Consider the following 119,689-nt stretch of genomic DNA (forward strand, 5'->3'; position numbering starts at 1 on the left):
GATTGCCAGTGTGTAAGGGGGTCAAAGTAGAACCTGGCGATGTGATGCTATATTCACGTTATTTGTTTCTGTTTATTTCCCTAACAGAAATCCCCAGAAACGGGGGGACAATGGACGATGCTGAAAAAACTTGCAAGTATTAGAGTTTATTATTAACAGCTAGTACAAATTTTTTTGCTATTTTTACATATTATCACACTGCCGTATCGACAGACCACAGGACTTTTTTCTACTTATTAAACCTTATTAGTGATTGAATATGTTGATAATAACATTCATTCTTAGCAACAAATATCTTTGCAGGTTTTGAGCAGCCAGAAGAGAGGGTTGCGTTAGGCTTCGCCATTGGGTTCGTCCTCCTCTTCATCGCGTGTATTGCGATCCTGTTCGTTATCAGTAAGCAAATGATTTCAGCCATCATCAGTGCAGGGCTTAGGAGAAAAAGTTCTAAAAACACAACAATTATATTTGATTAAAGTATTGATAAATAAAATATTAAGAAATACATTAACACAAGTTTTCTACATTCCTGTAGTCTATTAAGTGCCAAAGTAAGAAATTGTGTAAGCAGAAGCTATTTCACAATTAGCAAGCGGGTTCTTGATGCTCATTACTGTTTTCAAGTAGATAGATAACACTAGATAATTCAGATTCAGATTTTGTTTTTAGAATTCATATTTTGTATTATTAAAGTTGCTTTTTTTTCAGGAAGTAAATGCTGCAAAAAGACGAAACTGTGAGTTTAGTTCATTTAACTTCACGTTAAACATTGCTTTTTATACTGGTAGCTTGAAGTACGAATCGTTGCATATCTTGTACTGTCTCATGTCATGAATATGTAAGCTTAGTTATTAAGAAGCACACAGAGAATATACTAATTGAATGAACAAGGACTGGTCAAGACAAGAGTATGAGAACTGGCTTTGCCTCACATTCACACTGTTAGCTGGATATATAGGTAAGAATCTTAGAACAAGAATGCAAGAGCATGAAGCATGTTTTCATTACAGTATATATATATAAGTCAAATAGATGCGTGACTATGAGAACAGTTTGTAAGTGTAAGTGCACAAAAAGATGCATTTACTTCGTATTAAATTTTTTTTTTCGTTTTGTTTTCAAATAGGATATGTGCTTGCTTCATATTTTTCAAACAAGCGTTGTATTATATATATAATAGGAACCAAACAGCATCAGCCTTTATAGACAGGGAGATAATTACAAGTATACTACTTACACACGCCCACATGCACATAATTATCTGCGTTTGTAAGTCAAAGTTCTAGCTTCATTGTCATTATATGATGCAATCGAAAGGAAAAGGAGAGATTTTAGTTTGCTCATGAAATATGTCATTTGAAAAATACATCAGTTTACATGGTGCCTCCACACTCACACAAACGCACGCACACACACGAATCCTTCTATGAAAATAAGTAATTGATGTTGTTTGCAGCTACAAGCTATTAATCAATGGAAACACAGGCCAATCGCCAGATATTCAAATGACAATGATTGTAAGTAAATAACGCTGTAAACAATTTTGGATACATAAAAAATCCCACTATATATACAGTTTTCTAAAGTATCTTTAACGAAACAGCGAGAGAAGTATATTCACCCTCTGTGTGTGTGTGTGTGCACGCGTGCGTTTAGATGAGCAAACCTGTCTTCAGATAGTAAAGGTGCCTTCTAGAAAGAATGTTTTCAGACAACAGGAAACAAAGGAAAATTCGATTACATTAAAGTAAAACAAACAATAAAGTCATTCTCTTAAAAAAATCCACATCAGAAAAGTGAGAAACAAATACAACCCAGAATGAAACATTTAAAAAAATGAATGGAAGTAAAAATTACAGATGCATAACAAAATGTTTTGATCGTACAGTAGCATTCAGTGTGTGTGTGAGTTTTAGAATGCTGATACTAAATAATATTAAGATAGTCTTTAATCATTATTTTTTAAATATCAATCAAGTTATAATAAAAGATACGTTCAGCTCAGATTAATGTTTTTATAGCAATGTGCACCACCTGTTTTGTTTGCTTAAAGTTGTTCTATTTTGACTTTAGTTCTGAACATGTATGTCTTCTTTCGCTTGTTTTCTCATTTACAGAATGAACAAACGGAAGAAGATCCAAATGTCCAATAGACCAGAGGCTTCATTGCTGTGTCAACATCGTTTGTCATTATTTTACTCTCTGAAATTGTCAAAAATTTCTAAAATTTGTTTTTCTTTTTTTTTTTTTAACAAAACGTTTATTTCACAAAACAGTTCACATCATTGTATCTGTTCATTTGCAAATATAAGCGGCCATTAACACAGAAAACAACCTTATTTCAGGCCCTTTATAACCAATGCACTCCCATGAACGTTCACACCAATAGGAGAGTTTCAAGACTAAATGAGAACAAGGATTACATAATTTCACTAGCAATCATGAAATCATTACAAAATCAGCATTTAAGTCGCTTAATGTAATCAAACTAACAAAAGCTATAAAAAAAAATGAATGGAATCCACATAAATTAAAAAAAAAAATTGATGAAAATGCCTGTTTCTTGCAATTTCATTTTTTTACCTCTGCCTTGCTGGCATATCTAGACCCCCCGTCCATCTCGCAAATATCAGTATTAAGAACATATCTAGTTGACACCTTGCTTACAGTAAAGCCAAAGTTTAAAATTTTTTCTTTATTTATTTCTATACATACATTTTAAACAAATGTTGTATCTGTACTGCAATATTCTAATGAAATGTTCTAGCTGGCGGATGGTGTTTTTGAATCTGTAAGAAGATATGTATCATAGTACAAGTAGTAAAATTAAGTCTAATACGTCTCTCTTCAAGTTTCCAGTTCATCCAGATAGAACAAGATGTTCACTGATAAGCATTTATACATTTGTGTAATGTATAACTTTGTTTCTAGAAAGGATTTCAACATGTTTACAATTTCAAGATATATGATGAATATTTTCTTCTAGCCAAGTGTATTTTTGATACTTAATTTCTTAATTTAATTTTACTACCTATATAGTCTTTAACCTGTTTTGAAATGGTCATAAACATTATCTTTTAGTCCCATATAAAAAAAGAATTATTTGTGTCGTCAGTATTTTAGGTAACACTCTCATTTGAAGCCTTTTTAAAAAAATATTCTTTACATTATCCATTGTTTTGAATATAACATGCCAAGTAGTTTAATTGTTCATCCCAATCTAAACAATGGTCAGGTATTTTTGTGTTAGATATCATTCTGTCATGGTATAACCATGTGCCTTTCTGGGTGAATCAAATTATTTTACGAATTTTGTTGGTATCAAAAGTAAGAAAAGATAATTCGATTTTATTCACTCTATTTCAATTTATCTATGTCTCTATGGCCTTTATTCAACCATTCAGAAACAAAATTGTTAACATATTTATTTTTAGCAGCTTGATATGCTAAAAGTGCTTGTCTTTCATCAATTAAGTGATAAATTGAGTGTATGTATATATATGTTTAACACTCAGCACATTTATAATATTGGCTTTTTAAATATTAATTATTATATTACAAAAAACAGGCTCGAACCTAATTTCTTATTTTTTTCCCACACTACGCTTTCTCCTAATATCGTTTGCACTTTTAATAATATGTCCAGAAGCTATTTCACTTACTTTAAAAGAGGCAAACTGCAGGGCAACTTTTGTCTCAATAATCTCTCATTTAATGTGTGAACATGAGATTTTTTTCGGTTGTGGTTGGTTTTCTTTTTTTTCGGTAATCTTGATAGTCTTACGGATATTTATCCAAATAAATTTAACTTCTTTATAAATTCTTCAAAATGCAGGCTGTCGTCTTCCAAAGTTACCGATGTATCACCAGCATATTGTACTAGTATACTTTCAGAGTTGTGGATTTTTGTACCTTTTATTTACATATTATTCTTGATAATAATACTTCTTATTTACGTATTATTCTTGATCATAATGGAAATAATTTATACGCATAAAATAAATAAGGCAAATTAGGATCCCCTGCCTACATCCTCTTTTGAGGATCTATGCTGACAAGGGGACATTCACTGACACAATTAAGTTGATATTTGTTTTAGAGGTGGCAATCCATTTACACATTTTTTGTGCTGATTTGTGATATATTAATTAAGATTGTTTATCATGTTGTTACAACACTGACATTCAATTCAACATTGTGCTTTACTAGTCAAATGTGTTTTTTGATACTTAATTTTTTACTGTAATGTTCACTGCCTGTGTAGTCTTTACCCTGTAGTTTACTAAGTGGGTTCATGTATAGAAGCACAAGTATATTTTATTTCAGACAGTTCGCTGCTATTTAGAATGCATATATATATATATCAAAAGATATTTATCATTAAGTATACATTTCTAGAGTAGCTGTCATATGCTTTATATATATATATACAAATATTAAAGCACTCGTCTGAAAAGGACGTTTCATAATTCGCTTGCTGCTCGCTTTGTTTAGGAGTCCCAAAGTTTAATGCCTCCCTGTTTGTGTTTGTTTTCATTCAGTAAACAGGCAATAAAAAACTTTACTTGGACAAAGTATTTATTTTGCTTACTCTCATGACGTTAATAAAGGAAATCTTTGTCGCCTTGTCTTACTACTGATAATAAAACTCTCCAGTTCTACTAGGAAGTGGCAGAAAAACACCAAAACAAGAAATTGCATTCGCTGCGACATCAGCTTTATTACAGGTAGACAACAACATTTAAGCTGGTCTTAAGAACATAAAATTATGGATTTTAGCAGTAGTAAGAATAAAAGTCCATTTTTCTACATCTAGAAACAATCAGGATCAGAGGGAGACGGGAGGCATATCCTAACTTTAATATTTTACATTGTTACAAACAGGACTCACTAAAGGATTCTGTACTTTTCACAGTTTAAATCATCGCATTCTCTTATCATAACCTAATACAGAAGATAACATTGATGCCTTTAGGCTGTATCTGTGTGGAATCTGATCCTGTTTAGTGTTTGTCAGTCGCATATGATCGTTACCTTAAAAGACAAAGGTGAAAAACAGCAAAATATTTTGCGGGGTGTTTTTCGCTATGTAGTCCTCTTTTGCGTTTATAATCTTCATCGTACACTAATCCTTCATTTACTATTTGTTTGGTCTATATCTCTTCTGTTTATAGTCTTGGGGTGGGGGAATGATGATGGTGACTTTGATGTATTCAGTTTGGTTGTTCCGGTGTCGATGTTTCCAGTGGAGGAACTCGTGGTTGTAAAAACTCTGTCTGCGTCTATCAGTCCAACACCAATTCCTGTTCCACGAATAAAAAAAATAATTTGTCTATGTAGAAGGTAGTTTTCTCAATCATAATTACAATGAAACCAAAAAGTTAAAGCAACAAGCACAAAATATCAGAGGTTTGATGGTGACTAAAAGTGGTTAGATGAATGCATGAAAGAGAAAGTGGGAATGCGATAGAGCCAGTGAGGACATCCCATCTTCTACTGCTTGTGATATATTGGATGGCTTCCACAATAACTCATACAGGTCTAACTTATTACTAAATGTACAGTGATATTTTTTTTACATTATACATAGACCTCACAATCTTCAAAAAATGTAAAGAAGGTATTTTTTCCCATTTACATACACATATAATATTTTGCTCACAAGATGATTGTGTCTAACACTACTTCAGTACAGATGACTTCTTGCACTCCAAATATAAGAATTTTTTTCAGATGTAATTTTTTTAAGGATCTGCATTTACTGATCATGACTGAATGTAAATCTTTCCAGAAAATGCTAACAAACTGACATTGACATAGCATATTTATAAAACACACAACACATTTGGGGTAACTAAAAATCTTTCTTAACACTCAGAAAAGAAACCTGGAAGTTGGTAAAATTCTATGAAGAATCCTTAATTAAAACCATTCTAATTAATTGTGTGTTGAAATCTTTTGTTAAATACAAATTTCCATAATTCTTTAAAGCTAAAAATCTATTTCCTAATTCCACTGGGCAAGGAGTCTTCTTAAGCTCTTGAAATGTTTATAATCTGTCAGTTTTTTGGAATTGGTTTATTGCATTAGGTACAGCGATTTCAAATCCCAGGTTGTCTGTGACACGGAGCTCACAGACCCCTTCAACGTCAGTACCGGGGTGAAGCAGGGCTGCATTCTGTCTCCGTTCCTCTTCATCCTGGCCATGGACTGGATCATGAAGACTTCCACCGAATGTGAGAGGAGAAGGATCAGATGGACCATGACTATGACAACAACAACAGCGCTGGAAGACTTGGACTTTGCTGATGACATTGCCCTGCTGTCACACCGCCACCAGGACATGCAGGAAAAAACAAATGCCTTCTCAGAAACAGCTGGAAACCTTGGCTTGAAGGTCAGCACAAAGAAAACGAAAAGTATGAGAGTGAACGCCAGAGTCCAAGACGGCATCAAACTAAATGGAGAAGAGATTGAGGAAATTGACAGTTTCTCCTATCTTGGGTCCAAAATGTCAAACACCGGGGATGTGGAGGTGGAGGTTTGAGTCCGACTGGCGAAAGCCAGCCAGGCCTTCGCCTCACTCAGGAGCACATGGAAGGCAAAAAACATCAGCCAGAAGATCAAACTGAGAATCTTCCAGTCAACTGTGATCAGCGCCCTCATTTACGGATCAGAATCTTGGAAGATGACCAAAACCATCAGTAACAGACGACGTCTTCCAAAACAGATGCCTCAGGCGCATACTTAACATCTTTTGGCCAAACACCATCACCAACGAAGAACTCCACCGAAGAAGTGAAACCGAGTCCATCACCACGCAGGTTCAACGAAGGCGTTGGCGATGGATTGGACATGTGCTCCGCCAGCAGACAGCAGACCTCTCCACAGTCGCCCTACGATGGACTCCAGACGGCCGAAGAAAACGAGGCTGCCCAAAGGAAACTTGGAGAAGAACAGTGGAAAGGGAGATGAAGGGAAAGGGCTGGACATGGGGTCACCTAGAGCGGGTTTCAGCCGATCGACATCGGTGGCGGACTCTGGTTGAGGCCTTATGTGCATCCTGATGCACGAAGAGGAATAGATAGATAGATTAAGAACTAAATACTGTATAAAGTAGCCATTTTTATGATAAATTGCATACATTTCTCTTTCCTTCCTTAAGTAGTTTTGGGAACGCATTGTATGTTTAACCAGAAAGTGGTTAAATATGAATATATTATACGCTTTACTTTTCCTGTTAATATGAGTGATGCTTCTCCTTTAAAATAATCTGTTAATTAGAGGAATTTAATAACACTTGTGCTATGTCTTGTGCAGCCAGTCCTATGCAAGAGAAAGTTGGTCTCTCTTCCGATTCTTGCAGGAAGCTAGATAAGGTTTATTGTGACCAATGTTGTTAAAAGTCGACTAACGTCTAAGTAGTCTCATTATGGTGGATCTGACCACGACCAATCAAAATACGACAAACAGCACTCAGGAGGCTGGGTGTGGACGAGATTAAGCCTTGTCCGGTAATTCTTCTGTAGGGCTCATCCTGTCTAAGACCTACTAATCCTATCTGCAGGAATTAAGTGTATGCTTACCAAGAACATCGAGGCTTTGGCATCAGGATTAGAAGTCTCGATCTCTGCAGAAAATTACAGCAAAGTTGTCATCATTTAATTCTGACATTACAAGCCTCACTAACGTCAACAAAGCAATTTGGAATGTTCCAAGATATTCTAATATTATATGTATGTTCATTTCTATATTCCACCGTTTTATTTTCAAAGGCCACTGCTAAATATTAATGAAAAGAAGAAAGGTCCTTCACAATTTTGTGTAAAGTTGTACGAGTAGCAAATATACCACCAGGATGTAAAAATATTTTGTTCCACAACCCTAGTGTACCCTCCACACACTCACCACCTGAGGGCAAGAGACAAACTTAGCTACCCTCAGATTCTCGTGAGTTCTCATTATCCCCTTGTTGACTTTCTCTCGACTACCATAACGTTTTGATGAACTGTTTATTTTTACAGCTAATTGTTGAGCCAACGGTGTAAAATGTAATATCACCTCCACAAGAAAGAAATTTTGTTACAGCTACATAAACCAAACAATTCATTCGCGATTAATAAATAAATAAGTTTTCTTCTTTTTCTTACCTGTGGATTGCCTTTCATCAGCTCATGATCATGAAACACATAGCCAGACCTACTTTTCCTCCGTTGGTGTTCTCAAGAATAAGAAAAAAAAGAAAAAAAGTTTTATTAGAGAAACAATTTAAGAAAAAATTTGAAAAGGGACATAGTAACTTATCTCGTTATTTTTTTATTTCTTCCTTTCACTCTATTTTCTCTGTCCACATCTGCATTGTTTCTCTTTCCTTTTCTTTCTACCATTATCCTTCCCATGCTGAATACGTGTTGACCCTTTGAATGCAATTGTCCATGTTTCCTACTTGTCTACTGCTCTACTCTAATCTTGTTTCTGTTCTAGAGTCGATGGTGGACTTCGACAAACAGGTGTCAATTCTTAATTCTATTTATAGAGCAGTCTAATAGCATTTCAACTACAGGATATCCTCTTGCATTGCATGCATAACAATAATTTATTTTTATCGAAGTAATCATCTGCTTCTGTTATTGATGATTACATAAAACTAAATGCGGCTACAAAAATATGTAGTATATCTGCTTTTTAGAAAGAAATAGCACTGAAATGTAAGTAGATATATGTGTATGTGTGTATGTGCACAGAGGCCTAAATAAAAGAATAAATAATTATAAAAAAAGTTCTTGAGTAATGTAACTAAACTGACCTATAATAGAAATAACATTTCTCGACATTCATTATTTTGCTGAAAATAAAAACAAGAGGTTAACTTCAACTCTAATTCACAATCAGTTGTCTTGCCATAAAAGGAGGTAATTGAAGTGTTTACAAGAAAGATTAGTACAGTTTTACTGTCCAGCAATGGAGTTCTGATGTTGTCTCATAATTCTATCTTCCACTTTGCCTCGTGAGGGTATCATCCAGCCACAGGAAGCTAATATAACCTCTGATACTTGTAGCCAGGATAGTTCATTGCTTTGATTTCCTATACAAGTCTGCAAAGCTATTGCTCATCTGATTAGGAAGGATCCGAATACATTTAAGTCGAATTTAGTGAATGTTTAGGCGATTATAGAGGAATAATGTTGGTCGCAAGTGTGACTGTAAGACTTACCAAGTCTTATCAGAGACAAACAGATCTTACACGAACTTGAAGTAGGATGAAGCTTACCATAGGCATTGCGGCTATGACTGCGGTTTGTGGTTGAACAGCTGGAGTATAGACATCTATGAAAGATTTAGCAATCACATCTGTTACCATCTAATTAGAATACACCAAAAGAGCTCTAATATCATTCTTCTGGAATACCATGAAGTTCTTAGTTTTGGCCATCTTGATCATAAACCGATGAATGGTAACGTTTGAAGGAAACGGAACAGCTAACTGGGATTTAATAGATTTTTGTATTAGATAATTTTATCATCAAAAAAGACATTATATGACTTATTTTGCTGGCCTAAATGATCTTTTTTAATCATTTATGTAAAAGATACATGGCATACTGGCCCTGACTTCTTGTGAAGTGTCCTCGACACTCAGCTAAGAAAACTGACTCCAGGATCATTAATTCATTCATGAAAAAGGCATGCACGTCCAGATGGAAATAAATACAATCAGTCCACTGTTAAAGCTTAGAAGGTTCGGTCCTTGTCCTACCTTGACTTGTGCTCGCACTCAACCTGCACTCCTGTCAGTGGAAGAGAAAGGGAGAAATGCATGTGTACATGATCTTTATGTTCTTAACAAGGCTCCTGGTGTATCATTGGTTTGGGATACGATCCTAATTTTGACCAAATAATAATAATAAAGAAGTCACTGATTTTATATGTATATTTTACCAGGTAACAAGAATTAATAAAGTAACTTTTTGTTTCTATTTTAAAATTAGAAAGTGTAATTAATTTAACAAACATTAAATGTAATGCTAAAGGAATACAAATAAACAAAGAAAGTAATATAATACAATCACCACTTTTATGAAGATCATTATCTTTCTCCTGTATTATCTTTCTCCTGTATTTTGACTGGATCCTTCGCTTCTCTTAACAAACACATTGACAATAATAGTTATTTTCCGGACATGATTTTTTTGGTGTGCAATCGCTAAGAAACTAATTGCTTTGCAGATTCTTAGGCTCCTTTCCCACTTCTAAAATAAATTTACTTCCTTTTCACGAGACAGATGAATTTCTCAGGATAGGTTTCTGTAGTAAGTTTGCAATTGCGATTATTTTTAGTTATATAATTGCAAGACACATTGGTGTTTATTTACCTCAGCCTTTTAAAAAATCCCAGAAGTAATGTTTTTATCTATGTCTGAATTAATAAAAATAATATTAAATATTTAAAATAGGCCAGTCTCCAGAGCAGAATTTTTGTGTAATACACTGGCAAACGAAGAAAAATATAATAAAATGTAGAGAGGTATAGAAAACATGCAGAAAAACCCAAGAGAAGCATGCAGGATTGGGCAGGGCTAGACAGATTGACAGTAAGAGAACAGCAGCAACACTCATTATGTAGGTAACTGATGAAATCGCAAGCACATGAACAAAATTTTAATAGAACACAGAATGTATTGCAGCTGATATAACTCGTGCTTAATGTGTCGTGAATTCAACATGCAGAACACTTGCTTAGCTTTATTGAAGGATGCATATAGAAAGGAAAGAAAACAATAAGTGCTCAAAAAAATCTTGTGCAGTCATGTGAAGTATCAATAAAAATACTGATAAATACATACCAAACTGTTACTTCTGACTACATATTACAAGGTTCAACGAAGGTACAAGGATATGTTTTTTTCCAAATATATCCTATAAAGTTAACTTCTAAAATACAATTTGTTGATCCATCAAATGAAATGGAAATGATCAATTTTATGTTTAAAAAGAAATGAGTGCAATAGGCTTTGAAAGAAAGCTCCAAACTTTGTAGCATTATATATGAAGACAGGTTCCAAATTTTTGTCATGATATTTATTAGAATTAATGTCCAGACTGAAATATCTCTTTCTCTAATGAAATATTATCACAGCATGTGGTCATAAACACAATATGCAGCAAAAGTAAAACAATCCTTATAAGCAAGCATGTAAGCCGATATATCAATGTTCTTGCATTCAAAACTCTTACAAAGCTCACAATCTTTGCAGAAACACACATGGATTCAGGCAGCTCACCTAATCACACAAACAACTGCATGCGTGAACTGCTCAGAACACAAGATGTGCATGACCAACAGGTAGGTAGCTGGAAGAAGGGACTTGTGTTTCAAGACTGAAATGTGTTTATTTACAAGCACACTCTAAACTTACAGTAGAGTAAACACTTGTTGCATGCGGCCTGTTGTTTCCAGATTTTCAGCATCGAGAAAAACACTCGGTCACGTGGTTATGACGACACGCGCCGATTCGCGCAACGTAATCGCGAAACTAATTAAGACATTCGTGTCAACGCGAGATTTCAGTTTGTTCTGAAGTGAACTAAACTATTGACATCTGTTTTTTATTACATACATTAAAACTTCAAACACGCAATACAAACTGAACACTCGCATAATTTTATTTCGCAGCTAACTACAAATAATTATGAAGACCTTACACTACTTTCAACACAAAGGAAGATGCTCAAAAACTGCAACACAGTATGACTAGGTATGCTTTCTCGGTATATTTTCTTTTTTAAAAATACAGCGACTGGAAGACCCGGGATAAAATATGAAATTATACAATGAAATGATAAAGGGCATTCAATGGTTCTCGGAGATGATATGCAGGCAACATGCTTGCCACTTGAAATGATTTTCAGGTGACACACGCACGCGCGCGAACACACATGAAAGATGAATCTGCACTATGTCTAGAGACTTCACTGTTCACTGGATGTGCTTCGCGACACCTCCGTTAGGATCTTCCCTAATAATCACCAGATGGTTATAAAAGCTATATAGCGATTGGGTAAGACGTTAGGTGGCTAGAAAGTGTAGAAAAACAGTCTTTAAAAAAATAGAACAAAAGTATAAACGTATTACAAACTTAATGGGAACTATTTTTAAGAAGCATGACACATATAAATAGTAGACCACAATATTGGCTAACATAAACTTACCGTTTTCATGCCCTTTGGTCGTTATTTTAACACGAATGACGACAATGGCAATAACAGCGACAAGCAAGACAGCAAAACACGAGAGGACAATGATTGTTAATACACCGACTGACTCTGCACTTGGGGCTGTCGTCTCAGATACTGATTCCAATCCTTGGGCTGTCGTCTCAGACACTGCAAATTAAAGAATTTTTTTTTCCGTACACAGTCTGTGTATTAGTAAGCATAGCTCAAGTCTTGCAAGTTTGTATGTGACCATGTTAATAATGACTTGTTGTCATAAACAGATGCTTATTGTACAGAGATGCACAGGTACTACTACTGCAAAAATATTCTTTTAGTACCCGTACTTGCACTAATTAAACATTTTATAAGCTTTTTGAAAGATGTAAAAAGTTCTACGTGTAATAAGATTTATACTGAACGAAAAAATTTAAATTTAATATGCATTTTTCAAATAAACAGAAACATTAATTTCAGATTAAAATTATTTATTGAATTTTGTAGTTGGTATACAAAAACAAACGTAAATAAACCGAAAAACACGTTAAAACTATTTTTCTTCTGCTTTCGTTTTATGGTCATAAAAATGAGTTGACATACATACTAGAATATTCAGTGATGTTCACTGTTGTAATGCCAGAACCTATTTCATTGCCAAGAGTTATTTTCCATCTTCCTTGGTAAATGTTTTCTTCCGGATGAAGCGTCAACACCAGATTAGGAGGCTCTCCACTCAGGTTGCATTTCACCTTCGGCATGGATGTATCCTGTGATGGGGTCGGTGTCAGGGAACATTTATTGAATACTGTTGTGTGTGCTTTTACACGAAATGTTACTTTCTCCAATTCTGAGGATACAAGTGTGACAGGACCGTCAACAAACTGAGGAGCACCTGCAAACATCAGGAATAAGAGATATATACACGAAAAAAACAGACTACTGAGTTGGCTTTTAATTAAATAAAATAGAAATTTAAGATAAGGATCACTGAAGTCACATGACAGAGACACGAAGTTAACTCGACAAGAAAATATGTTTGTCCTTGTCTTATCCACGTGTTACTACTTGACTGTGATGAGCGGAGCAAGAGGTGGGGTCACTTAGGGTCAAAGACCTGCAGGTCAATGTGATATTGTGTATCAATGTCGCTACACCACCGGTAGTCGTCTCCTATTCATGTTTGACCTGTTGCTTAGTAACGACTGACCCGATTCCCCTCCATCCCAGTCTATCATAAACATCCACGTGTCGGTGGCCTTATTCCTCCTCTCTGGGCCCTCCTGCCCTCTACCATTACGCACTGGATCCTTTACTTCCTTCACCTTGCCCAGCCCATACATACCCGTATCTAGTTTAAAGTTAGGAGATATTTCTGACGCAAACGTCCACGAATCAAATAATAGAGCTATCATACATAACATCATTTGGGATTCAGCAACAATTTCACTAAAACTATTCAAGTGTATACAACATATCAATGGAACTATTTTCTTTGGGACTCAAGACCTTCAAATTAAAGCAAACGTAAATGTTTTATTTTAAAAAAAGACTAAAAACTGCAATAAACGAATTAATGTAGTAACATCTCGACATTAAAGTATGTATATAAATAAAATAAACTGAAATACTTATTATCAAAACAATTTAAGCCGTCTACTCTTCGATAAATTTGGCTGTCATCTTTTAAGGGTAATTATGTTTTGCATAGCTGTTAGCCAATAATTCTAATGATAAAAAGTGAAAAGTTAAATTGATATAGCCTAATAGTCGAATAGTAAATGTGTATTCTGATATAGGGTCTTCGTTACATACATTTACACCGCAACTTAATTCCATCTTACACTCTCCGTAACTAACACATGCGCGCGCATGTATATAATATAGTTAGAGAGAGCAAGAGAAACTGTAATTTTTAAATAAAATTGCACGAGACATTATACATATATACCGAGAGAATATAGATTTTAAAAGTTTTTGTATCTACCATGTAACCTAATTTATACACATAAACCACACAGCGGTCTACTTACATCTCACAAGAAAGGACACCGATCTATTTCTTTGCGATCCGTTTCCTTCACAACGAACTGTTGGCCAGTCGTCTTGACACCTGACTGACCGGGAAACCTTCAGATGCTCTTCACCACCCTCAGTTTCCATTATGTTTTTGTTCACTTTATTACCAATCTTCATTCCATTGATGTCTAAGAGACTGAAGACAGAAGGAGGATTTCCTCTCTTAAAAGAGCAGCAGACGCTGACTTCCTGACCCTCGTTAATGAGATGAGTACTGTTCACATCGTGTCCGTTTACTTTCAGATTTGTGACTTCGGATGGGTCTGTACATAAGAAAAAGCAAAAATATACATATACACTTCAAGAATAATTTCATATACTAAAAAACGTCTGATAACTATGTCATTTAGAATAGCAATTAACTTTAATATATCTCGCCAGTACAGGTCATGCACTGACTACATTGCCACCCTACGTATCATCATTAAGTAGTCTATTGAGTAGCAATCCTACCTTTATATAACAATTTTTGTTATTGACATGGACGTCATCTAAAGCCTGATGATCAGGCATTACGCCTAAGTTCATAAACATTATCCATGGGTTGTACAAGGATTCATCCTGCCAAGTTATCCACAACGGCAAACTCACTAAACCTTTCCTAATGAAGACCGGTAAGACAGGGTGGCATATTATCACCGACAATCTTCCTGATGATCATAGACTTGATTATGCGCAAGACGACCAAGATAACAACACCGGTATGCAGTGGACCTTCACCGAACAGCTAGAGAACCTGAACAAATAGGGGTGGATAGGACACACCCTGCGCAAACCAGCTGACACCATTGCCAGGCAGGCACTTGACTGGAACCCTCAGGGGAAGAGGAGAGTTGGGAGACAAAGCAGACTTGGAAAAGAACAGTAGAGAGCGAGGCAAAGGATATCTGAACCACCTGGACCCAACTGGAGGGGGACTGCCCTATACCGGGTCCGCTGGCGAGGAGTTGTTGCGCCTCTATGCTCCTCGAGAAGTAAAATGGAATAAACTAAGCTAAACTTGATACATCTGCTAATATCACGTCTTTCATAAATATTGAAATTATAAATAATATATTGAAGCATATAATTTATTTAAAATAGTGCATACATCTACACTGAGGATTTGTAATCACACCATAAAACCACAATATTAATAGTGTATCAGTTTATTACCTTATAAAAATCAAAGTTGTCCTAAACAGTAAAAGAAGTTATATTTATAGTTATAGTAAAATTAAATTATGAAAAACGGCTTTTTGAATTTTTATTTATTTAATTTTTTGATAGACCCTTTCTGAATATTATTTTAACTTTCAATCCCAATACTTCAGAGAAATATTAGAAGATGTAGTTTAAAACCGTTCGTCAGGCATAAATAAATTCTGCTTATGTACAATTAATACTTTCGTTTTGTCAGAAACGAGAGTCGTATACAGCAGTGTAATTTTCAACCTGATACAATTTATTAGCAGGCCTTCGGAGGATTTGTTTTCTAATTGTTCCTTAATTTTAGGCGTGAACGTGTCACAGCTATGCGGATTACCCATGATGGCTCAACTTGTGTTGGTTTCATTTTTCAGGAAATTTGTATGTTGTTTATTTTTTGTTATTTGTGTTGTTGTTGTTGTTGTTGTTGTAGTAGTAGTAGTAGTGGGAGAAGGGCATCAACATCTAGCTTCAAGCAGTCTTAGCAACAATAACGAACAAAAATACAACGCTCGTGATGTTACCTTTGTTAACTCTGGTTACTTACATGTCACATCAATGGGTATATGTAGCACTGTCTGTCTGTGTAGAGTTTTATCCTGAATGTGGAGATATATAGCAGTGATGGACCGAGTGAGCAGCTGTGAAATCTTTATCTCCCAGGTCCTCATGGAGCTGGTGAAGTAGCGATGCTCTGCTACACACAGTGTGTCATTACTGACATTATCATATTTCACAGTGAAGTCCTGAGACTGCGGTGGCCTTACAAAATTGCACAGACGTGATCTGGTGTTATTTTTGCACACTTCAACATAGAGACGTGTTGTGTCTGTAGATACTGAGTTTTCACTAATATTAAGAAGATAACTAATATTTAAAAAACTGCCTTCCTTTTGAGATAATATGTCACCGACGCTCATCTTTCCTCCTGAAAATACAGACATAATCTTGTTTATAAACATATACAGACATATACTGACTAATTTTTACTTATATGTATTTGTGCTTAATAGAAAAAAAATCCAAAGGGCTAGTCTTCGACAAACTCTTATGACACACGACACTAGAAAAACGATTTTATTTTTTAATTTCTTGAAAATCCTTTTTTCTTTCTTTTAGCTTACCATTGTTTACATTTACATATAACTTTTATTGTTAATAAATGAAATGTTTGTAACATATATCTATAAACTGTTATGCGTAGTAAGTATACACCATATACCAGCTCTTTTTTAATACAAAAAGTTGTGTTACTTACTTGAATTACAAGAAGGAAACGCCAGCTTGTGTAAACTAAATAGTATTAGAAAAGAGAAACATTGGAAAGCTGTCTCCATAGCGATACACACCAGGCGGCTGTGTAGACAACAGTGTGAGTGTGATGTCTACATCAAGTGGAGGTGAAGGTTGAGCACATCCTGTACTACTTACATCTCATAAACACTTCAAGCTTTTGTCTTCCTTGTACAGTTTAGTACAGTCATAGCTTCTATGTTCTTTGATAAAAGTGTGTGTTTGTTTCTGATAGCTGAAAGCACAGTGTTTTAGTATAATGCGTTATGAGTAGAGCTGAATTAATTGAATATACTCTAGCAGTAATTTTTGTTATGAGTACTTATTTTATAGTCTGTTTATAAAAATTAGTGTATTAGTTTTAGTTTGTTAAATGTCAGAATGAAAATGTTAATAGCAATGCCTGGTATAAATCTCTCCATTATTTTAATTGTTACTTTCAGCTTGTTATCAAGTTGAAATTATATTTTGTACTTTAAATTGTTATAAATCCTTTTGTATATATATAGCCATCATCTTTAAACTAAACTATTTTTGAGTTCCTTGTAACTAGTATACAAACTGAAAATATCGACACAGTTATTGTTAAACAAAACCTTAATAGAGAGGATGGATTTTATTTTTGGCAAACTGTTTAACTGGTATGTCTGCTTCCTTATCTTAAACCCAGTACAGGATCTTTGATTAACAAAAATAATTCAAATAAATGGTTTCACAGTAAATTTTAAAAACTAGTTATTTATTTTCTTTTTCAGAGTTCCGGTAGTATTAAAACAAAGATTAAACAATACAACGTTCATATAATATACGGGTATCTTATTTTGAAAATGTTTATATTTTATCAATATATCCATCCAGAGCTGAAGAAGCACATTTTCGTCTGGTATTAGACAAGTTTCTAAAACAATTTATATTACCTATAAATTATGTGTATACTTTTGGCGAATTTAGACAATAGGTTTAATGCATGAGCACACACGCTGTTCCCTGCCCCTCATCACTCACGCTCACACAAACGCAAACACTTAAATTATTTGTTGATCGGAAATTCCCGTACCAATGTGTCTATTAATAGTCTGGAGTTCTCAAAGTGGAGAGACGACCTTAGCCTCATTTCCGCCCGATCTCGCAGACATCGAGTGGATTTGCAAAGTATGTACCGATCGTTTATATTTAATGGCTTGTGAACACTACTATATCTATTATGTTTTTAATAAAACATCTTAAAACGTTCATGAATTCGTGATCTCAGAATGACATTCCTTTGTGTATAACGCCGGCAGTCTACAATATTAATCTCATATCGGATACACTGCGTTATTACAACACGGCAGCACAGTGAACCATCCCATACTTAAAGTTCAACCTGAATGGCTTGCGAGAGAGAGAATGAGCGACAATTGTGATTATTCGGACGTTAAAGGTCTGCATTTCTCGTTCTAATGAAGCAGTTTTCTAACAACCGTGAAAAAAAATACAGTCAGGGTCCCAATAATCCAAACTGTCACTCATTCTCTCCCCTTCTCTGGTGTTGACTTCTGGGAACCTTGTCGATGGTGTACAAACGTGACGTAGGACACTGTTAGCAGCGCTCGTTAATCGCAGGTGCGATTCGTAGCAGATAGTTAATTCACGGATGGGTTTTGGATGCTGTAATTTAGAGGTTAGTTTTGTTATTGCCGATATCTATATCCAAAGAAACGCAAACCATTTAGGAATGGTCTTTAATCTCGCTACGAGTGTTTAAATTTCGTAAGATCCTCTTTTCTCTTTCCCTCTATTGAGCAAAGTGATTATGTGACATGACAGCAATTAATTTTTCTACTACATATATCGATAAACCAGAGTTAACCCTAATCTTGCCGTAAATCAGATATGTAGCATTAAAAAAACCTTTGTATACAGTTCAATTGATTTACAGGAACGCCTGTTAAGGTTTATGCTTTTACATTTTACAGATATTTCAGAAATGAGTGGAGAAACGTCTCTGAAATTTCTAATTCCCGAGAGTTCATGCCAGAAAGATTTTGAAGTTTGGGCTTTGTTTGCTGATGGAGCAAAAGGTAATTGATAAAACCACCAAATATCTGTTTATATTTCTATCATTGCTTCCGGATGTCTCTTCTTGGACCCTGTCTGCATTTCACTGACTCAAAGTTTAAAGAAAGGCATTGAGGACTTTTCTCTGAACGTTGTTTAATGTTTATCCAGTGTAATCTTGTTCTTCATGCTGCACTGTTTTTAATTCGATTTACTGAGTGGAGTGTGCGTATAGCATGCAAAGTGTGTTGCAGTATGTTAGATTTAACATACGAACATGTGTAGACAGAGTAGTGTGTTACATAGACTTAACATGTAGACAAACACAGAGCATTGTTACATAGAATTAACATGTGTAGACACACACACACATACCAGTGTGTTAGTGTGTTAGTTGGACATATCGTGTAGACATACAGTGAGCAGTATATTAGACTTAACATGTGTTACATTTACAGAGCAGCTTAGCTGAGTAACGGTCACAAAGCTGTAGCCTAGGGGAAATAGCAACGAATAATCATTCTACTATAGACTGCAGTTGACTCCCATTTATCAGGTCCTTTTTTTCTGATACATTTCTTCTTGGTCAAAATCTAGTGGAAATGAAAGAACCCAGCTTTAAAATCCAATTAGATGAGCCTATGAAACTGCTATTATTCGCCACCATTACCTCTATTTACCGGTATACTTGATAATGTGATCGAAGCTGTTATTTCTGTACTAAAGTGTAAAACCTATGCGCGGGTTCTTTATTTCTTACTGAACGAAAATATAGTTTAACTACCCTATAGGGTAATTAAAACAAAAAGCATTCTGGATCTTTTTATTGTCAGAAAAAAACATTCGAATAGCTTTTCGTATTCTTAAGAGCTATTTATTATAAAGTAAGGACATCCGTTTGTTTTTTTGTAATATGTTATACAGAAAGCGTTCTCCGTTGTGACTGGGTAAAGAAGTACTACTGTGACAGTGCTCCAGGATATACCCATACACTTGAAAACAGCACTGCTCTAATCACATTACCACGTGACTTGGAAAAGAAACCTGACGATTTCATCTGTGACTCTCTCTTTAGGCCTAAGACTGACCCCATCATGTGCCTTTGCAAAAGAGCAGGTGAGGATGTCAAATGTATCTTACTGTTTACAATTATTAATTAACTTCTTGTGTGATTATCGTAACTTAGTCGTAAATGACACTAATACAATACAATACACAGGATTCCATATTAATGTTATGGATACGTAGTTAAAAAAATTCACTTGATAGGTTTTAAAGGCGCCATACAAAACATAATATACAAAATGTTTTATACCCTGCGTCTGGTGCATGTTTGTCCCTGCTGACACATATATATATAGTTGTTTAAAGCTACAGACAAACTTTCAACCTGCATAGACAACACAACTTTAGGATCTATATATTAAAAAGGGAAACACTGTTAACATTTAAGCTGCTTGCTAGTTAGCAGTTTTTTTTCTTAGTCAGATTATATTGTGTCAATATATTTTATACATATTCTAAGATTACCTCTTGATTATATTATTTCACGCTGTTTTTTTCAGTATTTAAACTTTGTGGTATTAACTACATCATTAATAATTGTAATGATATCGGCTACAAATTATATTAGCCACTAAGACATTTTAGTTAAGGAAGATTCGTTACCATTAGAAACTAAACAGCTGCTCTGATGCACTACCTTTGTTGTTAAAACTGATTTAGAAAGTTAAGCTCATTACAATTTAACATTTCAATACACAATACTTCAGATTTATTGTTCTTTGTAATGCTAGGTGTGCTGCACTTTCATGACTTTAATTCTGTTTGCTGTTCTACTTTGTAATTACCATTACAAACAGCTATGACTACGATTCAAACTTTTTTAAAGGTAATGATCCAGTTATAGGCAGTAACATCTATATATTATCGAGAAGCACACGCGGTATTATTATTTTTTCTTTTCGTCTTTACTTACCCTTTATGATATGAAAAGTAATGATACCAAATATAACAATCGTTCGCTTAAAACCCTCAGAACGTTTTATTTTTTCTGTATTTGGTCAACAACTGGTCAATAACAATAACAATGATGATGATGATGATGATGATGATGATAAACTTCTGCTCTTTCAAATACAGTTTAATCGATAAAACAGTATAATTAAGGAATATTTGATGAAGAATGTTAGAAATAACAGAGGTATAAGGGAGGAGCATGGCCAGTGTCGTGTGCTAAATTAGCAAAGGAGACAAAAGTATTCCTGAGTCTGAAGTCTACTAAAGACCAGCATCTTGTTGTAGAATGATGAAAAAAATGGCAAAAGCAACGAATCAACCTGCACACCTGTACTTTCCATCATTTACGCTACTGACTGCGATCATTAAATTTTTTAAGAACATCCCATTCACACATTTGCAAACCTCTGCCTCTAGTTGAGCTGATAGACAGTAACCGAAATTATCTGTGATGACCCTAATAGATGGTTTTCTGATTAGCTTAAAAAAATTATAATAACTCTACTGTTGCAATGCTGGCAAAAGACACAAACCATGTTGATAAACTAACCCAATTTTTTAAAAAAAACATTTAATAAAGCAGCTTTCTTATTTCTGTCACCATCTCTTTGACCCTTCAACACGCAGACATTGAGACAGAAAAGGATGGCAAGGTAGGCAGTCGTTTGGTCTGTGGTCGTATGTGTCATTTCAGGTACATTACTGAGGAGGCTACTAACAATTCATAGCAACATACGTATTGATATATTGACAAACGTCTCCAAAAGAGAGCTGTAAGTAGTAGTAATAATAATAATATGAAGCCGAAGTCAAGTGTGTGACGCCCCTTAGCTCACACATTTCTCTCGCCATTGTATCAATAATTTTTTCTCAAAGCTGTTGCGCATAATCTGTGACAATCAAAGTGAACTGTGAAGTCTGTGTGTAAAATTTGTTTGAAATAAAGAATTATTGTGTAATCTAGTAGTTACTTTCATTCTTTGAGAAGTAAGTAAGCTCTCTCTCTCTGACAGGAATGGATGATGATAAGAGGGTATGAGAGGCAGGGGCCGTAAAAAGGCAACTGTACACAAGAAATCTCAGGTTTAAAAGGTCAAGGAGATATATTTTGAAGCATCGACAGTAAGAAAATAAAAAACCTGGAAAAGAGGGGCAAATTTCTTTGTTTGTATTAGAATGTTTTGTGTAGACAACCATGTCAACAGGTTACTTATTGAAAGACTCAGTGAAACAGGTGAGACGATAGTCAGCATCCCTTTAACAAAAGTTCTGGTTAAAACCAGAGCTTATAACGTCTATGTTAAAACTCAATACCAGTAATTGCATGAGCATATCGCCATATGTAGCAGGTGTTCTCTCGCCATTATAATCTGAAACTTTTGGCTCTAGCCAATGACAATCAACATTTGATAAAGTAAAACCTGGGTGTTGACTTTGGAGATTGACATCCGTTTCTGGACAGCCTGCAAACATCACGGACTGCTATTTATGACCCAACATGCAGGTTATCTAGCACAGTTGACTACTGCGCCATGTTAAGAGAGGATTGTGGGAAGGTGCCATGTGAAATATCATTCCAAGACAATCCTCCCAGACTGTAAGATGTTTAGGTATTTCATCCGTGGTGTCCTATCCTGGGACACAGTCTGCGGGGGACCTTCAGACGTCATGGGTGTTGATACTATTGCTTCATATTGAGGTCACAAAACATTGTGGGGAGCCTACTGATGGTGATTTCAACAGAACTAGATTGTTACATGTTGTGTGCACATTGGCGTTGAACCTTAAGATATGATTGACGAAGGGATTGAAAACATTTATTGCAGTGGGTGGTTCGCTGTAAACGCGTACTTGGTGGAATTTTTTTACATTATTTCTCCATTTGCCTTTTCTGTTCTATTTGTACAAGATTCTGTACTTGATTTTAAAGTAAATAACCATTGATAAACCTAGATTATCGACTGCCCAACAATATAGAGTTGTCCTTTTATTTCTCTTTTTTATAATAAAGCTAAACAGTGAAATCAGAATACTTTAACTGACTGGAGATGTCAACATTAGTTAAACCATCAATTCTAGGTTTGTAAAATACAGAAACTACTATACTTCACTGTATAATTTAAATTAAAATGTTTTGATTTTTCTTTTTAAAAAGTGAATTTCTTAGTTACACGTTTAGTGCACTTTTACTTTTGCGTATAATGAATTGCTAGTCTAAAATAATATCTTCGAGAAGAATAAAAAACGCTGAGCTTTCTGCAATTGGCATGTCAGTGAATGCTTTTTTCCTTGCTTGCTCTAAAAGTTTCTACTCGCTCTTCTTTTTTTTTTTTTTTTTTTTTTTTTTGATTCAGTATTTATCAGTAATGTCTTTTATACTTTAAGTTGGATTTTTGACGAACAATGTTACAAATAACAAAGGTTTAAGAGATGACTATGACCAAGTAATGCTATCCGCTAGATTAGCAATAGGGACGAAAGTGTCTAGTACTATTAATTATCAAAGAAGTCTGCACAAAGACATGGATACATCTAATTGATGATATTTCTTTTATACTAGCCTATTTTGACTGTGGTAGTATCTGTCTTTATAGAACTTTTAGTTCATATGATGGTAATGGCATAACTGAAAATATTTAATATCTGTGCAGCCATTAGTATCCCGGTACAGTCTGACAGTGATAGTCCTGAGCAGGTTGGTTTCATCGCGGGCATGGTGATCGCGATCTCGGTCATCTTGTTCCTGGTCGTGTTTTTAATCTACAAACGTTGTAAGAAAAACGTATTTTATTCTAGTTCTATAATAGCAACAATGTGATACTAGAAAAAAAGGAAAATTTAAACAATTTAAACAATTACCCTAATGTGTAATGCGAATTCTTCGTATTAAAAGGCTATAAAGACAGCATTTTTTCCTTTTATATCTTGATTATCGTCATGTAAGATATTTTTTCAACTATTCATTGATTATTAATTTTCGTCGAAATGTGGATGCTGAACTGCGTATTGACATATTTTGTAATGCAAATAATTCGTATTAAATAGCTGTAAAAACAGCATTTGATTTTCCTCGACATCTTGACTATCGTCATAGTTAAGATAGTTTATTTCAACTATTAATTAATTATTAATTTTCTTCGAAGCGTGGATGCTGAACTGCGTATGCTTGTATTTGATACGGAAGGTAACAGTCATAATTTTAATATAAACTGAATGTTTTCAGATCGAACCTCATCAAAGTCCAAACAGTAAGTTGATTTACAACATTCTTCCGTACATGTATAATGTATACCGCATGTTGCTAAAGACTCAACAGACCTGAAGACAAACACATTCATTCTAGCAGAAAGGAACACACATGTACACACTTTCACCTTTATTTATGAAATTAATTTATGATTATTTATATTAATCGCCTAAGCAGCGATTTACATATTGCAAAAGTTTCAAAGGCTTTGTCTTCATATCTTGTCTGTTGCTTTGCTATTATATTTCTTCTCATGGAATAAGGTATGTGGTTATAATTGGAGCAGAACAGTTTACTTAATGTTTACTTAATGACAAGTCATGTAAAATTTAATAGATACAGTGAAAGAATTTTCAAATCAACTAAAATAGCTACTTTTAAAGGTGAGACACAATATCTCATTTCAGTAAAAAAATTGCAGTCTAAAAAATATCGTATAGTCTGTATCTACGACATTTCTTTTGTGCTTTCCTTCACTTTGCTTACTTAAAAATACCATTACAATTTTTATTCCATCGTTGGTAAGCCACCTATTTTTGTAAATTAAAAAAAAATTAACTAGACTTTGCGTTTGACTACAGAAAGAGTAGATATTTAAAATGTCCTGGATCCCACCATTAGAAGATGCTGACCTTTACCTCTCCAAAGAATGCACTCGAATTTAGAAGAAAAGAAAACACATTTCTTTCTTTCTCACTTATCTTTACCTTTACTCACAATCCATCTGAAACAATAATTCCCTAACCTAGGCAGGTAATGCAAAGAAAAGTTGTTTGCCGCTTGTTTATACATAAGTACGAAAACTAGCTGCGGTAATGTAACAATGAGTTATGATCTACACGGTAATTTTTGTAATTTTGTTCTGTAAAAGATAAGAAAAAATTCATCAAACCTAACTTCTAAGAATAAAATGATACTTTAGAAGCATGGTAGGAAGTAACAAATAGCTGCAAAGAGATTTAAGTTATGTAGTGTGTTTATGATGAGAGAGTAATGTACTAAAACAAACTACATCTCGAACTGGTCCCGTGCATAGGATGATCTTCTTTTATTGAATATCTCACAAACCCTGGAGTCATCCATTTCTCCTTCCTTGGACGTCAGCACCTACGACTTTTATGCAAGGAAAATATTTTGGTTTATATGTAAATATGATAATATTTTAATACGTGTTTGTTAGAGACTAAGAGAGAGATGCATTTCTTTAGAGATGTACTTTTTTCTTTCAGAAACCTAATTAAGTATAGAGCTGATCGACCTTCTAGGTGTGCACTTACGACTTTTATGAGGGGAACATGTTTTGGCTTCTTGCTTTTAAAGAATATCTCATTTCTGAGGAACTATTAAAAAAAAATGAATGTCAACAATATCTGTTCCGTTTTTATGATGAGATGTTAGTTTTAAATTTAGTTTGATATATGTCCATTACTGTGTTTCATTCTCCCCTCCTCTCTATACCTCACACATTCCCGCGCGCACACACATCTTTATATTTTAATATGTGTTTGTTAAAGAGGGGGAGAGTGATGCCTCTAATTACATTTAAAACCGGTACCTCATTTAAAATGTACTTCTTTTATTGCAGTGATCCTAATGTGAGGCCTGATGAGTGTCAACCTTTGAGGTGAGCACTTGCGACTTTTATGGGGGAAAATATTTTTGCTGATTGCTGTTTTTGTGCACTTTAAAAGACTATCTCTCATTTCCGTGGCGTGATTTAAAAAAATCTTTGTGTATTTTGTTTTGTTTTGTTTTGTTTTTGTTGCACATACTATACTTCATCATCAAGGCTTACCTATTATAAATCCCAAATAATAGAGGAATTCTCTTCGTCTAAGCTACACAATGTTATGTCTGATGACAGACATTTCTGAACCACTTAAAATGTATCCTTAAAATATAGTTGTAACTTAATTGACTGTCTGCCTACAATACCATGTTACTGGGTTCTTATCATTCAGACAAAAAGAAGCTTGGAGGCAGCATTGAGACTCGACAGAAAGTATCTTTACTTTTATGTTTCGTTTTTGTGTGTAAAGTGCTGTAGCCTTGACCTGCACTACGATGCCGTGCTGAAAACGCTTACTGATAAGGATGGATGATGATGAAGTTTGCTGATGATTGATGATGATTGATGATTGATTGATGATTGATGATGATGATGATGATGATGATGGATGGATGATGGATTGATGGATGAATGATTGATGGATGGTTGATGATTGATGATGATGAGGAGGAGGATGAGGAGAAGGATGATGATGAGGAGGAGGATTGATGAAGATTGATTGATGGATGGATTGATTGATGATGATGATGATTGATGGATGGATTGATTGAATGATTGAATGATTGTTGATGATGATTGGTGATGATTGATAGATGGATGATTGATGATTGATAATGGTGATTGATGATGATGATAGATGATGATGATTGATTATTGATGATTGATTGATGATTGATTGATGATTATTGATGATGATGATTGAGTTTTGTGTTGGGCTATCTTGATGATGTTCTTCAATTGTTTGTAGACTTTTTTGCTGTCACCCAGTAACATTTCCTCCTCTCTGGTACATCACTGGTTATCAATCGACTTCTCCCTTGCTTCCTTGACTGCACAGTTCTCATCTTTTTATTTTGAAGCTCCTTTGCATTAGCTCTTTCCCATCTCTTCGTGGACCTTCTCTGGTCAAATAAAAATTTAAGATGTTGTTTGTTACCCAAAATTATGTCTTATTTTCTCTACTCCCTAGCACTTCCTGGGATGTTGACAGTAGATAATTTGATATCTCTAGCGACGTGTGCAGACGTTTCGCCGACGGACGTTTCGGAGCCGGACGTTTTGCCGCATTATGTCAGAGAGAGAGAGAGCTTACTTACTTCTCAAAGAATGAAAGTATCTACTAGATTACACAATAATTCTTTATTTCAAACAAATTTTACACACAGACTTCACAGACAGTTCACTTTGATTGTCACAGATTATGCGCAAAAAATTTGAGAAAAAACATTGATACAATGGCGAGAGAAATGTGTGAGCTAACGGTTCACATGAGGAGGGATAGTGAGAGAGAGTTCACTGATACATTGATACAATGGCGAGAGAAATGTGTGAGCTAAGGGGCGTCACACACTTGACTTCGGCTAAAGGTCCCGCGTGAAATGCCGAAATGAAGTGCCCCGCGCCGAAATGTCCGGCGGCGAAACGTCCGGTCGGCAAAACGTCCGACTCCGAAACGTCCGGCGGCGAAACGTCCGTGTACCCTCTGGCGAGGATGTGTCTAAATTAATTAAGGGCGACGATTGATGTCCTTGAAGATCTTAGCAATGCTTGAGTCTTGAAATCTCTTTACATTTGGAGGAAGTTTACGTTTACCCACCAATGAGGTGAACTATTATGCGGCCAAATTATTTTGTCTTTGCTCTTTTGAAGGAGTCTCCTGAATCACTTCATTCCCAGCTGATAAGCTGAATGCTTCGTTAGTTTTAGCACCGTTTGATGTTTCTGCTTTTGAAGGGGGTATCACTAGTGACTGCGTTCATTTTTGGGGCCATTCTTTGCGGTTCCAGACTCTTTGGAACAGAACAGTGAAGGCCTTTGTAGTTCTTTCCCCAGCTTGCTTAGGCAGATCAGCTGGCACATTATCGGACCAGGCGACATTTCTCTCTTTAGACTGCTTACATCTCTTTTGACATCGTCCCATAGCACTAGTAGGTGTGCAGGTATTTCTTTATTGATAAGTTTTAATCCTTATTACTCCCAGAAAGTGCTTTCCTGTCTCTCCTATTGATGTTAATCTTTTATTCATTTTTTTATTGCTTTCCTAACACTGAATTGCTTTGATATGGCCCTGGTTGCTGGCACGGCATAAAACATCAACAAACAAATCCTAGCACTGACGAACCAAACGAAAATGGAAACTTATTTTAACTAGAGTTATAATATTGTTACTGAATTGCGTGTAAATATTTATGTATGCGTGATAACTATTTTGGTACACATAAATGCTCATCTTCACCTTTTCTTCGTATTAAACGTGTACATTGCTTTATCCAGTTTCCTTGCCTTTTAGAATGATGCTATAGTAAAGAGTTTCTAATAGAATGCAACTTTATTCAGCCTCAAAGAAAAGTCTAGAAATATTACGAATAGGCCCTTGAGCACACATCTTTAGGGAGGCATCTCCATAAATACACATACATGAAAGAAAATCAAAGCTGTAGATTATCAAGCTCAAATTTATCAAGTTAAGACAATGACAGGATTGTACAGGTAGCTTCACACCTGGTACAATACCTGCAGCGATTCCAACAGGATTCGAGGAACAGTCTCTGCACCAGGTGGTTGATGAAGAGGCTCATTGGTTTATCTTTTGAGGCTGTTGTTGTCTTGAAAAAAAAGATTGAATTACGTTTCCATGAAAGTTACCAAGGCACCAACAAAAAGCGTGTAGCTGGTGAAAGGTGTGAGGTCGCTGACAGGTAAGACAGGTGAAATAAAGTCACAGTCCTCATCACCTATCCGCTTGTCAGTAGAGATACTGGTGGTGTCTTACCTGTGGAGAAGAGTGACAGATGTTTATTAATGCCAGCATCGGACTTTCCTGTCAAGTGGCCTTCACTAGTGACTAGAAAAGGTAGAGTGGGTGAAAAAAAAACTAATACTCCTGTTATTTGTGAAGCCAAAGGAACATGAGACAGGATACAGAAGCCGTAAGTCAACAAAAGTGTAGATGGCAAGAAACAACGCAGAAAAAAACCTGGAAAAAATTCTAGAAGTGATCAACAAATTATTCAACTATTACATGAATGCAGCTTTTTAATATTATTTCTTTTCTCCTTATACTTAAATACAAATACCTCTTTTGTGTGCATACATGCTTTGCGTGTCTGTGTGGCTGTATATGTGTCTATATGCTTACGTATCCGCTCTATGACAATTTTTAATAGTTTTTCTTTAGAAGTAAACAATACTTGCTGCTTGGGAGCTAATTAAACTGAAAAATGCAGACAGTTAACTTAAAAAAAATTTCTGCATCTTTCTTATTTTTTCTTTCTTCTTTGCAGTCTTTTTCTTGAAGTGATTTTGTTTTATTTGATTAATTTCTTTGTATTTAATTTCCGACGACAGCATTTTATTTGCTTTACTCTTTGCTTTGGTTATTTAAGATGTAAGATATTTATGCTCATGTTTGCATCATAATTATTGATCTTTATTGACTTTATCTATTAGCCCTAGTAATTTCAATTTTGTTTTCCCCCTTTAGTATATTAATTTTATTTCTTTCTTGCATTGTCTTCAAACTGGTGAACAAAGGAAGGACTCACAGAAATCTTTACTGACCTTTTTTCCATGTGGAACTGTGCCTCCAAGAAAGAAGCCGATGTGAGTAAAGTTTTGTAAAGTCATTACTGATATTTTTTACTCCTGTTTACAAATATTCCTTCACTAACACCACCACACGCAGCTACCACACACACATAGATGTCGCACACAAACATACAAACATATACTTCCACATTTTAAATACTCAGCGTTTAGTAATAATAAAGACTTTATCTAATAATTGTTTACGTATTTTGACTGCAGTGAATAATAGTTCTAAACAAAAATGTAATCGTTACTATGTTTTAAAAGACGAAGAATAGGAATTATGCGAAAGAATCCGTGTCAGGCAAAATTACTGTAAAAATTAGAAAATGATGTATTATAAAATTAATTTATTAGAGAGATTCAGAGCAGGTGTTACTAAATGTGTTGCTTTTTTTATTAGTTATGTTGTATCTTAATCGCGTTTGCATTTCAAATAGTTTTTCTTTAGAAGTAAACAATACTTGCTGCTTGCGAGCTAATTAAACTGAAAAAAAACTGACAGTAGACTTTATTATAATTTTTTCTTTATCTGTCTTGTCTTTTATTTCATTTTTGCTATTGGGGGGGGGGTTTGTTTTATTTGATTATTTGATTATTTTCTTTGTACTTAAATTTTTCACACGACAGCATTCTATTCTCTTCGCTCTTAGCCTCCGTTATTTTCCTAAATAAAATCTCTTTTAAATTGCCTAACCAATTTTCCTGATGTAGGACATTGTTGAATGTTTATCATACATGACACAGTGAGAAAGACGTTGTGCATGCATTGGAATAAAAACAATTTTGGTATATCTACGCTATTGTCAGTAATTTTTTTCGTATTATTTCATATAAGATGTTTTCTAATCATTTTGTCTCCAGGACGCAATGGCCCCATCCCGAACTTTACAACCTAAGAAGGAGAGAATCAATTTAACTGTACAGAAAATCCACCTTCTAGAACTTTTTTCATTAAAACAAGCACGTCAGGTGTCCTCCAGACTAACAAAGATCTTTGATGAGTTTTCCAGCTATATTGTTGTGTGTTTCTATCCATTTCATCGATGATGATGACTGGAATGGTGATGGGACTGGAATGATTTATATTTTTGAACAAACCAGGTGAGTATAACATAAGAGTGTTCACAGTACAGAGACAGAGTGGAGGAAGAGAGAGAGAGACGTCCTTCTTTGCAAATAATTTGTAAAACTTTTTATTTGATACCACTGTATTACAAGAAATACATTCAGATTTGTTTTTGCTTTGTTTGTAACGTCCCAACAAATTGCAACAATCCACATGATGTAAATTTGCAGCTTTTTGTGATGTTTTAATAAGATACTGGTACAGCTGAATGTTAAATGTGTGGTCAGTGACTGTACTTACATACCTTGGTGTATTAAAAAACCCATTTGTAGGTTGACAAAGACTGCTGGTCTTTAGTAGACACCAAGCTCTCACCTTTGGCGCACATATATGTCCATTATCAAGCCAGCATCTAGTCACCTCTTGTTGCGTGCTTTATGAATTTGTACTGAACATTACTTCATGTAATTATTACTTAAATTATCATGTAGTGACAAGGATGGCACTTAAGATGTAAGCATGTCATCGTAGCAGTTAGAAAACTGTTGTTAACCCAACACCTAATTCTTTTAAGTATATTTGTGAAATAAAACGGAAATGAGACTTTTGTGTGTCAGGGACGCGTTCAATTCACAATTTCACACCACTCGAACTCACTGTGTACACATGTCCCCACACGTGTTCTTTCGCTCATTTATCACATAGATTTGACGTGGGCAGCGACATTTTTATAATTCAACATTAAACATTAAACACACACAATATTGCGAATTATATACAGTATGAATGTCTTTCACGCGGCATCATTTAAATCAAATTGGACGATTGTTGGTTTTTTTTTGAATAGTTCTTTAAATTCCTACTTACTCACACAACCACACTGCCTGGAGTAATCGTCTGAGAGAGAAAAAAACTTCATAGTATAATCCTCCTTTTCCCGGTCCATAAATTGAAAGTGCTGTCTCGGCAACACCTAGCTGATGTCCACGAATAAATTCTTTTGGAAACAACACACAAGTTCCAAAGCGCAATCTCCGCACACTGCGTCCGCCTGTAGTCCCTTCTCTCAGCCGTCTGCCGTCTTCCAAATTCTTTTCTCTCTACGTACCATCTAAAATTGCGTCATAATATGACGTCAGGTCCTGACGCCAAACCACGACGCAGCAACCAAACTCACACACTGGTAAGGGCAATAATCCCTGCGTACCTAATCCTAACATTGTGCACATTCAGAAATGGATATATATCTATTTAACATTTTTATATTAAATATGTTTATCCTAAAAATAAATTGTTGTAGAAAAATAACTCCTACTAGGAATTTTTTAGACTCGCCAGTCTTCTGTGCTTGTAAGCTATGCATATTAACCATCTAAAAACAACTGCAAGGTCATGATTATTGCATGCATATCCCTAGCAGCATCGGAAACCATAAGCTCAAGGGGTCCACCAAGTTTGTCTTGATCCGACTGTGATACAGGGGGTCAATCTATCGCAATGCTAGACTCGTCGGGCATGCCGCTACCAGCGCATGCGCACACAAGCCAAGCTCCACGCTCGCCGAGGCGAAACCAGAGTGCGGGAGATCATGCCCACATATAGGGTCGTGACCCCTAACAATGGCAATGACTCTTCGCCATGGCGTGCTACATACGACACATGCGTGCAGGCAAAGCCGCCATTTTCAAATTGTGAGTCTACACGTTTCCCAACAGAAAGCTTCTCAAGCGGTCAATTTCTATACTGATACATGTGTTCGACGCTTCGATAACAGTACGTATAATTTTATACTCTATATTAACATAGTTATTGAGATTTAACTACAGAAATGTCCAAATTTAATGCAGAATATCATTCTAAGAAAAGAAAGATTAAGAGTACACATTAACGCAATAAATGCACAAGTTTCCAGACAGAGGTAGAAAATCGTGCTCAGCAGTTCCTGAACGCTTGCATTGATAATTCTTTTAGCCGTTAGCAATGGAGAGAATTTGGAGCTGTCAGAATTTCCTCAAATTGCGATTACGAAAGTGGAACGTAACAGAGCTTCGACAGTTCCGTCTGTTTACTGGTACGATAGCGTTAAAATGCCAGGTTTCTTCGGGCAGTATAATATTTTTTTCTCTTATTTATTGTGGGTTTGTTTTTTTTTTTTGTCTTGCAAGTCCTGGGCTGTGTGTGAACTATGCTGATTATTAGGCTCATAACCTTTCATGTTTATTTGTTCAAGAAGCAGTGTTTGTATGGTAAAGGATTTTTGGTGTAAAATGTACTTGCTTTGTCTAATATTGCTGATAATGTTGACAGATTTGGTCCTTTGGACTCTTAACTCTGCCTCTCAATTTTATAACTTTTTAGGCTAGCTTAAACGACTTTTTCAAACACCAAAACTTTCCACTGCAGCAGCTAATTAAGAATATTTGTCAAAGAGCAGCATAAGGATTGTGTTCCCAGTGGTGAACCAAAAAAAAACTTATATAGATAGCCATTGACAACTGATTGTGACTGGAAGTATCATTTCAGACAACTTTAATGGTCTTTTTCAACAACAAATCATAATAACTGCATAATGGTCAATAATTTATTTTACTGTTATTCTAGATAGCTGGCTGCTGGCATTTTAAGATGAAAGTGGTCACAGGGTGTGCAACTTCCCACTACAATCTATTGAACCAGATGCAAGCTTCATTAATTAGAGCTATAAAGCTGATTCCTCATGTCCTATGCTTCCAGTTCTCCTGCACAAGTCATTAAGTAAGTGCAATTTACTTTTTGATCATAATATTCATAATCCTTGTGCAGAAAGAAAATTTATGAAGCATGTGACCATTAATGGTCAAAATGACTTCTATGTTATTGTGCTGCAGATTTAAGGAAGGAGAAAAAGATAATACCTGAACTGTTTGAACACAGTCATTACACCACAGATAGTGTAGCTTTTGTTGTGATGCTGCACTATAAGAGTGTGTTATTATTATACTTTGATCTTGATTTGTGAAATCTTATTTGCCTTCTATATTTATTTCCATGCAGGTAACTACCAAGAATCTAGCTGAATCTGCAAGGGACAAAAATGTCGGAGGTGGAGAGTGATGACAAAAATGCCCCACTCAACCAAAAGGATACGGATAACTCCGATTAGATTTCGGTCTGTTTCATTTCCTCTGCTTAATTTTAGGGAATTTTTTTGGTGGACATCATGTAGGGACACAGGCTGTGTCCTCTTTCTGGTAAAATAGCAACAGTGATAAACAAGTTTTGTACAATAACAATAAAAATGTTCTTTAAAAAAATTTTAACAACCTATCAGCAGCTGACAGTTTTAAATGTACTAAGCTGAAAAAAGTTTATGCAAATGTATTCATTTGACACAGGGAAGCACAGCTAACAGCGAAGGAGAGAAGGATGCCGAGGAATCACTATATGCTGACCATTCAGTTATGCAGCAATGTCCACCACCATTGCCATACTCTTTGCCACTAGTGGTTGGCACCATCTCAAGGGTGTCCCCAAGTAGCAGCTTTCAAAAAAGGACTGTTTCACCTTTGCCTTCACACCCCAGCGCCTTCCGATTCCATTGTCTGGTTTTCAGCCTGCAGCATAAAAGACCCATAACCCCTTGGAAGGTAATTTAAAGCCATTTTGTTTATAATCATTTTAGCTTTTTTTTCTTCTTACCCTTGGCCAAGAGTTATGAACAGTGCTTTTATGAGTTAAACTGGAAGCGGAAATCCAGCCTTTTGCCATAGTGAAAAAATTTGAAACAAATATGATCACATATCAGATAGATATGACAAATGGTAAAGATTAACCAAAATTAATGGTATTTTCCAGGCATTGTGAACTATAGCAAGCTAGCAAAGATCAGTATTTACATGTTTTCTGCTATTGTGTTCTTAAGTTAGAACTAAACTAGAGAAAGTTGGGATGCAACAACTGTCTCTTCTGGAAGAGATGAAGAATGATACAAACAACCTTAAAAGGATGTTTACATGGATGGAGGAACAAGAACAGGAAAGGCAAATGACACGGGAAATCTGCCAGAGGGGTTCCAGTCTCGCTTAACAATCAGCAGAAGATGTAGAGAGTCTTGAGGGAGATATGAAGACAGACCCATAAAAAAGGACATGCTTGGTATGTGCTTATTCTGATTTGTTAGTAGGAGGAGTCAAATCTTTTTATCTGATTCCCTTTAAAGGTTTCCATACCATTCATTGTATAAAACTAATGACATGTTTGCAGTACTAAAAGTAATAAAGGCATTGTTATGGTGGCATTGATTAGAGCAGATAGTAAATTTTCTGTACCCACTTTTGCTTGGTTGTATGAAACTTCCTGAATTGTTGCTGTCTTTTTTTGGGGGGGGGTGTCTTTAAAACTAGTTGTCATAACAGGTATTATAATGTTGCCCACTGCAATTTTTTTTAAATGATGTGTATTTATTTTGTTCTGTTTTCAGGAATGCCATTCGGTGATGCGTCGGGCTTCACATTAAAGCATGTAGTGAGGGCATTCTATCTGTGCTATTTTCAACTGAGTTGGCCTGATCTTACAACTTCAATGGGACTCAAGAACCACCCTTCATTTTACAAACAGTTCAGGGTAAGGATTTAAATATTTGACTCTGTGTGTGTGTGTGTATACGGTACATTAATACATGCCTGTCATAAAATAGGACTGTTTGGATTGTTTCTTTATCTTTTAGTTATGAACCTTAACCTTTGACTCTGCTAGGTGCAGACAAGAATTTCATGAGTCATAAAAAAAAAAACATGACAGGAAGATAAATCAGGCCTGGAGAACTGTCCCTACCTCATTTTATTGTGATTGAATTACATTGCCAAAATAAATATGGACACATGTTTACGCAATTTCTAGTGACTGTAGTCTTTAATCAGCTGGTTAACACTGTGTAGAAAGGAATTAACATGACAGTTTATAGACATCTTTACAGTTCCCATGTATTGGGATTGTTTTTGAAATCAGTATTTCCAGAGTTTTCCTGCCTATAGAAATTCTAATGCAGTTCCACTTGTAGTTCCTTTCTGCTTATAACGCTTTAAATTTTTATGCCACTTTACATATCTGTATAATTTGCTTGTACCTTTCTTTATTTCACATTATATTCTGGATTTTAGGGTCAGTGACCTACAAGTGATTACTTTTTATGCAGACCTCATATTCTTATATTTGTTCTATTTTTAGATGCTGCAAGAAAAAGTTATCCTGAAGCTACGAATGCTGACTTGCATGCATCAACTTGGTTAGCTGGTGCTAGGATCAAGAGAATGGCAGAAGGGAAAGGGTTGAGCACAGCCTATACGTCAGTTAATTGTTCTGGGGTGAAGGACAAGTAAAGCTGTGCAACTTTCTACCTACAGTTGTAAAATTCTTGTACATAACCTGCATATACTAAATCTGGATTATATAATTATATAAAACTGTGCTGTGATTATTATTTACTCTAACCCATTAATTTATCAATGAGGATATTTTCACCCGATCCAATAAGAGATGTGTTGTGGTAAATTCAGAATCATTTATATGTTTACAGTTCTTTTCTAATACCTTCTAAAATTCTTGAACATAATTGTGTTTCAAACATGTGTTTGATGGTTCCTTTTCTTAGTGATAAAGGTGCAATTTAAAATTTTAATCTGTTTTAAAAGATTGTAGTTAATACCATAAGCTGCAATCCAACCTAGAACCTTTTATAGTTAATTTCATGACTTGATTTATTTTTAGAAATGTCTATTAAAGCATCACTCTTTTTGACAGCAATTCAGTTCATACTTATCATTTGATATATTGTCATAGATCTTGAACCTTTTCTTTGGGAAAATGTAATTAGTGTTAAGGAAACTGCAATTTAATTTTAATTGTTTTGTCAATGGATACATGGTTTTGCATCGTTCTACAACTTATAATTAAATAACGAATGTTGCATTAATATATCAAGAGGAAACATCTTTTATGTATGCAAACAGACAATGCTTTAAAAAAATTTTTATATATTTTTAAAATTATTTTTTTTTATCAGTTTGCTTTTTATCCTTATTTATGATAACATTTTTACCTGGATAAATGATAAATTGTTTATGTATACAAATGAGACAATGCTTTAAAAATTTTTTTATATTTTTAACATTATTTTTTTATTAGTTTGCTTTTTATCCTTATTTGTGATAATATTTTTACCTTGATAAATGATAAATTGTTTATGTATACAAATGAGACAATGCTTTAAAAAAAATTTTATATTAAAAAAAATTTTTTTAGTTTGCTTTTTATCCTTATTTTACCTCAATAAACGCCAATAATGACAATCATGTTTGTTTTTTATAACATTTTGCACTTTTGTGCACTCTTTTGCTGCTTGTTATATATATATAATTATTGCAAAATACACAAATTATTAATCCATTTGATATTGGTATTTTTTAGGAATTTTGGCATGTCTTGATTTAGAAATATGTAAATCAGGATATGCCGAAATCCCTAAAAATACCAATAATCTGAAGATATAAATAGTGGGATATATAAAAAAAAAAAGATGGGACGTACCCATGAGCCATCAGGGTTGACTAGCGGTCACAAGGGGGAGAGAAGCGTCCCACGCTTGTTTCACAGGTAAAACCGACATGACCCCGTTGTTACGGCCCGGTTTCACTTTCGCTATGGGTCGGACGCCATTTTGCCACATGGCCCCCGGATACTCAAGACATGTGTCCCACCTGTAGCCAATATTCCTTTGCTGCTGGGGATTTTTGTATAAACGCTAAAGACAATAAAAGAAGCATGTACACGCTCAACTGGTATAACATTTTATCGCTAAATAGCAAAAAAGATGGTCACAACATGGAGAGCTGATAAATCAGATGTTAGCTATATTTCTGTAAATATTTCTGAATATACCTACAGTTTTTCTAAATTGAAACTGTAACATTAAGAAAAAATATGATAAAATCATTACCATAACTAGAAATAGTGACAGAAAAGTCACATTAAACACAGACAATACAGATAAGAGAATTTGAACAGACAGCTTGGAAATAGTAAATAAATGAACTACTTGAACGCTATAGTTAATTCTGTAATGTTTAGTGCTTTAAATCATATGTATGTCATATTTGTGAGATTATTACTTTGTCTTTAGAGTGTCAAATGGCCCATGTATTTCAACAGTGCTTTAGAAAATAGACATGCTAATACTAGTCTGCATACCACTCTCTGTTTATGTGGTTCCATATGTGCTAAATCTATTAAGCGCCTTGCTTGAGCTGCTGTAGTAACAGGATTTTATAAATCTCATGTATATACTGCTGCTTTGGCATACTATTGCCTTAACTATTTGCTAGAATTGTGAAGCTCTTTATTTATGCTGTTGTAGTTCATGGTTTTTAAAATCTCATGCATATACTGCTGTTATGGCATACTATAATCAAAATTTTTTAAACCCTTATGAAAAGGATGTGATTATAAACAGAATTGTGTATGTGTGTCATTATGTGATAACATTTACATCTAAGTTTAGTATTATATTTACATTTTTATATGTATATTATACCTAAATATTATCCGTGTAGCTGTTTTGAAATTTTTAACCAGTGTTTAATACATATTTTCTTGAAGTGGCATTTTTAGTCATTATGACAACAACAAATAAAAAGTCTTTTAAAGATGTCTATATTTTTGAAATATTCACATGTGTGTTTGTGTGTGTTTTAGTTCATTATCAACATAAATGTATAGATGTGTGCTTATATGCTAACATTCAAAATATTCACATCAATACATCTGTGTTGGTGTTTTGTGTGGGTTTTTTTCTGTAAACCTGTCGATAATTTGAAAGTTTTTTTTAAAGAAATTATTATCTGTAGCCAGCATAGTTTTGGACTGAAAAACAGCTGTTAAGAACCACTGGTCTACACAGTAAGAAGTCAAAATCCTTAAATTAGGAAATTCCACAGTTAATGTGTTTTCTGGTTGATACAAAAAGAGAGATAATTTTCAGATGGTGTACGTACATAATAAGAGTTTGATGTCCGAATACTAACTATATGTTATCATATTGACTCCTGCCGCTGTTCAGCTGGCAACCACATTTAATCTTCATTCATTTGACTGTCATTCTGCTCAAAATAAATGTCTACACCAAGCCCTAGCCGTAACATAATTCATGAAAAAAATATTACAAAAACTGTTATTCTTTTATTAAAAGACAGTTACATATGTACACACACTAAACAGGCAACTCTTTAAATAAGTCAAAAACTATATTACTTAAAATTTTTATTTTAAGTCCAAAAGCTCAAAAACATGCATGTGTGCTTAATTTTCATTTCTGATTTATTTTATTTATAATGGTAGATGATTATATAGCAACAGAGACTGCATAATGCATCTTTAAATATAATTAAACTGTAGGGTCTGATGATAATATATACACAGTAAAGTTATATGTACATCCTTTACCATGTACATAATACTTAAACTTTAAAAGTCTGTGTAATAGAATGATGTGTTTAAACATGGGCAGCATAAAGGTATATATATACAAATCTCAGGTAAAAAAAAAAAGAACTATAATGATAATATCTTCAAGGGAGGTAACATTTCAGAACGTGCATTATTGACTAGGGAAATAGGAATCATTTTAGCGAAAATATAAATGGTCATCCATTAATTTTTTTCGCTTAAAAACATTATTAATTTCCCTAAAAGAATTGTCAGCAAATTATTTTTTGCACATGCTCTATTTACCATTCGAACTGTAATGAGCATAAAAGATAAGAACATGATGACTATATTATTATTTTTTATTACCTTATAATAAAACAAAGCAGTGTTCACTACAAGTCTTTTATACAAAAGTACAAATTTGAATAGTCTTTGTGTCTATTTATTTGCAATGTTTACAATATGTGAGTCACCATGCAACTGTGGGCCAAAAAAAGCTGTTTATCTCTAAGGCCAAGGACAAAACTGTTTCCCAGAAATCTCAGCACTCTAGGCTGCTGGGACAAAAGATGCGCATTGCAGTGCACCTGCATGTTATTTGCAGTGAGCTGGAATTCCCGATTACTCACTGGCAGGACTAAGCTACTGTGAGTAGACCCTGACATGAATCTATTTATAGTATGAGCTCAAACATTAGCTGGAATTCCCAATTACTCACAAGCAGGACTAAGCTACAATGAGTAGACATTGACAGGAATCTATTTATAGAATGAGCTCAAACATCACTTAGGGTGCAGCAAAAAAAGAAACACTGTTATGTTCTTAGCTTGTAAGTAGATAAGACTCAGGTTAAGTAGATATGTACATAAGAGGTATGTAGATATGAAAATTCAGTGTTGTGCCTTTTTCACATCCTCACTAGCTTTGAGACAAACAGCTGAAGTTAAACAAATAATTTTCATCCCTTTTCTTCTGCATCAGAAAGCCTCATAACCTATAGGTCTCTCCATAATCCTTCATGTATAGGTCTCCCAAAAACAACCCACCTATAAAAGAACTGACAAAATATTATCTTACTGATCACAATAAAATTTAAAAAAATAACTCTAAAACAAAACATGGCCAATTGCTAAAAGTATATTCATTAATTCCCATAATTAGTAAAACGTTTAAAGTTTATCTCGATTGTACAATAATAGAAGGATGATATAAAGTTTATTATGGCTCTATGGTCCTCGAGGAGTAAAAAAGGAATAAACTATAACTAAACTAATATGAAGTTTATATAAAAGAAATATTATAAAGTATAGGTATAAAATATCATATAAAAGTAAACATATTTATTTGCTGATGTGGATCAGAAAAATTTAGAGAAGGTTTTCTGACATGTCTTCTGAGGCTCAACATTTAGAGCTCTTATAAGGAAAAAGAAAAGTTCTAAATAAGTTTACAAAATTACTTATTATTTTAAAACTTGATAGTTTCATATGATTATTAGTGTTTCACAACATGTTGCAAGAAAAATTAAACAATAGCAATCAAGTATCACTTAACTGTAATGCTGTAATACACCAAAATCGTGTATATATAATTTATATACAAGAGCAAATCTTAATTAAAGGCTCATATCTGTCCTTTCCCAAGAATACTTCTTAGTTGCAAGCTTTCTTTCCTGGAAAGTATTACTGAAAAACTGAAAGTAGGAGTTATGTAAATGTGTGCATGATTATACACCCTGTTGGAGATATAGTAAAAAGATGTGTTCACATGCTGGAGTCAGGTGGGTGACAAGGGGCAATCGGCATATAAACATATAAACACATCACAAGGCATATAAATCAATGTGAAACAATGTAATAAGTCAGCTGATATAGTGTAAGAAACTATCAAAGTATGATGTACAATGATGTCAATGGCTATGACAGTACTCCCACAATGTTTCGGCCTTTACACAGCCACAAACAAATAGGTTTTGTCTACAAGTTTATGATATGAGTGTTAGTGTGTGTGTGTGCCTGCAACAAGTAGCTTTTAGAGAGAACCTGATGCAGTGTAAGAAATTCTGCTGCTGCTGCTGCTGCTGATGATTATGATGCGGATAAGAATGTATATAATTATATCTAATATATTTACAATGTTTTACAATTTACAATTTTACTTTATAAGATTTATAATATGAATGGTAACAGTTTTCTGACAGAAAATATTCGTCACACCAGAGAAACCGTATAATATTGTTTTACCAATTTGTTTGGTGGAAACGTAACTGAACAAAATAAAAGAATAGACAAGATAAAAATAACACTTTTGAAAAATTTCTAGTCACTGAGCAAATTTTAAAGGCAGGAAAACAGTTAAAAAGTCGTGGAAGTAACGGCAAGTGGGATCAAGTGTTTAGAAAAGGAAATGATGATAACCACAGCAATGTCACTTTAGTGCTCTTACAGATCAACAGTGCGTGGTGTACAAAGACATCACGTGACCACGCAGACAATGTCATGGTGGTCATCCCACGTCTATGGTTCGAAGTGACAGAGCATATGTGTGTCCATATATACAGATCTATATGTGTGTATATTTTAAACTAATTATCTCCCCAACCCTGTGGCAAACCGAAGTCACCCCTCATTAATAAGCACATTCCTCTTTATCTTCCCAATATTTGTGTTGTAAAAATGATCTCAACATTCTTCATACATCTATATGTCTAATATAGAGAGTCTTACATTAAGTTATTACATTATTTAAGTATTTATATTAAAACTAAATAAACATAGCAAATATATATGTACACGCGAGTAAACAGTATAATCTAAGCTATACATCTTTCATTCTAAATATGTGTAGATGTTTATGTCAGTTTTAAAATAAAACAACTTTTAACAGGAAGACGACTAAACTGAGAGGTCAACACAAGGACCATACAACCATTAGGTCATCTGATTGTTCGCTGTGGAAAGACTAGACTTTGTACTATGGCCAGGGATGACACACAGTTCTCAGATCATGCATGCTGTATGTTCCTCTCACATGGTTTCTAATTTGATTGACATGATGTCGCACATAATTCGTGCTCATCCTCTTCCGATTCCACTTTTCAGGTCCTATTTGCGTTAAGACAGTTCAAGGATGACAGTTCGACGAAGGGACCTGATATATCCTGATACATCCTGCATATCTATGTTCGTTTAATTATGTAGACACGTATGTGTATACATGAGTGATATTCTCGCTTAGACACGCAGTGTTTGAACAAGAATTTGCATTATTCAGTCAGGAAACACTAGAAATTTTCCTGTGATCTTTGCCATCCTCATTTCTGCATCCTGTTTTCGAAAGACTTACAACTACAGTTATTTATACTTCACACACTTACTCCCTGGTTTATCATGAAAGATAAAAACTGCTAAAGGAGAGACATTGTCTGTCTTTTTACTTGACACGGAGGACCACCAAAACTGCACTCTGAGACTGCAGGGTCCTATATCATTCACTTTATCTCTTGTTTTAAAACTAACAATGTCAAAATTAGTTCTTTATTAAATATTTATAAAGCCCGTTTTTGTCAGACAGTTATCTGTTCTGCTTATTGGGTATATCTATCAGTCATCGCTCCAGTCTGTCTTTTTACTGTTGATTTATTTTTTGTGATTTCGCGGAGGGACGATAGCAGTCATTGCGATGGTGGCATACTCTGTCTTCGTCTCCTGCTGGACGACGGGCTTGGCTGAACTCACGGCTGTGAAAACTAAGTCTCCATATATTAGTCCATTAGCATCTCTTTGACGGGAAGCCTTCTCCTGTTAAATGAATAACAATGATGTGGAATAACAATGATGGGAAATAGTTAAAACAATTCTGCTAATATTCTTTATTGTGAGAAAGCAAAGATCCTTTCACATCCATTTTCTCTCCATACATATAGATAGGCTTGCGAGTTAGGGGACTAGTGAATAAAGAAAATATTTTAGTAAAATCTTGACTAAGGCAAGCTAAGCACAACAAAGGTAATGCATTGTCCTAACTACTTATACAGTGATTTAGCTTTTGCTTCTTCTAAAAAAATTGTAGAAGACTCAAGTCCATATGCTGATGTTCTGTGGTAAGCTAAAAGCACTGAAGCCTTTAACTAACCAAAGACAGATTTTCTCAGTAATTTTCTCTTCCAGAGTTTTCCTGTCAAGCAATGGAAGACGAGGAAGTAAGAGGCTTACCATAGACTCTGCGGTTTCGGTTGTGTTATCAGTTTCATAAACAGGAGTAGTGCTGTCTGTAAAAGATTGGACAAACGTTTTTATTACTACTTAATTACAAATATTACGAAAGTCATCAAAAATAAAAATCACTTGTTCTCACTTAAACATGAATGAGCTTAGGAATTTTTCTGGAAGATAATAGTGTGTGTGTGTGTGTGTGTGACAATCTAAACTGTTTGAGAAACAAATGCAAATTTCAACCGTATTGCCCATTAATCTCAGACTAAGTATTAGTTAGCGAGTGTTATCGCACGGAAACACAGGCTTTCCTAGAAAATGTGAGAACATGAGGCGTTTGATTTGTCTAAATGCCAAGTACTATTCACAGATCAGTGATAAGGGAATTAGGAAAGTCAGTCCTTCGCAATCTGTTATCTTTCTCTCCATCTCTTTCACACACATTGCGTGCATATGCACGCCATCCAACCTGTCTGTCCTCTTGCCTAGACTACACAATATTTCTTTGTCTAGTTTATTTTTATATCTAAACATACCTACCATTCTTATGTTCCTGAGCACATCCCTACTTTGTTCCTACTTTGTTCCCTTATGTTGCTTACCTATCATGTTTGTATGTTCGAAGTTTGTTCCTACATTACATTGTCCATCCCTTTCTCATTGTTCCCGTCCTTTCATAAAAAATCATACATTCATCCATTCTCAGCTACTTAGCTCCACTGCCACTTTCTACTCTGTTGTAGTTAATTTTAACATCCTCTCATATTTCTAGGGTCATTAATATTATCTAATGTGTATTGATTTATATTAACCTTTGATTGCTCGATTCTTCTCCTCCTTGCGAACAGCACTTACAGAAGCATAAATGTCTCCTTTTACTCCCTCAGCACCTCCTGACAACGAAAACACGTTTATTCGTTTTTGTAAAGTTTTGTCTTCCTCTTTTTGATTCAATCTTATGTATGTTGTATTTGGTAAGATCAGATAGCTATTTTTTTCAAGAGACATAACTATGTGCATCTGCTCCAGATGAACCTCAATTAACTGGTCCTTTAAAAAAAACTAGAAAGCTGATGCAGTACAGATGAAAAAACTAAAATAAGGTGCTATTGATTAAGTGCATTTAGCATATATCTTTATCTTTCTTCTTGTTTTTGTTTTTTGTAGCCATCTCTTTGTGTTCTTGCTATTTGCCGCTTGCCCTGCATCTTCTTTTATCTTTCTTACTTGCCTTACTTATTTAAGACAGCACCAGAGTACACATTCACCAGCACAACCAAAAATTCGAGACGTTAATCAGATTTCCCTGTGATAGCTTTTGAAGACATGGGCCATCGCATTCGAAGTGTTAACCTTTTTTCAGAAATGGGAGGACAAAGAAAGAGAGAGAGAAATAAAAAAGAAAGAGAAACATACCAGAGATGGACAAGAAATAGTATAAAAGGAAGAAAGCTGAAGAGAAAAGATTTTTACTTTGTTCTGTTTATAAAGTTTTTGTAATTTATTTTTTAAATATTACCTTTCTTCTGTTTTTTCTTGTTCTTGCAAACATCAGCGGATGTCAAGTAAGTCTGGCCATACGTTTCATGATCATAAGCTGATGAAAGATAAAACACACACACACACACACAATTTATAAGTAAGGGGATTTATTTGTTCTTTTCACAACAATAAACTGTATGATGTATGTAGCTACAACCAATTTTCTTTATATGGAGGTGATACTAGACTTGAAACCATTGTCACAACAGTCAGCTATGAAAGGTCTTATGAAGCAATAATTCAAGAAAACGTTATGGAAGTCAAGAGAAAATAAAGCCAGTGAGAGAAGTATGAGAGCTCACGAGAGTCTGACTGAGCGGAGCTCGTGTCGTCACGTGACCGCACGTGTTGAGCGCGTGGAGGGCGGGCTGGAGCCCTGGATGCTGTCAGGTGAAGAGAAAAGTCTCTGTTGGGAGGACAGAAGTTGTGGCTGACATCGTGTCTGATATTAGCTCCTCCAGTGGTCCCATACATGTCGTTCACGATCATCGCTTTGACAAAGAAAACAACTTTAAACAAAATTACTGACTGCATTTTTATTTCCATTAGATTGTCATCAAATTCTTTTTTCTTCCAAATCTCTGAAAAAATAATCAATCAACCACCCCTTCATCCATCTATCCATCCCTCCAAAGTAATCTCTGTTTACTAAGACTGCATTGTTTATTTGATTTCAAATACTTACTTGCTCCTTCTGTGGTGTCGTTTGACTGTCTTCTTTCATCTGTAGGCCTATGAGTATATTTAAAGTAAGAGTTATTTGTTCAGTCAAGACATTATTTATTCCTGATCAGTAAGAAATAGTCTGTGGTATTGGTTGCTTGCTTGTCTATCCTATCTTACCGGAAGATTATTTTACCACAAGGACTATTCATTTATTATAAAAATAAGATGCTACAGGAAATCTGTGCTTAATATCTGGGCAGCTGATTTGCAAATTTAATTATTGTAGTTTTAAGTGTGAAACACATCTGTTCTTAATTACTTCAGAGTTAAAAACCAGAGAAATAATAAAACATTATCTCGATAGATCTCACATTATCATTCTTACACTGTTAATGAAAGTAAACACGAATGACAGCAAATAGTTTAGAAAAGCTTTATCTACTAAAAATACAATAGAAAATAAAAAGAAAAGTGAACAGGTGAATGAAGGAGGCTCAACTCAAAAAGACAATTCTGCAAACCGAAGGGGGATAAAAAAAGGCAACCAGCCAGCTTAGAAGAAAAACTGGCAGTAAAAAGACATTTTAAATCTGTTACAAACAAATAGATTATATAAGGATAGGGACAACAACTATAAAGGGTTACCCATTAAGCAAAATTAGCGATGCTAAAACCTTTGAAGTTCACAACATGGGATTTCCATTTAAGGTAGCTCTGATGGCGCATTGAGAAAACTACTTGGCTGACAAAGTTCCAGAATGTTCAGAGACAGGAATGAGGAACAGTTACACAGTGTAGCTGTCGTGTAGTTAAACTTAACATCCAGTGTAGCTCTGTGAAAACTATGCAGTATGGCCAGGCTTCTGCTTGGGTTCTAAAAATTAGAACACAATGAAATTTCATTGAGATCAATCCCTTAACGGGACCTGCTCATTAGGGAAGGGAACAGAAGGGAATTAGTAGTTGACAAAGTTCTCTACAGTAGGTCTGCCATGGGAAACTATGTTTACCCTTTCACTTTCGCGAGCCACCTTTTCCCACTTTCCATCTCGCCATGGACTTACACCAAAGGTTTACTAAAGGATTGTCTAATTAAGACAATGTTGAGCCGGGATTAGCAAGGATCAGCGCTATCGCCATTTTCCAGATATTCAATGGGTCCCATCAGGAATTAAGACTGCTTCATGCATCTTTGTTGTTAGTCTTGTATTCCTGGAGAGATATTTAGAGCAGTTTCATTCTTTGACGACATCACGAGGTGTCCATATCTAGCACCCGTACAGAAAGTTGGGAACTGGAAGAAATTTCTACTGCAGATACTTGCTGGCCAAGATTACATGCTTTACATGCATTCTTCTCATTGCATGCTGTCGGATGTTTTATTTAACAACGTATGATTTGTAGGCAGCTGAAATCTCTAAATGAACATTGTCAAAACATGCAAAATACGTGTGTCGTCCATGTGCATTTGGTGTTCCTTCAACATGCAAAGCATTCGTTTTTATAGGAAATATGAAGAGAAGAGTTAATAAAATATTGCAAAATCAAGAAAGAGACAGAGTTTACAATAAAACCAACTTACCCAGTTGTTACTTCTGCACCATCAAATTTCAAGCCGCACCGAAAACATAATATCATTCAAAAATATCTTATGGATTTATACATTAAACTCCACTTAATATGGTCAGGAGAATTTTTAACTCAGTCGAATCAATGGTGGAAAAAGTGCACGGCAAATAGATAACATTTACGATGAATATTTCGATAAATCCAAACGATGATATAAGACGGTTTATTACTACTAAATCTGTGGCAGGAAAATGAATATTTTATGCACACTCCAAATAACTCATTAGGCAGATGCGATTATCATTTAACCATGTGGAAATTATAGCCTCTACAAGTATAAATAACAGACACAATGTATAACATAAGCATACCTTTCTGGGGTTCTTTGGTCGTTATTTTAATACGAACGACGACGATGGCAATAACTGCGGCAAGCAAGACACAACCACACGAGAGGACAATTGTTGTTAGTAAACCGACTGATTCGTCACTCTGGGCTGTCGTCTCAGATACTGATTCTTCATTCTGGGCTGTCGTCTCAGACACTGTAAATTAATTAAGGAAAGATTCTGGAATACATAGTCTATGTGTCGGTAAGCAAAACTGAAGCCATAAGAGTTTTTATGTTAACAAAGCAATTACGGCTTGGTACTACATGACTATTGTACAAAGGTCCACAGTAATACTGCAAGTTTTCCATAGTACGCAGAGTAGTATTTAACATTTTCTAGCAAAGATGTAGACCGATCTATATGGAATAAAATTTACACTGAATCCAAAATGTCGCTAGATATTCATTTTATAATGAGGAGCAAGATTCTCTTCAGATTATAAGGATTTTTTAGTTTGTATACCAACAATCACCACCTGGACTTCACCAGATGGACATACCGAAAACTAGATGGATGACATCATCATTAATCGACAGTTTAGAAAGAGTCTGCTGGATGCCAGAGTGAGTGCAGGTGGAGATGCAGCCACAGACCCCACCTGTATGTGGCAACCATGAAGATAAAGCTAAGGTCTTTGTATAAGTCATCAGACAGACCGCACCACAAATTCAACGTGCAGTTTCTTAGAGACCGTAGAAAGCAAGAGGAGTTCCTGCATAGTTAAAAACAGGTTTGCGACACTGGAAGGACTCCTGGAAGAAACGGTGGCTAACCACTGGTCAGGATTACAAGAAACGAGGAAGACTGCCTGCACACAAGTTCTGATTCAGAATGAAAAAAAGCACAAGGAATGGCTGACTTTAAGGACCTGGTGAAAGATAGAGGAAAGAAAAGAGCTGAAGCAGAAGACCAACCAATATCAAGACCAGCATGAAAAAGAAGAGCTCAAAGCAAATGTACTAGGACAGGGGTGGGCAAACTTTTTTGTTGCGAGGGCCGCATCGCTGGGTCATGACTAGTCCGAGGGCCGCACCTTGTAATTGAATACAAAACGACGTAAAATCGCCAAATTGTAAACAAACGCATTTATTTAATAATGAGCACATGAAATATGTAACACTGTAGGAACAAATATAAAACCAGAATGAACAACTTAACACACACAATTTAATGAGAAAAATGTTTTTGAATACAATTTTGCTGAACAATTCTTTTAAAATAACGGAAATGATTGGCCAGCTGCCTTCTTTCCACTCTCACTTCCACAACTCAAAGGCCTTGTACCACTCAAAACTCCACTATTTATCCTGTCCCAGTCGAGCGTTCCAGAAACCGTCCTTTGTCTGTTCCCACATGGTTACGCAAACGTAGTCTCAACCATTATTTGCCCCCCTCCTCCACCCGTGGGACCAGACTTCCTAGTCTTGTTAAGTGTGTGTGTCCACGTGTCGAGGGTAACTGTGTGTGGGTGTGAGCGCGCGCGTGTGCGTGTGCGTGTGCGTGCGTAAGTACGCTGCGACGGTTTGTGTGTGAAGGTGGGTACGCACGCATACATCCCCCCTCCCGCACTGTCTGGTCATGACCTTCCTAAGTTGGTCAGGCCGCTTCGTAACTCAGGTGTAACACAGGGTCCACTGGCTACCGGCGAGACAGTTCAAGGCCGGCCATTACGTACGCAGCAGGCGTGGAAGGGACTAAGCGTAACTTGTTTTCGGTAATATTTTTTTTGTGTTGCCAAAGGACTTCTGCGGGCCGCAGAGAACCACTTGGCGGGCCGCATGCGGCCCGCGGGCCGCTATTTGCCCACCCCTGTACTAGGAGATGAACCGAGAAATGAAGAAGAATGCAAGAGGCGACAAGAGACAGTTCGCACACAGGATGGCAGAAGAGACAGATGAAGCAGCTGCACAAAATAACACAAAGAAGATATACGAAATTACAAGAATTCTGTCCGGAAAGAAAAGCACCAATGCGAGTAAGCCAGTACTGAATAAGAATGGCAGCGTCATTACCGATGATTCAGAACAAAGATCTCGCTGGGAGGAACACTTTGAAGAAATATTTAACCAGCCACCACCAACACTCACTTTGGACTTTGCCCCAACCGCTGAGCAGCTACAAGTAAACACCAACCCACCAACCAAGGCAGAAATCATCAAAGTCATCAAGTCTTTGAATACTGACAGATGGCATTCATCCAGAGACATTCAAAGCAGACCCAACAGCCGCAGTGAAGATGCTACACCCACTGCTTCAGAAACTTTGGGAACAGGAGCAAGTTCCAGTAGACTGGAAGCTTGTCTGTCTAATCAAGCTATCAAAAAAAGGCGACCTGACACAGTGCAGGGATTGGCGTGGGATTCCACTGTTGTCCATTTCCAGCAAGGTGCTGACCAGAATCATTCTCGAAAGGCTGATAAATGCCCTGGACAAGAAGTTACCTTGGCAGCATAGTCAGCAAAGATGGAGGTGCAGATGAATATGCAAGAAGACGAAGAAATAAATCCAAGCTTGTATTCCACACCCTGCGACCAATATGGAACTCCAAGACTTTATCTCTATACACCAAGATCCGCATCTTCAACGTTAATGTAAAGTCAGTCTTTCTATATGGATCTGAGACATGACGTGTGACAAACACCATCACCAACAAGATACAGGCATTCGTCAACAGATGTCTGCGCCACATATCATCAGATGGCCCGAGAAGATCTCCAATACAAACCTGTGGGAGAGAGCCAACCAAAACCCTGCCAGTCAAGACATCAAGAATAGGAAGTGGGGCTGGATCGGTCACACCTTGCGCAAGCCAGCCAACAATTTATCGAGACAAGCTCTGGAGTGGAACCCACAGGGAAGGCGAAAGGTTGGGAGACCCAGACAGACATGGAGATCAGTCAACAGAGAGGTGGAGACAGCTGGCATGACGTGGTGCCAACTGGAAAGGGACGCCCAGAAACGGGTCCGATGGCGGGGTGTGGTTGCGGCCCTATGTTCCACTGGGAGCTATTATGAGCAAGAAGAAGAAAATACCAACACAAACATAAGCACAACCAAAAAAACACTTTTTTCTATTTTCTGTTGTGTTTTCAATAAAGTAATACAACTTAGTTGTCATACGTACTAGAACAGGGATGCGCAACCTACGGCCCGCGGGCCATATCCGACACGCGACGCGGTGCCATCCGGCCTGCGAAACTTTTGCCCACAGTGCAGGATATCGGCATGTTAGTCATAAAACAAGACCTAAAAAAACGAGAAAAAACGGGAAGAAGAAGTATTTGTCCCTACGTAGGGGCGTCTCTCAATCTTTTTATCGATGGACGAACATTTCGATTCAGTGCTCCGACTTGGTGTCTCTACGATGCAGCCGGACATTCAGAGGTTGGTTTCGGGTAAACAACTTCAAATATCCCACTAATTAGTACATAATTAATGGTAAGTACAACTTGTTTCTAATAAAAATGGTATATGATCTATTTTTTTTTTATTTCTGCGGTGAAGCGGCCAGCGACACACGTGCATGGCCCGCAGGCCGAAAAAGGTTGGGCATCACTGTACTAGAATATTCACCGATGTTCACTGTTGTAATGTCATAACCTATTTCATTGCCAAGAGTTATTTTCCAGCTTCCTTGGGTAATGTTTTCTTCCGGATGAAGCGTCAACACCAGATTAGGAGGCTGTCCACTCAGGTTGCAGTTCACCTTCGGTATGAATGTATCCTGTGACGGGGTCGATGTTAGGAAACATTCATTGAATATTGTTGTGTGTGCTTTTACACGAAATGTTACTTTCTCGAATTCTGAGGATAGAAGTGTGACAGGGCCGTCAACAAACTGAGGAGCACCTGCAAATATCAGGAACAAGAGTTATTCATAAAAAAAAACAGACTACCGAGTTGGCTATTAATTATATAAAACAGATATTTTATTATTGCATACAAATGGAAAAATATAAACGTTTCAAGAGAATGTGTTCTTAAATAGATGCAAGTATCTTTACATCTTTGGATAAAATAAGTTTATCTTAAATTTGTCGAATATCCATGACAATACCCAAAACAAACAATAGCCTTCACCACAACATAATCTGCCAGTTCCTGGGTTTGAGGTGTGAAGACGAGAAACAGTTTTTAAACATGATCACACTAACACTCTCGTCAGAAAACGTCTAAGAACATGACTTCTTCTCCCTTTTTCATAGTGAAACATACATATATATAGTACGCAAACCTCCTGGGAACAAAATTCAAATAAAAACATATGATTTTCCACAGATCATCACATTCACCAGACAAAAATATGTACAAAAACACATTTGACAGGTCAGGTTAAAAAAACATATGTCAAGAGAAGAAAGATATTGAGTTGGAGAACGGATGATGTTCTCCATGCCCTCTGATGATGGTCTGCTACTTCTGGCGAGGAGCTGAAGGATCTCTAAAGCAACAAGACAGAGACACGAAGTTAATTCGAAAAGAAAATATGTTTGTCCTTGTCCTATCCCCTTGTCTGCTGATAACCTCCACGAATCAAATAATGCAGCTTCCATACCTAATATCATAGACTTTAAAGTTTTTGTATCTACCACGTAACCTAATTTATACACACAGACTACATAGTCGTCTACTCACATCTCACAAGAAAGGACACCGATCCATTTCTTTCCGACCCGTTTCCTTCGCAACGAACTGTCGGCCAGTCTTCTTGACACCTGACTGACAGCGAAACCTTCAGATGCTCTTCACCACTCTGAGTTGGCATTGTGGTTTTGTTCACTTTATTAACAATTTCCATTCCATTTTTGTCTAAGAGACTGAAGACAGCAGGAGGATTTCCTCTGTTAAAAGAGCAGCAGACGTCGACTTCACCCTCTTTAATGAGATGAGTACTGTTCACTTCTTGTCCGTCTACTGTCAGATTTGTGACTTTGGATGGGTCTGTATACGGGTAAAAGCAAAAATGTACATATAAATATATTCCTATTCCTTTATTAATGCATTTACTTTTTAAAAAATTCAATAATAATTTCATCTACTAAAACAATCTGATAACTATGTCAACCTTAAAATGTCTGGAAAAGCCATTGACTTTGACATATCTCACCAGTTTATGTCATTCACTGACTATATTTCCACCCTACGTATCATCATTGAGTTTATTGAGTGGCAATCCTCTCTTTATATAACTTATTTGAAATTTGACAGTGTAGTCACGGACGTCATTTGGAGGCTGTTTATCCACTATGGCATTCCTCATAAGCTTATGAACATTATCCAGGAGTTGTACAAAGACTCTCCTAAGACGTTATCCACTACCACAAACTTTAAACCTTTCCTAATGAAGACAGGGTTGCATATTATCAACAACAATTTTCCTGGTGGTCATAGACTAGATTATGCGCAAGACAACCCAAGACAGCAACACCAGTATCCAGTGGACCTTCACCGAACAGCTAGAGGACCTGGACTTTGCAGAAGTCATTAGTCTCCTATCTTATCGGCAACAACATGCACAAACCAAACTGAGTAGGCTAACAGAGGAAGCAGAGAAGACTGGCTTAAAGGTCAACAAAAAGAAAACCGAAGCGATGAGAATCAACAGCAATCAGGAACTCCCAATCCAACTTCAAGTAGAGAGCATCCTGGAAACAAACTGCTTCACGTATCTGGGGAGCATTGTCGTCAACGACGGTGGAGCGGATGATAACATCAAAAGCCAGACATGCATTTAACAGCCTACGCGTCATCTGGAACTCCCGAACATTATCCTTCATCAGTAAGACCCGCATCTTTAACACCAATGTGAAGGCAGTCCTACTGTATTGCTCTGAAACCTGCAGAGTGACAAATACTGTCAACAACAAGCTCCAGACCTTTACCAACCGATGGCTACGCCATATTCTGGGAATAAGATGGCCTGAAAAGATCTCCTACAGCAGCCTGTAGAAAAGATCCAGCTAGAATGCTACTAACCAAAACATCAAAAAGTGCAAATGGAGCTGGATAGGACACACCCTGCGCAAACCACCTGACACCATTGCCAGGCAGGCACTTGACTGGAATCCTCAGAGGAAGAGGAGAGTTGGGAGACCAAAGCAGACTTGGAAAAGTACAGTAGAGAGCGAGGCAAAGGATACCGGAACCGCACGGGCCCAACTGAGGGGGGCTGCCCTGTACCGGGTCGACGAGGTGTTGTTGCGACCCTATGCTCTTCGGGGAGCATCAGGGAAAAAGCTAAACTAAACTTGATCTATCTGTTAATATCTTGATTTCTTAAATATATTAATGTTTTAAATAATATATTAAAACCTATAATTTATTTGAAATGGTGTGTACATTTACACTGATGATTTGTAATCACACCATAAAAACAGCAAGTTTAACAGCGTATTCGTTTATGACCTTGTGGCTTATAACAGTCAGAGTTGTCCGAAACAGTAAAAAAAATATATTTATAGTCATAGTAAAATGTGTTGTTACGAAAATAACCTTTCATTTTATATATTTATTTTATTTTTAGTTTGACTCTTTCTGAATGCTTATTTAACTTTCAATCCTTATACTTCAGAGAAATATTAGAAGATGTAGTTTATGCCGTTCGTCAGGCATAAATAAATTTTTTTATGCACCATTAATACTTTCTTTTTGTCAGAAACGTCAGTTGTATACTTCAGTGTATTTTTGCACCTGATATAATTTATTAGCAGGCCTTCGGAGGATTTGCTTTCTATTTGTCCCTTAATTGTAGGCATGACCGTGTCACAGCCATGCAGCCATGCAGATTACCCATAATGGCTCAACTTCTAGTGGTTTCATTTTTTCAGGGAATTTTCGTGTATCATGTTTTTTTGTGTTATTGTTGTTGTTGTTGTTATAGAAGAAGCGCATCAACATGTAGCTTCAAGCAGTCTTAGCAACAATAACGAACAAAAGTACAAAGAGCGATATGTTACCTTTGTTAACTCTGGTTACTTACATGTCACATCAATGGGTATCAGCAACACTGTCTGTCTCTGTAGTGTTTTATCCTGAATGTAGAGATATATAGCAGTGATGGACCGAGTGAGCAGCTGTGAAATCTTTATCTCCCAGGTCCTCATGGAGCTGGTGAAGTAGCGACGCTCTGCTACACACAGTGTGTCATCTCCGACATCATTATTTTGCACAGTGAATTCCTGATACTGCGGTGGCCTTACAAACGTGCACAGAAGTGATCTGTTGTTATTTTTGCACACGTCAACATAGAGACGTGTTGTGTCTGTAGATACTGAGTTTTCACTAACTTTTAGAAGATAAGTAATATTTAAAAAACGGCCTTCTTTTTGAGATAATATTTCACTGACGTTCACCTTTCCACCTGAAAATACAGACATAATCGTATTTACAGACATATACAGTCATATGCCGACTAGTTTTTACTTATATGTATGGGTGCTCAATACAAAAAGAAACCGAAAGGGTTATTCTTACACAAACTCTTTCTATAACCGTCTCTAGAACAACGATTTTATTTTTTAAATTTTTTGCAAATCATTTTTTCTTACTTTTAGCTTACTATTGTTTACATTTACAGGTTTCAGTGTTAATAAAGTAAATGTTTGCAACATATATATATATATGATGTTATGCGTAGATGTGCACACAAATAAACAGTTCATCTTTATTACAAAAAATTGTGTTACTCACTTGAATCACAAGAAGGAAACACCAGCTTGTGTAAACTAAATAGTAGTAGAAAAGAGAAAAATTGGAATGCTGTCTCCATGGCGATACACATCAGGCGGCTGTGTAGACAACAGTGTCAGTGCGATGTCTACATCAAGTGGAGCTGAAGGTTGAGCACATCCTGTACTATACTTACATCTTATAAACACTCCAAGCTTTTGTCTTCCTTGTACAGTTTAGTATAGTCATAGCTTCTATGTTCTTTGATAACAGACAGTGTGTCTTTGTTTCTGATAAAGCACAGTGTTTTAGTATAATGCTTTATGAATAGAGCTGAATTAAATAAATATAATCTAGCAGTAATTTTTGTTTTGATTACTTATTTTACAGTCAGTATATTTTGTACTTTAAATTTATAAATCCGTTATAAATCCGTTTGTGTGTATATATGTATATAGCCATTATCTTCTAAGTAAGCTTTTTGTGAATTCCTTGCAACTAGTATACAGACTGAAAATATCGGTACCGTTATTGTTAAATAAAACCTTAATAGAGATGATGGATTTTATTTTTGGCAAACTCTGTTTAACTGGTATGTCTGCTTCCTTTTCTTAAACCCAGTTCAGGATCTTTGATTAACAAAAATAATTCAAATAAATGATTTTACAGTAAATTTTAAATACTAGTTATTTATCTTCTCTTTGGGAGTTCCGTTAGTATTGAAACAAAATTAAACAATAAACGTTCATATGATATATGGGTATCTTATTTTTCAAATGTTTGTATTTTATCAAAACATCCATCCAGACCTGAAGAAGTACATTTTCGTCTGGCATTAGACACGTTTCTAAAACAATCTATATTACCTATACATTATGTGTATAATTTTGGGGAATTTAGACAAAAGGTTTAATGCATGAGCAAACACGCTGTTCTATACCCCTAATCACTCACGCTCACACAAACGCAAACACTTAAATTATTCGTTGATCGGAAATTCCCGTACAATGAATGTGTCTATTAATAGTCTGGAGATCTTACAGTGGAGAGACGACCTAAGCCTCACTTCCTCCCGACCTCGCAGCCATCAAACAAAGTATGTACAGATCGTTTTATAAATACTAGCTTGTAAACATTACTCAATCTATTATGTTTTTAATAAAACATCTTAAAACTTTAATGTATTCACGATCTCAGAATGGCATTCCTTTGGGTATAATGCCTGCAGTCTATAATATTAATCACACTTCGGATATACTGCATTATTACAACTCGCCAACATTGTGAACTATCCCATACTGAAAGTGCAACATGAATGGCTTGGGGGAGAGAGAATGAGCGACAATTCTGATAATTCGGATATTAAAAGTCTGCATTTCTCGTGCTAATGAAGCAGTTTTCTTAGAACCACGAAAATACAGCTAGGGTCCGAATAATCCAAAACTGTCAATCATTCTCTCCCCTTGACTGGTGTTGACTGTTGGGAACCTTGTCAATGGTGTACAAACGTGACGTAGTACACTGTTAGCAGCGCGCGTTAATCGCAGGTGCGATTCGTAGCAGATAACTAATTCACGGATGGGTTTTGGATGCTGTAATTTAGAGGTTAGTTTTTTTTTAATGCCTATACCTATACAGTATCTGAAGAAACGCAAACCATTTAGGGCTGGTTTTTAATCTCGCTAAGAGTGTTTAAATTTCCTCTTTTCTCCTTCCCTCTATTGAGCAAAGTGAGTATGTGACATGACAACAATTTTTTTACATATACAGATAAACCAGAGATAACCCTAAACTTGCCTTAAATCAGATATGTAGCATTAAAAAAACCTTTGTATACACTTCAGTTGATTTACGGGAACGTCTGTTAATGTTTATGCTTTTACATTTTACAGATATTTCAGAAATGAGTGGCGAAACGTCTCTGAAATTTCTAATTCCCGAGAGTTCATGCCAGAAAGCTTTTGAAGTCTGGGCCCTGTTTGCTAATGAAACAAAAGGTAATTGATAAAACCACCAAATGTCTGTTTATATTTCTATCTTTGCTTCGGGATGCCTTTTCTTGGACCCTGTCTGCATTTCACTGACTCAAAGTTAAAACAAAGGCATTGAGGACTTGCTTTTCTCTGAACGTTTTTTTATGTTTATATCATTCAGTGTAATCTTGTTCTTCATGCTGCACTGTTTTTTAATTCGATTTAGCAAGTGAAGTGTGCTTATAGCATGCAAAGTGTGTTGCAGTATGTGAGATTTAACATACAAACATGTGTAGACAGAGTAGTGTGCTTCTTAACATGTAAACAAGCACATTGTTACATAGAATTGACATGTGTAGACACACAGTGAGAAGTATATTAGCTGTTAGCTGGACTTATCGTGTAGACACACAGTGAGGAGTATATTAGACTTAACATGTGTTACATTTACAGAGCAGCAGAGCTGAGTAACAGTCGCAAAACTGTAGCCTAGGGGAAGTAACAGCGGGTAATCATTCTACTATAGACTGCAGTTGTCTCCCATTTATCATGTCCTTTTTTTTTCTGCTACATTTCTTCTTGGTCATAATCTAGTGAAGGAAATGAAAGAACCCAGCTTTAAAATCCAATTAGATGAGCCTATGAAACTGCTATTATCCGCCACCATTACCTCTATTTACCTGTATACTTGATAATGTGATTGAAGTAGTTATTTCTGTATTAAAGTGTAAAACCTTTGAGCGGGTGTTCTTTATTTCTTACTCAACGAAAATGTAGCTTAACTACCCTTTTCATTTTCAGAAAAAAACATTCAAATAGCTTTTCGTATTCTTAAGAGCTATTTATTATAAAGTAACGAGATCCGTTTTTTTGTTTTATAATATGTTATACAGAAAGCGTTCTCCGTTGTGACTGGGTAGACATGTATTACTGCGACAGTGCTCCAGGGTATACCCATACACTTGAAAACCGCACTGCTGTAATCACAGTATCACGTGACTTGGAAAAGAAACCTGAAGATTTCATCTGTGAATCTCTCTTTAGGCCTAAGACTGACCCCATCAGGTGCCTTTGCAAAAGAGCAGGTGAGGATGTCAAAGGAATCTTACTGTTTACAATTATTGATTAACTCCTTGTGTGATGATCGTAATTTAGTCGTAAATAACACTAATACAATACAATACACAGCTTTCCATATTAATCTTAGAGTTACGTAGTTAAAACAATTCACTTGACAGGTTTTAGAGGCGCCACACAAAACAGATAATATATAAAATGTTTTATACCGTGCTTCTGGTGCATGTTCGTCCCTGCTGACATATATATATATAGTTGTTTAAAGCTACAGAAAAACTTTACACGGCACAGACAACAAAACCTTAGGATCTATATATTAAAAGGGTAAATACTGTTAACATTTAAGCTGCCTTCTAGTTAGCAGTTTTTTTTCTAAGTCAGATTATATTGTGTCAATATATTTTATACATATTCTAAGATTATCTCTTGATTATATTATTTCCAGCTGTTTTCTTCAGTATTTAAACTTTGTGGTATTAACTACATCATTAATAATTGTAATGAAATCGGCTACAAATTATATTAGCCACTAAGACATTTTAGTTAAGGAAGATTCGTTACCATTAAAAACTAAACAGCTGCTCTGATGCACTATCTTTGTGGTTAAAACTGATTTAGAAAGTTAAGCTCATTACAATTTACAATTTCAATACATAGTACTTCAGATTTATTGTTCTTTGTAGTGCTAGGTGTGCTGCACTCTCATGACTTTAATTCCGTTGGTTGTTCTACTTTGTAATTACCATTACAAACAGCTATGACTACGATTCAAACTTTTTTAAAGGTAATGATCGAACGATAGGCAGTAACATCTATATATCATCGAGAAGCACACTTGGTATTATTATTTTCTTTTCGTCTTTACTTACCCTTATTGATATGAAAAATAATGATACCAAATATAAAAATTGTTCGCTTAAAACCATCAGAACTTTTTATTTGTTCTGTATTTGGTCAACAACTGGCCAATAACAATAATAATGATGATGATGATGATGATGATGATGATGTTGATAATAATAAACCTCTTCTCTTTCAAATACAGTTTAATCGATAAAACAGTTTAATTAAGGAATATTTGATGAAGAATGTTAGAAATAACAAAGCTATAAAGGAGGAGCATGACCAGTGTTGTCTGCTAGATTAGCAAAGGAGACAAAAGTATTCAGGGGTCTGAAGTCTACTAAAGACTAGCATCTTGTATTAGAATGATGAAAAAATGGCAAAAGCAACGAATCAACTTGCACACATGTACTTTCCACCATTTACACTACTGACCGCGATCATTAAATTTTTAAAGAACATCCCATTCACACATTTGCAAACCTCTGCTTCTAGTTGAGCTGATAGACAGTAACCGAAATTATCTTTTATGACCCTAATAGATGGTTTTCTGATGAGATCAAAAATTTTAATTACCTTGCAATACTGGCAAAAAACACAAACCATGTTGATAAACTTACCCAATTAAAAAAATATTTAATATAACAGCTTTCTTATTTCTGTCACCATCTCTTTGACCCTTCAACAACACGCATACATTGAGACAGAAAAAGATGGCAAGGTAGGCAGTCGTTTGGTCTGTGGTCATATGTGTCATTTCAGGTACATTACTGAGGAGGCTGCTAACAATTCATAGCAACATACATATTGATATATTGACAAACGTCTCCAGAAGACGGCTGTAAATAATAATAATAAGAAGAAGAACAATAATAATAATGATTGATAAAACGCATGAAGGAGCATACTTTCAAAGCTTGTGACAGGAACGAGACATGGCAAACGAATGATGGAAGGATAAACAACCGCCATGACATGTAATAGAAGACAAACATAGAAAATATAAGCAGGACTGTAAACAAAAAGTAGGTGTTTAGAGTTTCGTGAATCTCCAGAGAAAAACGAGCAGGCGGACTAGTTAACACATGGAAAAGGTAAAAGAAAATGATAGACTATAGACTATGGCTGTCTTTAAGACAACTTTCTCCATTATCTTAGAAAAGACAAGTTTGTAACTGGGTGGTAGTTGTTTGACACATTTACATCATGTGTGAACTTCATTAAGAAGTGGCCTCATCAGGGCCTTGGTAAATAATGATGGCAAAATTCCTGTTGACAAACTGGCCTTAACACTAGTGATGGCGGGAAGTAAAACATCTAAGCATTCTAGATAAAAGACCTGTTGGCATTGAGTCTACCTTGTTGGCTTGGCTTTGAGTGATCATCTTTATATCAGTGAATCTTGTGGAATGTTTTGCTGTTTATTTTGGAAGGAAAAGAGCTTCCATCTCACACTGATTTTGCATTTGATCTTGTGGGGGATGTGTGTATGGGGGATGTGGGTAAAGAGAGGGGCATAAGTCTACTCGTGTATGTGCTCTCTTACCTATTAATGTCTAGGAGGTTTGCGAAGTTTTGGTGGTGAACTTTGTTTGTGCCTTCTTTTCTTGCTGTTGTCGCTTGCTTTCGGTTCGTATGAGGCGTGTCAAGTCCACCATGGTGGTGTACTGCATTGGTTGCCGTGTCCGTGTTACTCTCTTCTACTTTATTTGGCTTTCTGGTATGATTTTACTTTCTACTTTGTAGACTGGATTTTAGAACTTTTGATATCTCTTTTATGTGGGTGTTTAATTTATGGAGATATCTATGGCTATATATTGAGACATAATATAGACTTGAGAGATACATTAATAAAGTGAATTTATATAGCTTCATATCCCAGTACAATGGACAATCTTATGGTCAATTACAAAAGCAGACAACCTAACCCCATCAACACAAACGGACAGACACGGATGCACACAACACAACATAAAACATTATTGTGTAGAGAATGCCATATAATGTGAATAAAGCTGCTCCAGTTTGAAAAACTGATCCAGGCTGCAAATGTTCCCGTCTACACCATAAGTCCAGTCATAGAATGATAGGGTTTTTTTTTTCTCTGTTCATCTGGTTGCCTTCAGAATGTATATTTAGAAAACAATTTACAAGCCGTCGAAAGAGAACCATCTATTCTGGAGATTGAATAGTGTGTAGTGTCAAGGTGTTCAAGTATTCGCTAGTCTTCACAAGTGATCTTTTCACAGATTAGGATGTGCAAGAGGTACAAAGCTAAAGCTCGTAGTAAAGATCCACAAATTCAGTATTAGTCTGGGATAAAGGCTGACCAATATATAACTGTAAATATATCTTGCCCATCGACTTAGTAGCTGCATGATGATGTAGTAAATAGAAAGTGTGTATCCGTAGGTCAAACAGGATCAAGAACAACGGAGCTGGGAGAAAAATAAAATGAAACCAGAAAAATTTTCCTGTACAACAAAGTCAGTCCTAATTAAAATAACTGCTTGATAGCAGACTCCAATGAGAGCTTCATGTGGTTTTCGTGCGTACGTTCCGATGAAGTTAAAAAGGTATGACTGACACTGACAGTCCGAAGAATTGTTAAACAATAAAAGTTTACACATTATACAGGAGAACTAAATATACAGTTTTTTAATTAAAGAAAGAAAGAATGCATTTGGGACCAAATGCCTTAAAAAACTGTTAAGAATTCCTTAAGTGTAAGTACCATGAACGTGTAAATACCCACAATGCAGTCCTCACCCTGATTGTCTACCTACAATACTTCAGGGCATCGTGTGACCCGTACAACTAAGACCATGTTTTAGCATCATGGGGGTGGTCGACACTTAAGTGGAAAGGGAGAAACATGGGCTACATAATGGATAATGGAATTAATTCTTACAACTATGGAAGGTTTTCTAACTGTCGCGATCCTTGTCAGATGCTGGATCTGTGTACTTCCACCACAACACGGTCAGGGTAGATAGTAGTCAGATGAGTACAGAAAAAAGGAATGGATGATGGTAAGTGGGTATGAGAGGCAGGGGCCGTAAAAAGGCAAGCTGTACACGATAAACCTCAGGTTTAAAAAGTCAAGGAGATATATTTCGAAGCATCGACAGTAAGAAAATAAAAACCTGCAAAAGAGGGACAAATTCCCTTGTTGTTATTAGAATGTTTTGTGTATACAACCATGTCAACGGGTTACTTCTTGAAAGACTCAGTGGAACAGGTGAGACGATAGTCAGCATCTCTTTAATAAAAGCTCTGGTTAAAACTAAATACGAGTCATGACAGGAGCATATCGCCATGTCTAGCAGGTGTTATATCGCCATTTTAATCTGGAACTTTTGGCTTCAACCAATTACAACCAACATTTGAAAAAATAAAACTTGGTGTTGACTTTGGAGATTGATATCCGTTTCTGGACAGCCTGCGAGCATCACTGACTGCTATTTATAAGCAAAGTTGACTACTGTGCCATGTTAAGAGAGGATTGTGGGAAGGTGCCCTGTGAAATATGATTCCAAGACAATCCTCCCAGACTGTAAGATGTTTAGGTATTTCATCCGTGGCGTCGTATCCTGGGACAAAGTCTGCGGGGGACGTTCAGACCTCATAGGTGTCAATACTTTAGCCTCATATTGAGGTCACAAAACATTGTGAGGGCCTACTGATGGTTACATCCAACAGAACTGGATTGTTACATGTTGTGTGCACATTGGCGTTGAACCTTAAGATATTATTGACAAATGAATTGAAATCATTTATTGCAGTGGCTGGTTCGCTGTAAGCGTGTACTTGGTGGAAGTGTTTTACATTATTTTTCTATTTTCCTTTTCTCTGATATTTGCACAACATTATGTACTTGATTTTTAAGTAAATAACCATTGATAAACCTAGATTATCGACTGCCCAACAATATAGAGTTGTCCTTTTATTTTTTTTTTAATAATAAAGCTAAATAGTGAAATCAGAATATTTTAACTGACTGGAGATGTTGACATTAGTTAAACAATCAATTACAGGTTTGTAAAATACAGAAACTACTATACTTCATTGTATAATTTATAATCAAATGTTTTAATTATTATTTTTAAAAAGTGGACTTCTTAGTTACACGTTTAGTGCACTTTTACTTTTGTGTATAGTGAATTGCTAGTCTAAAATAATATCTTCGAGAAGAATAAAAAACGCTTAGTTTTCTGCAATTGGTGAATGTTAGTGAATGCTTTTGTTTCCTTGCTTGCTCTAAAAGTCTACTCGCTCTTCTTTTTTTTCTTTTTTTTTTTTATTCATTATTTATCAGTAATGTCTTTTATACTTGAAGCTGGATTTTTGACGAACAATGTTACAAGTAACAATGGGTTAAGAGATGACTATGACCAAGTAATGCTATCCGCTAGATTAGCAATAGGGACGAAAGTGTCGAGTACTATTAATTATCAAAGAGGTCTGCACAAAGACATTGATACATCTAATTGATGATATTTCTTTTATACTAGCTTATTTTGACTGTGGTAGTATTTGTCTTTATAGAACTTTTAGTTCATATGATGGTAATAGCATAACTGAAAATCTTTAATATCTGTGCAGCCGTTATTATCCCGGAACAGCCTGACAGTGATGGTCCTTGGCAGGTTGGTTTAATCGTGGGCGTGAGCGTGGGCTTGGTCGTCTTGTTGGTGATCCTGGTCGGGATTTATATCTACATACGTTGTAAGAACGTATTTTATTCTAGTTTTATAATAGCAACAATGTGATACTAGGAAATAGGACAATTTAAACTATTTAAACAATTACCCTATTGTGTAATGCGAATTCTTCGTATTAAAAGGCTATAAAGAAAGCATTTTTTCCTTTTATATCTTGATTATCATCATTTAAGATATTTTTTCAGCTATTCATTGATGATTAATTTTCGTCGGAACGTGGATGCTGAACTGCGTATTGACATATTTTGTAATGCAAATAATTCGTATTTAATAGCTGTAAAAACAGCATTTGATTTCCTTCGATATCTTGACTACCGTCATAGTTAAGATATTTTATTTCAACTATTAATTAATTATTAATTTTCTTTAAACGTGGATGATGAACTGCGTATGCTCGTATTTGATACGGAAGGTAACAGTCATATATTTAATATAAACTGAATGTTTTCAGGTTGCAGACCAAACTCTTCAGAGTCCAAACCGTAAGTTGATTTAAAACATTCTTCCGTACATGTATAATGTATACCGCATCTTACTAAAGCTTAACAGGCATGAAGACAAACACACATTCATTCTAGCAGAAAGCAACACACACGCACACGCTTTCACGTATGTTAATGAAATTAATTTATGATTATTTATATTAATCACCTAAGCAGTGATTTATAGACTGCAATAGTTTCAAAGGCTTTGTCTTCATATCTTGTCTGTTGCTTTGTTATTATATTTCTTCCTCGTGGAATAAGGTATGTGGTTATAATTGGAGCAGAGAGTTTACTTAATACACACAAATCATGTAAAATTTAATAGCTACAGTGAAAGAATTTTAAAACCAACTAAAATAGCTACTTTTAAAGGTGTGACACAATCTCGCATTTAAAAAAAATTAAAGTGTAAACAATATCGAATAGTCTGTATCTACAACACATCTTTTGTGCTTTCCTTCACTTTGCTTAGTTAATTATTCCATCGTTGGTAAGCCACCTACTTTTGTAAATAATTTTTAAATTTTAAACGAGACTTGGTGTTTGACTACAGAAAGACTAGATATATAAAATGTCCTGGATCAAACCATTAGAACATGCTGACCGTTACATCTCCAAAGAATGCACTCGAATTTAGAAGAAATGAAACCTCATTTATATCTTTTCACTTATCCTTACCTGTTACACACAATCCATCTGAAACAATAATTCCATAACCTAGGAAATTATTCATAAGAAAAGTTGTTTGCTGCTTGTTTATAGAAAAAAACAAAAACTAGCTATAATAATGTAACAATAAGTTATGATCTCCCAGGTAATATTTGCAATATTGTTCTGTAAAAGATAAAAACATTCATCAAACTTAACTTCTAAGAAAAACTGAGATTTTAGAAGCATGGTATGAAATAAATAGATAGCTGCCAACAGATTTAAACTATATAGTATGTTTATGATGTAATTACATTTCTAAAATTTATTGTTCGGTGGCTATTTTCATTTATTTCTCTGCCAACTAATGATTATATTCACAAAAAACTATTCGACTTCACTAGTGTATACAAGGCCTGTTAAACAGTTTACATAGCACTGTATCAAAATACTTACAAGGCATCCGTGTCCCTCCTTTCATGGAATGATAGTCTGTTTAACTCTACATACAATGATGTGTGGAGTTTTGTATACGACTACCAACCAGTTAATCTCATCAAATTATCATTAAGTAACAAGACAGGATCAAAGATTTCCTGTAAAACAAGTGACAGCAGTAATTAGGTTCAAATCATGGCATACATTACTTAATGAGACCAGAAGACGTATCATGCTTCGAAAAGTCTTGCTATTGCTATTTCCTTAATTTTCTAAAGAAATTCCCATTTCTGGAATCGTAGGAGAATCACTATTGTTTACAATGACTGTAGATATATATCAGGTAAAGAACTTATAATGCAGTAGCCCTGTGATAAAGTTGTATAACCCAATATCCACAGAAATTCAGAGACCACTGCGTAAATATAATGGCAATATAAGTAAGATATTAGTTCCAAAATTAGTTTGATATTTGTCCATCACTTCATCTCTATCTCTCCACCCACCCATGCACGCACACACACATTTTTGTACTGAAATGTGTGTGCGTTAGAGATGGAGAGAGTGATGTACTAATAACTAACTGCATCTAGAACTGGTCCCGTGCAGAAAGTGAAATTCTTTTATTGAAGATATCACAAAGCCTGGTGTAATCTATTTCTCCTTCCTTGGACGTGAGCTCCTACGACTTTTTTGCAAGAAAAATATTTTGGTTATATGTAAACATGTTAATATTTAATACGTGTTTGTTAGAGATTAAGAGAGAGTGTGTGTTGCATTTCTTTAGAGATGTACTTATTTCAGAAAGCAAATTAAGTATAGAGCTGATTGACCCTCTAGGTGAGCACTAACGACTTTTATGAGGGGAAAATGTTTTGGCTTCTTGCTGTTAATAGTGCACTTTTAAAGTATATCTCATTTCCGCGGAATGATTAAAAAAGTCAATGTCAACAATATCTGTTCCGTTTTATATGATGAGATGTTAGTTTTAAATTTAGTTTGATATTTGTCCATTACTGTGTTTCATTCTCCCCTCCTCTCTTCACCTCACACAATCCCGCACGCACACAGATCTTTATATTTTAATATCTGTTTGTTAGAGAGGGGGAGAGTGATGCATCTAATTAAATTTACAACTGGTACCTCATTTAAAATGTATTTCTTTGATTGCAGTGATCTTAATGTGAGACCTGATGAGCGTAAACCTTTGAAGTGAGCACTTTTAAATTTTTTTGAAGGGAAATATTTTGGCTGTTAATAGTGCACTTTTAAAGACTATCTCTCATTTCCACGGCACGATGAAAACTATTTCTGGTTATTATTTATTTATTTTGTTTTGGTTTTGTTTCACATATTAAACTTCATCATCAAGACTTTCCGGTTATGAATTGCAAATAATAGAGGAATTCACTGCGTCTAAGCTACATAACATGATATCTGATGATAGACGTTTCTGAACCTCTTAAGAAATGGCCTAAAATATAGTTGTAACTTGACTGTCTCCTACAATACCATGCTACTGGGTTCTTATCGTTTTGACAAAAAAGAAGCTTAGAGGCAACATTGAGACTCCACAGAAAATATCTTTACTTTTATGTTTTGTTTTTGTGTTTGTAAAGTGCTGTAGCCTTGACCTGCACTACGATTCCGTGCTAGAAAGGCTTAGTGATGATGATAGTAATGTTGTTGATGATGATGATGATGATGATTGATGATTGATGATGATGGTGATGGAGTTTTGTGTTTGCCTATCTTGATGATGTTCTTTAATTGTTTGTAGACATTTTTACTGTCACCCAGTAACATTCCCTCTTCTCTGGTACACCACTGGTCCTCAATCGCTTTCTCCCTAGCTTACTTGATGGTACAGTTCTCATCTTTTTATTTTAAAGCTCCTTTGGGTTAGCTCTTTCCCATCTCTTCGTGGACCTTCTCTGGCCAAATAAAAATTTAAGATGTTGTTTCTTACCCAAAATTATGTCTTATTTTCTCTACTTCCTAGCACTTCCTGTGTTGTTGACAGTAGCACATTTGATATCTCTAGCGAGGGTGTGTCTAAATTAATTAAGGGCGACGATCGATGTCCTTGAAGATCTTAGCAATGTTTGAGTCTTGAAATCTCTTTACATTTGGAGGAAATTTTAGTTTACCCACCAATGAGGTGAACTAGTATGCGGCCCAATTATTTTGCCTTCTGCTCTTTTGATGGAGTCGCCTGAATCACTTCATTCCCAGCTGATAAGCTGAATGGTCCGTTAGTTTTAGCTCTGTTTGATGTTTCTGTTTTTGAAGGGGGTACCCCTAGTGACTGCGTTCATTTTTGGGGCCATTCTTTGCGTTTCCAGACTCCTTGGAACAGAACTGTGAAGGCCTTTGTAGTTTTTTCCCAACCTGCTTAGGCAGCTTAGCTGGCACATTATCAGACCAGGTGACATTTCTCTCTTTAGACTGCTTACATCTCTTTCGACATCGTCCCATAGCACTAGTAGGTGTGCAGGTATTTCTTTATTGATAAGTTTTAATCCTTATTACTCCCAGAAAGTGCTTTCCTGTCGCTCCTATTGATGTTAATCTTTTATTCATTATTTTTTTCGATTGCTTTTCTAGCACTGAATTGCCGTGATATTGCCCTGGTTGCTGGCACGTTATAAAACACCAACAAACAAATCCTAGCACTCACGAACCAAACGAAAATGGAAACTGATTTTAACTAGTTTAAATCAAACGGAAATATCACAGAGCAGGTTTTACTTACTGATTGGATTATATTATATGAATAATATTGTTACTGAATTGCGTGTAAATATATATGTATGCGTGATAACTATTTTGGTACACATAAATGCTCATCTTCACCTTTTTTTGTATGAAATGTTTACATTGCTTTATCCAGTTTCCTTGCCTCTTAGAATGATGTTATAGTTAAGTGTTTCTAATCGAATGCAACTTTATTCAGCCTCAAGGAAAAGTCTAGAAATATTACGAATAGGCACTTGAGCACACATCTTTAGGGAGGCATCTCCATAAATACAAATACATGAAAGAAAAACAAAGCTGTAGATTATCAAGTAGAGATACTGGCAGTGGAGAAGAGTGGCAGATGTTTATTAATGACAGCATCGGACTTTCCTGTCATGTGTCCTTCACTAGTGACTGGTAGAATGGGTGAAGGAAAAACTAATACTCCTTTTTAGATGACATCATTTTATTTGCTTCTCTCTTTGCTTCGGTTATTTAAGATGTAAGCTATTCTGTGTCCATGTTTACATCAGAATTATTGATCGTTATTGACTTTGTATTTTAGCCCTGGTAGTTTCAATTTTTGTTTTCACCTTAAGAATATTAATATTCTTGCTTTCTTGCATTGTCTTCAAACTAGTAAAGAAAAGATGAACGCACCGAAAATTTCTGCGACTGACTCACAGAAATCTTCAACGGCGACTTTGATCTGTTTTTCATGTGGAGCTGTGCAACCAAAAGAGGAGACGATGTGAGTAAAGTGCTGTAAAGTCGTTACTGTTATTTTTACTTGTGTTTACAAATATTCCTTCACTAACACCACCACACGCAGCTACCACACACACATAGACGTCGCGCACAAACATACAAACATGTACTTCCACATTTCAAATACTCATTGTTTAGTAATAAGTTAAAGATTTATTTAATAATTGTTCACGTATTTTGAAAATGTTTGCAGACGAAGAATATTTCTAATCAAAAATGTAATCGTTACTAAGTTTTACATCTCTTTCGACATTACCGGTAGCACTAGTAGGTGTGCAGGTTCCCTGTTTCTAGTCTGGTTGTTTTGAAGGATGTCAGGTTCTTTCTTCAGTTGGATGTTGTAAGTTCTGTGCAGTACATGTCTGTGTATGTGTCGATATGCTTACGTATCCACTCTCTGACAATTTTAATTAGTTTTTCCTTAGAAGTAAACAATACTTGCTGCTATAGAGCTAATTAAACTGAAAAATGCTGAAAATTAACTTTCAAATTGTTTTCTGCATTTTTCTTATCTTTTCTTTCTTCTTTGCAATCTTTTTCTTGGAAGAATTTTGTTTTATTTGATTAGTTTCTTTGTATTCTTTTTTCAGATGACATAATTTTATTTGCTTTACTCTTTGCTTCGATTATTTCAGATGTAAGATATTTTATGTCCATGTTTACATCATAATTATTGATCTTTATTGACTTTATCTATTAGCCCTAGTAGTTTTAATTTTGTTTTCACATGTAGTATATTAATTTTATTGCTTTCCTGCATTGTCAAACGCAGATCTCAAACTGGTGAACCAAGTATGGACGTACCGCAAATGTCTGCGGCTGACTTGCAGGAATCTTCAACGCCGGCGGTGACCCCTCCTCCAACTGAAACTGTGCCACCAAAAAAGGAGACCAAGTTAGGAAGGTGCTGTAAAGTCATTACTGATATTTTTACTTGTGTTTGCACATATTCCTTCACTAACACCACCACAAGCAGCTACCACACAAACACATAGACGTCGTGCACAAACATACAAACATATACTTCCACATTTCAAATACTCAGGGTTTAGTAATAATTTAAAGATTTTATTTAATAATTGTTTACGTATTTTGAAAATGACTGCAGTGGAAGAATGGTTCTAAACAAAAATGTAATCGTTACTATGTTTTAAAAGACAAAGAATAGGAATTATGCGAAAGAATCCGCGTCAGGCAAAATTACTGTAAAAATTAGAAAATGATCTATTATAAAATTAATTTATTAGAGAGATGCAGAGCAGGTGTTACTAAATGTGTTGCTTTTTTATTAGTTATATTGTATCTTAATCGCGTCTGCATTTTAAATAGTTTTTCTATAGAAGTCAACAATACTTGCTGCTTGCGAGCTAATTAAACTAAAAAAAAAACTGACAGTAAACTTTATTATAATTTTTCTTTATCTTTCTTTTCTTTTATTTCTTTTTTGATATTTTTTGGGTAGGGGATTTTGTTTTATTTGATTAGTTTCTTTGTACTTAATTTTTTCAGACGACAACATTCTATTCGCTTCGCTCTTTGCTTCGGTTATTTTCCAAAATAAAATCTCTTTTAAATTGCCTAACCAATTTTCCTGATGTGGGACATTGTTGAATGTTTATCATACATGATACAGTGGGAAAGATGTTGTGCATGCATTCGAATAAAAAGCAATTTTGGTATGTCTAAAGTATTGTCGGTAATTTTTTTCATATTATCTCATATCAGATGTTTTCTAATCATTTTGTCACCAGAATAAAACCCCATCCCTAACCTGACAACACAAGCGGGATGACCAGAATTTAACTGTACAGAAAATCCACCTTCTAGAACTTTTAACATTAAAACAAGCACGTCAGTTGTCCTCCAGACTAACAAAGATCTTTGATGAGTTTTCCAGCTATATTGTTGTGTGTTTTTATCCATTTCATCGATGATGATGACTGAAGGGCGATGGGGCTGGAATGATTTATAGTTTTGAACATACCAGGTGAGTATAACATAAGAGTGTTTACAATACAGAGACAGAAAGGATGAAGAGAGAGAGAGACGTCCTTCTTTGCAAATAATTTTTAAAACTTAAGGACCGTTTTTGTTGATCCCATTTTGTTATAAGAAATACAATCAGCTTTGTTTTTGCTTTGTTTGTAAGGCCCCAGCAAATTGCAAAAATCCGTATGGTGTAAATGCACAGCTTTTTATGATGTTTTAATAAGATACTGGTACAGTTCAGTGGTAAATATGTGTTCAGTGCCTGAACTTACATACCTTGGTGTTTCAAAAAAACCCATTGGTATGTTGACAAAGGCTGCTGGTTTTTAGTAGACATCAAGCTCTCACCTTTGGCGCACATATATGTCCATTATCAAGCCAGCATCTAGTCACCTCTTCGTGTGTGCATTAATCAATTTGTACTGAACATTACTTCATGTAATTATTACTTAAATTATCATGTAGTGATAAGGATGGTTCTTAAGATGTAAGCATGTCATTGTAGCAGTTATAAAACTGTTTTCAACCCCAACAGCTGTAGCTTCTAAGTATATTCGTGAAGTTAAACGGAAATGTTTTATACACATCCAGAAATGGATATATATTTAACATATTGATATCAAACATGTTTATGTTAAAAAATGATTGTTATTTAAAAATAACTCTTACTAGGATTTTTTAGACTCACTAGTCTTCTGTGCTTGTAACCATTTAGAAACAACTACAAGGTCAGGATTATTGCATGCATATTTATTTATAAACGTTAAAAACAATGAAAAGATGCATGTACACACACAGCTGCTATAACATTTTATTGCTAAATACCAACAAAGATGGTTACCACATAGAGTGCTGATGAATCAGATGTTAGCAGGCAGTCAAACATATTCAGAAAATGTAGGATAAACAGGCACTGTTAGCCTGCATAAAATATCTACATTGCTGTAAATTTAAACTGTAGCATTAAGGCAAAATATGATACAAGGGTTACCGTAACTAGAAATAGTGACAGAAAGTCACATTAAACACTGACAATACACAAGAGCGTTTGAACAGACAGCTTGCAAACATGAATTTATCAAACTAATTTCAAACCATGTTTAATTTTTTTAATGTGTCAAGCTTTACAGCATATGTATGTAAGGAAAATATGTGCATTACTTTTTAGATGTCTTTTAGATGTCAAATGTTACATGTTTCTCAACAGTGCGTTAGAAAATAGAAATGCTAATAATATTAGCATACTGTTTTCTGTTGATATGGTTCCATATATGCTAAATCTAGTAAGCGCCTTGCTTGTACTGTTATAGTAACCGGTTTTTCAAATGTCATATACGTACTACTGCTTTGGCATACTATAGCCATAACCTCCAAGAGCCTTATGAAGGGTTGTGTATAATAAACATGAATGTATATTTGTGTGCTGATACCCACACAATTGCTGTGCCTTTGGTTTGCGTATGTTAATTTGTGTTTAATGCATCATTTCTTGTCCTGACATTTTTTCGCTATTATGGCAAAAGAAAATAAAGAAGCTTTTATTGAAGTCTAAAGTTTGATAGTATCAAAATATTCACCATAGTACATGTGTGTGTGGGGGTGTCTTCAATTGGAAATACTGTGTTACAGGTGAGGCGTTACAGGTGAGGCTGCCCTGTGGTCCCATCCATCCAAAGGGTCCGCCCCTATGAACCCCTCACCCCTTCACTAGATCCACCCCTCACCCGCTACCCACCCTCCACTTTCCCGCTGGTGAGCTGGTCACCTACTGTGGCACCTTCACGCCCTCAGATGATGGCGCTGTCCTGTAAAATATGTACTGAGGGACTCACTTGGTGAATTTAGGCTACACGCAGAAGAAAGGTGTCTTACGAATGTCATTTTATAAAAGAGTTATATTTTCCTTAACATTATTCGTCACTTTTAAAAAGCAGGCCATTCTTACACCTCCCCCCTTCTTTGACAGAGCCCTGATGTTAAAACTGACCCTTCTCCTGGTGGGTCTACAGAAATCATGGTTTACCACTGTCAAGCGACCAAAGTATGCTTGATTCGGGCATGTAGGTAGACATAAAAACTTACTGAATTCAGTCCTCCAGGGATACGTGGAAGGAAGACGGCGTCAAGTTACACTGGTTGGCGTACGTGACGAAGTAAACAATCCACCCAGTGACAGACCTCCTAACAGGTCTACACGACAATTTCTTTGACGAGCCTTACAGCTTCTGTCTCAACAAGTATCCCCCACACTACACACCCCAGCTCCAGTCGGTCCCTTAATAAGAAAGTCCTGATAAAATTGATGATGTCAGTAAGTCCGACTAGGGCTGTTTGGTTAACCAAGTAAATGAATGTGGCTATATTTTCTTCACATTCTTTGATTAAGGCGATTTAAATGAAGGATTCAAACTTTCAAAGAAAGCTTATTAACTGCCAGTCTCAAGTTCGTTCTTGGAAGTAGTCATGTATGTGCAAGATGTTGAACTAGAGATATCTGCGTATAGGAAGTACTCGCGATTGTCGTGGATGAGTGAAATAAGATAAGTACAAATGGTAACCTTGGAACACACTCACTATCCCTCTGGCACACATGCGCGCGTGTGAACACACACACTAAACTTCATAGATGTCGTGTTATACTTTTTATTACACTTTTTAATTTTTAACATCCCTTCAGCAAAGTAAAACACCATGATGACTTAAGTGTCATATAAACTATATAATTTTTATAACATAGCAATAAAACATCGCAGAGGCATGTGTGAACCAGAGTCTGTAATAAAGATTGGAGGAAGCAGACGGTGAGAAAGTCAGACCACTGGTCACAAAAATAGTAATATTAATTACTCTTTTCTTAACTAGTCAAACACTTTATAGACTATTAATTAGTAGATTACAATAAGAAAGAAAGAAGCAGCTCTAGCTTTATCAGGGGCAAGTAATCAACCCTGTACACTGCAGCCACATCCATAGTTTGTCCAACATTTTCTAGAGATCTCAGTACAGTACAGGATATTTAGCCATTCTTCATTGAATTTGTGCCTAGAGCCTAAGTAGTCATTTTTCCGCTTTATCATGGAGAAATAGCATATACAACTGTTAAATTACAGACTAAATATATACTAAACTCTGTCATCAAATGTGTCTGATGGTAGCTGAAAGCTATTAAATCACAAAATTATCAAAACAGAAAGAATAATATTTTTAATACAAATCTCCAAGTCATTTAGCGAAAGCAAATGGTTGTAGTAAAGTGTGTGAAGCATTGGTTGCACAAGTACACGTGGATAATTTAATTAACAAACTAGAAAAAATAATCATAATCAATTCGTGAGACTTATTTATAAACGTTTTGGGACACCTGTGAAATGCCATCTATCAACAAATGAAATAGGTACAAGTAAAAAATAAAAACTTGTTTCTTGTTATAAAATACTCGCGGTTATATAAGTAAAGAAAAGGGGAGTCAAAATTTGTAATACATCAAATATAGAGACCAAAGGCTTGATGAATGATACTTTCTAGCAGAGGTAATAGAAAACTGATGCAGGAATCCATTGCAGTGTTAGCTAGGACTTGCATGGACCGCAAGACTTGTAGTCAAGAACCTGCTGATGATCATTAAAAGTGCAGAGTAAATGGAAATCACAAGAACTTTAGCCAACACTCTTTATCCAGAAGTAGCCATTGTGCACCAAAATAATCTCACTACAACTTGTAAACTTGCTTGTCAAAACAAGCTAAAACAGTGTCTCATTCAGTGAGATGAGTTTTATTCAGTTCCAATTTCTACATTTAAATGAGTAATTACCACCGCGTCTTCTTTTGTTTCTTTCTGTCAATATTCATACATCAGTCATTCCTCCTTTAATTTTTTTTACTGTCTGTCTTCTGTTTGTAGTCTTGGAGTTGCCGTGATACAGCCCTAGTTGCTTGCACGGCATAAAACACCAACCAACATTGTAGTCTTGGGGAGGTGGAAGATGTTGGTGGCTTTGATGTCGGCGTGCTGTGTTGTGTTGTGATGCTGATGGTCGTCGTGGACGAACTCTAGGTTGTATAAAACTCCGTCTGCGTACATCAGTCGTCAGCATTCCTACCACATGATGGAGTATCCTGTAAAATAAATAATAAATAACATAATTCATCATCATAAAAACCAATCTCTCTTATGACATTAAAGCAAAAAGGTTGGAGCAGCAAGCAGTCCCCAATGTGTCCGTACAAACCAAAACGTTTTTATGTTTTTCCCCTCCGGCTTAGTACTGAAGAGAAAAGACTTCTATTATCATATTTAGTAGAGCAGTGTGACTGTAGTTATCAATGTTTTATAAGTTTGAAATGTAATTTTATAATTTCTTACTAAAACAGGACGACAGTTACTTTAGTTTTTGTGGGTGAGAGTGCTAGTTTTTGTAGGCGTTGTTTCTTTAGGGCAGAGAGTGTACCTTTTTTGTAAAAAATGAATGTGTAATTAAAATACACAGGGCCTACAACAGACAGGTGTAGTCTGTCGTTCTGTAGGAACGAAAGAGCGTGAAAATGTCTGGATGAATGCGTGTGTGTGTTAGCACGAATGTAAGCAACCGAAAACAGCACGTGAGTGAGTGATATGATTTGTGTGATGTGACTAGTGTGAAGGCAAGCAAATGTGTGATGTTGCTGATATTGTTTGTAAAGTATTTAATCTCGCGTAGACATTTTTAGCGATTCATTTATATTGATACAAAGATATTGTTTATGTTTATTTGTTGGTGGTTGCTTGTGGTCAACGTGTCGGACCATTTCTATGGTGTGCTGCTCAGCGGTTATACATCAATACCTGCTGGCTCGGCGTTAAATATCTGTACCACGATCTTCTATTTAATTTCCTCCCAGGAGATGGGGAGGTTCATAATTTAGAAATAATTCTACTTCACAATTTTTATACGATTGCTCTGTTAATTTTAAATTTCCATGCATTTCGTTGACCACAACAGTTTCATAATTCCCTAATATTTCGTTAAATCGCTACGGTCTCTTTACTGTAATCGGATGAGAAACGAACCTAATACATCTAACTCATCAAAGTCAATAAGCAAGGTATTACAAACATAAGCATCTGTCCTCAACTCAGTGTCATTTTATTACAAACAGCTTCACTCTCGACTTTAAGACCTAAGTACGCGTGAGTCTTATCGCCAGGAAACACTCTTGCTATTCTCTGTGAGAGCAAGGCAACATTTCTTGATAAACTCTAAATATTATTACAAGAACAGTCTTTCTCTCTCTGTAATTGTGTTTATCAATCTGTTCGCTTTTTTTCGGCGCGTCTGCTTGCCTGTTTGCCTCTCTAGGCTTTTCAGTCTAGTTTATTTGCTTTAACAATACTTTCTTTCGACGTCCTTTTCTTTCTACATTCCTTTATGTGCTTCTACTTCATTCTCTCTTTTCATCGTTCTTTTTGATGTTTGCTGATTTTCCCGTTACTTAAGTTCCCTGACATAATAGTCTGTTATAGATCGATGATTTTGTGCATGTAATATCATCCATATTGATGAAATCTTGAAATAAATCTTTCTATTCTCATCTTTATCGGAGTTATCTTCATGACTATCTAGACTGGGTGCTTCCGGTTATTAATAGAACCTTTAACTGTTTTTTTCTTGATTAGAGTTCTTTCGTCTTTCCAACTTATTGCTTCGTCTCTCCTTATAATCTTACTTTATATTCACAGTACTTTGTTCCTCTTTGTGCAGTTTTATAAATAACATTGGTGATAGCAATAATAAACAGTGATAGAATGATGGATTTGTATATCTAATTACTTACATGTCACATCAATGGGTATCTGCAGCACTGTCTGTCTGTGTAGACTTTTATCCTGAATTTCGAGATATATAGCAGTGATGGACCGAGTGAGCAGCTGTGAAATCTTTATCTCCCAGGTCCTCATGGAGCTGGTGAAGTAGCGACGCTCCGCTACACACAGTGTGTCATCTCTGACATTACTATATAGCACAGTGAAGTCATGAGACTGCTTTGGCCTTATTAAATTGCACAGAAATGATCTGTTGTTATTATGGCACACTTCAACATCGAGATGTGTTGTGTCTGTAGATACTGAATTTTCGCTAATATTAAGAAGATAACTAATATTTAAAAAACTGCCTTCTTTTTGAGATAATATTTCACTGACGTTTACATTTCCATCTGAAAATACAGAGCATTAAAAAATTAATGATGTTTCAAAATTATTCTCATCGTTATTTGCTCTCATTCATTTGTACGAATGCCAAACAGAACAAAATAACCTGAGTAATAGTTTCTCTTTGCTACACTCGTGATGAGGAAACTGGTTTTATTTTTATTGTTTTTTTAATCTTAGCACATTTCATTTACTTGATTAAAATATTTTGTATATACACAAAAAGACTTTCAATGAATTAATATTTTATAATATATGGAAATACATTTAATCTGTTAATGCAAGCAAACGCTATACTTAGTGAATCAGTCTGTTATTAGTATAAAAAATTGTAATACATTTACAAGGAAATGTTTGATTGAATACATTCACTAGTATTAGAAAATAGCACACTTGAAGAAATGTCTCCATACTTAGGCTCATTAGACGACTGTATGTTGGGTTTAGCGGTGTGATCATGATATAAGTAAAGCTTTGCCAGAAAACTGAGCAAGTCCTTTACTGTTAAACTCTTGGCATCCGGACAAGCTTTTAGTTTCCTTGTTCAGTTAAAGCATAGTCAAAGTCTCTGTAGAATTTGCTAGAAGGCATTCTGTCTTTTTGGTAGCATTAATGTATGCATGCTTCATGGATAGAGTTAAATGAAAAGGTATATTTGTTTATGTTTATAAAGTATCAGAAATATGATAAAAATGAATGTAATTTTATAGCATATTTACAAATAGTTGCTTGTTAAATATTACTTTTGTATGAGAATGATGGTAAAGTTCCACTGAAATCGACCCCAGTTTTTTTGGTCTTTCTTGTATTTTGTATATATGTAGCTTGTTTATCAAAATAGACAGACCGACAGACAGCTGTCACTTGTTTATCAAAGATCAAACATGCAGTGGCAATGAATCGCAGATTTCTTAAAAGTGATGTCATAAAGGTGAAGCTAGTTTCACCCACCCTAATGCGACTTGGTGATTTCGAGCAAAGAATTAAGGGATCGAGTCTGTTTTATCGACATTGAGTTTGAGTTGGTTTTTTTTATTGAAAAATGATCCGTGAATGTCAGTGTGTTAGATGGGGGTGGGGTGGTGGGTGATAGGAATGTGTGTGAATATGTATATATTCTAAATATCTCAACACCCCTGTCAGGATGAAAAAATCGAATATTATCAAAAATTCTGCAGTGTGTACCCTCCCACCCTGTTTGGCGCTGACGCTGGCTGGGTTACTACAATACAAGCAGACAAGAAGAATAAATGTTAGCCACGGTCTGTACTTGATTATTTCCTTTCTATTCCGAAATAGATTTTCCTTAAAAATTAATATATATTGCAAGGGAAAAAACATCTTTATTGACTAAATTTTTAGTCCCTCCTGCAGCTGCCTTGGCAATGCCAGAAAAATTATTTTGCCTGCTTTGCAGCCATAGGGCTGGGCCTTGCCCTAGTCTGTTGTAGAAGGAGGTAACAAAAGGAGTCCTATAATCGCATCAATCACAGCACTCACTTCTTATTATTATTTAGTTTAAGCGAAAGTTTAGTCTGCCTTAAGAGAAATATATCATATATTGCTTCTACTCAATGAAAGTTCTTCGAAGTTCAATCCGTTAATATTTTAAAAAAAATATTTGTCACTTTTCTGAAATACTTTTTTTAAAAATCAAATAATAATATAAAAAAACCGGAAGTAGCACTTTTGAAAATTTGAATGAACAGCGGTTATTTAACGGTTGTATCCCTGTGTTGTACTAAAAATGCTCGCTGCCGCAAAGATAAACCACTTCATTCTCAACAAATAATAAAACACTCCTTTATACTTTTCTTACATTTTTATTTTAACAGTTGTTCCCTTGTCCATGTGTGAAACTCTAGTCCGTTATACAAACAATTTATATATTTATATCAATCGGGAATTTCCGTGCATGGCAGGGGCAGGCCTAGGCTTCTTTGACTAGATATTTCTTGGAAGCTGGTGGTTTTTAAGAAACTGGAGTTTCTCTTTATGGAATCTGACACATACGGGAATTGCTGGTCTTATAGTAATCATTGCGCTGTTTATATCTTCCTGTCAAGCATGGAAATAGAAACCCTCTGCCATGCTAGTAAACACATTTAAATCAAATCTTTGTGCACGCTTTAACAAATGTTAGGAACCAATATATTTTTAATAGCAAGTTTTATTTCATTATCTGTTTATGCAGATTTAAAACGAAAATACTGCAGCATCTGAGTATTAGTAGCAAACAGTGTGAAACTTATCAATACAATTTTAAGTAAACAAAATCCAAGGTGCTGCAGCTCTTTATGGGAACTGCCTGTGGTGAAAACAGAAGTCTTGCTGGCAGTGCTGAAGCTAACTCAGCATGGTATAAAGTGTTTATTAGTGTGATAAGTCACATCCTGTCCATGTAACATAGAATGGTTCTCATAGTAATACATGCTGCCATCAGTTTCATCTGTAAGCTTGTCTGCAAACACAAATATCACACAAGGAAAAGAAGTTATGACTCTAGCTATCAGAAATAATAATAGTAATAACAAGTAATTCAGAAACCAATAATTCAGTTTTGTGAATCCAGCACTTAAAGCTGTTTTGTGACAGAGGAAATTATGGCGCTATTACTACTTTATTACTATTACTATAATTATTACCTACTGTTACTTCTGCTGATGCTGCTAATACCATTACCACATGGTTCAGCATGAGGTAGACCATGTCATCTTAGCTAGGAGCACATCAACCTTTGACCTGCTGTATTTTATAGCATTCATGTATATCATTAACTCTATATGTCTCACTTTATACTTTTAATTTGACTTTTTACTATTTTTTTTCTCCCAAAAAAGGATGGGGTATTTGTCTTTGCTTGTAGGTCTGCTGGTACTGTAATTGTCAGGATTACTTCTTTTGAATGTTACAGTAAAAATAAATATCAGAACACTGGAGGTAAAACAGGTAGAAAAATATTTTCCTTGAAATGAGAGTACATTTATTTCTGTAGGTGATCTGTTTCAGTGTAAATGTGAGGATCAGCGCGAGGTCAAACACTGAACTGTGACCTGTTGTTGTGCCTGACATAATCCAATATTTTTTCCTCCCACACACATCTCCCTTCCTCACACAAAAGACAAAAAGATAAAGCATAGCAATAACAAGCCATTTCTTGTATGTAAACTGATAACATCATAGGTTTAACCTGTCAGTGTAAAATATGCTGTTGATAAAATAGGATAATTCATTGTTTTTAAAATGTATCCCTCAAGATTATATCTGTGGGTAATAACATTGAGCTCACTTAGTCTGTATCAGAGTACAATATGATCAATATTGTTTTAGAAAGACTGTGAAATCCTCAAGGAAATTTTACTATTTGCTAATATTTATTAGATAAGCACTGAAGAGTATAGTGGAACAAGTAGTTAAACTAAGAAACATTGCATTAAATGTGTTCTCATGTAGTATGTGCAGAATGAATTATCCAGAGGTCACACATCTTGTTGTCATGTTTACAAATATACAAAAGTTCTTGGGCTGCGTTACCTCGTATGTGTAGTCCTTTGAAGATTCGCAGTAAAATTCCTGTAGTCACCATTCACACACCTTCTGAAACAAGAAAAAGGATGGATTCAGTGTCTCCTGCCTTTGACCTAAGATGTCAAAACATTCTAAAAATATTTTATTAGCAATGACTAAAATTTATTTTCCAGCACATACCACTGATATAAATAAGGATGTGATTACAGGTCATATGCTGGATGAAGTTTGCGCTTGTGTAACAGAGTTATTAAATTATCTCCCTTAGAACAAGAGATTGTTATTTGTGTCAACACACGTGTGGGGATCAGGATGAGGTGGACCAGAGTGTCTCCACTAGGAACACATCAACCACTGATCATTCTGATTTAAAAGTTAATAATTATTTACTAGAAAATTTATAAATTACAAAACAAAAAAAACTTCTAAATCAAGCATTGTGAATTTATTTTTATTGAGAATTTAAAGATTTCAGGCTTGTCTGTCCTCTTGTTCTGAATTTGTTTTCTTCATTTTGGTTTTCGCGATGTTATGCAGGACACATTTCTATTGACTATACTATTTTCTTTTTCTGTATAAGGTATTCCTGATGCACGTTTAATAACCTGTTTCAAAGTAAGTTTGGTAGTTGGTAGTTTTAATCACAATGTATCATGTTTGAGAGTATACCTTCTCCCTGCTCTTGATTTTTTTATGACGCAAAGCAGAGTTCCCTTTTCTCTATAATGGCATTTTCTTCAACAGTACAGCTCCCTCTCCTGACGCCCTGTCCATCAAACTTAACGCTGCATCTGTTGTCTGCATTTTCTGCAAAAAAATTCATTGGAGGATTAATAGTAATGTTTTAACTCCATGATGTTTAAGCATGGTCTATTAATGTTATCCCTTACAGTAAATGTTATGTTACACTTTAATATGTAATGTTTGCAGAGTCAAAGCAGTTCTTAAAAGATAAAGCAAAATAAAGGAACTCAGTTGATTGATCTCATTGTTCAGATTGTTTCAAATGCCTTCATGTTTTGTATTCTCAGATTGAACAACTTGATACTTAAGTTAATTTTACAAAATCCACGTTATTATTCATAAGTATTATTATCACTATAGTTTCTTTTAAATAACTTGACTTTGCCCTGCATGTAGGAAATAGATGAAGAATAGTGTCCACACTGCCTCTCCATCATTTTCAGCACCTGTAGGAAATAACACAAAAACAATAATTTACAAGAGGCGACGTAAAGAACACTAAGCTCTTTTTGAAAGGAAACGAAAGACAAGACTTATTATAACTTTAATTGTTTTTTTTTAAAAATATTTTTTATTACAGTGTTGAAATTAAGTGGACTCTTATAAGAGTGGTGATTTACCGTAGTAATACTATTTAAAACAGCTAGTGAAAACACCTAGTGTACTATTTTGATGAGGAAAAGTTTTGGAAACAGCTTATCCCACCTTACATCTGCTGTGACATTAGGATATTTTCTTTCTTGATGTTTTGTGCCAAGATATTATTCTTTCTTTCTATCTGACCTCGGCTATCGAAAGCTGTTGCTGGTAGACGATGACTAGTCTGAGGTTAAACCCGAAGACAGATGGACCGTTCTCCGGAAGACATTTCATTGGCTTTTGAGATGAGACGAGAGATGAACATCTCGCTGGCATTTGTAATCACTGAGCCGGAAAGAAGAGACAGCCTGTCTGGAAGCGATAAGCACTCGTCTCTAAAAATAATGAAGGAGCCTAAGCTCTTGTGACCGAACTGTGTAATTCTATTCTTTGGACATTCCCTTTTGAGTCAGCTTGGTCAGTAAATAGGCCTGAGCTGCTTTTACTAGAAGTTTATTCTATTCCAATTTTAACTTATATATGACTAAAACACCGTTACTTTTGATTGAATGAATAATTAACTAATCAGAGGAAATCAGACTTGCTTACTGCAAATAACCCAAGCGTCATACCCAGCAATAAATTTTATTAGCATCATTTTTTTCAGTCACGTAATAGTGGATTTTCCCTGTTTGACTGTAGCAGGACCTACATGCAGCTTATATTTTGTCATCTCTGTAAAAGGGAAGTGAAACTACACACATGATGAGGAGGAAATTACACTGATTGTGACAGGAAACTTAAGGTCAGAGCTACTTCCACCTCTCGCAATACCTTTCACCAAATGGTTTTTCGCCATGTAGTCAGACAAGACTTATTATACCTTTAATTGTGTTTTTTTATATTTTCAGTACAGTGTTGAAATTAAGTGAATTCTTAAGAGTGGTGATTTACCGTAGTAATACTATTTAAGACATATATATATATACTATTTTGCGTAGGAAAAGTTTTGGAAACAGCTTATCACAACTTACATCTGCTATGACATTATTGTATTTCCTACCTCGATGTTTTGTGCCAAGACATTATTCTTTCTTTCTATCTGACCTCGGCTATTGTTGGCAGACGATGACTAGTCTGAGGTTAAACCCGAAGACAGATGGACAGGTTCTCCGGAAGACTTTCCACTGGCTTTTGAGATGAGACGAGAGATGAATATCTTGCTGCCATTTGTAATCACTGTGCCGGAAAGGAGAGAGAGCGTGTCTGGAAGCGATAAGCACTCGTCTCTAAAGATAATGAAGGAGCTTAAGCTCTTATGACAGAACTGTGTAATTCTACTCTTTGGACATTCCCTTTTGAGTCAGTAAATAGGCCTGAGCTGCTTTTACTAGAAGTTTATTCTTCTCCATTTTTAATTTATATATGACTAAAACACCGTTACTTTTGATTGACTGAAAAATTAACTAATCAGAGCCAATCAAACTTCCTTACTGAAAATAACCCAAGCGTCACACCCCGCAATAAATTTTATTAGCATCATTTTTTTTTCCAGTCACGTAATAGCGGATTTTCCCTGTTTGACTGTAGCAGGACCTACATGCAGCTTGTATTATGTCATCACTGTAAAAGGGAAGTGAAACTACACACATGATGAGGAGGAAATTACACTGATTGTGACAGGAAACTTAAGGTCAGAGCTACTTCCACCTCTCGCAATACCTTTCACCAAATGGCCTGAGTGATGATGAGTCTGTTGGGCAAACTGTCTCTGACTAATATGTCAGTAAAAAGGAAAAACAAACACAAAATTAAAAACCAATAACTTAAGTGTCGTACTTGAAATAGCTTTGTATAGGATTCAAAGGGGTTCGTTTCGAAGACATATTTTCATTAACTTGTAGGATTGTTTATACATTGAAACTTTTAGGATGGTAGGAATTTCCGTGGAGGTGGACGACCATTATATTCCCATGATTAGTCATTTGCATAGACAAAATTATTTTCCCGTACTGTCAATTAACCTAAGAAGAACTATGAATTACGAGGTTTGCACGAAAATAAGACAATCCAAACATTAACCCTAAAATGATTTGTAAGGATGTTCGTGATAAAAGCTTTTCTCCACCACTAGTCAAGATCATCAGCCCAACAGACGTAATTCGTTCTTTCGACATAAAATAATATAAAACCTGCTCTTATTCACGAGTAAACATGGTAGCATAAAAATACTGGCCCTATGGGATGGGACTGTAAACAATTACAATTAAGGGAAGCTAGGTCTTTCCTGGAACTCGTTGCCTGATGAGAAGAAAATAGCTGAAGAAATGTGCCCTGGTGAAGTGCCAAGGACCTGACGTGGAGTGGAGTGAGATCACCACAAGTGGGTGTTGTGTGCATCGCTTCTTCCGAGAAATTCCCAGTGCTGGGAAAACCGCCAACATGATGGCCATATCTGGTCTGGATTATTAATGGATCAGTGTGGGAGCTTAGATATCTGTGAACCTTAGTCACAAATACTTTCCTGGTGGGTGTATGTGTGTGACTGTGTGTGTTGCTTTGTGTGTTTGTGTGCGTGTGCTGGCGTATTTATTCCATGTGTTAAAATATACCGCCATGCATTACAGCAATAAATACACAGGGTCGAAAGAATGTATATTAAATAAAGTTATAAATTAAAGTCACGCTGGTACACGAACAAGGAATATAGGCATCGGATGCTTTAATGTGGTTTAAAGTTGAAATAATAATTCTAAACCTTTAGCTTTATTCACTGGGATCTGCGATGGACACGTACTTCCAGCCAAGTAACAAATACCATTGTTCTTGTTCTCTGTTAACTTACATATCATCTTTAATAATAATAACAATAATAATAAAGCAGCTAATTTTGCTGTTGGACGAAGGTTGGAGGAGGAAGCAGACGATCAGCTGCAGGAAATGTGTACACAAGAGACTTGTCTGAAGGCCAGCAGTGAGGGACTCAAAGATAGTCTCTGTGCAAACCCCTACAGAAGAGGATATATATAACGGGGTCTGGCAGTTTGCCCAGTAAACAACTGCCTCTTGTACCGGTCAACGTGTCCTAGACAGGATCTGAATACAAGACAACCAGTCTGAACACTTAGCCTTGTAGTTACTTGTTCGCCGCAGTATTAGAGGAAAAATGAGGACAACAGCTGTTGAAGTTCTGGTCATCAGAAAATATCCGTAAACCCCATGTCTAAAAGGAACAAAATGTCATAATAATCAAATAAAAAGACAAATATAATCAGTTAATGTAACTCTTCAAGTTATTTTATTAAAGTAAAGGGCTATTGCGGTGTTGGCGCAGAGTCAAACATGATGTCAACAACAGACTGTAAACAAGCTGGCACGTGGCATGAGCTGTAGCAAGTGTAGTCACATGCTGCACAGTCATCACAGGGCAACGAGGTACATATGGAGGTTTTCATGAGATAAATTAAAAAAACAACTGATGCAAAAAATCTATGCGTACGAATTATTTACATCAGCCGTTGGTCGATATCTGGAAAACTCTATTGATCACCAGAACCTTGTATCAAACATGTACACAAAGTAAGTAAACACAGAGAGATGCTTAATGTTACACGATGTACAGTTAATGTGAGTTTAGATTGTAAATAACATGACTAGTGTAGAGGACGTGGAGACCACATGTTTGATTCTGGATATTTTCCAGCACAGACTAAATAGAAAGCTGATGTAGAAATCCATTTCAGTTTTGCCCTCGATTTGTGTCGTCTGCATGACATGTAGCCACAAACCTGTGGCTGACCATCAACAGTGTAAATAATAATGAGTAATAAGGCAGGGACAAGAGGTTTAGTGCACATACTGCAGTCATAAATAATTATTGAGAATCAAAATATGCTCCATAGAACTTGAAAATTTTTGCTGGAACATTTGATGAGATTTTTGGATATTTAGCCATTTCTGACATGTTGTTAGAGTGAGTGTACTTCTGTGTATGAAGTTGTTAGCGCGTATGTGTATGCTTCTTAGGGATAAATAAACAGACGGAGAGACAGATGGGATGGAAAGAGAAATACTTACGAGGTTTTAAATCCTTACAATCAGGACACACTTCTTCAAGGATTCTTGTAATCTTCACACTTGCAATCCCAGTATCATATTATCTTAGTTTAATACGGAAAGTATTAGTCGCGTCTTTAGAGCTCTAAGGATTTGTCTTATTCACTAATGTCTAATGTGAAGACATCGTTTAGCCATTTAGCGAGAAGTAATTTATCGCGTGTTTGTTTGTGTGTTGTGAGTGTGTAAATGATTTTAAAGTGCAAGTGATGCCCGTTAAATGTGGGTGTTAATGTACCTAAGGTGTATTGTGGGTGTTTGAGCCCACTTTCAGTAGTGGGACAAAATGCCCTACACATCTTCTATAAAGGTTTATAAAGCCATAAGTTAAAGTGGACTCGGTACCTGACACACCCTCAACAAAAGCAATGAAGAATATATAATTCAGATGCTTTAATGTGATTTGATGTTTCAAAAAGAATTCTAAACCCTGTATCTTTATTCACAGGGAGCTGCGATCAACAAGTACGTCCAGCCAAGCAACACATTTCATTCTGCTTGTTCCCTTTTGACTTACATATGCATCTATACAATAATAATAAATCAACGCATTTTACAGCTTAACAAACGTTGAAGAGGGGAGAAAACGATAAGAAATTCAGACCACCAGCTACTGGATATATGTACACAAGAGACTTGGATGAATTTGAGCAGCACAAGGCTCAATGATGGCCACTGTGTGAATCTTTAGAGGCAAGGATGTAACAGGGCCTGGCAGTCAGCCCACCACACAGCTGCTTCTTGTAGATAGAGGACAACTTGTCCTAGACAGGATCCGAATACAAGAAGCCCAGTCTACACTGAACTTGTGTTCAATCTTGTAGTTCCTGTTTGCTGCAGTATAACAGGAGAAATAATGTAGGCAGCTGTTGAAGTGATGGTCATTAGAAAAAATAATCTGTAAACGAAATATGTCTCACGTTAACTAAAAGAAAAAAATGTTATAATAATCAAAACATAAAAAAGAATATGATCAGTTCATGTAAAGTGTGAATGTAAATGGCCATAGTGAGGTTGGAGTATAGTCAGACAAAATCTCAGTAACAATCAAAATCTGTGTCACGTGACGTGCCGTGAACTGCAGCACGTGTGGGTCACATGTTGCACAATCACTAATGAGGTACATGTGGAGGGTTTTCTGAGACAAACTACAAAGCTTATACGAAAATCCATTCCTAGGAATTATTTACAACAGCCGTTGAGCGACACCTGGAAATTGCTATTAATCAGCAGAACCTTGTATCAAATATATACACTAAATAAAAATAAAGATTTATTATGTAACAAGATGTACAGTTTATGCGAATAAGGATCGTAAATAACATGAGCAGAGTAGTCAGGTATTGTAATATGGAGACAAGGCTTGATTGTGGATATTTTCTAGCGAAGACCAACAATGATGCGGGAAAAAATTCCAGTATTTGGCAAGATGTGTGTCCAATGCATGACGTGTAGTCACGTGGCTCATCATCAGCAGTGTAAATATACAATGCTGACTAATGTGGGAATGGCAAGTGTTTTAGTGGACATACTTTAGCCATAAGTACTCATTGTGCCCAAAATATGCCAACTAGAACTAAAGCAAGCAAGAACATTATGTGTATATAAATGCCTACTTGTATTATACATTATCATCTCTCAGACAGAAATTCAGAAGCTCGACACATGATACATTGAATACCTTGGGTCATGAGATAGTTCACACCGGATATGAACAGCTTGTGCACTTGGCTGGAGTGAATTACAATTTTTGGTAAATGCTTATCTCCCTTAGTGTTACACTATTAATTAATGTCAAGTTAGCTCAGTACATAATTAGGATCATGACACAACACGCACTGACAACTTCCAAGTTCACTCTTGTGTTTCTAGCATAGTAATCGGATCCCAGTTAGAAGAAAGGAGCGGAAAAAAACTTGAACTTTGGACAAATTTAACATTTTGACTTGTGTTGGTGTGCGAGAGAGAGAGAATACAAACAAAATATACAACCAGGACACATTGAAGGATTCCTGTAACCATTACACTTTACATTCATTAAATCCTGTTAATGTGAGATTAATAGGGAAGGTATTGGAGGTTCTTTAACAGCTGTAATAGTGCAGAGTTTAATCAGACCCTGTTCAGTATTGTACTCGTAATTAGAATTGTTGTCTTCTAAGCACAAGTTAAAAACAAAATATTTAGCAAGACTATTTTATCGTGAAGTCCTCTTTCCTTTCCATCCCGTTCATTATTTAGTAATACCTCCTTTACTCTTTCTTTGGTCTGTTTATTTTCTGTTTGTAGCTTCGGGGTTGGGGGACGATGGCGGTGCTTTTGATGTCGGCGTATTCAGTTTTTGTTGTGGAGCCGATGATGTCCTTGGGCGAACTTGTGGTTGTAAAGTCTAGGTCTCCGTAAATTAGTCCATCAGCGTTTCTACTTCCGGATGGCTTCTCCTGTTACACGAATAATAAACCAAATAATTCGTTATCGTAAAATCCATATTTCTCTCTCCTAACTGAATAACAATGGTTGAATCTACAAAAAAGAGACGAAGCACATATATTTGTCGTAGTGATAAGTACCTAAATTAATACAAATAGATGTATGCCCGATGTAAGGGAATGCATGCGTGAAGAAGTGAAGGTGTGAGCGAGGATAAGTAAATATTGGGTAAGTAGACGTATAAATCTTGAGTGAAACTGAGTAAAAACAGTCTCGTGCTCATAAATAATCCACCACTACATTTACAATTTTCGTCACAGTTCAATCGTCAATGAACTCAATGAACTAACTAATATTTATTGGAGACTTCGTGTTATTCTATTCTCACTCTGTTGTTTTACAGTAAGTGGAATGTGCTGTGGTCCTTAACCACGAGAGGGTCAATTATGGGAGTAGTATCTTTTGGACTCATTGCCAATGCCAGCGTCCTTTCCCATTTCAAGAAATCCCTATTTTGAGATACATTTAGGGGTTTTCACTTGATGTCACGTATTCTCAGAAATACTAATTCTCTGTTACATATAAATCAAGATACTTGAAGAGCACTCCTAATGTTCTGCAGAAAATTTCGCTCACAAGGAAGTTAAATATTCTTTCAATTCTTGCAGCAAGATGAGATGAGTGAGTCACTGTTTCAATTTTGTGAGAGTAAAGGTTAAAGTCCAAGTAGTGTCATGATGGCGGCTTTGACAACGATTTCGAAATTAAACGAACGTTACAACTTCAAGGTTAGGGATGTTAACCCTGACCAAAAGTCCTGATAGAAAGCTAATCATGCTGAGACCTCATAATCCCATCCGCAATGGAATTCACTGCATGCTCACCAGTAACATCGTTGTTTGGGCTTCATCGCTGACTTTGGCTAGAGGTGCCTTGCATTCTGCAAAACATTAAAATAAATACTGAAATATATATTATAATACAACAAGCATCACTTAAATAATTCCTCTACTTCTACAAATGTTTTCGGCCAATCTAGAAGGACATATCTATATTCCGTATTTATTTATTATTTACTGGCCATGTCAGGTTCGATCGTTAGCATTTTCAAACACAGCTATGAACAGAAAGAAGAATGAAGACAATGATGATGTTGATGATGATGACATTGATGTGTCGTTTTATTACATACAAAATAGCGAATACACTCTTAACTTAAAGCCCTCATTGGCCATGATCCTAGTCTAAGTACAGATTAACTAAAGTGTTAACTCTAGGAAATATTTCCCGGTTCCTTCTTTAAATCAAGCTTTGAGTTGATGGCAAGTGCAAGTGGCTGTTGCACAGAACAGACTCTTATTTCACAGAAGAAAAGAAGAAAGTTGTTCACCATGAAGCCGTTATTCAAAAGTCAACTATGTCCCTACTGTCTTTCTGTCAACCCGTCTGTGTTACCTCGTCCGCCAGCACACTGCTTCATTCATTCATTTTCCCGCTCACTCGCACGTGCACCCGTCCATCCGTCTTTTTTTCTTTTTTATTGGCTCTGACATTATTCGCTGTAATATTTGACACTGACCTTTTTTTGCTCTCTTCTTTTCTTTGCGAACGTCTCTTGCCGAAACATAGGTGTCGCCCCGTGAGTCATCAGCTCCAACTGACAACCAAAAAGAGTTTTTGTTATTGTAATTTTATATGTTACCTTATAGATTGGTAAATTTGGAAAATCAGACTTAAAGTTTGTCAAGTTTAATACAAAGTTTGAAATGAACATTGTTCTGTTTGTCTCACCTTGTTTTTTCAATCGTTTTTTCTCTCGAACCTCAGGTGCAGACACGTAGGTATTCTCTTCTGCTCCCAATGATGCGTTACCTGAGTAACAGCAAAACGTTCCCATGAAATCCGACCATGCTTTTGTCATTGTCAACAAAGAATTTCTTTACTGCTACTATAACCCCTGTCTTAAGTTTTTTTTCCCTTTGTCTGTGTCTTTTCCCTTCCACACATGCTTTTATCCACGGCATCACGTATCTTTGTGGCTTAATGAAGACATGTCACAATTGCTAATAAAAGAAAGGCCAAACACAACAGAGGTATGTCAAAGAAAGCAAGGGCACTGTGGCTTAACGTAGACATGTTCATTACTTTTTTCCTACCAACAACAAAGGCGATAAAGGAGGACCAGCTATGATTATTATCTATATTCTTTTTATAGATGTAAGGCTTAAAAAACAATTTTTCTTCCAAGATATCCTATGCATTCATTTGAAAGTTACATCAAACTGATTCATTAAAGTCCTACTGAAGCCAGAGTAAAATAAAGGTCCTATGATAGCTCACGAGAAACATGATGAACATCAGCAGCAGTGACTCGTGTCTGCGCGTGCTGTGAGCGTGGAGGGCGAGCTGGCATCTCCGACATGGTCAGTGGAGGAAGAGGGTCTCGGGTGGGAGGACTACACGTGTGGATGGCGTGGTTGTTGTTGTTAACAGCTCCACTCGTTTCATACACATCATTGACAATCATACCTACAAAGAAAAGAAAATGTCTGTATTAAAAGAATAAATATCCCGCAGACTGAAAAAAAGCCTTAATGACGATTGTAGCCTTGTAAGATTAGTTCTCTTCAAAAAGAGCGTGGGAGTTAGAGAACATAATTCTACTTCTTTCTTGGAACTCTTTTTTTTTTCTTTTTTTTTCGTTTTCTTTAAGAAAGCAAAACAAAAAATGAAGTTTAAAAAATGGACTAATTTAATGTAATAAAGATAGAACTAATAATATAGTTTATAATCACTTACTTGCACAACTTCCTCGTCGATTATCATTCGATCCACGGTTTCCAACTGTATGTCTACAGTTTGATTAAAAAATATTGTATGTTCAAAGAGTACAAATATACCTATTGCTTTTAATCAAAAAAATATAAGGCTTTTATTCTGGTAATTGAAGATTTATAGATGAACTGTAAATTTTGTTTTTAATATTAATATTAGTAATTAAGCAAAGATGTCTACAACTTTGAATGACATTTAACAAAGACATTTACAAACTTTTTATGTAATCTTAATCAGATTAAAAAGCATTTTATTGAATTCCGTTCAGGATGCCATCTTTTTCCATAATAATAATATTAGTACTCAAAACTGATAATCAGCACATTACTCTGTATACTATGTGTATTTATGATGTGTACTCCATCTATAAATAAATCTTCGTGATCATTTTTATAATTCCCAGTTCACAAGCATGTGGGTTTCGAATACATGTGAACCCAGCAATAATATTAAAAGATTAGTTATGGCATAACGCGTTTTTCAGTTGTCTTTCCCCGTGAGTACAAGAGGAAGGAAGCACCTCATGCTCATTAAGGTGTTACGCATGCGTGGAAAATGACAATATTGCGTGAATGTCCGAAGGAAATCGATAAAAGTCTTTTAAAAGATTTAAGTGAGATGGAGATACTTTACAGAAACTCGTTTTACAAACCTTATAAACAAATCAAGACGGTCAGTCGAATCATAGTGACTTTACCTAGGGGATAGTGCGCTAGGGATGATCTACCTGTCCACGTGTACCTGTCCAGCCAGACAATGGGCAAGCAAGAAAGTCATGCAGCAGATAGAAGCTATCGGGAACATTCATTAATTCAGCAATCATTCAAGTAAGTCCTTATGTCGTGAATGAGTGTATGAAGTCATAAAAAATACAAACCTATTTGTCTCCACTGATCCTGTTGGCCACATTGGAAACACAAACGCAAAGCAATATCAGAATAAAACTAAACACAATCAGGTCTCTTAATCGACAAACAATTTATACATGAAATTAAATTATCTACTAAAGATCTGAGAACAAGAGCAGTACAATTGTAAATAATGTCGAACAGTCAAAGATCATACAATAATCCCAAAATAAAATACCTTTATAGGGCCTTTCTACCATATGTCTTTATGCAAAAGGCAGATAACTCCACACCCTCCTCCTCGAGCTTCATTGGTTGCATTGATTACAATATTGCCCCACTATACTGCCATCGTCTTCACGGTCTTGCCCCAAAAATACCTTGGCAAGTAATGACTAATCGAGTCTACTAGTGTTTCCTTCCTCTGTGTGCCACCCATCAGACGGGAGAAATTCATCGACAGCTAGTTTCATCCTCAGGCCCCATGCTCGGACTTGTTTTTCTCTGTCTCTTCGAACTGTGCTTACATCAAAAGCCTTCAAATTCAGTCTCGAATTTTTTTTTAAAAGAAAAACCTTGCAAAATTGGGCGTACAATTCTGATTATTCCTCGACTCTTCATATACTCACTCTTTATGGTCTCATCTGTCTGCTAAAGATTAAGTTTATTGTAGAGCTGACTGTGGGTTTGTTTATAGCTTTTTGTGTTTATCGCTTTGATGTTATATCCGGGTGAATAAATTCCCTTTACACATCCAATCATAATTAGTAATTTTACAACGAATGAACTAAGAGTAGAAAGAAAACAAGCACGTAGCCGCCTTCAGAAAAATCATTGCTTTAAAAATGTTTTTTTCTTGTATCTTAGCCTGAAGGAATAATAGATGTGAGCTTAATATGTTTATAACAGCAGGCGGCTAATAGTTTTAGGAAGACTGGATTCTATATTCCATCCTTACGATCAATCATTAAGACTGCAACATCTTGTAGATCGAAACCTATTTCTATTGGTTTTCTCTTAAAGAGTGAAAAAAATTTCTTCTTTCTTCTAGGGTGGAGCTAGTGACCGGTGACCCAACGAAGCCAATGAAATTAAATTAGAAAACTTCCTAGATATAACACAACATAAATCAGAACAGCTCAGGGAAGAGTTAGGCAATCACTGGCCACACATGCACACATGCACATCTAAGTGAACCACTAAAGGTAATTATCATCTATCAACCGGACACAAAGTAATTTTTTTCTATTCCTCATCTTATGACCTTTAATCAGTCTAAAGGTCTTGGGTATAGTACTCTTGGTTTAACCAGACCTAAGTCCATGCAGCTAATGAAGGATCAAGGAACAAATGAAACCTGTTATTGGGATGAAATGGTTTCTGGTTTTTCTAAATTAATGAGGTAAGTAGTTATTATCTAAACTCGAATCCAAAAATATGTTAATCATTGTTCGTGTGGGTGAAAACTTTAGAGTAACGCTTCTCACTGCAAGTGTTATTATGGAAAAAAGTACTTAGTAGTTATAAATAGACGTTTTGAACACGTGATAAACAATCTTCTGTACAGTTAGCATTTGTGAAAGTGGTAAGCTATTTTTAAGATAATATCTGTCAATTTCGTCTTTGCCATTGTCATCGTCGTTAGCGTCATCATCACCACAAAATCAATCATATGTAGTAGTTTAACACCATTAATAACGGTTTAGACGTGTATTACATATAGTAGTTCTGTGTAATCAATGTGACTAGAATCCAAAAAAATAAAGAAATACCCGAGTTTCACCATCTGGTAAATTGGACTGTGTTACTTTTTGGAAAAAAATATTATTGAAATCTAGACACAAATAATATCGCGATGTTTATAGAGAAAGAGAGAGACAGCAATAACTTTTTTTCCTACCACTACTTTTAAAAAGTCTTACCATATCTCTTCTCTGTGACCTTTTTAATTGCAAGAGAACTAGCAACAGCGATCAAAACAACAGCAGCCACAATGCCGCACACGAGTATGATGTTGATTGTCTTCCATAAAGTTAATGCTGGCGATTGCTCTGGCGCTGAAACAACAAAATAATTATATTTCCTAATGTGTACATTCTTCGTGTACATTGTCATAGCTTACAAATAGGTTTTATTCAATGTTCATACATCACACTATTTTATGCTAATGTGATCGTCGCGTTAAGTATTAAGAACATTTTTCTTTAGAAAATTACAGTACATATAAAAATAAAGCTTTTATCATCTTTCAAAAGAGTGTATACGCACACGTGTGATTTAATTTTGCATTGAGGGTTTTTTTTATATAGCATTGCTCAAGTACCATTTCTGGTATCAAAATATATATATATAGCAGTAGTTATGTTTTTGCTTATAGTTGCTAACTAACTAACTGAGGCTCTTAACATCCCACATCACAACATTGCATGACAAGGCAAATATACAAGTATAATTTTATTACTCATGTCTAAAATCTATTTCGTGAACTTAAACAACTGGCCACAAATGATCCATTAAGACGATTAAGTAATTAATATTTTTTAAAAAGTGTACTTACTTAACTTATCTAAGACAATGAAAGTTGTGTTGGAAGAACCCCAGTCATTGCTTAGTGTCAATGTCCAGTTTCCACTGAAACTATCTTCTCTCTTGAGCTGAAGACTCAGGACGAGGTCAGGTGGATTCCCAGTAAGGATACAGTTCACTTCGCTCTCGGTGTTATGTTGTAAAGTGAGAGATGTCAAGAGACATCTATTGACTGCTGTGGTGTGAGCCTTGACACCAAACGTTATAGTGTCAACATCAGGATCAACAGTTTTCGTTGACTTGTCAACAAACTGAGGACGACCTGGGCAATTAAAAGAAGAAACCTTCTTAGAAGTTAGGTTATTATGAATCTTTTCATTCTAAAATGTGTTTAAAGTGTAAGCTTTTTTTAAAAAAAAAATTCATTTTAACACTAAAATCTTTGTTGCCCCCAAAAAATCTATTTAAAAAAATTGTAGTTTTTGTTAGCAGTTTTTTTCTGAAGTTTTAAGTCTAATGTATTGAAAGTATTCTTGATATTGTAAAAACACGTTTTTAAATAATATTTTTCGAGCAAAATTTCACTCATTTTCTTGGTGAGAATATTACTTTCCAATATTAATGATCTTGAAGCACATCTCTTAAAATTTCTTTCCATGTTTACTGATCGCATAAAATATTAACTAGAAAATTTTGATAATTATCACACCACACAGGCACCACGTTCGCATACTTTCATTAAATTTAAACAACGATCGTTTTACATAGGATGGTCCCTGCCCAAAGGGACAATATAAATATAGACATTAGTCAACAAAGAACAACAAATATCAAATCAACAAATATCGAAACAGGCCACACTTCTATCGCAACGGTCACACCACACTATTTAGCTCACTAGCATGTTTTCTGTGTTTGCAAATCTTGTCAGCTCTTTGCGTCCTTGTATAAATACACTGTTGTGCTGAAGGTTTAGACATTAAGTTTGTTTACTTACATTTGACGAGGATTGTCACGGATCTATTATGTTGCGACCCGTTGCCTTCACACCTGACGACTGGCCAGTCATCTTCACACCGGGCAGTAAGAGAGTAGCTAAGGTGTCCTTCAGAACTAGAGGAATTCAGCTTAGTTCCATGTTTATCCAGCAAACAGAAGTGAGCTGGAGGATTGCCCTTCTCAAATAAGCAGAAGACATTGACTACCTGACCCTCATCGATGGTGACATTATCGCCCCCGTCCACAGTCAGACTCTTGACATTGGGTGGGTCTGCACACATACAAACACTACAGAAGAATATGACAGAGGGAAAAAGAATAAAACAGTAATATGTTGTGATTATTTATGCCTTTTTATCTGTTTAATAAATGTCAGATGCATGGAATTTTCGCCTACCACACACCTTGTCTAGGTAAAGATTCTTATAAGTGTAAAACTGTTTGGATGATTACTATGACGATGTATTATTACAGGTAAATTATTCATATTTTTGTAGGTGTACATGCGATTTGTTGTGTACATAGTTTCGTGTTACTAATATTCTTTATTAATTATTGTTAATTTAGGAATGAAGGCTGAATGTGTCTTAAGCACTGTAACAAAAGCATGTGTATAAATGTAATGCACAAGTGACAGGTTTCATAAGTATTTTTCATAACAACAGGCCACACAATGCAAGTTCATCTTCAAACTTCCCTACTTGTCTTCGTCTCCAGACTCACGATACCCTTGGGTCTCATTGCTCTATTCCACTTTGCGTTTTTTTGAAATTTATCTTTCATTAGTTATGTCAAGGACCAGTTCGTGCCTCCGTGATTTTTAGATTATTTTAAACCCATTGCAACTGACGGAGTGCAAGTGTATGTTGAATGTATGGGAGAATGAATGTGAACATTAGATGGGAAAGAGTTAACTGTGACACAAAGCGGCTGGTGAACCCCCTTCACCAGAAGGTTTTGGGGGAGACGAGGTATGACGATTACTCAGGCCTTGGATACCAAAGGAAGAAGACCTGCCCGAGTCACGACATGTAAATCTCGCGAGTTGAGATCATAGTAGAGCAGGGATGTGTCCATCGATGCTGGATGCGGCGCGATACTGACCCCTTGTGAATAAACCTCACCTGTTCGCGGTTTTTATTATAGGGGGTGATTGAGCTGAAGCCCTTCTGAAGGAGGAAGAATAACCTCCCCAGACTATCCCTTGGTCGCCTTTGGTCCAACACCCAGCAGCACATGGGCTAGGAGCACCGTTAGCCCCATGACGTCACCGTGGAATACCTCTGCTATGACCCCGGACACCACCTGACATCACGGCCAGTGTGTATACGGCGTTCGCGTGTCGTCAACCGCTGAGTCACGCGGGGGAGTCCTTACCCCCACCCCTCCTCGGGGAAGGATTAACCGATTCTATGTGAATTGTATTTATGTGATGTGGATTCTAGTTGGCTGGAGATGCGTACAGCGACAACCCCAAGATAGTGGGGCTATGAACTGTGAGTAACGTAAACAACGATTGCTAGAGCGGTTATAAGGCAGGTAACTGAGCCGAAACATTAGAACTGGAACCTTATTACTCAACAGTAGAAGAGAGTACGAGGAGTGTCAAATCTTCATACTTCATACTTTTCTGAGATTGATCGTGGGAAGTATCCCGGATGCAAACATTGCATATCTCGTTTAGATTTTCGTTACCTGTGTTAGGGTAAATTGTTATGAATACGTATTTTTGTCGTAGTCTGGAAATCCCACAGCAACTCGATAACACAATTAACATGATGTGGACAGCCTCAGGCAATCGTTTTGCCGTGTGTTGAAAGAACGCGCACGTGTCTGGTTCTAGTGTGTTTGAACCATATATATATATATAAATCATGAGTTGATATTATTTTCTTCAGATATCGTTTACCTCCCAGTGACAAGTCACGTTTAGACTAGGTCACTAGTAGCGTTTGATACAGCAGCCGACTAAATTGTAAAAGGAAATTATAAGTTCCCTAAGGGAGTACAGCTTCTTAGGGAGTTCGTCACCTTGATGACTTTATTCAGCAAACTGCTACAAACATAGACGGAGCAAAACAATAGATAACACTAAGTGCTTATAAATCGACAGTATCTTAAAAGATCTTAGGTATTAGAGATGTAAAGATCACAATCTTCACAATCGTGCACAAAAAAAGTCTGAAAAATGAAGAATAAGTATACATCGTGGTCTCAGTCTCTTGTTACAGTTCCCCAAAGTGTGTAGCTGCAACTTATAGGCTATTTATTTAATCCATAGAAAAATATGTTTAAGTTTAGATAGGACTAAAACACGACTATCTCCACATCAAAACTAATGGTATTTGTATGAATATCAAAGCTAAGAGCAAGAATAAAGATAGACTGGGAGAATATACAGAAAAATTGTCTGCCATCGTTAACCTATAAAATCGAAAGTATTCCAAAAGTTACTATTTATTTAGTTACATTATATTCGATGAAACACAAATTTATGAAACAAACTAATCAACACATCTTAATAAACGTCTTAGTACTGATCCTTTGTACCTACTAAAGGTTGCACTAATTTATAAACATTTAAATAATGTAGTTGAATGTTTTTCATTACTTACACAACACCTCAACACGTATCAGTCGGGTAGGTTTGGGAAGTTCACCTCTGGCAGTGGAGATTATCATCGCACTCAGTGACCTGGTGACGACCTGAGAGATGTAGATGTCTAAAGCCACCACAGAGCTGCTCACGTGTCGTTGTTCCCAGTAGCAGGTAACTCCTGTCCTCGCACTCAAGTCCTTCTTAAACTCGCTAGTATAGTTTTTGCCGTAAAATAATACACATACAGTTCTCAAAACGTTTTCTTCACAAACCTCATAAAGAGCGTTAAACGTGTCTGTAGCATCAGGACTTGTTGTAATGTTGATGGTGTAGTTGATATTGGTAGAACTATTTTCTTCTTTACTCAGGCTTTCGTTAAAGTTAGAAAACCCACCTAAAAAATATTATTTTTTCAGAAAAATGTTAAGATTTGGAAAGAATATCTGCTTCAGTAAATGTAAAGTGGTAATTTAAAAATTATATTTTCGTGTACAATACCCCAAGAATAACAACAGTACGGACGACATAGCAGTAGATAAAGTTATAAAGCATGGGTAACAGTAAGTAATTTGGGTCATGGAGATAAAGCAATGCGCATAGCTCCGTGACTTTTGCGTTATGACTTTTTCGTTTACAAGTCAATGTTAGTCTATAACTTTAAACTGTTCCTCTCAATCTTTTACCCCGATTGGTACCCGACCTTTACTCATCGTGATCATTTGGTATGTAGTCATGTATTTCAAACGAATATCAAGCCTCGTGCGCTAATTGACTTTGTTGGATGACAATTGTTTGATGACAACTGTTCCGCAGTGGGTAAGAGATTTATTTTATTTATTTCTTTATTTGTAAAGGACGTAGAGCATAAAGTAGTGAAACAGTGACACTACTAAGCAGATATACGGTACTGGCAATGTCCTTTTCCAATAATAGTTTGAATTTCACATCTCTTGCATCATATGCCTATGGAGACAAGTAATACAGATAGCTGTTTAATAAAGAGTACATGCTTTTAAGTTAAAAATATAAACACTGCAAAGAATGTCATGACCTAACCTTTTCAGGACCAAGGGACATATGTGTTTCATACTTTTAAATGGACCTCAAATGTGATTCAAACAACTTAGAACAGTCAAATTTGTATGTTGCTTCTTTATTCTTTGTTTATTTTCTTTTTGAATCGATACACCATAAATGGTAACCGAAAGGAAAAACCCAATGTCTTTGAGATATTTTTTTAAAATCCTGCGATTTATTGTGTGATAGCTTTACTTGTTGAGCAAAGTGAGTTGTACATGTAGCAGAAGGGAAGTCTTTCTAAACTGATGCGCAAGAAATCTTATCTGTGCTTTATTGGGAATACATTTTGTAATGGGATATCATGTTGTTCCATCCTTGAGAGACTACTGGTCCACTGAACCGAATCTTTAGGTGTCATACTTTACTAGTGTGATGCCTTTGAGTCGCTTTGAAAGTATGAAGGAATGCCTTACATTTTGAAAACGAATTCTGAAAAGATGTTTCCGAGAGCAGATCCTGACTTTAATTGAGCTTCTTAAAATTCTGCCTCTGATCACTCATTTCAATCAATACTTCCAAAATGCACGTAACCCAAGCAAACAACAGTTAGTCTATGAACACATGATAACATTCTGGGGGAAGAAAGTCATGAAGCAATAAAAAAATAAACCAATAAAGATGTGATAAAGATTTGAAATGAAAGTGAATCTACCAAGAAGATAAGATTGTCATAGTCACTACTTACACGTCAGCAAAAGCGCTCCTTTCGTCAGCGTGGAAAGAACCACAAATGTACAGGAAACTTTCCTAAACGTGTTCATGGCAAAGTTGTTGCTAAGGTCTAGTCATTGTACACCACTGTCAAATCAGTAATAACCGGAAAATTATCTCAGGATGCTAAAGATCTCCCAAACATCCAGCCATCATAAGTTTCAGTTTCTGTGTATATTTTGGTACAGATTAACCACATTATGGTCAGTGTGGAATAAGGATCTGCCAGCTGTAAAGTGGTCTGTGCCTGTACTTCTTTTATTCTAAAAATGTAAGAACACTGTTACAAGACAAGGAGAAAGAGCACGCGTTGCCTCTATGCTTGATTGCGCCGTTAAAAACTCAATCTTGTTTTTAACTTCATATATATTTTTGTTAGATTTGCTCTAGTTCTACAGGCTAGAATGATTTTTCTAGTAGTTACTGGATTACGTAGATACTTTTTCTGTAAGTATCGAGTTAGGTGGTTTTTAATGATGGCCTGGTCAGTCACTGTAGATTATATTTGATTCTTACAGTTTTAATTTTCATTATTACTATTGAAAGTTAGGTGGAAAACCTTAATGTGAGGGGTTTAATTGTTTTATTTTTATTGTTTCTAGTTTATATACAGGTCCTACGATCTTTACCTTTTGTGTATCATCTAAAAATAGTGTTTACTGTGTGGCTTGTTAATTTCTAGCAACTTTCAGATGAAAGCAAAATTATTTTTCATACTAGATCGTTCAGTACAGCCGGAAAATATGAAGTTATCTTAGTCCTTTACTGCACAGCCACAGTCCTTAAGACATTTGAGTTACAGGGCCTAGGCTTTATTTTCTAGACTAGAATATAGACGCTGCAAACGCTAACTGATGTAGGCTTTTAAAAACAATTTCACATCTACACATGGATGTAACTTATTTCCGATTTTAGTATGTTCTTACTAGGTAGTATAAACACGTGATATTGGTTCTGCGCTTCTCGTAGAAGAAAATTGTTTATGCATGAAAGGTATTTCGGGAATACAACGGGATTTTCCGATTAAATTACTTAGAATGACGAACATTTTTTCCTGTTAACTGCTAAAACGAGGCATGAGACAAGAGAACTTCCGGCTTATTCACATTTCAGATTATCTACAAAAACGAGGCATGAGACAAGAAAGCTTCCGGTTTATTCACATTCTTGTTACGGCTCGCCGAGACTAACAAAGAGACTAAGTGTTGGTCTTGGTAGACAGACAGCAATCGAGTCGAAGCTTATGAAAGATGGGCCTAGGCTTTATTTTATGGACTGGGAGATTGCGCTTCAAAAGGTAACTGACAAAGGCTTTAAATGACGACTTCACATCTAGTGTGTTGTTATTAGTAATATTATTCTTTGTATGGTACATACTAATTGCTATACTTGTAGTCGTTTCGGTAATGTTTAGTAAAATTCATGTTTTGAGCTAAAAATAATTCATAGCTAATAACTCCCTGCTACTATCTCACCGTCGCCATATATTTGTCATATTTTATAAAGTCCCATATTGTTGTGCCTCAAAAGTCAACCTAAACAAAGAGAATATTTACTTCATTTACCACAAAAGGTGTTTTCCCACTAAAACATTATATTATTTTAATAACTATTTTTTGGAATAATACTTATGATATACTTGAAAAACCTTATCAATGTTATCTGCACAAAGAGAGGATGTTTACATTGATGACATGAGCCACTTATATATGTGTAAATACGTGTGTCATGTTAACAGTAATTTAATATGCCATGTTAAAAGATATACGGTCTTTGACGCCTGTAACCTTTAATTTAGGAAAATTTTTTTTTTAGATTTGCAAGACTTTTACACTGACTGGAACAAGAATAAGTACATAGTGACTGAAGTTTAGAGTATTATTCGATTAGTCATTAGTGAGTGCTTTGTTGTGCTTGACTCTAAGCTTCATTAATTTTTTGTTTGATTTTTAATTATGAAGTGGAACTTTTTTCAGGACTGTGTTGAATGTCGCAAACCTGGGACAGGGTCCGTAGATTTGGTAGGGGGTACGATTTCTATCACCAGTCCAACCCACCGTCTATACCCCCACCAAATCCACGTCGACACTTACCGCGTGCTACCACACTAAATTGCTTATTAATTATCAATTCTAACCAGCTCGAGCCCCCAAGCACGCATACCCCAATGGAAAACACGAGGCAATTTAGTGTATTAAAAGAACGTTAATTATTATTTCCAGAAGTTCATACAAACCCAAAAATATTACAATTACAAAGTATGAACCCTTGATCGTTGTCTAGACCGTCCCGTTACCTAATTATTTCCCCTACTTCTAATATGTCCAGATAACTGAGAGCCAGATCTAACCTTATCTGTCATACACACAATACTGCTCACACACTCTCCCCATACACTCCTTACGCATACGCCACTTAGCTGTGTCAAGCTTTGGTTGTGTATGGACTGTCTCGCAGGATACACACACACAACGGTCACTGGTATTGTCCACTGGCTAGCGTCGTATGGAGATTTCTCTCGCCGCGCCACAGAAGAAATATTGTTCCAGACTTCGGTCTTCTGTTGACTGGTGCGCGACGAGAGGAGTATGAAGAAGGTGCACCTCAAAAGGTCGCCAGTGGTCCTGACGACCTCCGCGTGGAACACCGCACCGATCCGGTGGCCGAGCAACTTGTTGAGTTGTTGTTAGGTCGAACAAAGTTGCTCTGGCGTACGTGCAGGTACGACGGTGAGGCTTAGCTCAGATCTAGGGAGATGTCCTTTTCTCCGTGGTTTGAACCAGAAGCCCAGCTAGCCGTTACGACGAAGATCAGACGAAGTTACTCTCCTGCACGCCAGGGACGACGGTGTGGCTTAATTTGCCTTCGAGGACGATGTCCTTTTTCGCTCAGAGGTTATTTCGTCTGAAGCTTGGTGGAAGGACAACTGCACACAAAGACTTGAGACACGAAAGTCACGGAAGTCTTCCCCTCAGAGGTTTTCGCACAAAAGCACAGGTGGTCGTCTAGATCTTTCTTTTCTAGTCGAAACGCTCAGCTTGTAACTCTCGATCATTCAGCCCAATAACCGTCTTGTTGGCCAGTCATACCACCTGACACACCACAACCAATCACGCCTCACAGCCACCACGAGCTTAAGCTCCCACCCGCATCCGCGTAAATGACGCAATTTCTCTCTATGACGCAATTTCTAGAGAGAGAGAAATTACGTCATATCTAGAATAAAATAGATGTACAAACACACACTACAGCCCTATCCCACTCTTTCACGACATGAAAATAAGATATCTTAGATAATAATAGGGATTTTTGATGTATTTTTATTAGTTTCTGTAGTATAGTTGATAAAGAAAAACAAAAAAGACATTTTCTGAAGAAAAAAAAATGTGCAAATGGTTAGGCGTCTAAGTGTCTGTGACCTCAACAAAAAAATGGTGCAGGAGAAGGGAAATAATCAAAGTCGCTTGTTTCAGTTTCGAATTCCTTTGTCTTCCCTCTCACTAGCATTCATAACTGCCTTCAAGGAATGTTTGTTTCCTCCATCCCAAGTTACTTTTTTTTTTGTCAGAGGTGTCAATTACTAACTCTGACTTTTCATTTACAGTATTTCTGTATTTTTCTCATAATGTTTCCCAAGGTAATATATGAGACATTGCTGACATCATCCCCGTCTACTCAGAGCGCAGAAAGCATCTTTACCTGACAGGTCAAACTCAGGTGCTCAACATAAGCTGAAGCTTCACACGACTGTCTTGTGATTAGATGTCCGTTTTCTGACAGGTAGTAATCTTCAGGGTTGTCCATGGGACATATTTTTCTATCCCATCCCATCCCGTCCCATGGCAATTTATGCCTGTCCCATCCCGTCCCATCCCACGGGATGTTTCCCATGGGATTCCCATGGTATTAACAATCCTATGGACAACACTGAAAACCACTTTTCAGCTTTTGTTCTATAATTCCTGCTACTTCACATACAATAGATGATTCAGAGGAAAGATTAAATCCTTGATGAATGAAATAACAGTAAATTTATTTTGCAATATCAAGTATCGACTACCATGGGAAACACAAATGTGTGCTGTCCCGTCCCATCCCATCCCATGGGACGTTTCCCATGGGATTCCCATGGGATTCCCATTCCTATGGACAACACTGGTAATCTTTGTATATATAGGTTAGCCTTTCTTCACAACCTTTGTAATTTATTATGATATTTACCATGGTCATTGTTGTTTAAACATATCTATCAAATGTTTTTATTACATATCGGAAATGCCTAAGTCTCTCTGTACCTAAATATACGACACTGATTACCCATCAAGTTTGAAGTAAACCCACAATTGCTTTTAAAAAAGGTTTTACTGTTTTACTAAATTTATATAAAACTCTCCGCTTACTGTGATTTCAGTAAGATCATTTCTAAGCATAAAAAGACATGAAAACAGATTTACCTTTTAACATAAAACTGATTTTCGGAACGTAATATTTTTATCTTATCAGTAAGCTATTGTTATTATGATAAAACTAATAGCCAATTAATATTCATAACAGACTTTTGTGTTTGTGTATATTGCAGATATTACCACCATGAGCTGTGAAATTAAGAACAAAGAGTGTCCGTTTGAAATACAATGCTTATTTCCCACGGCTGCTAATGATACACGACCTTTTACTCTTTACTTTTATTCTTCCCAGGGAAGTCAAGGTAAGGAATCGGAGAGCAGTGTGCCTCACTGACCGTTTATCCGATCCTCATCCGTGCTTCTACTAAAATAATCAATTTTTAATTAGATCAACTTTTTTCATTTCTACCCATAGCCGTAACAAAAAATTCCTCTTAAATGAGACGTTCAAAAGGCCAACAGACTAACACGTCAAACGCTAAATAAAGCTTAAAGCTCCTGGCAAGTTCATAAAACATATATCTATCATCAGCTTGTGATAAGGTACTCAATTTCTTCTTCTTCTGGGCGCGAAAGACGACAGTTTCACTCCAAATCTTCCGGCTTTTGTAAGACTCGGTTCTCAGAAGCTGTTACATCGGCGACAAGTACAAATTGAAACATTGCTACTGTACTAGCAATCTACACAGACTAGTCTACAACTTCTATTAAAAATATATGATAAATTAAAATATTAATCAGTGCTCTATCACCAAAGAACATAATAAATCTGATATGTGTTTTAGCGTGGACAGTCAAATAATATCAATGAATAACAAATAATAAGTAAACAAAAGGAATGAGACAACTTATAAGGTTAGTAGCCAATTACCTTTACAAATGTTTTTTATCAAGGTAGTGTTTGCTTTTTCAATTTGACTCTGTCATGACTTGTACAGATGTTATAGTTGACACCGACATTATCACAGATTCAGCTGCAAATGATACAGGCCCTCGATATTTCTTTCTAGCAAAATACAAGTGTAGACGTAAAAAATTGGTAATAGTAAATAATTTTGTGTTTGTGTGAGAGAGATAGTGAGACATTAAATTATACATGCTGGGTGTTTGCTGTATTCTACTTTTTGATTATGTTTTAAGCTGTCATTAAATTGTCTTAAATTGTAAGAGATTAATAATAATTTCATACAGTACTTACATGCTGAGTAGTCTTCCTGGAATTTGTTCTTCCAATTTGAACTCAGGTGAAAGCCCTGTAGTGCATGCTCGTAAGCAGAAACAGGAGTAACAAAATTGTATACTTCTTTTTTTGTCTTTTAATTAATAATCAGCTAAATATTAAAGCGTCAATTCATTCTTTGTTGTCTGCTTTTTGTGCTCTCTCAGCATCTTCATCTAGAATCTCGGAGTCTGAGAACCCACATTCCTTAGGTCCAAATCTAGCTAAATTCTTCAAGACTATGCACACTGTACTGTTAATGTTTGCTATTAGAGAGATATTGAGTGAAATCATTCAAGGTGTTTGAAGCATCAGTAAGATCGTCAGGCATAGGGTTGGTCGGATCACAGGAAGTGACGTAGCACGTTCATCGCTCACGAGAAAGGGGACTTTACAGGAACTGTTGTTACAGATGCAAATCGCCAACTTAAAAAAAAACTAGTTAAGAAATTGCATTTCAGGTACCGCAATGTACAGAATATTATTATATTGTCTCTTTCTACCAGACCAGTAGTGTGTGTAAAACTCAGACATTATGGAAATGTCACACACCTTATTGAAAAGTCTCAAATTGAAGAGTGTACTCTAAATTTTATGTTTTCATGTTGTTTTCATCTACTTGATAAACAATCTAGACTGTCTACTTTAATCGTAAACCATCTAAAATTCTTTTAATAAAAATGATTTCTTTTAATTTCTTCCGCAGAACGAGTGCTTGTCTGTGCGTACAACGGACACCATACATGCTTTCAGGAAAAAGGCTTCGACATCACACATACAGGTTATAACGATGTCACCATCACAGTTCCTGACACATTTGCAACAAGTAAAGGTTTATTTGGTTGCCAGAAAGGAGACATTCCTATGGTTAAAAATTGTTTGTACAATCCTCCAGGTAAGATTTTCTGAAACTGTATAATGTGGGTTTTTTTAACACAACGATACAACTTTAAATGGCTAGCAGACTAACACCCCAAACACTAAATAAAGTATAAAGCTCCTGGCAAGTTAATCAAACATATATCTATTATCATTTGGTATCAAAGTCCTCAATTATTTGATTTCATTATAGAACAAACCTTTTCATGAGGTTAAAACAACTTTGCAGGGAATACGGTGAACACTCAGGGTACCAAGACTATAAAATAGGAAAAAGATGTAAACAAAGAACAATTCAAATATATAGAATTTCTTGAAAAAAAGTTAGATGTTTTGCTGTAAAATGTTAACTTCTTGCACAGCGAAGATGGATTTTTAAAATTTTTATATTTTTAATTCTTTTACATACAATATAATTAACCACTGGTGATACATAAATTCAGAAAAATGCTCTTAATGCGTGCTGAAAAAGGGAAGCAAAAAGTAGAATCCTCAGGGGTGAATCGTTATTACTCACCACGAATAACAGAGATTAATAAATATTTATAGCTATGAAAATATAATTTTACATTGAGGGAATCAAATCTAAACAAGAGAAAAGAACGAATTGTAATATCATAAGAAAAAAATGGGCGCGACAGAAAAAGGCGAGAATCCTTTAATGACAATTAGGTTGATATTCTGCTTACGGATGCCTTTTGACTGGTAAGAAAAAACTTTTATTTAAGAACGGAGTACGCCGTAAATTAATCCAGACCAAATTACTATTTTCAGGTTTCTTTAGCACTTTATCAAAAAGAAACATCAATCACTAGAATGTCGTAACTTTTTATGTCATTGTTAGTAGTCTTTATTTTGCAGACAGAAAGAATTAAATGCTTTTGTTAAATACAAATTTATTGAACTGTTTATGTTGATTAGTTCATTATGACAAATAATTTCCATCACTCATAAAATTATCAACTTACATGACACAAAATCAAGATTAGCACTTTTTTTTTACTCAGACATGAGAAAATCTTTAATCCCTGACGCAATGAATATAAAAGTAATATCCCAAGCTCTCCTTCGTGATTTGTGATGTTCACACATTCTGATGCATTTTACTCTTTTCTGAATTATAAATTTTTTAGAGTATCTTTTACAACTCAAAAACCATATTATTATTCTACACATATTTCTGAGTCTAATGTCCTAGGCATAATTTTCACTGTCATGCAACGCCATCAAAAGATATCTGGAATTATGTTAACTATACACTGTTGGGCTTTCTTTGATTTACCGATATTTCCTCCTTCGCTGTGATATATAATTTTTATCTTGTAATTATTCTTAAAATCATAGGTCAAGAAAGTCTACTCTTCAGCTTTTCTCTCTTTTTCTGCGTTCTTTGTTGGTTTTTTTTTTTTTTTTTGGTCTATGATTTTAGAATTCCATTTAATGAATTATGGTAATCTTTTTAAAGATATGGTTCTTTAATGTTTCTTTGTTGTAAAGCTTATAGCTTACTTTTAATGTTAAGTTTTACACACTTGTTAAAAATGCATACTTTCTTTTAATTTCCTAATTCTTGTAGAATATTTGCATAAAATTGCGTTTCGATCTAACATTGCAACAGAAAATGGGTATTTTTTCACGGGACTAGATTCGGTAGTCCGCTGTCTAAATCCGTAGCTGCTACGAAAAATGCGTAGCTTGATATACGTCTGTGTTGTGTATATGTGTCACCTTTTGTTTACAAGTGGTTTTGTGAACACGCAATAGTAAAATGGCGCTTGGTCAAATAAACCTTGCTTACTTTCGAACAAACCGAAGTAGCTGATTGGTTGACTTTTCAAGCTGTTAAAGAGAAGTAATCCCCGCTAGAACAAATCATGAATATTTCAGGAGTTACCTCCCTTTGGTTTTTATGTCTATAACTCTTTCCTCTTTCTTTACGCAAGGCTAAAGGAAGGGTGAAATATGAAGTGTGTTACATGTGAAAGCCCAGCCCTTTGTTATGTGGCCTCTTTTTAAGATCTGATACATGTCGGACTGCAAGAGAGCTTTACTACATGGTCAATTCACGTCTGTTCTCTAATAGCAAAAACATTAACTATGCGGATACAAAGAACGGAAGAAGCATACATAATGTTATTTTTTCAGTTTTATACCATTGTATTGAAACACGTTTTTACTTGTTGCTTAATACCGGGATCTAGTATTATGTATAGCTCATTTTTTTCAGAAATCTGCAATACTATTAGTAGCACGGAATCTGGAATCGGGACGAATACAGAAGGTAGGTACATACTAATGAAATAAATTTCTTATGTCTCTTGATGATTTATGAAGCACTGACAAGACAAAGTGTTCTTTCTTCAAATCATGACTTCATTATCTGGAAGGCTGTCTAAACATTCCAGTTCTGCTTACACCTTCTAGCTCTTTTCAAAGAAATATTTCTTTTATAGCTGAATTCATGTACAAGGGAACAGATTAAGCACTATTCACCATTAACTAGAAAAATAAATAAATCACATCACAGACTTTATATGTTTCTGCTTATTAGACAAGGTTTATTCATCTGTAGTTGTGATCTACTGTGTCACATCACCGCCTCATCTTCGTGCTTTGTTTTTTTTTTCACTGGACTAGGAGTTCCTGTGCAGTATGCTAACGGGGAACCTCGCTGTACTAGTGTATTGTTATTACTGTACAACACCTTCAGTCCTGCTCATGCTGGAGGAACGCGCTATATTAATACACTTATCATTAACATTTTGTTATCAACATACTATGTACATATTCAATTGTGTACAAAGTAGCAAGCTCAAAATCAACTCTTTATTAAAAACTGTTAACTAAGGTGTAAAACATTACTCTATACAGACATAACGTACTGTGCAATCAAAACGAAATTATTATTATGACAATTTATTTGATAGGAACACATTTTATTCTCCCCCTTCCTCTTGTTCTCTCCCCTATGCCCAGTACTCTCTTTAGGTCAATTTGTGTTCACAAACGTGATAAAAAACTTCTGTCTATGAACAAGATAACACATTCATGTAAAGTTTTAAATATGTTTGATTTAATAAAATCCTGACTGTTTATGTATACCAGTCACGGTGTACCTGTTCTTTTCGTTCTCTACGAAAATACCTCCCGATATTATGTAATGATTTCTGTTTTTTCAAATGGTGCTTAAACTTTATGTTGTTTATGACACGTTAAGTTAGAGCACGCACTCACATACACGTCCACACACACCAACATGCAATTATTGACACGTGTTTATACAAAACAGGCAGGTGATGGTCAGTAGTCAATGCTTTGAGGTGTTCATGTGGAGACGCACGTGATGCACCTCAAACTGATATTGATGAACATTTCTCTCTGTGTCTCTCCTCACTAATAATAATAGTTGGTTTTTTTTCATTAAAGAGATAATGCAACTAATTTAACATTACACGTTTCAGTCTATGACATTTGCGTCTATTTTTAGGTATTAACTTCCCTTTTACCACTGAGCAGGTCGGAAATAAAGGCAAGTAGTTATAGTAATAATAACAATAATAATAATGGGTTTTTGTAATGCGCAGCACCACCACCAAGGTAGATCGCACTCTCACTGAATTATTTTGGTTGAGATAAACATAGCATCATAATATGCAGAACGACAAATGTGAGAAACATGCTTATCAAGAGACATGTCAGCAGACATGCAACATAAGTTACCTGTTGAAGTAGCAAAAGGAACATTAGCCTGAATAGAAAAAGCAGTGATGGGTAAACTCTGGCTCTCCTATTTGAAAAAAAATAAAGCTTTTGTTTTTCCGTCATTTTATTTTATCTTGTGGGTAATGCATAGTCTAATATCAGATATATGGTCTTGGATGCTTCGGATAGCTGTGTGTATCTGAGAAGCAGAAGAGCTGGTATACAGCTGAGTGTTGTCAGAAAAGGATTGGTCAGATATAGAGTGAGATTAAATTAGAGTAGTTAGTGGATTCGGGACATGATAAAGAGTATGGGGCCAAGTACAGAACCTTTGGGGACCCCTGAGCGTATAGAGACTGGTGGAGACACGCAGTCATGCACTATAACTGAGTTTTATCTGAGAGATATTTGATTGAAATCAGTCAAGTGTGGACTTGAGATGCCATGTCTATGAATGAGAGTAGTGTGGTCTATAGTGTCAAAGAAATTAGACAGGTCTAACATGGGGAGAAATGAGATGTCACCTCTATCAAGAACTGACAAAATGTCGTTTGTCACCTTGAGCAGGGCAGTCTCAGTGCTATGAAAAAGGCGATAAGTGGACTGATAGAGAAGCAAATTTTCAGAGTTAAGATAGGATAAAAATTGCTTGAGAACTACCTTCACTAAGATTTTTTAAAGAAATGTCGTTTGAGACTAGGTGGTAATTGTTTCACCATGACTGTTTTAAAAATAGTTGGGAAGAGGCTAGAGGACAAGCTATCATTTACTATATATGTGAGGGCAGAGAGTAGGACGCCGAGACAGTCTACCAGAAATGGGGTTTGAACTGGGTCCAGGGGACAAGTTGTGGGTTTTGAATGGAGTATGATGGTCCTAAGCTCACTTTCCGAGATCGGATGAAAGAAAGAGAAAGAAAACTTTGGCCTTGTCAGATTGTCGACGTGGGTAGCAAGAGCTGAAGGGTGCACAGGCAGTTGATCATGTTTAAGCCAACTGTGAGTTAAGGAGCTGTTGCCAATGGTATTGCGACATTAATTGCTGATGACCTTGTGCTGAACCACTTTTTAAAATAATTAGTCAGCATAATGATGAACAACAAATTACTACAAAGGTTTAAAAACCCAAACCGGAGATTGAACCAGATAAAAGGAAGATAAAACTAGGTGAGCAAATACTTTAATTCCTGCATTAGGCTTTGATACCACATTAGGTTAATTGAAGAAAATTTTAAAAAATGGATACTAAATCTAGACGAGTTAATTTAGCAACTTGTTAAACTAAGAAAAAAAAATCAAAAGTACTTGCATTTTACTGTTATAAACTTTACAAATGAGATCTAAAAAGTAGTGTTTATAGGCATTTGTCTCAAGTACATGTACAGTAAACAATTCAAAGAACTATTTAGAGGCATTTTCATTCCAGAGGTCTTTAAGAAAATGTTTTGGTTTTTGGGTTTGTTTTTGATGTGTGAGATTTTCTTCTGGAGCTCTAACTTTTATGATGATATGTGTTTCTGTTCTTTAAGGCATCGACCCTGCATTTATTGCTGTTGGAATTCTAGGATTAATCCCCGTCATTGTGCTTATCACCATCATCGTCTGTCTGCTGCTCAGGAAATACAGACCTAACAGTACGACTGCATTTTCCCCACTTGATATTATGAAATCACAGTTTAAATGAAAACACAAATGAGAAAAATGGTTTCTCTATGATCGGGTCAATTTCATTTTTAAATAATCAGGGCTTCTGCTTACTCAAAAAATTGCCTACAGTACGCATTAAAAGTTCGGAGGACCCCTTCAATTTTCGTCAATGGGGTCCCCTTCAAATTTGGGCGAAGAACAGGGACCCCTTAAAAATCTGAAGAAGGGGTCCCTGGGACCCCCAAAAATTTAGCCTTAGCAGAAGCCCTGATAATAGTTTAACATCAGTAGATAATTATGATTAATTTTCAATATAAGTCATGAAACATCAGCATTCTCACCTGTCACTAGAAAAACATAGAAATACCTGCTGGGCAAGAGAGTTTAAATGCATACAAGTAGTATTTTTAACAGGGAGTCAGTTAAGCAAATCTCTCATGTCTTCTCCTTAGATAAACATCGCTACGGTTGTTGTGTTCAATAAGCAATTTTTCCCAAGAAAATGAAATGGCTGATTTTGGAATACAGATTTACAGATTTGAACTTTATTTAGAAGCTTTGATAAAAGGTAAGAATAAATAAAAGGTGTATACCAAATTCACTGGAGAGAGTGGTATAAATAAAAAAAGCAGAGATCTGATCTGTTTACATCTTTGAACAAAAATAATCCAGTGGCATTTGTAGTCAGCAGCCAGTGTCTTTAGGTAATGACAGCAAATACAAACTCCATCTGAATATCGAAGAGAACATTTAGCAACATTACATAGTGTGCTGGTCTGTTTTCTTTTACCACGGATAACATCCTTTCTCTTTCAATTCAGCTTATTCAGAAGATGCCAAGAATAGCAATACGCTTTTCTCACTTCCTTTTTCTTCAATAATCTCAGAATGATTAAGAGAACATCATTAATATTCTTACCATGGCTTTTCGTCCTAAAATACCACCGAAATATGTTTTTCTGATACTTTACCATCTGTTTGCAGTGGTTTTTGCCGATGGCTTGGGTTAATTCTTAATAATTATGGTTAAAAACCACACATACAATTTCTTAATTCAACTAAACTTTAAATAATGGATAAAAGAAAAGCGTATACCTTTCTAAATCTTTAGCACCAAGATCATGCTGCACATTTAGTCTTCAAGTAGTCACATTAGTAACTAATGTAGGAATTGTATTTTGAAAAAAAATTTAACATTGAAATATTTCTTTTTTAGGTTGTAGCTGTTTCATGGACTGTCTAACGTAAGTTGAATGCTTTCGTGTCTAACTGAAATTTATGTGTAATGACCACAATAAAAATAATATTGTGATTATAATACTATAATTGTACACGTGCAGCTCAGTAATTAAGCTTCTGTATCAGGACAGGTTTTCATCAGATTTCTGATAAATCGACTAAAGAGTGACGTGACCCAGGTTTGACTACAATAGTATTTTATTTTAAATGAAAAAAAGACTTACAGAAAATGGTACAAAGGCGACATCTAAAATAGCATTACATTAGAGCAAATCAGTGAAGTACAACCAATCGCAAGATGTCTATTATTGTATATAAACCCAGTTCTCCCAACAAGCGACTTTTTTTCTCCTTTCTTAACTCATATTCTAACCGAACGGCTAATCAAAGACTGAAGCAACAGAAGAAGTCCTGATCAAGATGGGAGAGTGCCAAAGTTATTTCTCCAGGTGCTTAACACCATATACATGTTATATCTATACCCTTGAGCCAGTACTCTGTACACTCAATCATTCCAAAGCACATAAATCGTAATATATCATTTTTGACTAGCGCTGTTACATGTACAGTAACCCTAAATCTTCCTTTATTTAGATGGATCGCTGTTTTAGCAGTCATCGCTATCGAGAAATGCCGGAAATACCTTTCTTGGAAAGAAAACAGAGACAACCGTGTAAACCAAACGACGACTAACCCTGCATCATTTAACGTCAATGGAGGAAATATCAAAACAAACGGCCGGATCTATCGGTATGAAAAAACACTGTTCACAATTGGTTTATGCATATTGTAAAGAATTTGGATAATGAACGAAAGGGTTACCTATTTTGCTTTAAATTGTCGATAACGAGGAACTATAGAGATACAATATCTCTATGGTGTGCGTCCTTGCGTGCGTGAGAGCGTTTTCATATGTGCATTAGAATATATGGATGAATGTAGGTACGCTTTATCAAAAAAAGTTGTTTCTTGATATTATCTATTTTCTAGGGACGTAAGAAGTGAGAATATAAAAAGTCTGTACTCTTCAGATGATAGTATCAATAAAACAAATCTGCGGACATAGAAAAAAGTAAAACACAAGCATCTTCTTCAAAAAATGACGGCCTGTCAGGTGGTCAGAAAAGACAATACTAGTATAAATAATTTATGGCATTATAAAAAAACTTGTTAAGTTATTGGTGCTCACCACCGTAACAAGGAAACTGTTTCTCCTCACAGCAAATACTGTATCCAGTTTTTGTTTCTCTGTTTCTTCGCACCACTAAACTGTCTCACCCCTATAAGTTCATTTTCGATACCATTCTTCTGCACTGCACCTTTGCTGCCTTCTTGTTTCCTTTCTGACCCATAAGAACTTAAGGTCTATTGATTTTATTTTACATTAAGATTCATTTATTTCACTTTATAGGGTCCATAACAAAATAACTTCCCCATGGTGCTAAAACGATCACTGTATCTAAGCTTTTCCATCCGGAAAAGGCATCGAACGCGACCAAGGAGCAGCATGCATCTACGTTGTGGCAACAAGTGGGATCAGTTAGCGGATTTGCTTCTGGGTTGCAACCTGCGCCTTCTCCCCATGGCTCGCCAGCACATGCAGTGAATAGGGATCAGACTAAGCCCTCTCGCGTTAAAACAGGTAAATCTTTAGCGTTGTGCGCATGGTGAGGACTATCACCATACATCACCAACGACAGTATAATCTCAGCTTTTTAGCAACTTATACTATGCTATCTACAGATTTGGAAAAACATATTAACAAGTAATTCGAAGGGGGAAGGAAAGTAAATAACACATAAGGTCAGGTCAGTCCCAAGCCCGGTCCGGGCGTAGGGGGGACCGTCCGGCAGCAGCAACAGACATATTTTCCACAGGCCGGTCCTATGTCTTAAGTTTCTTTCAGTTCTCATGAGAGCAGGTCCGGCATCACAGTCGCGTTTGTCCTGTCCAGCTTTGAGTTGTGCTGACCCGAGCTCATTTCCTCGGAGGAACGACCCCACCCCCCCACGACGACGGCTCCCTTCGATAAGGACAGTTCCTTGTAGAATCGTCGACTTGGACAGGTTTCGGTGGTGTGTGCGGGTGCTGACGTGACGTGCCGAACCAGGCGAGCGCTTGCGCCGTCTTCACTGTTGCCTATAATGGGCTCATGTGGCCCCCGAGAGGTTACGTGGTGCTCCCCATACCCCGTAATCGTTTCCTGTCTTGTGTTCCCATCGGTACGAATGAGCCAGAGCCAGACGCTTTCTCAAGCACTTGTTCTCAAAGGCCTGGAGTTTCTTTTCCGTTGCGCAAGCAGCGTACCAAGAACAACTCGCAGCCGTAGAGAAGGATTGACGTACTACGACGAGACTTGTATTTGACAGCCTGTAATACTTGGTACTGAAGGGATTGTAGTTGCGTACCGCATGATCCTGGTCCAGCGATTTGGACATTGCGGATGTTGCCATACCAATCTTATTACTGATACGGATCTCTGTCTTTACAGCACCCATTTATCTCAATAACTAGCAAGGCTCATCCTTTCTCCCTTGGGGCTTCTTTTTTCTTGTAAAACCCTGTAACGAAGGGAGTACGGGAGAAAAGATGCCAGAAGGTGGTGGTGGCTCGCGCACAAGTTACTGTGTTGACCTCCTCTCTAAGTTCGCCGTTCATTCGTGACGATGTTGCTGCTGCTGTCGTTGGTGGAAATAATCATCACTTTGCTTTTTACTGAGCTAAAAATATTCCATGCCATAGGCCCCAAACGACACAGCGACTGGAGAAGTCTGTCGTCAAATCCTGAAGTTACGTTGTTACTGCCTACATTGAGCCCGTTCAATGTCATCTGCAAAGCGAGCTTGCAACAGGGGTTATCTGCCACCAATGGAGATTGATGGTAAGGTGAGTTGTTGGAGGGTTTCTTGCGATGATTTTCTCAAGGAAGATGTTTAAAAAGGATGGTAGGTGAGCCATAGTCAGCACCTTGACGAGACCCCGATCGTCATCTCGAAGAACTCGCCTAGTTGGTTGTTGAGTAGTACCGCGCTGGAGGCGTTCTTGTAGAGTGCTGCTACCATCTGGATCAGTCCCTCCTCTATGTTGAATGATCTCATGATTTCCTGCCAGAGTCCATGTACGTGCCAGACACGATCAAAAGCTTTTTAGAAATCGATGACCGTTATGCAACCCTTAAATATAGTTTTCACGTCTGATGCTCCAGGTGTTTTTTCTATCATAACACGACTACAAGCAGTTAAAGATCTGTTCTATCGTGACTTCTTCCAGCCCGGCTGCCCAAAGCCAGCCTGTCTTCTGCCAGCAGATCCTCTTCCAATAGCTTTTAAGCGTTAAGAAGGATGACAGTTCTGAGCATCACTTGCTTGGGTGACTTATCAGCTGATGGTTCTTAGTTTTTCCACACTGCTTTCAGGTCCCTTATCTTAGGAGTGGGATGATGATAGACTGAGCCCATTCACTGAACCATTTCTTCTTCTAACATCCCATATCTTTTGACACAGTGTGGTGAACCAGTCTTGTGTGTGCTTGTTGCGTTGCTCGCTCCTCCATGGACTTCCAAGAAAACTAAACTCAGCAGTACGTTGTCCGACACCAGGTGACTTTCCTCCCATTCAGACTGGCATAAATCCTAGCTTCTCTCACCAGAACTCATCAGTGAAGTTCACTAGGCAGTGTCTTCAGCCTCTCTTGTCCCAGTCTTTTGATTCTGGAGGAATGCTGGACCTGTCTGGCTTTTTGACGATCTTGTAGTTGTTTACAAGTCTTGGCAGCTTATTAGCTCCAACGAGACTTAATCTCCTAGGGTACAGCAGCTTTCTCCGTAAGGAGTTCTGTCCATGGTGCTGTCTTCGATGGACAAGTGGATGTGTTGCTGCTGAGTCTTGGTGAGGGCTCTTCAGTGTTTCATATGCCTTCTCTGCTGTTCCGACTTGCCTATGTCCTAACATTTTTCCACGCACTTACGCGGCAACATTGCGTTCTCGAGTATTCCACATCTTCTTTCGCCAAGTCCTTACATTCTACCATCTATTTACTTGTTCTGATCTTCTGAAGTTGACAAGTCTGCTTTGAGTGTGCACAAGTTGTCTGCTGACGTTCGGTCTCGACCTCTCTCTTTCTTCAAGGCTCTTCCTTTCGTCGCAAAGATCAAGGATATCGTCTGTCACCCAGGTTGTTTGCGCTTCCTCTGCTTCCCATCTTCGCACGTTCGTCTGATGCGAGTAGAGAGTAGCACCTCTTTGCTAACTTCTCGAGCAGGAGGTGTCTATGTCGCAAATTTGCAGTATTTCCTGTTTAACAGACACTATGTAATACACATAAGCAAACCTGATATTTTGTGTCAATGACAATTTAGGAATGCCTCTCCAACTTTCGATATCTTTAGCCAGTTTGCATTCTGATTTGAAGAACTGGATGATCTGAAAAATTACGCCAGAAATACTATTTTAAGAGATTATGTTGTCAAAAGTAATGCAGATGTTAGTGAGGTATTTTGATGCTCACTTTTTCCAGAGAAAAAAGAACAAGTGATATATGAGATGCTTATGGATGAATGAGAAGAAATTCTGTAACACAACGGTAATGGGGAAAAGAAGGTACGCCACTGATCTTGAACAATGTTTTCTTTCATGATAGCAGTTCTTCTTTACAAAGAAACTAAAACTATGCTGATTACTTCTTCCTGCGGGTATCTAGTCACTGTTTGACAAAAGTGTTAAAGCAGCTTGATCGCAGAACTGACTGTTTACGACCTCGTGAGAACCTCTGTTACTGATTACAGATATGCATCAGTAAGTTATTCGAAGACTTTATTTAATGTGTAAATATTTGAAATCTTCATTTTTAGAATAGTACAGACGACTTTATTTCACCTTATAATTGTTTGTCTGTCGTCTGTCTTTAAACCTTACTTTATCGCCTGGTATGTGTACTTTAGATGTTTGAGAGAAAAGACTTACTGAAGTATCTCCAATACAATCTCCTATACAGACTTTTGACCAGAGGGTGGGCAGGCGATATATAAGGTATGCTGCTGATTTGTAAATCTGTAAAAAAAAGTCAGAATCGTCTGGTTTTCTGTGTGCTCCAGTTAAGAGAGTGAATGTGATAAGAATCCCTTATGTCTTCTGGCTCAAGTATCTTCCTTTTACTGTCATTGCCTCAGTTTTCCTAATTTTTTTTATGTTTATGCTTCCCCAAATCCAACCCCTCGTCCATTGTCGTGGGAGGTGGAAACGGGCAGAGTAAGGATTTTTCTCTGAAATGAACGGCTAACGGAGCTTTGGTGAAAATTCTCCTGGCCTAGAAATCCAGGACTGGATCACTAAATGCTCAAAGAACAAACAGGAGAAGAAAACAGACGAATTGTCTTTTTCGGCTTCAGTGAAGAAGCAGAGATAGAATAAGTTACGCAAAAACATCACATATCCATTTTATAAATTTTATGTTGCACATTTCTATGTCACTAACCTCTGACACAGAGATGGACAAATATTAAAAGATAATTAATCAAGGAAATGCATTTATAATATGGACTAACATAGTGTGGAATGGGAGAAAGTAAAACGCAGGCCAAGGTTTAGCCTGGAGACTAAAATGTATGTGTATGTATCTTTGAATCAAGCTCACTGAAAAACTCCTTGCCAACCACTAGTTTGATCAACAAGAAGCCACAATACCATGTAAACAGTGTAAGCTTGGCGTGTGATTCCAATGACATGAGATTAGCATAGAAAAGGTTTCAGTAGATTACAAGATGCTTTGGACTCAAACATCAACGGAATGCCATTCAAACAAATGTCGGAGTAAAACTATTTTAAATTCTTATTTATTAGAGAATGGAAAAATAGAAACCCGAATCAAAAAGCAATGTTATAGAACAGTTTAATCCCTTCAGAATCTGCAGTCCACATGTAAACCAAGTCACTTTTAGAAAGCAGAATCCTACCTACTTTCACATTTCTTCTCTAGAATACTTGCCAAGAAAAAAAAAACAACATGCAAAATGAGGTACCTCAAAAGGATAGCAGATGATAGGAGACGAAATGCGTTAGAGACAAGGTGTGGGCCACACCACTCTTTATTTACATCCAGCAGTCAAGAGGTAAACTGGTAGCTTACAACCGAGTACTCATGGACTAAACTTAAGCGAAATTTGTTTTCGGAACTACATGACTACACAACAGATGTTGGATTGGTCATGATTCTATACGTGACCTCACAATAAGCCTCTCGCTGCTCCACCTACCCACTACCCCCCAGTGCACTTTAAAAATAAAGAAAGCAGAAGATTGACCGACGTCCCAATTCCTCTTAAAACTACCAAATCCTGTCCTTTTCACATTTTAAATGGATAACATTTTTGTTTAATAATTTTAAAATACTAACTTTGCTTTTGACTGGGGCTGCCGAAAAATCCTTAACTGGAATTATCACAAGTTAACCAGATAACTGGTAAAGTCAAAATCCGTCAGGTGGGTAAAAAAGAAACATTAATGTGCCAAGAGATTGTAGCATTGACAGTGATGAAAACAAATAAAAATGTAAAGGAGAAAAACACAGATTCTTGAATGTCAGAAAACAAGGCATGCATAGCATGTTATCTGTAGCAAACTGAGACTCTATTTTGGGCTTGTGCTTCAGCTTGACCCAACGGATAGCATCACGGACCTCTCTATGTACCAATCTTCTGTCGTG

At 36.1% G+C, this 119,689-nt stretch overlaps 7 protein-coding genes and 1 long non-coding RNA gene across 9 annotated transcripts; 3 read left to right on the top strand and 5 right to left on the bottom strand.

Moving 5' to 3' along the window:
• Nucleotides 1-11,445: 11,445 nt before the first annotated feature.
• On the bottom strand, nucleotides 11,446-15,818 carry LOC112568568. Its single transcript, XM_025245899.1, has 5 exons — nucleotides 15,815-15,818; nucleotides 14,244-14,552; nucleotides 12,818-13,105; nucleotides 12,211-12,384; nucleotides 11,446-11,534 (listed from the first exon to the last, which is right to left on the bottom strand). The coding sequence occupies exons 1-5, from the start codon at nucleotides 15,816-15,818 to the stop codon at nucleotides 11,494-11,496; spliced, it is 816 nt and encodes a 271-aa protein (XP_025101684.1). The 3' UTR covers nucleotides 11,446-11,493.
• Nucleotides 15,819-17,869: 2,051 nt separating this feature from the next.
• LOC112567443 lies at nucleotides 17,870-32,359 on the top strand. Its single transcript, XM_025244137.1, has 8 exons — nucleotides 17,870-17,922; nucleotides 18,729-18,833; nucleotides 19,735-19,926; nucleotides 23,481-23,600; nucleotides 24,053-24,077; nucleotides 25,662-25,700; nucleotides 29,400-29,468; nucleotides 30,318-32,359. Exons 2-8 carry the CDS (start codon nucleotides 18,740-18,742, stop codon nucleotides 30,370-30,372), a joined length of 594 nt encoding a protein of 197 aa, XP_025099922.1. The 5' UTR covers nucleotides 17,870-17,922; nucleotides 18,729-18,739; the 3' UTR covers nucleotides 30,373-32,359.
• A 10,253-nt stretch (nucleotides 32,360-42,612) lies between these two features.
• Nucleotides 42,613-47,501, bottom strand: LOC112567444. The gene is made up of 8 exons (XM_025244138.1): nucleotides 47,345-47,501; nucleotides 46,987-46,999; nucleotides 45,424-45,470; nucleotides 45,041-45,229; nucleotides 44,716-44,793; nucleotides 44,009-44,089; nucleotides 43,197-43,252; nucleotides 42,613-42,782 (listed from the first exon to the last, which is right to left on the bottom strand). Exons 4-8 carry the CDS (start codon nucleotides 45,225-45,227, stop codon nucleotides 42,621-42,623), a joined length of 564 nt encoding a protein of 187 aa, XP_025099923.1. The 5' UTR covers nucleotides 45,228-45,229; nucleotides 45,424-45,470; nucleotides 46,987-46,999; nucleotides 47,345-47,501; the 3' UTR covers nucleotides 42,613-42,620.
• Nucleotides 47,502-50,852: 3,351 nt separating this feature from the next.
• LOC112568569 lies at nucleotides 50,853-54,741 on the bottom strand. Its single transcript, XM_025245901.1, has 3 exons — nucleotides 54,345-54,741; nucleotides 52,001-52,306; nucleotides 50,853-51,214 (listed from the first exon to the last, which is right to left on the bottom strand). The coding sequence occupies exons 1-3, from the start codon at nucleotides 54,739-54,741 to the stop codon at nucleotides 50,853-50,855; spliced, it is 1,065 nt and encodes a 354-aa protein (XP_025101686.1).
• A 1,328-nt stretch (nucleotides 54,742-56,069) lies between these two features.
• On the top strand, nucleotides 56,070-72,263 carry LOC112567439. 2 transcript variants are annotated; one of them, XM_025244132.1, is made up of 9 exons: nucleotides 56,070-56,129; nucleotides 56,926-57,030; nucleotides 57,900-58,091; nucleotides 63,532-63,654; nucleotides 64,102-64,132; nucleotides 66,395-66,433; nucleotides 68,601-68,711; nucleotides 69,501-69,632; nucleotides 70,480-72,263. In XM_025244132.1, the coding sequence occupies exons 2-9, from the start codon at nucleotides 56,937-56,939 to the stop codon at nucleotides 70,496-70,498; spliced, it is 741 nt and encodes a 246-aa protein (XP_025099917.1). In that variant the 5' UTR covers nucleotides 56,070-56,129; nucleotides 56,926-56,936; the 3' UTR covers nucleotides 70,499-72,263. The 2 variants fall into 2 exon arrangements, with proteins under 2 accessions (XP_025099917.1, XP_025099918.1); XM_025244133.1 differs by having other exon boundaries at nucleotides 69,501-69,623.
• A 7,601-nt stretch (nucleotides 72,264-79,864) lies between these two features.
• Nucleotides 79,865-83,072, bottom strand: LOC112567448. The gene is made up of 4 exons (XR_003099840.1): nucleotides 82,819-83,072; nucleotides 81,882-82,127; nucleotides 81,102-81,622; nucleotides 79,865-80,501 (listed from the first exon to the last, which is right to left on the bottom strand). It is a non-coding gene; the product is annotated as an uncharacterized LOC112567448 (long non-coding RNA).
• Nucleotides 83,073-89,170: 6,098 nt separating this feature from the next.
• Nucleotides 89,171-93,914, bottom strand: LOC112568570. The gene is made up of 7 exons (XM_025245902.1): nucleotides 93,907-93,914; nucleotides 92,014-92,032; nucleotides 91,101-91,153; nucleotides 90,642-90,830; nucleotides 90,093-90,173; nucleotides 89,881-89,958; nucleotides 89,171-89,241 (listed from the first exon to the last, which is right to left on the bottom strand). The coding sequence occupies exons 4-7, from the start codon at nucleotides 90,826-90,828 to the stop codon at nucleotides 89,171-89,173; spliced, it is 417 nt and encodes a 138-aa protein (XP_025101687.1). The 5' UTR covers nucleotides 90,829-90,830; nucleotides 91,101-91,153; nucleotides 92,014-92,032; nucleotides 93,907-93,914.
• A 7,247-nt stretch (nucleotides 93,915-101,161) lies between these two features.
• Nucleotides 101,162-113,877, top strand: LOC112567441. Its single transcript, XM_025244134.1, has 7 exons — nucleotides 101,162-101,196; nucleotides 104,479-104,607; nucleotides 106,231-106,419; nucleotides 108,631-108,684; nucleotides 111,634-111,738; nucleotides 112,968-112,995; nucleotides 113,585-113,877. Exons 2-7 carry the CDS (start codon nucleotides 104,490-104,492, stop codon nucleotides 113,781-113,783), a joined length of 693 nt encoding a protein of 230 aa, XP_025099919.1. The 5' UTR covers nucleotides 101,162-101,196; nucleotides 104,479-104,489; the 3' UTR covers nucleotides 113,784-113,877.
• Nucleotides 113,878-119,689: the final 5,812 nt, after the last annotated feature.

This window comes from Pomacea canaliculata, linkage group LG7, assembly GCF_003073045.1.
Source record: "Pomacea canaliculata isolate SZHN2017 linkage group LG7, ASM307304v1, whole genome shotgun sequence".
In the NCBI taxonomy this organism is placed as follows: Eukaryota; Metazoa; Mollusca; class Gastropoda; order Architaenioglossa; family Ampullariidae; genus Pomacea; species Pomacea canaliculata.

Bases quoted from the DNA above. Each gene is read 5' to 3' on its own strand.
- LOC112567444 (XM_025244138.1), bottom strand. From the start codon at position 45,227: ATGATCGTGAACGACATGTATGGGACCACTGGAGGAGCTAATATCAGA. The intron at 43,253-44,008 runs GTTAATATAAAT...AATCTTTTACAG, and splicing joins GAAGAATCGAGCAATCAAAG to ACAGCACTACTCCTGTTTAT. The intron at 42,783-43,196 runs GTAAGCCTCTTA...TTCATTTAACAG, and splicing joins CCGAAACCGCAGAGTCTATG to GAGAAGGCTTCCCGTCAAAG.
- LOC112568569 (XM_025245901.1), bottom strand. From the start codon at position 54,741: ATGTCTGTATTTTCAGGTGGAAAGGTGAACGTCAGTGAAATATTATCT. The intron at 52,307-54,344 runs GTAAGTAACCAG...ACCCGTATACAG, and splicing joins GATACCCATTGATGTGACAT to ACCCATCCAAAGTCACAAAT. The intron at 51,215-52,000 runs GTGAGTAGACGA...TGATATTTGCAG, and splicing joins GGTGTCCTTTCTTGTGAGAT to GTGCTCCTCAGTTTGTTGAC.
- LOC112567443 (XM_025244137.1), top strand. From the start codon at position 18,740: ATGAGTGGAGAAACGTCTCTGAAATTTCTAATTCCCGAGAGTTCATGC. The intron at 19,927-23,480 runs GTGAGGATGTCA...ATATCTGTGCAG, and splicing joins GTGCCTTTGCAAAAGAGCAG to CCATTAGTATCCCGGTACAG. The intron at 25,701-29,399 runs GTGAGCACTTGC...TGGTGAACAAAG, and splicing joins GATGAGTGTCAACCTTTGAG to GAAGGACTCACAGAAATCTT.
- LOC112567441 (XM_025244134.1), top strand. From the start codon at position 104,490: ATGAGCTGTGAAATTAAGAACAAAGAGTGTCCGTTTGAAATACAATGC. The intron at 108,685-111,633 runs GTAGGTACATAC...CTGTTCTTTAAG, and splicing joins AATCGGGACGAATACAGAAG to GCATCGACCCTGCATTTATT. The intron at 111,739-112,967 runs GTACGACTGCAT...TTTCTTTTTTAG, and splicing joins CAGGAAATACAGACCTAACA to GTTGTAGCTGTTTCATGGAC.
- LOC112568570 (XM_025245902.1), bottom strand. From the start codon at position 90,828: ATGATTGTCAATGATGTGTATGAAACGAGTGGAGCTGTTAACAACAAC. The intron at 89,959-90,092 runs GTGAGACAAACA...TTTGGTTGTCAG, and splicing joins AAAACGATTGAAAAAACAAG to TTGGAGCTGATGACTCACGG. The intron at 89,242-89,880 runs GTCAGTGTCAAA...AATGTTTTGCAG, and splicing joins AAAGAAGAGAGCAAAAAAAG to AATGCAAGGCACCTCTAGCC.
- LOC112567439 (XM_025244132.1), top strand. From the start codon at position 56,937: ATGAGTGGCGAAACGTCTCTGAAATTTCTAATTCCCGAGAGTTCATGC. The intron at 57,031-57,899 runs GTAATTGATAAA...TATGTTATACAG, and splicing joins GTTTGCTAATGAAACAAAAG to AAAGCGTTCTCCGTTGTGAC. The intron at 58,092-63,531 runs GTGAGGATGTCA...ATATCTGTGCAG, and splicing joins GTGCCTTTGCAAAAGAGCAG to CCGTTATTATCCCGGAACAG.
- LOC112568568 (XM_025245899.1), bottom strand. The intron at 13,106-14,243 runs GTAAGTAGACCG...TGATGTTTGCAG, and splicing joins GGTGTCCTTTCTTGTGAGAT to GTGCTCCTCAGTTTGTTGAC. The intron at 12,385-12,817 runs GTATGTATGTCA...TTTAATTTGCAG, and splicing joins GAACATCACTGAATATTCTA to TGTCTGAGACGACAGCCCAA.